Source organism: Capsicum annuum, chromosome 3 (assembly GCF_002878395.1).
Source record: "Capsicum annuum cultivar UCD-10X-F1 chromosome 3, UCD10Xv1.1, whole genome shotgun sequence".
Lineage (NCBI taxonomy): Eukaryota > Viridiplantae > Streptophyta > Magnoliopsida > Solanales > Solanaceae > Capsicum > Capsicum annuum.
The window spans coordinates 233,503,871-233,648,049 of record NC_061113.1 but is presented as its reverse complement, the minus strand read 5'-3'; the positions used below and the strand labels follow the sequence as shown (position 1 = coordinate 233,648,049).

Here is a 144,179-nt window from a genome sequence, read left to right as displayed (position 1 = left end):
ATCAATAACAACATCACGCATTGCATACACATTCATATTCATATACGACAACTCATACTCACACTGATATACACAAAAAAAATCAGAAGAGAAGTGAGATAGAAATCGGGACAAGAAAAAATACAGAAATCGAGAGATAGAGAGAGAGGATGGAAAGAGTGAACGAAATAGGGGATTTCTTTTCCGGCGACATGTTCGCCGGAATCGCCATTTTTTTGGCAACTAAATATCCCAAAACCATCAAATTCTGACCGGAGCACCGCTTTACCCGCTGGCATCACCCTCTTTCCCTATCCCTTACGTCAACGCATTCCTTGCCGAAAAACCGTCCAACTACCATCATCGGCGAAGTCAAATCGACGTCGCTCCCTTCTCCCCTTTTCCTTCATTACTCCAAAATCAGCCACGACGCTGTCGATCCCTTCTCCAGCCAATCCTCACCAGATCCGTGCCACCAACGTTAGTAACCACCCATCGCCCTCTCCCTTATTCCCCCTCTAGTATCAGATCTAGCCATATCCTTTTTTTTTTCTCTAGCATGAGTTTTATTTTATTTTGTTTTCTATAGTTTTGATTGATAATAGAAAGTTTGAAGTAGTATTTTGCAAAAATAAATTTAACTTGGAAGATGAATAAATCACGCCTAAGAACTATTTGTGATATTGAAGTAATATTATCTTTCAAGAAACGTGCAAATCTTATATTACTATAATGTCTTATTATTAGTATTTACTTTTTTGTCTTTTTATGATTAAGATGCATTAATTCATAATACGTTTTTTTATGCATTATTAAATTATTTTAAATTAATCACTAGATAACATTTTTTAACCATTGAAATAAATTTATTTAGGAATATTATTTTCATTATTATTTATTATTATTTTGTTCGTTGTTATTAATAAATTTTGATTTTTTTTTGTTTTGTTAAATTAATTAATAACCTTAAATCAATTTTACTCAAATTTATTATTAAAGTTAAGTAACACTTTGGGTAGACAAAGCCCTTTTTTTAAAAAAAAAATGCTAGATAATTTTAGGTACATTTTAAAATATTCGTTTCAATTAAAAATGCGGCATATGCATCTTTCTGAAACATTTTCAAGGATGAAGTAATGCACCTTATCAAGTATTTTTCTAAAAAATTAACTTTCATTGATTTATTTTAATAAGACAAATTTTCGGTATCAATAAAAATGAGCGAAATAGGCCTTAACATAATTTAACAAATAATTTAAGTCAAGCTAAGTCAATAAAAGCAATCGTGCTAGAACCACGGGACTCGAGGGATGCCTCACACCTTCCCCTCGGTCAACAGAATTCCTTACCCGATCTTCTGTTTTCGCAGACCATAATAAAGAGTCATTTCCTTTTGACTAGGGATTCAAAAAAGGTGACTTGGAACACCAAAACTCAATTCCAAGTGGCGACTCTGTAAATAAAATAATCCCTATTCATTACTGTCACTTTAATTGGAAAAACCTTCGAACTCGACTCCCTTCGGGCGGAAAAAAGGGTGTGACAACCCCAACGTCAATAATGCTAGGCTTTAATATAGCGTCAAAACGAGACAATATAAACTTTGTGAAAATATTTTTTAATCTATGCTTGTGGAGAATATCTATAGTAAATAAAATACCAGTACTTTCAGTAATTTTACTCTTTCATGCAAACGTCAAATCTTTGTAACTACTATCCATTTCTTTGTTTATCGAAGTATAATGATCAAGCTAATTAATATTTGATGTGAATTTGGATATAAAATTTTTATTTTTTTATAATAAAATTTATATATTAAAAATTATGTTCATAAAATGATTGCACTATTAAAAGATATAATATAATTAATAATTTAAAATATTTTATGTAAATAATAATTAAAATAAATAAATTAAAACTGAGGATATACAGTATCATTATTTGACATTATTGTTCTATAATATGGTCAAAATCTAACCTTAAAGATTCATGTTACTTTTTCTGGGGCAAGGAATATAACTATGGAGTACATTCTCTTCCCTTCATAAAGAATCATCGCAATCTACTGGTATAATATTTCAGGTGAGAATTAAAATAATAGAAAATTGTATAACGAAGAATATAATATATATCAATTCCACACGAGTTAAATGATAATTAATTATTTAAGGCCATTTGTAGAAAAAAAAAAATAGGTAAGAGATTTTGATGTAAAATTTTGATTAATTATGAACCTTGGAGTGTTCTCTTATGCCGGGGCTAGAACTATCAGAAAAAGCATCACCTCACCATTACAAGCTTTTAAGGGTGGGTTCGGCGAACGAAAATGTTCGTTTGACTAAAAATTTTGAAAATATTTTTCTAAAAAACATATTTATTCTAAATTTCAAATTAAGAAAAATAATTTCCCTAATCAAAGTAGGGAAAATAAATTACAAAGCGTATACCACTCAAAATCACCCACCCCACCCCAAAGCTTGAGTTGAGGCCGGATTGTATATAACATTTTAATTAATTTAGTTTCAACCAAGTGAAAGTTGTCACGTATATTAAAAAAAATTATTTATGATTTAAGAAAATCGTTAGTTGGAAGGGTATTTTTAAGTCATAAAGGTGGGTGGATGGTATTTTTGAACCAATTTCAATACTTAAAGGGTATTTCTGATCCTTTTTCGAATTTTTAATTATGATTTTTAAAAATCGTTAGTTGCAAGGGTATTTTTGAGCCATAAAGGTGGATGGAGGGGCATTTTTGAACCATTTTCAATACTTGAAGGGTATTTCTGGCCCAATAGGTTAACGAAGGATATTTTTGATCCAATTTCAATACTTGAAGGGTATTTCTGACCCTTTTCCGTTTCTAGAATGGTTAGTTGTTTAGTTGAAGGAGTACGTAGTGTAATATTTGATTTTCTAAAATATTTAGGTACTGGTTTGTAAAGTTGTTTTCTTTCTTTCCACTATGGAATTAATGGAAAAATGTCTTTCCAAATATAGATGTTAGTTCACATGCATTGCAAAAGATAGTCTAGAAGGTCCTTTGTATACATTATTTCTATCTTTGTAAATTCTGTAATTAGGAGTTTGTTACAGAACAACCAATAACAGTATGGACAAGAGTACAGTTGGTTACTCTTCTTTGTCTATATATATTTAGCAATGCAGATGATATCAAGTACACTTCTTCTCTTTCACAAAATGCAACCCATTCGTTGCACAATCTCGCCCGGCGTTCCAGGTCCTCGCTGCAAAAAAGTATAACAAGTAAGTTCTCTTCAAAGCTATGTTGCTCGGACTGTTCAAAAAAATCGACCTCTTTGTGTTGAATTCTTCAAATGCAATGCATTTTTTGGATGATCCAACACGAGAGAAAATGAATTTGAGTTGATTGAGTTGTAAGAATGATCAGCTTAATTCTGTGCTAACCATTAAGGGAAAAGATGCTGCAAGGAAATTGGATAATAGTACAGAACTGCTTTATTGTTTAATAGCTATACCTAATTTAAAATAAGTAATAGTATTGGTCTATTGGAAGCAGAAAAGGATCAAAAATGCTCTTAAATTATGTGAACCGTTGATAATTTGGTCCAAAAATGCCCCTGCCGTTAATTGTTTGGTCAAAAAATGCTCAAACTATTAACGCAAGGGCATTCTTATTCAATTTCACATAGCTTAAAGGACATTTTTTTAAACCCTTTCATCTGTATTGGAAGTATTATTTTGGTGAAGTGCATTCTTAAGTCATCTCTATCATTGAAAAATGTTGCTTTAGCTCACAAATCACAACTGAGTTTTTGATTGCTAAAAGTTAGAAACAACAGAATATTAAGCCTTTCTGATCATTCCTATAGGTTTCTTACAAAGTTGTAGGGAAAACAAGCTTTTAATTTGTTGATGAGTGGGTTCGTCTCTAGTTCAAGCTGGTGAACACGAATTTGGTGTGTAGAGTTTATCAAACTCCTATCTCCTCCATGGACATGCCGGTTTCCTACTGTTCTCAACGTGAACACGGTGATCATGAATGCAATAATAAAGATGAGCAGAATGACAGTGACATGCTGTCAACCCTTTCCAAAGAAAAAGGTTGGAGAACTGAGCATCTTTACCAATATAAGTCCTTTTGGTTCACTTCGGAAGCTGTTGAAATGGTTAAGAGGGCGCAACAATACTTCAAAGCTCAACCCACCGATATTCTTCTAGCTACTTTCCCAAATCAGGAACAACATGGTTGCAAAATCGTGTATGTTTACCGAGAGACAAAGGATGTTTTCGTTTCAAATTGGCATTATATGAAGAAGCTAAGGCCCAAACAGCTGCCTTCTTTTCCAATCGAAGATGCATTTGGTCTGTTTTGCAAAGGTGTATCACATTTTGGACCCATTTGGGATCATGTTTCGGGTTATTGGAAGGCATTCTCTTCTTGACTTACGAGGACAGGAAGACAGACCCCGTTGTCTGTCTTACCAAATTGGCCAAGTTCTTGGATAAGCCATTTTGCTTAGAAGAAGAGACACAAGGGGCTGTGCAGGAGATTTTAAGGCTTTGTAGCTTTGAGAATCTGAGCAGTTTGAAAGTGAACCAGACGGGAGTGCAACATTTCAGTCCACAACTTGCTGTGGAGAACCGGCATTTCTTGAGGAAAGGTCAAGTTGGAGATTGGAGAAACCATATAACGCTGGAGATGGCTGCACAGTTGGATGAAATCACTAGGCAGAAACTTCATGGGACTAGTTTGATTGAAACTTTGTTTGTCGATACAATTCCTTATAGCACCAAGGCATAAGTTACCCATTTACTGTCTATAATCTGAACTTTTTCCATATGCAAATATGATTGTTCTGCAGCTGGAGTAGTTAAATGATTTTATCCCATTGAACTTTCACTCTATTAGGGGTCCTTTGGTAGAGTGTATAAGATTAATGCTGAATAAGATGTATTAGTAATACTTGTATTATTAATGCAAGTATTAATAATGCTGGTATTAATTATGCAGTGTTTGATTTAATGTATTAATAATATTATATATTGAAATATATTTTATAAAAGAATATTTGTTTACCAAATTACCCTTCTCTATACACACTCTTAAATAAGGTAAGCAAGTTGCATAAGCTACTCTTGTAGGAACAAAACCCCCAATTTTTTCTCACCCCTACTGATGAAGTGCTTATTACTTACTATTTGCTGAAGAAAGTTTTAGATTCCAACTTTACTGCTCTTGCTATTGCTGAAGTTGATATTAACAAATGTGAACCTTGGGAACTTCCTGGTATATATAATTTTTCAAATATTTTATGAAATTATGGAGTTCATTGACTATTTATGAAAAAAAATTTCGAATGAAATTCTTATTTTGAACATTAAGGCAGAAGCAAGTACCAGCAACTAAACAAAAATTTCTATTTCAACTTTTCTATAGATTCTAAAAGTCTTGCAATAAATTTGACGGTATTTTGATCAGAATAAAGATGGAGAACGATTTCACGCTTTATGAAGCTCTTGATAAGATAAATGGTTGTAATGCGATCTACGGACGCATGAATATTGCAGATGTAAAGATGTTGTACTTAGAAAACAATGGATAATCAAGAAGCTAATAAAAAATAGATATTCTCACCAAAATTTCATCATCAATTTGTTGACTTTGAAAGACTTATTTTTCTGCTATTAGTGGCTAAATAATCAAACTTAGCAAAAGACTTTAATAGCATTCCAAGTTAGTCTCTCTTTTCCATGGAAAGTGATACAAGGAGGAGAATTTTTATAACAAAAATGGAGGGAAAATGAAACTGGGAAATGTAATTATATGGGAAAAAGGATTGAAAGATATTTCAAGGGGTAAGTTTGTCATTTAATAAGTTAATGCATATATTAAATGTCTTGTATTGCTAATCCATAGGAAATGATATGTATTATTAATGCACACCTCAATACACAACACAAATTAAGGAAAAAATACTAAGGATATAAATTTAACACAACTTCTTATTTTTACCCCTAAAAAAGAAAATGTTGATCTTGTAATACGTTTTCAAAAGTTAATTGGTTGTCAAATCATAAGGGTAAATTAAAAAAAAAATCAATGATTCACTTATTTTGAAACACCAATAAATACCTCAACAATTCACTTATTTCGAAACGGAGGGAGTACCAAACAATGTACTTGTAATACACATTAATTAATACATGCATTATTATTTTCAATACACTCTACCAAACGACCCCGAATCTAGTTCACACATATTTATAGCACTAAAACAATGAATGACCATGACTTAACCCCTTGACTTAATTTTGCAAATTTTAAATTGCCATGCATTGATGATATTTTGTGGATTGTAGCATTATTTTGTGGTAATCTTGTTTCCGCTTTTATCGGTCATTTTGTTACTACCTATTGTTTCTAAGCTATCAGAAACAGCGGCTCTACCTCAGAGATAGTGATATGGACGACATTTTACTCAATATACCCCACTTTGTGGGTTGTTCTTGTTGTAACTTAGTTATTTGAGGGAAAAATCATCAGTTAGTTCAGCAGTAACAAAATGATATTTTTATTTTTCCAGTGTCATATTGATTAATTCGTTGTTTCAATTTCACAGTCGTTCACTAAATCAAAGTTTGTTTATATGCAAATGTTGTTGGCTTTGCAGAATTTCCTGGCCTTAATTAAATCAATCAACATATGTTTACATCATTAATAATTGAACATTACCACTCACATGAACAATTTCAACAATTTAGCCTACATCATAACAATATATAATTAGCTTGATTAAGAACCCTCAGAGTATACTGGTTTGTTAATTGTGACTAAAATTTTATCCCACATGAAATGTCAATTATAGGAGTAGTTTGTTTGGTCAAGTAATCAAATTTATTTTTCAGAAGTTAAAAGAAATTATTCTTAGAAGTAATTTTTAAAAGTTTTGGTTGAGCACTAATTATTGATTTAAAGTACCTTTTTGAAAAAAGGTTTGATTAGTCAAACCAAATTGATTCTCAGTAATAAAAAACACATTTTTGAAAAATATTTTTTTTAAAGAGAAAAGCTAATTTGGCAAGTTTGGTCAAATAAACTATTAAATTTAATTTATAAAAGGTATATAAAGTTAACTACAGTAATAATTTGTCCTTTCCTTATAAAAAATATTTTATTATATAGGTCTGATTTTTTTTTTTGGAATTAATTTGTTATATTTTACTTACCTATAACGGTATTCTACCTATAATGACAATGATGTTTATTATCGTGGTACGCTTTTTATAAAATTATACATTTATAACCGAATACTCAAATATTACGTTATAATATTTTGTAAAAAATATATTATGTACAAAATAAAATATTAAAAAATTCATGATGATCAACATTAATGTCATGCAATTTCAAGTACGAATATCTAATTTAAAGAAAATTTATATTTACATGTTTGGTTGAGCACTAATCATTGGTTTAAATTACTTTTTTTTTCCTTATAGTTTGATTAGTCAAACCAAACTGATTCTCACTTAAAAAATACATTTTGAAAAACATTTTTTTAAAATGTCATTAAAGTAAATGACTATCAAGATCTATTAAAGATTTATCAAGATCTTGTTGATATTTGTCATGATTTAAACTCTCTGTCTTTTATTGAGAAACTAGGAGTAAATTTTTCTTATAAATAGAAGGGTTTCCTTCATTGTAATTAACTCCTCAAGAATCTTCATGAGAAATAAAGAAGTCTCCTCTCTTCTCTTTCTATTCTTCTTCTTTACTTTATATTTCATAACACGTTATCAGCACGAGACTCTGTCAAACATGGTGAAATTATAAATCTAAAGGTAATTTCAAGGTTCTCTCTATTCTTCTTCTTCTTTACTTTATATTTCATAACACGTTATCAGTACGAGACTCTATCAAATATGGTGAAATTATAAATCTAAAGGTAATTTCAAGGTTAGTAATTCTTTATGTTATTTGTCTTTTGCTACTAATAATATAATTATTGTTGGATTTGAGAAAAAATAATTGGTTTGGAACCATTTATGTTTTAAATTTATTCCCCAAGAACAATAATATCAAAAGGAATGATAATATGTTGGGTTCAAGTCTCGTTGATTTATGCCTAAGACGCTTTTATACAGGTAAGCCGTTGAGTTTGAATCTCAATGCACCATATTGATGATATTATGATGTCTAAGGCAAAACAATGTGTTTTTTTATGAAAAGTCATGAAACTTATCTATTGAATATGCTCCATTCCAAAAAGTGAATGTGATAGCAATATATGATAAGTCTGAAAGATGACAATTTGTTTCATTCTTGAAGTGAATGTGGTAGTTGTGATATCAATATAGAGAAATTCTCTCTATCATATTTATGTCTTGATTTGCTGCTGAAGTAGCAATATTATGAAAGAGGTTATTAGCTATCAAAATTTGATAGACTTAGGGCACGATTATATTTCATTTTTGGGAATGTGGATTTCGATTGTTTCAATACAAACGTGCACTTGATTGTGATGGTATTACAACTCACCTCCGAAAGAGGCAGAATAACCGAGAAGAGTTATTTTGAAATCTACTACTAAAGTAGTAAATCTGAAATTTATTCATGTAATAATAAACCAGAAATTTACTAAAGTAAAAGGCACATGTCATAATAAACTTGTAGTTTGCTAGAATAAAAGTTCATAAATTGACATGAACGATTGCGACATCCCAAAGATATGCATACTGAGTATTGAACATATATTGAAGAAATTAGAAAATTCTTCATTATTTTTTATATTGCTTGTTAGGGGTGGGCGTTCGGTCGATTCGATCTGATTGTTTAATATCGGTTCGATTTATCGATTTTCGAATTGGCAAAAATGACATCCGTAATCAAACCGAAATAAATTGGTTCAATTTTTACAAACTCGGTACGGTTATTTCAGATTTTTATTTCGATTTGAAATATTAAAGCAGTTAGCCTCTCTTTTTCATAACCGAGCAATGAAAATTGATGGGCTTTCTTAAAAAAATTATTTTTTTCAAACCTGTTTTTCATTCCCAAATATAAATAACTATAAATAACTCAACATGGATGAAACGAAATGAAATAATCATAAGCTTAACACAATACATAACGTCATTAATCATTACATATAATATAACCTTGCATAAATAGTCTACAAAACGACACAAAACTCATCTATTTCTCACCGGTGGATAGCCACAACCCACAAACCCACAACCAGTAGAAGTGAAAATGATCAACGAAGGAACACCGCCTTGCCTTCGGTGGAATAGAGGAACAGTCGTAAGTCGTGACTCGTCGTCTCCGGTGTACGTGAGAAACGGCGTAGGGAATACCAGAATAGGGATTTAGGGTTGGCAATGGGCAATGGTTGCGGCATATGCGAATTTGTTGTTAAATGTTAATTCTGAATGTGAAAAACTATAATATATATATATATATACATATATATATATATATATATATATAATAAAATATATATATTGTTTATTTATAAATTTTTGGTTTTTCGGTTTAACCGATCTTTTTTTAAACCGAAAATCAAAATTTTAAAATTACAAATCGAATTCAATCCGAAAAATCGAAAAACTAAAACCAAAATTAAATTTCGGTTTGGTTTTTTGGTTTTTTTGGTTTAAACCAAAATATGCCCACCCTTATTGCTTGTTCTCATGATAAGTTGGTTGGACCAACTAATCTTGGGATTGGATCCCTTAAAATCTAAAAAATATAAAAGGTGAATAAAGGTCTGTTCACCAATCATGTGATATGTTGAAAAGATGCATCAATAAGACGATCACATGTACATCCATTGTCAGCCTGTAGTTTGACATTCATAATGTTTTGCTCAATAAAATTGAGTTAAGAACATAACTTTCAGATTGTGTAATCAAGACAATTCATCTTGATGATGATGATTTGGCATTGAATGCCTTCGATAAATAGCTAAACCATTGCTAATGAGAACAAAACATCATGTGTTGGTCTGAAATATGATATGTTGCATATAATAGCACTTGTATGCATTAGACCAATAAATTATGATTATTTTTTCCCTCTCAATTGGTTCAAGGTCAGGAACCAACTATTCCATCTAATAATTTTGATGTGCGGTATACGATTAATGAATATACCAAGATGCACAAAGATGGATTCCTCAAAGAAGATAGAAGATGTTTCCTAACATAAGGGGGAGATTATAAGAAACCATGAAATATGTTAGAAATTATCACCAGATCCTTATTCAAAAGATAATTCAAGTCAAATATCGAAAGCATCTCATATTAAGCTGCAAATGCTCCTATTTTGTGTCCCTAAAGGACAATGTCTATGCATGAATGGAGCGTGGTGGACTAATCGATTTTAAATGAAATAACCTTGAAAAGAATAAGGGGTAAATAATCATAATAAGAAGACAATGTGCTCTTGAAGTGTCTACGATATAACACTTCATAAAACCTTATGAGAGGTTCAGGTACTTGAAAATAATGAAGTGCTGAGATCTCAAAATGTTATGTCATATTGTGAACCGATACGAAATGATATATCATAAATGATATCTTTGATACAATATTGACGCAATATTGTGAAAGATTACACGGATCTAAATTCTATATTTATTTAAGCATGCTAACGTAGAAACATTTATCAAGTGACATGAAAGGATGCATCTTGGTAAGTGTAAAATTTATTTGATTTGCAGTCCAGACACTTGAAAATATGACATATGAAATGTTGAATACTGTCACTTGACAAAATTTATATGAAAACTTTTAAGGATTCAAACAAACATATAAAAGTTTCTGGGAAACTTATTATAATCCTTGTATTGTATAAGCTTATAACTTGAAAATCATTGAAACTCTTGGAGAGTTTTCAAAGCAATAAGATTATTTGCTGAAATGAGAAACATGCCGAATTGGATTGGTCCTGAAGTACCATATCTTAGTTAATTGGTGTACTAATGTATCTTGCAAATACTATAAGGCCTGATATAGCCTTTTCGGTTAATTTGTTAAGCAAGACATATTTCTGCTCCTACTAGGAGACATCAAAATGGAATAAAATACATGAGTTTATTTCAAGTACCTACACTTAAATATTTTCAAGTCACCTATTCACTTCTCAAGTGACCACACTTAACTAAATTCAAAACACAAGTTCACATTTCAAGTACCTACACTTAAATATTTTCAAGTCATTTATTCACTTCTCAAGTGACCACACTGTTATAAACCAAATGGGAGAGCCCAACCCAAAAGACTAGTCTGATAGGTGGGAGAACTCATTTGACCTATAAACCTCTTAGCATTTCCCTGTTTTTCCAATGTGGGACAATTGGTTCTTAACACACACTTAACTATCAAAACACGAGTTCACCTTTCAAATACCTACACTTAAATATTTTTAAATCACTAATTCACCTCTCAAGTTACCAAACTAAACTAAATTCAAAACTAAATTCACATTTCAAGTACCTACACTTCAACATTTTCAAGTCACTAATTCACTTCACAAGTTACCAAACTTTACTAAATTCAAAACAAAAGTTCACATTTCAAGTACCTACACTTCAACATTTTCAAGTCACTAAGTCACTTCACAGGTTACCAAACTAAACTAAATTCAAAATGAAAAGTTACATTTCGAGTACTTACACTTCAATATTTTCAAGTCGCTAATTTACTTCGCAAGTTACCAACCTTTATTGAATTCAAAATAAAAGTTCGCATTTCAAGTACCTATACCTAAATATTTTCAAGTCACTAAGTCACTTCACAAGTTACCAAACTAAACTAAATTCAAAATGAAAAGTTCACATTTTAAGTACCTACACCTAAACATTTTCAAGTCAATAAGTCACTTCACAAGTTACCAAAAACTAAACTAAATTCAAAATGAAAAGTTCACATTTCAAGTACTTGCGACTATATGTTTATCGGCTCTAAATGGAGATCCTCGATCCAAAGGTGCAAATCTCGAAGGACTTGCGACTATCTCAATAGACATATCATTAAAGAATGCACAATCCACGCGTAATCTTGTTAATTCGTTGCTTAAATAGACAACAAATCCAACATTAAAGACACGATATAGCTCGTGTTTGGAGAATTATAGTGATGCTGTTGATGAACTTGGAAGATTACCAGGTCTTTTGAAATCTAAAGACTATAGTGGTTTGAATATTCATGCTTCTGCTGCTTCTGATGGCCCTTCTACATGTGATGACAATTTTACTTCACCACCGGCTGAGGCACCACAGTTGAAAGCTGCTAGTGACAAGCTTCAAGGACTTATTAGTATTATTTTGCTTATTAGCAATCTATTGTAAGGATGATGATACATTGAGAAATCTATAAATTTAGGTAACGCATTGTCATCGCTTTGAAAACTAAGAGTGTTAATTTAAATAATAAAATTATGTTTCCCTTCTCTAATTTAGTTCAAGCATTTGCATTGTTCTAACAATAGCCTATAGATGTGTTACATATTTCTTATCTTTAGTCAATTTTAAAGTTGTTTTCTTGAATAACTATATCTCGAACAGTATCAAAATGATATTTTAAAATCACATTCCAAGTAAGAATGATTCTTATGGATAAATGGTAGGGCTGTTAATTGGGCCAGCCTGGGCCAGCCCGAAATCGACCCGTCAAACTTAGCTGATTTTTGGGCCGATTCGATTCCGGGCCAGGTTAAACGGGCCGATTCAATTCCGAGCCCAACAGTAAATTTAAAAAAAAAACAATCCGGGATGGGCCCACTAAACCTAACCCGGTCCAACTCGCCTAAATCATATCAAAACCGGTCCAAAATTCGGTCAAAACTAAAAAAAATTAAAAGTTTTTTCTCCAATATACATTATATATACCCATCTATATAGATTTTAAACACATTAAACAATATATATACACTATATATATAGTATATACTACATTAGAATTTAAGAATCATATACACAATTACACATGTAATCGTGTATACGACTATACGTTAGTTAAATATATATACTACCTAAATAAAACATATACTACAAGATACTACAATATAATGATATATATACTGATTTATAAAACACATACACATGTATGCGTTAAATATGTACTACTTTAGAGTCTATAGAAGATATATATACATATATGCGTACCATATGTACTACTTTAAATAAAACATATACTACAATATATACATACACTATATATAGTTATAGACTAATTTATAAAACATATACACATGTATACGTTAAATATATACTCTTTTAGAGTCTATATTCTATATATACACAATTATACGTACCATTCAATATACATACTGCTTTAAAAAACATGCTCCAAGATATATACTACAATATAATGATATATATACTAATGTATAAAACATATACACATGTATACGTTAAATATATACTACTTTAGAGTCTATAGAAGATATATACACATATATACGTACCATTCAATATATATGTACAACTTTAAATAAAACATATACTACAATATATACACACTATATATATATAGTTATATACTAATTTATGAAACATATACACATGTATACGTTAAATATATACTCTTTGAGTTTATATTCTACATATACCATTCAATATATATACTACTTTAAAACATATGCTACAAGATATATACTATAATATAATGATATATATACTAATTTATAAAATATATGCACATGTATACGTTAAATATATACAACTTTAGAGTCTATAGAAGATATATACACATATATACGTACCATTCAATATATATGTACTACTTTAAATAAAACATATACTATAATATATACACACACTATATATATAGTTATAGACTAATTTATAAAACATATACACATGTATACGTTAAATATATACTCTTTTAGAGTCTATATTCTATATATACACATATATATACGTACCATTCAATATATATACTACTTTAAAAAATATGCTACAAGATATATACTACAATATAATGATATATATACTAATTTATAAAGTATATACACATGTATATGCTAAATATATACTACTTTAGAGTCTATATAAGATATATACACATATATACATACCATTCACTATATGTACTACTTTAAATAAAACACATACTACAATATATACACACACACTATATATATAGTTATATACTAATTTATAAAACATATACACATATATATATGTTAAATATATACTACTTTAGAGTCTATAGAAAATATATACACATATATACGTAACATTCAATATATGTACTAGTTTAAAAAATATGCTACTTAATATAATAAATTAATAATACTTGATAGTAAATTAGTAATATATTAAAACTAAATATTTAATTTAAACTAGAAATCCAATTTAAATCATTAAGTGAAAAAAATTACAAAGTAAGGACTAAGGAGTAAGGAGTGAATGAATGTTATATTTTATTGATTGCAAAATGATTCAAAATTTATAATGTACATGAATGCATCATTTTTTTCAACTCATCCATGTTAATATTAATGGAAACTTGCATAGGATAGTCAAAATCAATGGGGGGAAAATCATGCATTAGACTTGATTCTGCTAAGTTCTCCCTTGAAGTCATAATTTCTTCAAGTTTCTGTTCGTCTTTCGGTTCCACCTCCATTCCTTGAATTCTTCGTTCCGCTCTAATCCAATCTCTAAGGCAAACTAAACATTCATAACATTGCTTCCCAATGAGTGTTGGTTGTTCCCAAGCTGTTGTCGCCCCTGACTAAAAGCATTCTCCGATGCAACGGTTGACATTGGAACATTCAATATATCTCTAGCTAATCTTGAAAGAACAGGATATTGGGTTTTATTATTCTTACACCAATCCAACGCGTTGATTTGTCGTATGCATGCGATCCTCTAGCAGCATTCGAAGATAATACTTAAGCTCTTCCCGATAAGTTGTTGTGTAAGTTCCCGCCTCAACACTATTCCAACAATTTAAATCATAAAAGTAATCAGGAAAACCACTATATGGCGACCTTTTAGAAGATGGTGGTTGTAATACCCCGAACTTCTACCTAGCTTAAATTCATCCCAGAAATGTTAAAGACTTGTTTCAAATATGAATCCACTTTTATACATGTGGTATTTTCAAGATTTTCACTTTTTGTCATATGGAAAATTCAATAAGATTTTCATCGATACCAAATTCGCTCAAATCCGACACCCGGGTGAAGAGTTAGAGCCTTTTTAGTGAGACAGTGTATCACCTGAGCCTTCAGCGCGTCGCGGAGATAGCTCAAATGAAAATTATCAATTTCCAGTGTTGCTCCGCGATAGTGGTGCGTCGCTCCAAACTTCTAGGTCGCAGACAAGGTGGCAACGCGATAGCTCCGCATCGCGCCACCGTGTAATTTCCCATTTGTCACTTTCCAGTGACTTGGCACGATAGTGGCACGTCGCGCCAAGGATGAAAATCGAGAAATTTTCTCAAAAATTAAAGATGCGTCCAGGGTTAAAAGGGTCAATTTTTCACCCCTATATATACCCAATAACACGTGATTTAGTCATTCTTCACCCAAAATATACTGGTTTCTCTCAAGAACAAGCTAGGGTTTCTATTTGGGATTCAAATTCAAGAAGGTTTGACCATCAATCTTCAAGAAATCATTTCCCAGGTATGCATAGTGTTCATTCATGGACTCCTTTCGTCCATGAAGCCCAAGAATCTCTTTTGTAAGGTCAAGATTTTAGATTTTCTTTATGAACTTCATGTTGGGTTTATTTTGTTTATGTTGAGAATGATTAATTGAATTCAAATCCATGTTGGGTGATTAATGTTATGTGGAATTGATTTGTATAGATGTATATTCATGTGAACCTACGATTAAACCCTAGGATGATGAAATTAGATGTTGAATCATGATGTGTAATTTTTGTATAATGGTGTTTACATATATTATGCCTATCATGTGTTTGATTAAATACCGATATGAAGGAAAAGTGCCCAACTAGCATGATATTATGAAATCTCCATGTTTGTACAAGTTTATGTATATCACATGTTTGATGAAGTGCTTCAATATATGAATTATGAATTATGTTATTGGTCATGTATTCACGTAAGTCATGCTATGTCAGTTTCTTTTCATCAAGTCTTGGGGGTACTTGTACTTGACAATTTAGCTGTGTGCCTAGAGCCATGTCAGGTTTTCACGATAATCTCAGTCAAGCCATGATCAGTAGAATTTAGTCAGTCTCATGACTCAGGAAATCTCCGTAAATTTAGTATCCATTAGATCAGCCCTACTCAGTAATCTTAGTAATCTCAGTAACCGCAGTATTCTTAGTAATCTCAGTAACTTCAGTACTCTCAGTCAGTCCTCAGAACTCAGTACGTTGCGTTAGTCAACGGAACTCAGTAAACTCAGTTTTAGCTCTGCTAAATAATATCATTAGTATCAGCTCAGTTCAGATAATCACTTCAGTTTAGTTATTCAGTTCAATGTCTTTCAGATGGGAGTAAGATTCAGCACCGAGCGAGCCTAGAGATGGGAACTCACCCGCTAGATGGGACTGAGATTCCTAGAAGAAATCCCTAAGTTCCATAACTACGTAGCAAATATAGGTACGAGATGTCACCCGTTAGATAGGACTGACATACTCAGGGATCAACTGTTAGCACATTTAAATGTATAGGACTGATCCATGGGTCACCCGCTTGATAAGGACTGAACCCACAGCAGTTGTTTTTACCAGTGGCGTGGTACTGACACCCTTCCAACTGGGGTTACAGGTTGGACCCTAGTTAGCTTAGTATGGGGCATGTCGGTTAGATGAATACATCCCACAGTTTCAGTTACAGAATCAGGACTGTCAGATACAGTCAATTCAGCTCAGTAGTATAGATTTAGGACTGTCAGATACAGTCAATCCTTATCATTATAAATAGACCCCGGGATCACCCACCAGACAGGACTGATCTCAACTATGGTCCATTAGTATCAATATCATCAGATGTAGAGATCACCCGCTAGATAGGACTGATCTCAGATTCAGTTACTCAGATACAGTATGAAACTCAGCTAGTTCCATCAGGTTCAGGACTTGTCAGATACAGTCACTCATGTTATCATTTATATCAGTTATCAGAACTTATGTTATTAGCATTCAGCTTCAGGACTGTAGATACAGTCACCAGACCAGTTCTTCATAATCAGAACTGTCAGACACAATTATCCATGTATCAGTAACATAGTATAAGTCCCTCAGTATTCAGTAATACAGTATCAGTTTCTCACTCATCAGTGACTCAGATGTCAATGTCAGTAGACTTAGTAGTCAGAACTCAGTATTCAGTCCTATCATGATCTCAGTTACAGTTACGTATGCATGCATGTATTCTCACATTCATGTTAGTCAGTCAGTTTGTATTGTTCATGCATATGAATCCATTGCATTCAGCCTACCTCACTTGCATACCAGTACATTCAAAGTACTGACACATTTGCGCTATGGTGTCTTATACCATAGATTTAGAAGCACTAGTTCTAGAGAACCATTAGCATCCCAGTTCAACGATCAGAGTTAGCAGTGAGTCCTCATCTTTCGAACAGTATGTTCAGACAATTATCTCAGTTGTTTGGTATTGTTATACCATACTTTTCAGTTATGTACTAGTATTGAACATTATGACCTTTCAGTTCATGTTTCCGCATTTACGATATTATTACTATTATTTAGTGCTCAGTTTACAGATATCAGTCATGGGTTAGCTTGTGGTCCTTCGGGGTCATGGGCACCATGTAGCATTCTGGGTACCAGATTCGGGGCGTTACAATGGCTCCTCGGGAGGATGAGGAGCGACAGTTGGAGTTATATTTATCGGTACAACTAAATCAAGTAAATTAGTATAATGGTTATATAATTTATCTATGTAAGCGTTCGCATCACTCATAGCTGTCCACAAATCTGGTTGTTCTTGTTCTCCAGTATCAGAATCATTGTTAGTATTTATCTCTAAGTTAGAATAAATAAGAGTACTAAAGTGGCACATAGTAGTATATTTCATACACGGATTTAGCATAGCACCAACCAAGTAAATAGGGGAGAATCAATTTTTTTTTAAAATTTAGCAAATATAGCACCAACAACTTCTCTGTAACCTTCTTTATTCTTATATTGTTTTAGCAAACCAGAAATATCGGCTATATATGCGAAAATATTACAAACAGTACGATAATAAGCATCGAAAAATTCAACCGTGGCTATATAATTTCCAAAAACTTAACAAGATCATCAATTACAGCCCAATTAGAATCATGTAGCATACATTCAGCCGAATCAGCAAATGAACCACAATGTTGGTTAAAAGTTAGTGTAATAGGAACTCTATATTTATGACAAGTTTTTAAAAAATCATACGTAGCATTCCATCTAGTATCACATTCTTCAGGTATCAATATCGGCGCAAGTCCATTTTGTTCACATTTAAATTTAAATTCTCTAATTCTTTTTCTTTGATTATTTTCTTGAATAAAACCAACAGCAAGCCAAATTTTTTTCAATATAAAGCTAAAAAAACTTAAGACCATCTCTTGCAATTAAATTATATATATGAATAACACTTTAACATGAAATATTTCAGGTAACGGCGGAGATAGTTTAACTTTTAACTTTGTAAAAGCAGTCTTGTTGTTAGAAGCATTATAAAAAACAATACATAAGACTTTAGTTTCAATACTATAAAATTCTGCAACTTTACCAATCGAATTAACAATAAAATCTCCAGTATGTTTACGATCTTCATCATACAAAAAAGTTAGAATATGTTTTTGCATAGCAAAATTACTATATATCCAGTGACAAGTAATGGTTAAATAATCATTTTTATTAACAGCACGACCAAGATCAAAAGTTAAAGTCATTCTACATTGAATATTTTTTAACAATGTAGATAAATAAATATAATATTGTGAATGAAGTTTAAAAATATCTGTCCGACAAGTATTTCTAGGAATACCATTAAACATATGATTATAAATTGCTTGAATATGATAAATAAAAGCATCAGAAGAAGGAAAACTAAAAGGCAAACAACCCAGAACTATCATTTTTGCTATTTCTTTCCGGTCCCTCAATTTATTATACGTCTTAATTACCTGACCGGTTGTTGGATCCATTCTAGTTTGTGTTGGCCCACCAATATCCTGACCATCTTTTGCAATAAATAACTCTCTTTTGTGATTATTACTTATATGTCTCATTAACGTACCCGTACCCCCTTACTTGCCTCCTCTTTTATGCTTATATATTTGTTGACAAATATTGCATTGCACTTTAGTATCTGATATACATATAAAAAATTGTTATGCAATACTAGTTGTTTTATGAGCTCTTGAGAGACGGGGAGGACAATTAACTGATTCAGATCTAATATTAACATTTTCTACTACGGATGTCTCACCAATATTTTCATCATCTTCATCTAAATCAACCGCATCTACTTCATCTTCTTCTTCTATATCGTAATTTTCCTGAGCTTCTAAATAATCCATATCATGAGCACCTACACCTACTTCTTCCTCAAAAGGTTGACTAAGCGGTACCGGAGGCGGAGGCACACAGGTATATCTACTACTTAAACTACCTCTACCGTCAGTAATTCGCTTTTTACTACCACTACCACTTTCAGGATAAATTTTTTTTACACTTTTAGTGGCAAGACTTCTTAATTTATCCATAATAGAAATCAAACTAAAAAAATTCAAAATACACAAATATAATAAAATTAAATATTCAACAATTAATACATTAATTAAAAATTAAAAGTAAGAGATGGAACGACAATACCAAATTTTGAAAGTATCTGAAGGTTGCGACTTTAGAAACCTCCACTCATACTTTGTAATCGCAAAATTAAAAAATTAAATTGAGGACGTTATGAAATATATAGAATAATTGAATTTTGAGAATTGAGATTTGAGAGAGAATGAGGTTTGAGAGAATGAAAATTGTGTGGAAAATAATTTTAAAGTGTATGGTATTTATAGAAATTTTTTGGGGTTTAAAAAAATGTTTTAATTGAATTTTTTTAAATTAAAAAGGGTATATAGCCGTTGGGCCCAACGGCTATAATGGCCTAAACAGTCAATTTTTTTTTTTAAAAAAAATCTTATCGGGCCAGTTAATCGACTGGCCTGGATCGAATTTGGTCCGGACTGGATTAACCAGACCCAAAAAAAATAAACTAGTCGAGACCCGAAATCCTACCGCCCGTGGAGTGACCGGGTTGTTACGGCGGGCCAGTTTGGACCGGGTCAAACCGGCCCATTTTACATGTTTAATAAATGGCTTGGCACCTACCTTATTCTAATCTTACTAATCATCGGGCATAACAAAAACACTGATGCCATCTTGGAGAACTGCACCAAAAATAATTTCTGAAATAGTTAGTTGTTTAGTCCAAGGAGTAATGTAATGTTTGACTCACTAAAATATTCAGATTTTTTGGTTGTAAAAATTCTGAGACATATTACCATTTCTGAAATAGTTAGTTGTTTAGTCCAAGGAGTAATGTAATGTTTGACTCACTAAAATATTCAGATTTTTTGGTTGTAAAAATTCTGAGACATATTACCTATTCTCCTTGCATCTTTTTCAAAATCAGGCAGCTACACATTAAAAAAATAAATAAAAATTATTTGGTCATTTCTTAGTGAGATTAACCCTTGATGTATTTGAGCAAAATAGTGAACTTGTTCGAATGACGAAAAAGTAGTACTACCTTTATGCTTGGACAAAGAATCATTAATTGATCAGTTATCTATAGTTATCAATATATATTTCAATCATTATTGGCGTTATGATATACTTCTTCCGTTTCAAATTAAAATGATACATTAATTAAAAAAAAATTAATAACATAGCTAATTTATCATAATACCTCTATTAAATAATATTTAAATTTTAATTTGAAAAAAAAAACTAATACAAAGGGTAAAATATGAAAAAAATAAAATTATCTCTTCTTAATTAATTAAAAAAATAAGTAAAATAAAAAATTAAATTAAAAAATTTAGGACGGATAATTTGAGACGGTGGGAGTAATCTAAATCAATCAAGAATAGGCCAAATGACACTATTGTTACAATAGTATTGTACTCCATTTTATGAGGACACAATCGGTGTTGCGTAGACATTCTTGTAAATCGTAATCTTGAGGTCCTAAGACTTGTAATGTTTTTTGGATTATTAAGATTTTCATTTTTTAAAACAAAAACTTTTAACTTAAAATAAATTTTACTAATATTTTGTGATTCTCCCCACTCCATCTTTTATGACAACATTTAACTTGACATAATACTTTTAAAAAAAAGACTTAAAATTTGTGGTCCAAAATAATTTTTGAATATTTGTGTGGTTGTAAATCATTGCAATAAAGGTAAAAGAGGAATTTTAAAGTTACTAATTTTTTTTTCTAATTATTAGTAAGGTGACATTTCATTTTCGGATGGAATGAAAAGAAAAATGTATGACATAAAATGATCCGAATATGGAATGGAGAAAATAAATTATAAAAATGGAAAAGGTACAAATATATTCTCGAACTTTGATAAATGGTACAAATATACCCTTATCACTAATGGAGGAATACGATCGTGACATGTGTCCCGCCGTTAGTGATAAGGGTATATTTGTACCTTTTCATTAACAGTAAGGGTATATTTGTGTTCAAAATATAACGGAGAATATATTTATACCATTTATCAAAGCTCGGGGTATATTTGTACCTTTCTCCCCTTTTTATTTCTTAAAAATAAATAGTGTGCGCAATGAAGTGGGGCGTGTGGCTCACTTGTAAGACCAAGCTATCTGCCACTGGATTGTTATCTTGTGCTACCATCCTGTCCACATAAATAACCTTTAATTTGTTACCACATTGCTGACACACCACATCCAAAAAAACAACCACTATTTTCCCCCCTTAGCTAACTGAAACATTTGGACGTACCAAAAATCATGTCATCTGCTGTGGTTGCTGGTGCTGCCTCCTCTTCTTGTTCTGTTTCTTATTCAAGAAACCTCAGCATCACCAAATCTAGTGCCTCCATTACACTCCTCAAATCATCCACCACCACTCCATGCCAGGTATAATTCACATGTCCGTGTTCCCGTTGTTGAAGTGTTTGATCATCTCATTTAATTAGCGATCTTAGCATTTTTAGTCCATTTATTATTGGTGAATTCTGATTTTGGTCCTAGTTGTGTTTGACTAAACACATTGAACTTTTAATTATTTGAAGTGTATGTAGTTTATTTATGTAGGAAGTTGTATTTGAATTGTTTTAGAATTACATTGCCGCTAAATATGAAGTAACAACACAAGTTTAGCGTAACACGAGTAATTAAGCAATGGAGCGGTTAACAATTCTGGTAAATTTGTGAATATTCACTAGAAAAGGCATCAAAAGTATACATTTCAATTAAATGTGTTTAGTCAGATATTCCAATGACTAGAATCAAAATTTAACTTGAACTAAGGGACATAAAGGTGCTATATTGACATGTTTAAGTATGTTCTGTCTCAATACACGTCCTTGTGTGTGGGCTTGATTTCTGCCAAACATGTAAAAGTGACCTAAGTTGCTTGGACTCTCCAAAAATGTGGCCACACCCGTGTTGGATCCTTCAAAAATGCACTACTTTTGAAGGATCCGACATGCACCCAATGACATTATTGAAGAGTCCGAGCAACATAGTGTAAAGCTCTTTTTGGATTTTCAATGGTGTGTGTGATTCTTTTGTCAATATTTTGTTTCCTCTTGTGCTGGACAGAAAACTAGTTTTCAGGGGCTATCACTACAAGAGGCAAAAAGGGGTGTTTCGAAATCTTTCTTAGGAGCTGAGAGCAAGAGGAATGTTATCGATGGTGGAAGTAGACGCCTTGAGATTACTGCACGTAAAGCTGCTGCTGCAAAGAATATCGAAGTTGAAGTTGATAAGCCACTGGGACTCACCTTAGGTCCAAAGCAAGGTGGCGGAGTTGTCATTACGGTCAGTAATCTGTTGCTATCCCTTCCATCATGTCACTTTATATCGTTCCACTTATTAGAGAATTTCTCGCAAGTAATGTACTAGTAAATGAGTTTTAAAATGTTGTTAACCAGACTGTTTCTTTGTTCGAACCATATTGTAGATAATATGGGCGGGGCTAGGTGCACAAGGGGTTCAATTGAATCCTCTTCATCTAAGATTTGCACTTTACAAATAAGATACAAACTAAGTTTCCTGCTTATGTATAAATTCTTGAATCCCTTTTACATAAGAAATGATTCTCGTCTAGGCCTAAAAGGGTCCAAAGTTGCAACTTCAAATCCCAGTGTGGAATTTTTGCATCTTCTTGAGTCCCCTTGTTAGAACTCTTTTTGAATCCCCTTATTAGAATTCCTGAGTATGCTTGATTTAGATCGATTAGTGGCACTTGTATCCTGAAAGTGTAGAACTTTTACACGTGTATCAATTGAAACTGTGTACGAAGTTACTTGTCATTGACTATTAGGAAGGAAAAGCTGCCTGATTCACAAAGAATTGTTGATGTCAAGAGCTTTTTTTGTTTTTATGTTTTGAATGAATTAGGGTGTAGATAATGGTGGTAATGCTGCAAGGGCAGGGCTAAAGGTTGGTGATCAGGTAGTCTACACGAGTAGCTTCTTTGGTGACGAACTATGGCCAGCTGATAAGCTTGGATTTACGAAAACTGCCATCCAGGCTAAGCCTGATTCTATCTACTTTGTCGTTAGCAGGTTAGCAAGCGAAACATTTTTAATGACTTTGTTCTCGTGAAGATTGACCTTTAAAACAATGACGGTATTAATCATAATCTGTAAAGGTACTCCTGGACTTTCTTATGAAATAAGACATTGCTTCCTAATTACAAAATCTAGCCATGACAGAAGATTGATAGCTAAATGTGATTAATGACGTCTTTAATTGCAAAAGATGTGAGTCTAACATATTTCAATTGGTTGATATTTTGATGCAGAGGTGCCGATGTAGATGTTAAAAGACTGCCCAAGCGTCCAGCTCCTCCTCAATTTGGAAGGAAACTGACTGATGCTCAAAAGGCTAGTATTGATCTGTGCATCGTTTGAAATGTTCACATCTACTTTGTATTAGCTTCGTGTTGGATCTTTTTATACTTGTTTCTTTGCCTAATCATCTATAGTTCACTATCCTCAGGCCAGAGCAACACACATTTGCCTCGACTGTGGTTACATATACACCTTGCCGAAGCCTTTTGATGAACAGGCAAGTTTCTCTACTTTGCTTTAGCTGTATTTCAATACAAAGCTTATAATCTCCTTTTTAGGCTTCAGAAACTTGTTGGACAACTTCAGAAGATCGGCATACTTGTTTGATCCATGTCGTATTGACATAGAATTAGGTCTTCCTGTCTATAACTCTTCCTCAAGACGATGGTGTCAGTGAGACAACTACCACACTCTTTTGCAAATTAAACAAAGTAATGGTCCCATCTGTTCCGGGGTGCACTAGGTTTAGCTTTTACTCACCACCTTACTAGATCCACCAAGCACACAACACCCTCTTTTTGCATATGCAATTACAAGGGTGACTGCTTCTAGGATAACCTCCAAGTTGTCTTTGTACCCCTACCTCCTTCATCATTTAGCGGTTATTTACGTGCATTGACCAATAACTTAACAACTTGTGTTGTGTTTGTTGGATGCAGCCGGAGGACTATGCATGCCCACAATGCAGAGCACCAAAGAAGAGATTTGCAAGATATGATGTTAACACTGGGAAAGCAATTGGAGGTGGATTGCCCCCCATTGGTGTCATTATAGGTCTCATTGCTGGTATTGGTGGTGTTGGAGCATTACTAGTTTATGGTCTTCAATAGGATCTCTCTTTTGAGTTGTAAACTTTCCTTATACCTTAAAAAATGTTGCTTAAAAGACTACTATAATATGCTTGTGCTTATAAATACACATTGAAATGAAGCTCAAGTGTGTATTTTTTTAAAAGGAGGTAGAGTATCCAAATCAATGATGTAAGAGAAAACTTGTTAATTTTCTTTTATATATAATCAAAGCATATATATTCTTTTTAATCATCGTCATACTATGATCAGAGGCCGATACAACGTATCTTACGACAGCGAGTTCATAAGGCAAAATTGTCACATCCATTCTCTTTTATTTGTTACTCAATGCATTGATATTGTTTTAATTCTAAACAAAATGATTTTTTTGGGAAATTAGAAAAAAGAGGAAACAGTATTCATTTTGGTTCTTGCATTGAATTAATGACGATATACATGAACTAATATTCAACTTAAAAAACGTGGGGTTATAAGATTATAATTTATATGTGTATTGTATCTCCCTTTAAGCGCAATGATTTAATCAAACCAATAACGGGAATGCATATAAATTCCATAATAATAAGAGGATTATGACAATGCCACAATCATATAATCTCTCCTTAATTATCACGGTTCATGTCTTATTTTATCACTGCAACAAAAACTATTGTCAAGAAATAATATAATGATAAATTCATGATTTAATGTTTATGACTTTTTATTATATTATGATCTCTATTTTTAATAATTTATAAAAATCTGAATAGAAGATACTAAATTTATGTAAATATATTAACAACAATCAATTCGGACTAAATTTACGTAAATATATTAACAACAATCAATTCGGCCTAACTTAGTATTATATGAACCAATTGGATTAGTAAATATAGCGTATGAATGATGATTATACGAAAAAGAATGTAATAATGAAAAAGACATTTTCTGAATAGCAACACGAATACAAATCATTTCAACTTTAGTGAACTCCATCATGAAGATTGGAGAGGCACTGTTTTCACTAGATGAGTAGATTCCAAATATACTTTTTTACTTCTTTGGAAATTCATAAAAATTAGAATTGAAGATGAAGTTATGAAAAAAAAAAAATTGAATTAATTATTTCTCCTGACTCCAAAAAAACTTTACAATCAGAAAACTTAAAACTAGCAGACTTGGACATCATCCCCAAGCCTTTGCCATCTATCATATTTATACTAGTAATGTTTATGTAATTTTCAAATAATATACGTTACTCTTCTCGTTTGAATTTTTGTAGCATTGATAGCTAATTATATTTTTAAAATAGTTTAAATTTTTAATTATTGTGATTTATAATACTTTTTCTTTTATTCTAATTTAAGTGAGACTGAGCTAATTTTGAAAGTCAATCATATATCAGGATTGAAGTAGCGAAACAGACAAGTCTCAAATGACTCATAATAATTAATTAGAAGTGATATAGCAGAATTGCTACAAAAAATATTTATGTAAGTGTGTCTCATATAAGATGTCAAGTTAATTTAAAACAAAAAGAGTTAATTTGTGTCTATTTTTTCTTTTTATTTAACATTATCAAATTTTTGATACTTATATGAGATAATAATTAATTAAGTGTGATATAATAAAATTACGATTGAAACAATTGAAACAGATATGTTATAAATGTCTAATTTACTTTTTCTATTAAACCTGATTAATTTTCTAATACAAAAGATCCAACCAAATATCATGATGTGGTGAATCAGACATGTATTAAATAACTCATAATAACTAATTAGAAGTGATATAGCAAAATTGCTATAAAAAATATTTATGAAAAGAATTTAAATGGACCTAGTATAAGATGTCAAGTAATTTAAAACATCAAGAATTACTTTATCATTTTATTTTATTTTTTATTAAATATTTTAAATTTTTTAATACTTAAATGACTTATAATAATTAATTAGGGGGTGATATAGTAAAATTACAATTGAAACAGCTGAATCAGATATGTTATAATTGTCTATTTTACTTTTTTTATTAAATATTATTAATTTTTAAATATATAAATGATATATAATAATTATTTAAGGGTAATACAGTAAAATTTCAAAAGAAGCAGATACGTCGACGAAGAGGTGTCTGCTAAATAAAAGATAGTATATGTTTATTATAAAGTTTTACACTTTGTGCATCAAGAGCAACGTCAACTAATTATTTTATTATTAATATAAACCTTATTGATATTTTATTGTATAAAATTTTATATCGTTTAGATATACAATTTATATTATCTTCTATCTACCGTATATTGTAGTATACTAAATAGCAAGAAAGTCTTGCTTAAGATGTTGTCAAGTGGTAGCCTATAATTAGGCCATGTGTTACTTTTTAGGATAATTTAGTTAAGTTAGGTAATAATTAGTTAGTAGTTATTATTTTTAAATATTTAAATTAAATCCTTTTTAATATAGTAATATTTTATTTTAAATCTACTACAACTAACAAAAAAAATTGTTACGCTACTTTCTTAAAATTTTAAATGAAAAAAAGATTGACTCATACAAAAATAAAATTAAATACGACAACTTCCTTTATAATCTGTTAAGAATACAAACCAATAAAACAAAAAAACTGTACACTCAATCAAAATGTGTCTTTTGGACTTTTGTTTGAATAAATATGTCATAAAAATTTATGCATTTTTCATATATTAAAAAAAAAAAATTGATGCGGCTTATTCAAACACATTTTTACTTTTTTATTTTATACTAATGAAGTAAAAAATACTTTTAAATCTTGTGTTACTAAATTAAATATATGTCAATTGTATCAAAATATTTTTAAATTTTTTTAATATTAAATTTGTCATTTGAAAAGTTGAAAGCATCGTTCATTTTGAAACGAACTAATGAGAAAAATAGTTCACATAAATTGACATGGAATAGTAACTTTGAAATAAACATTCTCAAACATTGATTTGTTTTGAAAGAGTGAAAAAACTAGAAATAAAATAAAATAAAACTGACCTAACTTAAATCACCTACACCGTTGTTGGACAATAAAGTTTTGAGACCGAAAAAGAAATAATTCGAGACAAGAAAATATTGCAACAATCGATTTTATTGATTTCAATAAGCGAGTGTTACAATCTCTATGAATCCTCTGATTCGCCTTTTCGAATATGATTTCAAGGGCTTAAAGCTTAGTTTTGAATTTGAATTTGATTTTATGGACTTGAGGGACTTGATATTGACTTGTGCTTGAATTCAAGAGCCTTTGAGCTTGTTCTTGAATACTGCGGTCTTGATCTTGAACTTTAATGAACTTGATTTGAATGTTTGAGCTTTTTAGAGAAATTGCGGCGTTTGATCCACGAGCTTTCTCTTGCTACTTGTTAGAGTTCTGGGGTCTGGAGTTTTTCTGAATTATGAGCCCCTATTTATAGTTGTAGAAAGGAAGAGTCATGATGAATATGGACTTCCTTTAACCAATCAGATTTAAGTGATGTGGCGCCTTTTATGGGCTTTTATTTCATGAGCTTGTTGCATCAGTTTGACATGTGACACGGTCTTATTGGCTCCTTCACTTGACTTGGCATGCCACATCATTTGACACGTGACGCTTATTTGGGCCTTTAGAATATGATAATATCTTGGGCTTAGTAAAGTGGACTCATCATTTGTAGCCCAAATTAATGGACTAACCCAATAAATATTGGGTCTTATTTAAATCCATACTTATTTGGACTTAAATAATTAATTCAATTATATTAATTCGAAATATTTGTTTGGGACTAATATATTTTGAATTTAATCTAATCCGAATTTTGTACGGATTTAAATTTAATAAAATTGTATCGCCCACAAATGCCCCCTACTTCAAGACTTGTCGAGACATTTATTATTTTGGAGACTAGCCTTGAAGTATGATTATGTAAGCATGTTTCCTTCGTGCTTCAACGATTTCCATACCTATGAATACCTCATTCAAAAAATTAAAGTCAAACCATATTGATATTACCTCTCAAAACTCTCTCATTTTTTTCCATGAATCTCTATACTTAAGACCCATTGGTGAGGTATGATATCCAATTTCAAACAGATTTTGGAAAACTTTTTCGCCGCCTTACTTAATCAGGAATAAAAATCTTCCAATTTGAACTTAGATTGGAGAAGCAAAAAACCTCCAATTTAAATTTGTATGGGAGAAGAAAATAATCTCCAATTTGAATTTGGAGATGGAAGCTATTCCAATCTGAATTTATATTGGAGAAGGAAATAATCTCCAATTTGAATTTGGAGATGGAAGCTATTACAATCTGAATTTATATTGGAGAAGAAAACAATCTCCAATTTGAATTTGGAGATGAAAATTATTTCAATATGAATTTATATTGGGCAAGGAAACAATCTCCAATTTGAATTTGTAGATGAAAATTACTCCAATCTGAATTTATAGTGGAGAAGGAAACATCCATCCTACAACTCTATAAAAGGAGGTAGTTACTCCACTTTTTTAATATCAAATTTGGGGTTTCCAAGTCATCAATAGTATTGAGGTAATTTCTTTTGCTCCTACTTTTCTCTTATTTTCATCACTTTTTTCAGCACAGCATGTAAGTGGTAGAAAATTCATATCTCATTGTAGTAATATTGGAATCATGATCCGTTTGATGTTCCAGAAATTAAACTTCAAGATCTACAACATATTCGAAATTCAGAATTAAAATCCTTCAATATAATTCTTGATAAATTTTTGAAGTTAGTCCTGAATTTTATCATGCTGAAAATTTCAGATTTGCGCATCTTTACTAAAACTTTCATATCTTGAAGTAGGAAGGATGAAATCACAAGACGTTTGATTCTTGTGAAACTAGACACAAATATATATAACATATCCAAAATTCATAATTTAATACAATCAAAATATTTTCAGGTGTTATCCCGAAATCAACATTGAGTTTTGATGCATCAACAGTTTCAGATTTACGTAATATCACCAAAAAAATTATATCTCAATGTGAGAGTATCGAAATTATGATCCGCTTGATCCTATAGATGTCGGAAACATTCATGTATAACATATCAAAAATTTGGACTTTAACACCTTTTTTATTGTTCTAGATAATTTTTTGAAGTCCATCTTATATGCTGTCCAACAGAGGATTCCAGATTGGCATTGCCTCACCAAATAATTTATTTCTTGATGTGGGACCATTACCACCAAAGGGCGTTTTTATTGACTCAAATCAGATTTTGAGGGCTTTATTCTCATCAAGGCATCTTGTCTCAATCCAAGTTGGTGATATTTTAAGATCACAATGCTTTGATAGGTAACCTCCTTTCTATTTGTGTTTTTGCTTTCTTTCTTGTTTCTTCTTTTTTTTTTTTTGAAGAATTGAAACAGATAGCAATACGCAACAATCGTCTTAGGGTGCGAGAGTTTAACTTCACCTCCATCACCTTCAGTCCGACCAATTTTACTTGAAGATGGTGTAGTGATTTTCTTTAAGTATGGGCCCTTTTCAATGTTCAGCTTAAAGTGCAAAGGGACAAATCTTGTCCACCTTAAGGCATGAAATTGCGATATCCTTTTAAGGATAAATCTGTGAGAGGCCAACTTAAGGTGCAAAAGGACAAATTTTGTCCACCTTAAGGCATAAAATTTTGAGATTCTTTTAAGGATAAACCTGTTAGAGGCCAGCTTAAGGTGCAAAGGGACAAATTTTGCCCACCTTAAGGCATGAGAATTTTGAGATCCTTTTAAGGATAAACCCGTGAGAGGCCATCTTAAGGTGCAAAGGGATAAATTTTGTCCACCTTAAGGCACGGAACTTTTGAGATCCTTTTAAGGATAAACCAGCGAGAGGCCAGCTTAAAGTGCAAAGGGAAAAATTTTGTCCACCTTAAGGAATGGAACTTTTGAGATCTTTTTAAGGATAAACCCACGAGAGGCCAGATTAAGGTGCAAAGGGATAAATTTTGTCCACCTTAAGGCATAGAACTTTTGAGATCCTTTTAAGGATAAACCCACGAGAGGCCAGCTTAAGGTGCAAAGGGACAAATTTTGTCCACCTTAAGGCATGAAAATTTTGAGATCCTTTTAAGGATAAACCTGTTAGAGGCCTTGATTTGAAGACTTGGAAATTTTGTCAACTTTCACTCCCAAATTTGACGTTTTGAGTGGTTCAATTTCCAAATTTGGGGATTTTAGAGACTTCATCTTATGTAAATGAAGCTCATATTTCATTAGAGTTTGCCCTTATTGAGCCACTAATACGTGGAGTGAGTCCAAAATTGAATTAGAATATTCTCATACTTGGTATCCATATGGTAGATACTGCAGGAACATATTTTTTTTTACACTCATTCAACTGAACTTAGAATAAAATTTCAAGGGCCTACGTACCTCAATTAAGAGGATCAAGTCACAACGTAGTTCTGGGTGAGTGTTTTTTTTTAATATTTTTTTTATTGTATCCTAAGTTTTGCCTAGGCCGCCTCTTTCGAGGTTTTCAACCTAGAGGACATTTATTTGATGATTTTTTTTGAGCCGTTCACAGTTTATACTCTTGTGGGTCAGGAGTAGACATACAGTTTATACTCGTGCCTTAAGGAGTATACATGTAGTTTATACTCGTGCCTTAAGGAGTGTACATGCAGTTTATACTCGTGCCTTAAGGAGTGTCATCTTCCTTTAAGGATAATACTTCTTCAAGAACTTGAAGTTGATGGGGTCAACCCTCACGCCATCTGTATCGACAAGCTTGTAAGCACCATTTGAATATGCCTCTTGTACGACATATGGTCCATCCTACTTTGAGGTGAATTTTTCCCCAGACTTATGAGAAGTAATAATGGTCCTTCTTACTGCAAGGACTTGATCTCCAACTTGGAAGCACCTCAAACGAACCCTTTTGTTGAAAGAACGAGATAGCCGGGTTTGATAGCATTCAAGATTTTTTTGAGCCTCCAGCCTCTTCTCATCAAAAGCTTCTAACTCTGCAAGACGCAACTTAGCATTTTCTTCATCGATGAGCCCTTCTTGAATAGCCAGTCTCAAAGAAGGTATTTCACGCTCAAGTGGCAGGACTGCTTCAACTCCAAAAGCAAGTATGTATGGAGTTACGTGCGCCGATGTATGGTAAGTTGTCCTATATGACCATAAAGCTTCTTCCATTCGCTCATGCCAGTCTCGTTTGGATTTGGAGACGACTTTCTTCAACAAGTTGTATAAAGTCTTATTGAAGGCTTCAGCTAGACCGTTGGCGGCAGCATGGTACATAGAAGACTTGCGCTGCTTGAAGTCAAAGAGATCACAAATCATATTCATCAGTTTGTTATCAAACGGCTTTCCATTATCAATTATTATATATTGAGGGATTCCAAAGCAGTAGACGATATTTACTCGGATGAAGTTCACAATATTTTCTTTCTTTACTTCCTTGAGAGCAACAACTTCGGCCCATTTTGAGAAGTAATCTATCGCGGTCAAGATGTATAAGTGTCCACCAGAAGACTTTGGTAGTGGACCAACAACATCCATTCCCCAAGAATTGAATGGCCAAGACGTTACAGTTGGATGTAGTACCTCTGGAGGTTGATGTATGAAATTTGCATGGAATTGGCAAGATTTGCATCTTCTAGCATAGTCCAAGCAATCTTTAACCATTGTTTGCCAATAATATCTTATTCTTTTAATATGAAAATGGATCTTCGATCTAGACTGATGTGATCCACAAACTCCCAGTGCGCTTCTTACAAAGCTTAAATGTTTCTTCCTCTCCCAAACACCGTAAGAGTACTTCTTCAAATAATCTTCTATACAATGTGTCTTTGTAGTAAAGAAAGCGAGGTGAACGACGATGAATGTCAATCTTTCTCCTTAGATTTTCTGGAATTATCCCTTAACATAAGTAATCAATGATAGGTTGTCGCCAATCTTCTTTTACAGCTTCAGACATGGCAACGAGGTATTCAACTTTATTTTCCACATCCTCATCTGACGGTGGTACTACCCATTCTTAGCGGACAATAACTTGGGTCTAATTTAGAAGAGTCAGGGTTGAGGCCAGAGCAGCTAGGGCATCAGCTTGCTTATTTTCTCTCCTTGGCATATGTTAGAGGGTTACTCCTCTAAGCCACCCCATTAACTTTTGTGCATAATCATGATATGGTCGTAGCTCAGGCTTTCTGACTTTATAGCTTCCTAAAAGCTGCTTGATCACCGATTGGGAGTCACCAAAGACTCGTAATTGCAGTTGTTTTATGTCAACTGTCATCTCAAGTCCAAGTATTAAAGCTTGATATTCAGCAACATTATTAGAGCAATAATTTATTAGGGTAAAAAAGTATGGGATGACCTCTTCTTATGGAGTGACGAACACCACACCGGAACCAGCTCCATCTTGATGTGTGGCACCATCAAAGTGCATCTTCCATGGGGGTCTAGCTTCAATGACCATTGACTCTTCATCAAGAGTTCATCGCTCAGTTTCCAATCATCAGGTATCGGGTGGTATGCCAAAAGTCAGCCAATGTTTGTCCCTTTACAGACTTTTGGGGAACATACACAATCTCAAACTGTTGAAGTTGAAGGTACCATATTGCAAGTCGATCACTAAGGACTGGTTTAGACATTACAAACTTAATGGGATTTGCCCTGGAGATAAGCCAAACAACATAAGCCTGAAAGTAGTGCTTCATCTTTTGAATCGAGAAGGCTAATGTCAAACATAACTTTTCAATTGGAGAATACTTTAGCTCATTCGGCGTCATCATTCTGCTCAAATAGTAAAGAGAGTTTTCCTTGCCTTCACTATTTTCTTGAGCTAGTAGTGCTCCAACTGACCTCTCTTGTGCCGCGATGTAGAGTATCAATGATTTCTAAGGTATGGGTGCCGCAAGAACTGGTGGCTTCATTAAGTATGATTTAATACTCTCAAAGGCATTACTACAAGCTTGGTCCCATTCGAAGGTAGTGTCCTTCTTCATGAGATGACTAAATGGTTGACATTTTCTAGCCAGGTTTGAGATGAACCTCTTTAAATATGCTAGCCATCCTTGAAGGCTTTTTAACTAATGAATATCTTGAGGCTTGGGCATCTTCAAAATTGCATCAACCTTAGCTTAATCAATTTCAATTCCTCGGTGTCACACAATGAAGCCAAGAAATTTTCCCGAAGTAACTCCAAAGGCACACTTCAAAGGATTCATCCTAAGTTGATATCTTTGAAGCAACTCGAATACCATTCTTAAGTATTTTAAGTGGTCGCATCTCTTTCTTGACTTCACCACTAGATCATCTACATAGCATTCAACATTTTTATGGAGCAGGCCATCAAAGATGTTCTGCATAGCCCTTTGATAAGTGGCGCCAGCATTCTTCAAACCAAAAGGCATCACCTTATAGCAACAAATACCTTTGGGCGTACGAAATGCAGTGAGTTCTTCATCCTTTGGTGCCATGCGGATTTGATTATAGCCGGATGAACCATCCATAAAGGACATTGCCGCATAACCAATGGTGGCATCAATCATCAACTTTGTTATGGGAATTGGAAAGTCATCCTTAGGGCAGGCATTGTTGAGGTCTCGAAAGTCGACACAAACTTGAATGTGGCCATTCTTCTTTCTTACTGGAACAATACTTGAAATCCACGTAGGATATTTGACTTCATGAATAAAGCCATCTACAATAAGTTTGTTAACTTTATTTTCAATTAATGGAACCAACTCTGGCCTAAAACGTCTTTGGGCTTGCTTAACAGGACGAGCATCATTCTGACCGCCAACTGATGGACTGCTACTTTTGGATCTAAGCCAGGCATTTCCTTATAGCGCCAGGCGAAGACATTCATATATTCTTTGAGTAGGTCCATATAAGCGATTTCCTCCTCTACTTCTAGAAATGCACTCAAGTAAGTTGGTCTTGGTTCTTCGTCAGTTCCAAGATTAACTTTCCTCAAGGGATCTATTGTGGTCTTTACTCCTTCTTCAAGTTGCGATGGAGCATCTCCAGCATCTTCCTCCTCTTGAGGATCATCGTCATTGACGGATATATGATAACACCAGGAGGCATCTTCTATCTGTTCATCAACTTTTATTTGAGATGAGACATATTTCTCGTTCTGGGTCGTAACATGATATGAAGAGCCAACACTCTTTTCATCTTCTTCGCGTTGCTTAGTATAAACCACAGTATGCATCTTTGCTTTTAACACCTCGTTGCATGAAACTACCAGTTCCGTCTGTCGCTTCATTCTAGAAGGAATCAAACTTTGAAAATCCTTCTGGATTTTAAATGAAGAGTGCATCATCGTGCTTTGATGACTTCTTTGATTTTTGTTATTTTTCTTTTTATTTATAGGACCCAACCTTTTGAACACAGAAGTTCTTGCTTTTGATTCTCTAATTCGATCAAATACGGAGGGTCTTTTGTTAGCGGAAGTGGATTCTTCTTCCACGGTGATGTAATTACTGACTGCTCTTCTTATGGAGATGCAAATTGAAGGTGGCTGCGTGTATCATAGTCCTTCACCTGCTTGCTTGATTTTACCCTCCGATGAAAGTTTTCCCAACCTTGATGGCTCATTAGGATTGTATCCAGCCTTTACAAATAGCTTGTATGCATTTGGATCAAAGCCTCTTTTGTACGCTTCATAGGGAGTGCCATATCTAGTGGCAGATTTTGAGCCACAGATTCCCCAAGTGGCCTTGAGGATTGATTTATTGCATCAATCTTCCTGACAGGCAAAGTTTTCCCCTTTAGCATACTATCTTGGGCATCAGGTGAGTGATCTTCCTTTTTCTTTACCTTTGGCACGTAGCAAAAAACATGAGCTGCCTTCTTCTTCGTAGGAGCGACGCTTTCTTTATTTAAAGTGAAGAAAGGCTTCTTGTTGATGAATTTTTCGATAGTCACCGCGGCCTTCTTAGATGCAAGATCGTCACACTTGTTCTTGGTGACATCTTCAATCCTTTTCTCATCTACAATATGACTCTTTAAGTAGAATTTTGCATCGGCAAAATGTGACTCACCTTCAGTGAATGGCTTGTCATCGATGACTATTATTCTTTCCACTCCATTTTTGAGATACTTCAAGCATTGATAGTAAGAGGATGAGATAATTTTGTTCTTGTGCACCCAAGGCCTACCAAGCAATACATTGTATGAAGTTTTGGCATCGATCACATGCATCAATGGGTTTGATTGAAAATCATCCATACTAATCCCCAACATGATACATCTCATGGCCCTTTGGCCCCTTGGTTGAAGCCTTGGATCATTATACGACTTTCATCCAGTTCGCTAGTAGCGATGCCAAGCTCCTTCATCGTCCGGATAGGCAGGATATTGACTCCAGATCCTTCATTTATCAAGATTTTATTGATCATCTTTCCTAAAATTTGACCCACCATGTAAAAGGGACAGTTATGTGGGGTCTCACCAAGCAGAAGATCGTTATTTATGAATGTGATTTTTGTATCACATACATGTGCCTCTTCGCCAAGAGTTTCAGCCAACCTTTTCGAAGATGAAGAAACTTCCATGGGTAGATTCTCACCCTTTGCCCCCTCTTTGGCGGTATTAAAACAAGATGCTTCAAGGTTAACTTGGGCAGTCTTATTGCGAAACCAACTTGATAAGAATTCCTCTAAAGTTACCGGATGCCGAGGTTTCTAACGGTGAAGCTCCGTCACCCTTGTCCTTTTTAGAAGTGCAACCAACTTCTGTTTTCTTAGTTTCTTCGCCACTTTTCTTCCGGTAGGCTGCTCGTACGTCTTCTTTCGCAGACTCATCTTCTTGAATTTGCGTCTAGCCACTAGAGTCCAACCTTCATCATCGTCTTTATCAACTGAAGACCTGTCAGGCTCTAATATCTCCTCATTATGATCCTTGACACATATTTTAACCAGGTCGAGCAAGCCAAAAGTGATAGAAATTTGCTGAGAACTGGCTGTCTCATTGTCGAAGAAGATTTTCTTCTCTTTTACCAGTTGCATAACTTTATATTTAAAGACAAAGCATTTCTCCAGAGGGTGACTTATGAGCCTATGATAGTTGCAATAATTAGGGTCATTGGTCCTTCCGGCTTCATTGGGACGCTTCATCTCTGGGAGTTCGATGAGCTTATGCTGAAGAAGTTCATAAAAAATCTCAGCAACATCAGAATCAAGGAAGGGATATTCCTTTTCTTGCATCTCCTTTAACATTTTCTGATTTAGACGTGCTCCAGAAGTCGTCTTTACACTTTGCTTCTTGCTCACCTTTATGGTGACTTTCACAGGAGACACATCAATATTCATGGATTCTTTGTTATCATTTTTGGGGACTAACTTACCCCATCTCTTGAGTTCTTGCTTATCCTTTCCCCTTCGAGGGTCATGGATAGACGCTCCTTTCTTTCCAGCAAAAGACATGCTCAACTCCATGTCGTGAGTATAAGTAGCTAACTCTTCAAAGAATTTTGGCTTAATGCTTTGCAAGATGTAGAGAATCCCCCAATACATTCCTTGGATGCATATCTCTATCGCAGAAGCTTCGCTGAGCCTATCTTTACAGTTTAGGCTAGATGTCTCCATCGATTGATGAAGTCAATTACTCGTTCGTCCTTTCTTTGCCGAGTATTTGTGAGCTCTACCATGCTCACTATACGCCTTGTGCTATAAAAGCGATTCAGAAACTCATGTTTCAATTGCTTCCAACTATCGATGGAGTTAGGCTCGAGATCCGTATACCAATCAAAGGTGTTTCCCTTTAGGGAACGAACAAACTATTTGACAAGATAGTCACTGTAAGTTCCAGCATTATTACACGTCTCAACAAAGTGTGCGACATGCTGTTTTAGGTTCCCTTTGCCCTCAAATTATTGAAATTTGGGGGGTTGATAGCCTGCAGTCATTTTGAGGCTATCTATCCTCGCAGTGTAAGGCTTAGCATATGCTAGAGAAGATTTGGTGACAACATTATACTTGACTTTAAGGGTCCCTTCAATAAATTCCCTCAATTGCCCAATCGGGATCATTCCTCAGAAAAAATTTGCACCTTTTTAGTCGGTGGTGTTTGTTTTACAGGATTTTCTATCTCATGAACCTCTGGAGCTTTTCCCAGTGCATGGCTAGATTCTCTGTCTATCAGGTCTTCCACCCTATCTACTATCTTATCAATCCTAGCATCTTAATTCTAAACATATTGGGTCAGGCCCTCAATTGCCTTTGCCAGATTTCCAAGCTGCTCCCCCATAGATAAGGCATCAGTCACCATTGTTTGCATAATCACTGGAGATGTTGGAGAGTAGTACGGATTATCGCGCAAGTTGACCTTTAAAGTGCTTAACTTATGTTGCGTAAGTAGAGATGGCGCATTTGTTGAACGACCATCGCTCTTGGCTCTAGAGTATTTGGAACCACAATGCTCAAGTAGAGAAAAAGTCTTCTTAAGCGATTCTGCAACACTGTTTCCTCCTTCTGAAGCACTTCTTTAGGACTTCGTTCCTTTTGGGGTTGAAGATCCAAAAATTGGAGTTGGCGCGGACAACACTAGATGTGTTTGTTATCTTAGTAAGCCTGCCTTGCTCTTTATGACAGTTCCTAAACTTTCAAAAGTAACACCAAGGATGCTTCCACTTCAGCAGAGAACCTTGAATCAACAGCCTTGGAAGCAGTTGATTGAGAATTAATCTTCTTGGAAGTCATTTCGTTATTCTTAAACTTTGAAGTATAAAAAGTTGAGATGAGAGGTAGAGATCGTCCCACTGGGCGTGCCAGAATTTGTTGAACAATAAAATTTTGAGATCGAAAAATAAATAATTCGAGACAAGAAAATATTACAACAATCGATTTTATTGCTTTCAGTAAGTGAGTGTTACAATCTCTATGAATCCTCTGATTCGCCTTTTCGAATATAAATTCAAGGACTTAAAGCTTAGTCTTGAATTTGAATTTGATTTGATGGACTTGAGGGACTTGATCTTGACTTGTGCTTGAATTCAAGAGTTTTTGAGCTTGTTCTTGAATATTGCGGTCTTGATCTTAAACTTTGATGAACTTGATTTGAATGTGTGAGCTTTTTAGAGAAATTGTGGCGTTTGATCCACGAGCTTTCTCTTGCTACTTGGTAGAGTTTTGGGGTCTGGAGTTTTTTCTGAATTATGAGCCCCTATTTATAGTTGTAGAAAAGGAAGAGTCACGATGAATATGGACTTCCTTTGACCAATCAGATTTAAGTGATGTGACGCCTTTTATGGGCTTTTATTTCATGGGTCTGCTGCATCAGTTTGACATGTGGCACGGTCCTATTGGCTCCTTCACTTGACTTGGCATGCCACGTCATTTGACACGTGATGCTTATTTGGGCCTCTAGAATATGATAATATTTTGGGCTTAGTAAAGTGGGCTCATCATTTGTAGCCCAAATTAATGGACTAACCCAATAAATATTGGGTCTTATTTAAATCCATACTTATTTGGACTTAAATAATTAATTCAATTATATTTATTTGGGACTAATATATTTTGAATTTAATATAATCCGAATTTTATACGGATTTAAATTTAATAAAATTGCATCACCCACAATCGCCTCATTTCTTTTTTTTTTTTCCACGTCTCACCATGCACTCACCCATTATCTACACACAAATTGAGCTAGATAAATTAGAGATTATGTATGATATTTATTATATTTCTTATGCATAAGACTTAATTTATTTTTTATGAATAAATTTAAAATTGAATGTGTATCAACTAATTAACATCTATATCTTCCTAAAAGTAAGTAAAAAAATTAAAAAAGAGTGTTGTCCTTTTAGGATTTTTTCTCTCTTCTTTCTAAATTGAACATTTGTTTAAACGTGTACCAACTAATTAACATCTATATCAAGAAAATATATCTTCGATATATCTTACTTTAGTTTTTTTCAGTACGTTAATTGTTAAGTTATATAGAATAATAAATAAAGTATTAAAAAATAGGAACTCTATAAACATCTATAAAATAACAGAAAATTACAAAAATAAAAAATTTCAAGTCATTTAAATTCAAACAAATAAAAAAATATTTAAATGCAAATAAATAAATAAATAAACATTATATAATAAAAAATTCTAAACATTTTAGTTGTTTAAAAAAATAACTAATTTTACACTTTTTAAAAATTTAAAAAGATAATTAAAAAATAAAAAAGCTAACCTAACCTCCTATGCATGCCCACACTTCCCTACCCCATTTCCCTGGCACATCTCTCACTCCTAACATTTTTTAATTTTTAATTTTTAAAAATTAAAAAAAAAAAATAAGAGATAAAAACTATCAATGATAATATCCACGTTTCCAAAACTTCCACAATAAATCTGTTAGCAATTTTTAATATATTTTAAAATTTCTATATTAATTTTTATAAAATTAGGCATAAATTCAAAGCAGTTACATTGTTTACACATTTTAACTTTCTTTTATTAGATGTGTTTCAAAACACAACAACATCTTGGCAACGTTGAAAAATTAATATTCTCAGAAAAATTATTTCTACACCTAAAGCAACCATAATGATTCAATTAAGAGGAATTTCTTTTCTGCAAATAACACTTCTTCATTTTTTTGACATTTTAATGTTTATTTATTTTGTGTTTATAAAAATAATATGATTGTTTTTGCAACAAGATGTTGTTAGATTTTCATGTTTATTAAATTTTTTTGGTGTAACATCTCCTCTAAACTTACCGCAACTTTTGTAGATTCTTCTTTGTCACTTTAAATAAACTATTTTTTATTTAAAAAAAAAAATTTTTGTTTAATTTCAGGCGTAAGAATATTTATCACATAAAAGTGCAACAATGAATTGAAAATCAATGTTGGTTGAAAGCATCAAATAGGTCCGACAAAGTATCAAGAAAAAGCACTGGCAATAGCGCTTCATAAAGTAGACAATTTCAGCAATATGTGATGCAATTTGATATCACACTTAGAGAGAACAAGTAATTGGAATAATGATTTTTTTGGAGACTTATATTTTGTATTTGAAATTATATGCTCTTTATTTTATATTGTTATTTGGTGGTTATGGTAATACATTTACATCGTAATAAAATTGAAATCGAACTTTGAAAGTGACTTATCAAAAATTTTTATGGGATGCCAAGCATGTAGTCAAACACATTTCAGTTTATTTGTTTTATTCGACTCCCACGTGGAAAATAAAAAATATACTATTGAGAACCATTTCCTTATGTTCTTAATTTTTTCAGGTGAATTTATTTACAAAGCGAAATTTAAATATGCAAAATACAATAACTCTGTTATTTCTTTTTCTCACACCGCAACATGAAGTGTGAGATAATATCTTGGAGCAACATTGATACTTAAAATATGCTAATTCTAATTTGAAATTTTTGTTGTGGTCTAAACGAACTTAATTTCTCTTTACAAATTAGTTCTTAATTAGTGTTACATGGCCTTGAATTGTGAATTATTTTTTTTTTCTTGATTATCCTATACATTTGAATCTATCACGATTAAGTCCTTGTTTGTATAAATTTGAATATTTAAAAATTATATGAAAAATATTATAAGTCGCAATTTTTCTCATATCAATACGATGAATAAATAAATCTTAAAATCTTGGTCAAAGTTCATATCTTTTGACTTTCAATAATAAAATTATGAGTTATAAAAATAAACGGGTGGAGTACGTGAGCATTAATTTGTCACTTTCTGAAGGTTAGAGCATGTGTTATATTATTTTCTACATGAGCATGTTTAATAAGTATATGGTGTTACCACAATATTTGCCAGCATTATTTGAGTATAGGATAACCACCTCAAAGCTTTATACTTGTCATGTGCTTTAACATTTTGATATCAAGTTCATAAAATTTACAAACATAATTGTTAATAAAATTAGTCTCTGAAATTTGCCCTTTAATATAAATGAAGGACAAAATAATCATTAATTTGTGCAAATGTGTCCTAATTCATATACAATTTTTTCATGCTTCGATAAAAATTTATCTTTCACTTCCCATTTTCGTTCATACACTGACCACATCCCTTACGACAATCACACTCACACACATGCATTATATATAGGACAATTGATATCATAAAACACATCATAATATATTGGTTATTTTTTCATAAAAGAACATCATAACATATTTAGGAAGATGAAAGAAGAAAAACCACAAACAGAGGCAAAGATACAAAGTATTTAGGAGTTTTCAAAAAAAGAAAAAAAATTTGTTTGAAACAATCAAGTTGGAGCTCTAGGTTTCGTTAAAAGTTTCTTTTAGATTTTTTGACAATTTATGAAATTACCTTCCAAAAATATTTGAAGCAATTAATTGTTTGATTCATTTGTTATTATATGATGCGCTTTTAACATGCATACATGTCATCTTTTTTTTATTTATCTAATATAATTAACATGTACAGATATTAAAATTTTTGGCAAATTTACATGATTATTCATTTGCAGTTAGTAAGTCTTTAAATTATGACGAAGAACCCTATGATAAGATCACCTAATTCAGATCTTATTATAGTTACAAAATAAAAAAAATATAATCTAAATGAAATATATATCAACAGATTAGACTGAAATTCAAACATAACATAGGTTTTTAAAATCATTTATTTGGATAATGGGTAAAACACTAAATTAAAATAACAAAAAAATATTAAATTATTATAGTAAAAAATGTTTACAATAAGATAATAGGGATTGTCTGATGTATTATGATTTGATTAAATAATTCTAAAATTACTGTTAACAAATTTAGAAAATGAAAAAATCTAAGAAATAGTGTAAAACTATATTTAAATGTCTATTCAAACTAATAATTTATATACTTATCAAATATTAAAAAAATATATAGTAAACAAGGTTATTAATTTTGGGGGCTAGGCTAATAAAAATTCACAATAGTGATGGTGTGAGAATTTAAATTTTATAAATTTTAAATTTTATGATAGTAACATCAAGAAATAATATTTGATCCTAAATTCATATATTTGTATCTATTTAGAAAATAATAAAGACAAATATAAAATTTGCTTTAAAAATTATTGGATTCAAGAATTTCATTTATCAGCTTTTGACTAATCGGTAAAAGGCAAGACACAAAATAAATAAAACTAAATAATTATAAGCAATTCTTTAAAACATCAAAGAATATTTCAGGAATAAAATGTCTGCATTATATTAAAAAGGAGGTAATATGTAATGATATTATAGCAAGTGATGATAAAGTAATAAAATATCATCCTAGCAAAGTAAAATACCAATAGTTGAAATAGTGGTTAGATGCATTAAAATAATATAAAATTTTAAAAAATTATTTGGTGATTATATAATTAATCTTCCTTAAATTAATAGTAATTTTTATTATTGGGCATATTAGGTTGAGATATAAAATTACAGTTGAAACACAATATAATATAATCAAATATGCTAAGTAAATAGTTGAATTGATATTGTATTTCTATCACATAGATGGATTGATATTATATTATATTCGTGGTATGAAAGGATGTTTCACATGTTTGAAAGATATGACTTGAAATTCACTAGCTAAAGAAAATCAAAATTATTACTAATTATCGAGAGTTTACAATTTTTGCTGTTATTTTTATTTAATAACTTAATTAAAAAAACTTCATATCATTTATATGTCAAAATTTTTGTATTTATACAACTAGTAAATGATCATGAATCAGATAGTTTAAATTTCACAATCAATAAAATAAATAAAAAAATTTAATGGATCAAACTAATAAAATAATAATTTTTAAAAAAAAATTCTCTCTAATATTTTCCGCGCATCGCGCGGAGACGAATGCTAGTATATATATATATATATATATATATATATAATTGTAGTTATAGCCTATTGATGTGATACAGTTTATGGACAAAAATACCTTTTTTCAATTTCTTTCTTATATCTCATCAAATTTAATCCAATTTCTCCTTTCCCCATTAGTGTGGTTTTTTTCCTCATTGTTGTTTCCTGTGTCATTTTAAGATGCCAATATGTGTCTGTATAAATTATCAAATTAAAGGTTAAAATATTTAAGAAAATCAAAGACTTTTCATTTTCTAAAACTCTTACCTTAATTGAAGAATTTACATCATCAAATTTCGTATTTTCTTTATATTTTTCATCATCTTTTTATTTTTTCACTTTTCTTATTCAAGTCCATAAGTACTAAGTTAAATTGGTTATTCTTAATTTAATTTAATTTAATTTAATTGTCTTTCGCGAATTCCTTGTCAAACAACTTCATGTATAGGATATTGAAGAATCATAATCAAATGTTTAATTGATGAAGATTATTTTCTTCACTATTTTTGATTATAAACTTAATTATAAATTCATATATACAAACATAATAAATTTTTGATTTTTAAATTTGAACATCTTTAAAAAAATTCACAAAGAGTTTAATTTTTTTCAAGCGAAATTCACTATTTTTTTTCAATATCCACTATCACTCACTTTCAATTCAAATTTAAATTTTAATCCCCTAAAATAAGATTTCAAATTTAAATTTTTATTCAAAAAAAATGAAAAGAATTGAATTGAGGGAAAATTAAAATAAAAAATAAAAAGTGAAGGTGGTGGGGGGGGCTGGAAGAGTGTTGGGGTGGGGTGTAGGGGCTGAAGGGGCTGGGAGTGGGTGGGGATGGGAGGGGTGTGGGGGATGGAAGGGGATGGGGTGGGGTAGGGATGGGAGGGGTGTGGGGTCTGGGGGTAGAATGGGGAGGGGCTGGACGAGGCTGGTAAGGTGTGAGGAGGTGGGGATGGGACTGGGGTGGGATGGGCCTGGTAGGGTATGGGGGTGGGGATGGGCTGGGATGAGGGTAAGAAAGGGCTGGACAGGTATTAGGGTGGGTTGAAGGGACTGGGGTGGGGTAAGGTGGGGTGGGATGGGGTTGGTAGGGTGTGGGAGGTGGGGACGGGCTATGAGTGGGAAAGGGTTGGACGGGTGTTGGGGTGGGGTGGGGTGAGGGGGCTGAGGATGGGGTGGGATGGGGCTGAGTGGGGAGGGGCTGGGGGTGGGGGTGGGGTGGGATGGGGTTGAGTGGGGTGTGGGGATGGGGAGGGCTGGACGGGGCTGGTGAGGTGCGGGGAAATGGGGCTGGGGTGGGGTGGGATGGGCCTGGTAGGGTGTGGAGGGTGGGGACGGGCTGTGATAAGGGTAAGGAAGGGCTGAATGGGTGTTAGGGTGGGTTGGAGGGGCCGAGTTATACAAGATCGACAAGGAAGATATAAATACATACACCAAAATAGTTAATGATTTGAAAAATCGAGGACCCCCTTTGATGACATCTCTCGAATTCACAAGAAGAGCAAGAAAGGAAATGATATCAAGAGTAAAACATACTAAAAACAACAACACTTGATGAACAAGATGTAATAACAACAATACACAGTTACAAGACAAGAACACAGATGGATTACACTAGATATAGACAAATGATTAAAAGAAAGTAAAGATAGATAGATAGACAAATGAAGATGTAATATTAACAATCCAAAAGCTTATTCCACTTTTGGACCTTTAATATCACACACAACCTAAACCTATCTCTTATGTGACCTCAAGGGATCCGGAATACCCAAGCAATCTCCGTTTCTAAGCAAATCATCAACACAAGGATTCCACCTTGCCCTAGGATTCCACCTTGAAAGAGGCTACAAATATGTCATCTAAAATTTTCCCTTAAAATGAAGGAAAACTGGCTATTTATATGCCATGGGTCTTTATTACACAATGGACCCAAAAGTGACCCTAAAAGCTATTGGGCCCAAAAGTGATCCAATACCCAAAATAATGCCATGGGCGTCCATGCTCTCTCGAAGCTCACGCTATCTTCCAAACACGTCGTGGCTCAATGCTCCCGTGGATGACATCATCAAATGTAGCTTCTCCCGTGCTCCAAGCTATAATCCACACACGTATTTGTTCCCCTAAAACAACCAAATCTTGGATCCATAGATGTGATCCTTGAAGCATCAATCCCAAAGGAGTGAAGCCCATTGATCTTGTATCGTCCTCCCTTTCTTGAAGAGGATTCATCCTCGAATCCAACCTTTATCAACTTGTCGTTGCACCTTTCAAGTTTGGAATTCTTTGTAAGAACTCCGTTAGGCTTTCAAGCTCATTTTCATATGGCATTCTTCTTGCATCCTCCTTTGATATTATTTGTTCATGAACCTGCATAAATGAAGGAGTGATGCTCAGTAAAATGTAGCATCATGGTTAGCGAGTGACAAAGGTTCCATGTTAGAATTGGTCTTCTCAATTTGGATTTGGGTTGGATGAACAATGTCGTTGGGAACTTGGTTTGTAGTGGAAACATGTTCTTGAAGTGGAATCGGATGTGGTCTTTAGTAATGAGGTGTTTGCTTGTGGAATTGTGGTGGTTGGGGTACATTTGGTGGGGTTTGGATAGTAAGACATGTCACCTTTTCCATGTTTCCTTCCAAACGTGACCCATCCTTCTTCCAACTATTCAATTCTTGTCGCCAATCCATGAGAGCTTTCATTATCGCCTCTTTTGAGATAGATTGGATCTCATCTCCCAAAGCCATGGTACTTATAAATTAGGCACTCAACACAACTTTTTCTTCAATTTTGAGGATCAAACAGCACCTTTTGAAAAGAATTCAAGATGAAGGTTTGAATCTTCTCAAGAACACTCAAGAACACCAAAAACTTCAAAAATCTCTAACTCTTAAACCGATGATCGGAATGCGATGAAATTTTGAACCAAGCCTATTTTCAACCTTCTAAACACATTCCAAACATCAATTTTTTCAGTTTCTCAACCAAAAATTTCAGATCTTGAACCCACCTCTCTTTTTTCAAGTTTAAGCCCACATCAAGGGTAGAACACTCAAATCAACTCCGATTTGGCTCAAATTCGAACCCTAGACTCCTATAGCGTTAGAGAACAAGAATCTAACACTAAAAATATAAGAAAAAAACAAAATCAAAGACTCAAATTTTGACCTAGGGTTAAAAACGGGAATAGTACTCTTTTTTTTAAAATTTTCGATTTTGACACTTTTTTTTGTAATTTTCAAGATAACAAACCCAAGATTGACTTCGTAGGAACAAAATCAAGCTCGGCTTTGACACCAAATGATACAAGATCAACAATAAAGACACAAAAACATACACCAAAATAGTCAACGATTTGAAGAATCGAGGATCCCCTTTGATGACCTCTCTCGGATTAACAAGAAGAACAAGGAAGGAAATGATAGCAAGAGTAAAACACACTAACAATAATAACAACACTTGATGAACAAGATGCAATAACAACAACACACGGTTACAAGATAAGAACACAAATGGATTACACTAGATATAGACAAACGATTACAAGAAAGTAAAGATAGATAGATAGACAAATGAAGATGTAATATTAACAATCCAAAAGTTTATTCCACTTTTGGACCTTTAATATCACACACAACCTAAACCTATCTCTTACGTGACCCTAAGGGAACCGAAATACCCAAGCAATCTCCGTTTCTAAGCAAATTATCAACATAAGGATTCCACTTTACCCAAGGATTCCACCTTGAAAGAGGCTCTCAAAAGAGGCTACAAATATGTCATCTAAAATTTTCCCTTAAAATGAAGGTAAACTAGCTATTTATAGGCCATGAGTCTTTATTACACAATGGACCCAAAAGTGACCCTAAAAGCTATTGAGCCCAAAAGTGATCCAAAGCCCATAATAATGTCTTGGGCGTCCATGCTCTCTCGAAGCCTATGCTATCTTCCAAACACATCGTGGCTCAATGCTCCCGTGGATGACATTATCAAATGTAGCTTCTTCCGCGCTCCAAGCTATAATCCACACACGCATTTGTTCCCCTAAAACAACCAAATCTTGGATCCATAAATGTGATTTTTGAAGCATCGATCCCAAAGGAATAGAGCCCATTGATCTTGTATCACTGAGGGTAAGGTGGGATAGGGCTAGTAGGGTGTGAGGGGTGGGAACGGACTGGGGTGAGGGTGAGGTGGGGGTGGGGAAGGGCTGGACGGGTGTTGGGGTGGGGTGAGGGGGCTGAGAGTGGGGTGGGACGGGGCTGGATGGGGTGTGGGGGTAGGGACGGGCTGGGGGGGGGGGATGGGGAGGGAAAAAGATATTTTTTAAAAAAAAATTTTAAAATATTTTTAAATTTAAAAAGATAGAGGGAAAAAGAGGACCTTTTTTATTTTTTTATTCTAATATTTTTTTTATTTTTTAAATTATTTTAATATAAAATTGACCGAAATTTGACTCACTCGCACCCCAGGCAAGTGGCTACACTATCTTTGTCCTAGTCATCATTTCAATGCCACATAGGCAAGGTCAATGATCAAAGTGTGCAAAATATTGCTTTTTAATGGGTTCAAGGGTCCAGATGACAAACATATAAGTAGAAGTGTCCAACTTACAAACCGACATAGTACAGGGGTCCAGAAGGTCATTTTGCCTTAATTATATGTCGATTTTGTTTTATAATCACACAAAATGTGTTTAAGTACACTTACACTACCTCATTTGATCATGAAAATAATATTTTGAAGTTAGAGTTGAGTTCGAGTTGAAATTGGAGTTGGTATTGTATTTGATGGTGAATATAAATTAAAGTTATTTTTAAAATTTTCTGAGAGAAACAGAAGTGAAAACAATGAAATCTTTCAAAGCAAGTTTCACTAAAGCAAAGTAATTCTTATGATCAAACACTACTATTTTTATCAAAGTAAAATAATTTTCAAGAAAAAGGTGAAAATATTTTAATGATCAAACGTCTACCAATTTTAAAGTGGATATGTCAAGTCAACATAAATCATATAATACAAAAGTAATCTAATGCTTACATAGAATCTTTACTGTTTGAAAACATATGGAAGGCGTTTAACCATGAATTTTTTTGAGAAAAAACATTTTTTACGCCTGAGCTTGTCCTCCAAACTCACTTTAGCATTTAAACTTAACTTTCGTTTATTTACCCCCTTAACATTTTTAAAGTGAATTAATTTCACCCCTTAATATATATTATCACTCTCATAACGGAGAGTGTGTTACACTCTCCACATTTCAGCACCACGTCATTACCACGTAAAAATTTATAATTTTTTTTTAAAAAAGTAATTACACACATATATTATTTTTGTGTATTTTTTTTTAAATATATATATGCCCTCCACCCTCCTTTTCCTTCTTCTTCAGCACCCCTTCCCCCTACTTTTCCTTCTTCTTCAGCACCCCTCCCCCGTTCTCTTCCAGTGCCCCCCCTCCCCCTCTCCCCTATAACCCTTCCCCAGCAAAATAGGTCTCATCCCTCTCCCAGCTCCCTCTCCCCTTCCAATCCCCAACCCTCTCCCCCTCCCTCCCTCCTTCCTTTCTTATTAATATAAAAATACCTCTATTTTTTTTCAATCCCCATCAACCGTAACCCCACCTCTATAAACAAATTTGTAATATTCTCTTTTTCTTATTTCTAATTCAAGTTTAGAGTTTAAAAAAGTAGAAATTCAATAAACTTTTGTCGTCATTCTCCATTTACGTTTCTTTTAAAATATTCCAACAACTCTCAGTTATATACTTTTCTAATATGTCTTTTGTGAATCCACGTATAAAAAATAAATCAAAGTGCAGAACTATAATCCATTTTCCTTATTTGCAACGGAAAAAGTGAGAAATGGAGAATGAATTTTTTTAATGTGAATTTTTGAATTATGCAGTTCTCTTGGACTAACTAAAAATCAGGAAAATGACAATAGAACAAGGAGAATGACGACAAAAGTAGAAATTAAAAGAAATTTCATTGATGGTAAGTGGTTCAAAGACAAAATCATCAATTTAATTTAATTTTTGTTCAAATTTTGAGGGAGTTGGATTGAAGTTTGAGATGGTGTTTAATGGAGATTTTTTTTTAATTTATTGTATTTGTGGTTGTTCTTTGATGGTGTTAATGGAGGAAAATAAAAAAAATTGAAGGAGAGTGTTGATGAAGAATGAATTTGAAGTTGTTAATGGAGGAATTTGAGTGTTGTGGATGTTTTGGAGAAAAAGGAATAAAAGGTGTTCAATAGAGAATTTTTTTTAATTTAGTGTCTTTGTAGTTGTTCTTTGATGGTGTTAATGGAGGAAAATGAAAAAGATTGAAGAAGAGTGTTGATGGAGAATGAATTTGAGGTTGTTAATGGAGGAATTTGAGTGTTGTTGATGTTTTGGAGAAGAAAGAATAAAAGGTGTCTATTTTTAATTTTTTTATCATATTTTAAATACAATATTTTTTTTTCATATATATGCATGCATTTTTGTTTTAAAAATGAATATTTAAAAGAAATTAAATAGACAGAAAAATGAATTTTAACGCGCCCAACGGCGCTTGTTTACACACGAGCAGTTAAGGAGGAATTTTAATTTACTTTAAAAATGTTAAGGGAATAAATAAACGAAAGTTAAGTTTAAGTGTTAAAGTGAAATGGAAGAATAAGTTTGGAGGAAAAAGATGTCTTTTCTCTATTTTTGTTTTAATTGCCTTCCAAAGTTAAACTCTGAGAAAACACATTTGACCATTACATTTTAAAATTACATTTTTTCACTCCAAATATTTATGAACAGTCAAAAACAACTACAATTTGTATTCATAACTAATCTCAAATATTATTTTTCACTTTGAAAACAAAAACTATTTCTTTCAATAATTTATGTAATCTTAAAATCTTTCAATAATTTACATAATCTTACTAGTACTAATTTTGAATCTAGTCTAGTTACTAGTAGTAGTCACTAGGCAGTAGCTATCAGTATCTTGTTTTGGAAAGGAAGTGCCAACTCTCTGTGACAATTGTCAGTAACTTTGTCTTAAAAAAGGCTTACTGTAATAAAAGCTTCTCCCATATCTTCACACTAAACGACAATACACAGACAGTCTCCTCTGTGTGACGAACTCATCCTGTTTCTATGCCACTTTTAAATATTCACAACCTTTACATTGCTTCATCTCTACACTTTCCCACTTCCCCTTTTCCTCCTCCTTCTTCTTCTTCTTCTTCTTCTTCCACAAATTTAACTGTTTACTTTGCTACTTTTTTTTTACTAGTTCTTGATTGACACCAATAGTGGTTATGGAGAGAAAAGTGATAATAATTTGTGGGGTTGTGGGATTTCTAGGGATATTATCTGCTGTTACTGGTTTTGCTGCTGAGGCCACAAGGATTAAGGTAATTAATCTTCCCAATAACCCAAGATTCCTTTTTTTTTTTTTTTGGTTTCATATGGAGATGGGAGCTCTAATTTTTTACTTTCTTGGTAATTTCCCCCTAGGACCGAAGTTCATCCGAACCCCCTTTGGCATAAAATATACTAGTAATATTATACAGGATTAAAATTATATTCCATATCACCATATGCATATAGTAATAGATATTGAATCCCTTTAGCTTCTTCGTGTGTTTATTTCTTCGAATTTACAAACCCGTTAGTGAAAATCTTAGCTCCGCTACTGGGAAAACCCAAGTTTCCTTTTTTTTGTGTGTGTGTGGGTTCAAATGGAAATGAGCTCTAAGTGTTTTACTTTCTTGGTTTTTATATGCATGGGTGTGTCCAAATGAATATGTGTCTGTGTGGGGTGTGTGTGTGTGTGTTGTTTTGAAATGGATTAATCTGGAGCCAGTTTGGATTTCTCTGCTCTCTGATAATTATCGATTTTTGTTGCAAATGAACTGAAAAATGAATCCACTGTTACAATCTAAGACAGAGAGTCCTAATAGATGGAGAGTTGAATGAAATTTTCTTCCATTCTTTATCATTTTGATCTCGGCCAACGAAAAAGAAACAACTTTCATTAAAAGCAGCTGCTTTACTCTTGTGGTTATGAGCAACGAACAACACAAATTCTATTTCTATTTGTTTGGTTATCAGCCTTAAAGATATCACTCCAAGCTACACCCACAAAAAAGATTTCTTTTTTCTTTTTGAACGATTAGGTACGGTGACCTTACTTTGTGGGAATATACTGGGTATGTTGTTGTTGTTAGGTACGGTGAAATTTGTGCTGAAACTTCATTCGGCCCTTGAGATGTTTGCAGTAGAACTTAATGGTCATGTGATGGCCTATGTAAGGGTGCCTATCATTTATAATTCAACTATTAAAGCCTGGATTCTTATCATCGAATTTGCTTGTCTCTAGAAAAATCTTTTTGGGCTCAGTCTGGGCGTATACAGACTTTGGACATCTATATATATTTTTTGGATAAAACTTGGTAGATCTATGTTTAGATTAGAGGGATGCACCTTGATGAGACTGACACTTCATGAGCTGGTCTCGTCCCTGCTGATAGTGGTTGCAATTCCATATGATTGTTTCTTGAATCAGCAAGTAGCTAACATTTTGCTTCAATAGTGAGTGGATTTCAGCTTATATTGGACAGCGCGAGCTTTTTATGACAACCTGCTGACGTTCTTCCCCACTCCCAGACAGCAGGCCTATGGGTGAGGTATTGCAGTAAGGGTTTCTAGGGAGTGGAGAGTGAAGGAAATTGTTTAATTGCATTGGCTTATAGATCATATCATACCCATTGCCTGATACCGTTCATAAATATTTGGGAGGAGTTTTACAGGTGGAGTTGGTAGATGGAGAGAGTGCAAATGGATTAAGAAAAAGTGATATTTTATGGTAATTGGTTGCATGGTAAATTTTGTATGCTAAGGATGGTTACAGGATTTGAGTTGCTTTCATTTCATGTTTGCTGTTGGGAATTTCGGTTCCGTAGAATATAGGGGCAAAGAGAGCTTGTGTTTCCTTGCTTGCTCAGAGGGTTGGAGTGACTAATTCGCAATACTATCTAATTATTCTTCAGGGTTCTCAGGTCCGAGTTCCGTCTCCTTCAGAATGTATATATCCAAGGAGTCCTGCAATGGGTCTTGGATTAACTGCTTCTGTTGCTCTTATGGTTGCTCAAATAATTGTCAATGTAGCAAGTGGATGTGTCTGCTGCCGGAAAGGTCCGCATCAATCAGCTTCTAATTGGACACTAGCACTAATATGTTTTGTTGTATCCTGGTAAGTTTGTTATGAACTAATATAATTTCAAGTTCAGTAATCATTATTGCAATACATTTAGATCAAAAGGAATATTCATTTGTATCTCGGTATCCTTACAATTTGGTTACTGTTAATTAGATTTAAGTTCAGCTGTTCATTGTTGCATGGATCAAAAAGGAGGTTGACCCTAATAACAGATAGTAATTGTTGTTCTATAGTTTCTATGAGAATCCTGCCTTGTATGTGTTGGAACGTATCAGAAACCTTATCTACATGCAGTCGAGACAAAGCAGATGTTCATTACTCTCACATTCAGAAGTTGACAAGCTTATTCTGTGTTGTTTCCCCTTCGACATCACAACGCCTTTTCTTTTTTGAGAAAGAAATTAAAAAGGCACCCTTTGATATCAGTATTGATATAAACAAATCACTAATTTATTTTTTCTGATCTTTCCTTTACAATGTCAAATCCGGCCAAAGAATGAATGTCGGACCTATTTTGTCGTATATAGAAGGATGATAAGATATCTATCAACGCTCTTGAAGCCAAAAAGCTTGCCTTACATCTGTAATGCTGGCTCACATACTACATGACAAAAATACATGTGCAAACATTTTTATTAATTTTTGGTAAGTATCAAAATTTTAGCGTGTGTTGTGGCTTGTGGATAAAAGTATTTAATGGTGTTTACCTTTTACTCCTCTTTTTAATGGAAGAGTATTTAATCCAATAAAAATATACCATATCGCTCTTGTGACTTCACCAACCAATGGTACCTTGCCGATCCTACGGATGGGAGTTCCAGTGCACAGTGTTGAGGTGGCGATGTGCTAGGGGGATGGGGAGGAGTGTACTTTCTGTTGTCTCCCTTTTTTCATCCTCAACCTCTTCAAAATTCATGGAATGTGTCCTTGTAGATTAACCTATCTGGTATATGTATTAGGTCACAGGATTCTTGTTGCGATTCCAGAAATGTGGTCTAGTAGATGATTTTAAACACCAGATTTTTGTCTGGACCTTGAAATATATCATTGCCCCTCAACGAAAGTTCTCTTTCCTTTTAATTTCATTGGAATATACTATCAAAAGTTTTTCACTGGTGGACCAATTTGAACTTACATACCATCTGAAGAAGCCCTAATAAAGGTCTACTTGCTGCTTATGCAGGTTTACATTTGTTATAGCATTTCTATTATTGCTAACGGGTGCAGCACTCAATGATCAGCATGGTGAAGAGAGCCTGTACTTTGGCAACTACTATTGCTACGTTGTAAAGCCTGGAGTATTCGCTGGAGCTGCTGTCTTGTCCCTTGCCAGTGTTGCTCTTGGAATCGCCTATTATATTTCCTTGACATCTACAAAGAACATCAATGATTCATGGCATCCACCAGCTCCAGGTCAAGGTGGCATTGCAATGGGACACCCACAATTTCCTTCACAGACCAGCCAGGAGCCAGTTTTTGTGCATGAAGATACTTATATGAGACGCATATCAACATGATTGTCCATAGACCGGTTTAAACATAAGGAATGGAGGAGTGAAGGGTGAAAGACTTAATCTTCTGTATGTGGAACCCTCTCCTTTGTGAGCATATCATACTATTTTTTGTTTTTCTTTTGCTATGGTAGTGAGGGCTTAATTTTGTCTGTAATTTGTAGCCTTACATGTATCTCGAGGTGACGTGTGTGTAATCCAACAATGCAACATACTCCTATGAACTCTGTAGTTTCAGATAGCTATCATTAGTAATGGTTCTTGCTCTACTTTCACAGAGTTGAACTGTGGGGAAGAACAGAAGGAAAACTGTCACTATTGGCTTCACTTGAACTTCTGAACTAATTTACCGGACAACTGAATTTTTATGTTTAGGAGGAATTGAAAATACTCTTATATTACAAAATGCTGGTTGTGAATGCCTGCTTTAACTTGGAGCAAAAGCCCCATTAAACATGTTTTACATGCCTTTTTATGCAACATGCATTTATAGAGCATTTTCACCCTACTCTGATAGAGTAGAATGTAGTATATAAAAATCTTCATGGTGCTATACAGAAAATTCTTGACCTTTCTTTCTGATAAAATGCTTTCATGAAAAAGACATACCAACCTAGAGTAAAAAAGGTTGGTTAACAGTCTTTTTGCTCAATGACGATGACCTAGATGTTTACTAGTTTGGTTGTTAGAAAAAGACATACCAACCTGTTATTAGAAAGTTTGGTTGGTTAACACCAAATATATTATTCAAAGGCAGGTCGAAGTTTCACCAATTCCAAAAAAAAAAAAAAAAGGTTTTTGGAAAGATTCAGCTCAACTGCATTTAGAGGAGATAGTTAAACAAAGTTACGTTTTTGTATTGAGAAATACTGAATCATATTTATGTATTGAGAAATACATCATCATCAGAAAACTGTACAAGGAAATTATCTCTAGACTAGCGTGTTGTCACTATTGGTGTGCAGCCACTTATATAAAATCAGAATATTAAACAAAGTAAAAAAGAATATCTTCTACATACAGCCAGTTGCTGGTCCCGGATTCCAATACAGTTAATGAAATTAGTACTGAATTTACAATTGATTCTTCAGCACGCAGTCTACTGTTCCAGTATGTACAAGAAACTGGAATCAGAACTGAATACATTCCAGTTGTCTTCTTCAGTCAGCAGTCCTTTGTTCCAGTATGTGTCATTCAGCGAATACCACCACGGTTCAGGTGAGCGAATGGTTCAGGATTTGCCTCCTTTGTTCCAGTATGTGTCATTCAGCGAATACCACCACGGTTCAGGTGAGCGAATGGTTCAGGATTTGCCTTTGGTGCAGTTTTTGCTACTTCAGGAGTCCCAAATACATTCCAGAATCTAAGAGTTTCATCTCCAGCTGCAGATGCAACTGTGCAACCATCTGGACTCTGCACAACCGATAAACTAGAAAATGAATACCTTGTATGATGGATTTTTTCTTTCAAGCATCAGTCATTGAACGCAAAAAAGATACAACAATCATGAGAATTTATTTACCTGGGCCATAAAAAGTACTCTGGATGTGTGGCCAGTAAGCTCAGCTACCTTTACCATAGAAGGGTATTTCCAAAGGGTGAGCTGGTTCTGAGTGAAACCATGAGAACTTAGCAGCTCACGTTCGTTCTTGTTCCACAGCAGGGAACAAACTTGAGATTCTGTATCAATCGAGTTCAAGCAAGCACCAGTGTGGGTATTCCAGAACTTTATGCACCTGTCACTTCCACCACCACCAGAGGCCAATAAGTTGCCCTGGAAAGGGCACCAAGCAAGGGCTTTCACAGCAGCTGTGTGATCTTCCAGCCTGTGAAGCCACTGTGTTGTAGAGTTGGAAGAAGAAGCCGATCTGTCCCATATGTGGAGGAGGTTGTCATTTCCACCACTAGCTAATTGCTGGCCAGAGGCTGACCATTTTAGACCACAGACTTCTTGATGATGTGCTTGATAAGTGTCGATAATGGGATGTCTTATTCTAACATCGTTGTTTACGATTCTACCATCCATTCCCCCCGTTGTCAAAATGTGGTTGTTCCAATCCAGAGCACCAACTCGGGATCGGTGACCGCCTTTCAAAGATCTCAACTGCACCAAAGAATGAAAAAACATGTTAGCATTTGAAAAATGGTTTGGAACAATGAAACCAGAAGATTTAAAGAAACATACCATTTGATTTGCTGTAGTATCCCAAAGCTGAACTTCAGAATTGTTAAGACCAACAGCAATGTGTTGACCGTCAGGAGCCCACTTAACGCTTGTAACAGGTCCATTATGTTCATCAACAGTGACCAGCTCTGAAGTAGCACCATCAGATGCATCCCACAGATAAACGGTGCCACCAAGAGCAATGGAAAGAACATTGCTGCTGCCCCAGTCTAATAAGTTCAAGTAGTAATCATCCAAGATATCTGGAGCATCTAATGTCCTCTCAGGGGTCTGCACATTAACAAATGAAACGTTTTAAAACTTTTCATACAAGTGAACAGATAAAAATGTTATATTTGGACTAGGATAATGCTGCTACCTGAGGTATGTATCGACGGGGTTTTGCAGCTTTAGCTTGTTGAACAGAGGCAAACTCATTCGGAATGGCCTCAACAGGAGTGGGTGGCTTGTTCTTGAACGCCAGAATGCGAGTCCTGTTCATGTTGAAAGTCTCCGCAAGGTGCTTCCTGTATGCCTCACTGGAGGGAGAATTGACAACTGGATTTTCCTTACCTTTCCGTCCCTCTGTCAGCATGTAATGAGCATAGTCAAAATCGATCGCCGATCGATTTGGAATAAACCTATCCAACTGTTACAAGACAACAATCAACAAAGTCAGTGAGATGTTCATGTTTTATCCCCAAATAAAAGAGGAGGAAAAAAGCTTCTAACTATCAAACACCCCATCCGAAGAATTTGACACAAGATCAGCAGACCCCAAATAAGAGAGGAGGAAAAAAGCCTCTAACTGTCAAATACCCCACACAAAGAATTTGACACAAGATAAGCAGAGAGCACCCCAAATCAAGCCTAAGAGATCAGATTAAGCTAATATTGGCCTATCAGAGATGTACTACAACATACCCAGTGTAATCCCAAGTGGGGTTCACGGAGAATGGTGTGTATGCAAGCCTTACCCTAGGTTGTCTCCAATACACCTTCAGTTCAAGTAAAGAAACATCGAAAAAAACATATTCGTAAAGCAAATACAATAGCAACTAAGGCATGCTGAATACAATGGATAAGATAACAGCATCAACAACAAAGAATATAATAAACCGAAGCAAAGGAAACAACGCTTAATACTCAAGTCAGAGAAATAAAATAGTAACAACACAATCGCTCGACTATCCAAGTAAACTTCAACCCTATCAGATTAAACCCAAAATTCGCAAATTAGATAAAAACCCATCTCCTCTTTCCTTTTTTCTCAACAAAAAAACCCTTTTTTTCTCAAAATAGAAAATGAATTCTTGAAGTACCCATGTAATTACAATAATTAAAACAACTAATGACTAACAAAGATCGAATGAAGTTTTTAGTACACATACATTATCACGAGCATTCTTCCTCTGAAGAAATTGTTCCTGAAGTGGGCAACGAGGTTGCTTCTTATTCGATAAGCCACCAGAATACGATCCTGCATCCATCACAACCAAAAAAAAAAAAAAAACCAACAAAAGTAACAAAACCTGCAAAAGAAAAATCAGATTATATGCAAACAAATTCAAATGAAACAGTTATAATTGCGTAAAAAATTATATATATAAAATCACGAGATGAAATCGCTTGCACGTTGTTGTTGCTTGAGAAACTTAGAGAGAGAGATTGATGGGGGTTCTTTATGAGAATTGATGAATTTATATACATTTGTTTGAAGGTTTGTTGTCTGCGCGCTAATTGAATTTTCTAGGGCTTGCTCCAATGTAAAACCCATTCACCAACGGCTATGTTCCGTTTGATTAGCCGTTGTAATTTTCGTTGGGACTAAATTGCCCTTATACATGGAGAGAGTACTTGTATACATCTAGGGACATTTTGGGTAACTTGTTACTCCCTCCGTTTATTGTTTGTCTTTCAAGTATTTTTTTTGGTTAATTTCTTAATTGTAACTTTTCAAATGATATGTTTAAGATAACTAACATTGAGGAGTATTATATATCTTTGGAGTTTGGTATAAGATCACAAAATTCAAAAAATTTCTTCACTTTTTTAAATTTTTGGGAAGTCAAAATTAAACAAATAAATTTAATTGAAAATAATATCAATTTCTTAATTGTAACTTTCCAAATGACATGTTTAAGACAACTAACATTGAGGAACATTTTGATATTTTTATATTTCTTTGGTATAAGATCACAAAATTTTAAAAATTTCTTCACTTTCTTAAATTTATGGAAAGTCAAAATTAAACAAATAAATTTAATTGAAAATAGTATCAATTTCTTCTTTCTCCTAGTTTAATTACTCTAATAAAGGGAGAACACATCTTGCATTCATTGATTGGTGTAGGGGTATTCATTCATGGTTTTGGATAAAAATGGATCTAAATCAAAAATTCGAATCAAATCGATTAAATAAACTACTTTTAATTTGATTTGATTTTATATTTTTAATAGCCTATAATATTAGGTTTGATTTTGGTTTTGTTAGAAAAAAAATTGAAGAAATAATCGAACTGAATCGATAAATTACATGCATATTTTAATAATCATAGACACATAATTTATTGTTTTTTATGAAGAAAAGTTGACGAAATATGAACCGAAGACTGAACCTCGATATACCTCAGAACAATACATTTTTGTTACCACGAAATATATTGACAGCCGCCGATCATGAATGCTGCTAGTGAATAGCCCTTCTAGCTATATTTTCTGTTACTCCACCCATTTCATAAAGTATTCATCCCGATTTAACAACAGCTACCCAATATTCAAGCAATCCTTTTCCCAAACCCACACGTGTTTTTGCAAATCGTAGTGTAGCTGGTTTGTCTAATTTTAATTATTATATATGTCTTTTCACAAAATTTGTTTATAATCTAAATATCTTATATTAGAATGCACTATTTTATTGTTTTATGTGGTAACCTCAAAATATATTTTTTCCTTCTTGAAGGAATTGTTGCCTTTTTTCTTTTTCTTTTTTTTTTTCTGTTTAAACGAATCGTTTCTTATATTTTCGTGTATGGTTAATAACGAACAATCTAACCAAATCGGATAGAAATTAATACCAATCAAATCGATAAATATATATTATGTTTGCTTTGGTTTGGTTTTAATAATTTTTAAAAAATTGATTATATTGATTTGATTATAATTTTAAGCAATAACCGCCGCAAACCATCTCGTGAACACTCCTAATTTGGTGTAAGCATCGATTGTGAATAAATGTTTACCACAATGCATCCTCCAATTTAGGGAGGGATGCAGCATTGCAACACTACGTTTATTTAATTCAGTAGCTTCGACATAGAACATAAATTTATCTATAAAATACATATTGTATTATGAGTAATCATATGTTGGTTGCTATTGTTAAAATATTGATCCAAATCAAAGGTGATTTTTTAAGGTTTAAAGTTAATGATCTAAACGACCTCTCACAAGTATGTCTTTTGTGTAGATAATCGATTGTAATTTCTAATGTAATGATAGACTAAATTAGAAATACAAATTTTTTGTGTTTATTTATAAATATAGGGTTATGATTCCGATTTAAATTTAGGATTTTGTTTCTAACATCTCATCTTTGGAAAAGACACAGCTGCTTATGTCCTAGTTTGGAAGATCAATAGAGACGGAAAATTGCTATAGCGCTCACTTCCGCATTTAATTTTACGTTCTCGTCGATTGATATGATAGTTCTTGAGAAAAGAAGATGGTCTAAAGTTTAGTTTCAACAGTTATTTTAATAGAAGTTAAACTCACTATTTTAAAACACACTGGATTCAGTGAAATCGGTTGAATTCATAAAAGTTAAATCTTGAATCTTCTATAAAGTCTAGTCCCAACTTCAGTCTAAAAATCTTAAAGGTTTGAATTCATAAAGGTTAAATCTTAAATTTTTTTCAGTGGAATCTATGTTTTCTAATTAATCACACATTTGAGGGACACATCTATCTTGTGTCTGGCTATTGTACATAGGATAAGAGAGAATATTTTTGGAAGCAATTTAATGAAATGTCAAAACAAGTAACTTTAGCTTAAGAGTCGTTAAGCCTTTAATCTTCTTAATCCATCTTTCTACATCCCAAATTCTTCTCTCTTTTAAAATTTGTAATGAGGAGTATCCTTTATCCTTTGATGTTCTGCACTTGTACATTATAGATTAAGTAGTTTTAAAACAAAGAAAATAAGGGTTTAGCTGAAATAGACCACTTTGGGTTAAACTTACAGAAATGGTATTTTGCTGGAAATGGGATTGCATAAACAACCTATTAGGCTACATTTGAACGAAGTGATGTCAAATTCTTCACACCAACGCAACGTACAAATAAATGTCATATAGCTGAATTTGAATAACCCCAATCCAATGTCCAGCACGCTGGCGAATATTACAGAGAAGGTGTAGTTTTTCAGCAGGCAAGTTGCAGAGTTAAAGCCACCAAGTTTGTGGCACCAAATCATAGTATAATCTCTGTTTTACTATTTACATCATAATATCATATGTACCAAAAAGCCTGAAATCTCTCCACCTAGCCCCAGCCTCGGCCACACGCTAGCACACCTTAAGGAAAAAATTACACAAGGAAACCCAATATAAAATTAACATCCTAAACAGAGTCCCAAAGTAGAGCCTAGTGCTTTTGCCTCTACACTCGAGCTGCTTGGATACATGAGACTTTGTTTTGCCTGGAGAAAAAGATTAGCAAGAGATGGATGTACTAGCAAGTACTATAAGATTATTTCTTGTAAGATTTTACATGTTGCTGTATATTATTGTCTGTATTGCCCTCCTTTACCACCTGCTACAAAATTATTACTGACGACGTCCCACTAACTCCTCATTTAACCTACTGAAGACTAACTTTACCGGAATACAAGCTACTACATTTGGCAGTGTCTCTGGTTTGAGTGCCCCGTCCAGTTGACAACTGTTGAAATCACTGCCTTGTTTCTGCTGTGAGGCTATCGAAGAAAGCGTCCTTATCTTTTGATTAGAAGACAAACTAACCTTTTTCCCTGGCTTTCTTGAAAATGTTCTCTCAATGGGAGCCCGGGACATGGTCTTCCTCGTCATGCTTGTCTTCTGAATGCAGCTACCAACAGTAGATTTTCGAACATTTCTGTGATGATTAAAACCCTGGACATGCTTGATTCCTTCAGGATTATCTGATGCTGATGATACATGTGGCCTTGGAACACGAACATTGGCAGTCCTGCGAGCAGTTCTCCATGTAGGTTGGAGTGATGCATCATAATCCAATGTTTCTGGACAATTATCAATATCTCCAATGAAGCTTTCAGTAGAACCATTTGCAAGGGTTTCAACTTGGATAGGATGCCCTATTATTGCCTGCCCGTTTAGCTTACTCATCAATGAAATCATAGGCACATGTTCTCTCTGATAGCTTGACTGGACTTTCAGGTCCACATCTACAAGCATGGCCCTGCCACCAACATGACGGTAGCTATTCATAGGATCAAAATACTCATCAGCCTCCTCCCAGTATCCTCTAATTGAAGGTTGATCATCCCAAGCCAAATCCCCCCAACCGAACATGTTTCGACTAGGTCTACCTGGAGCTCTAGATCCATATCCAGCAATTTGCATCCTTGATCTTGTAACCAGATCATCCTGAAGACAAGCATAACCTCCCTTTTCTTTGAAAGTAGAAATATGACTGGGTCTCCTTGCAAAATCTCCATCAGAAGAATCAACAAGCCTCTTGTTAAGACTTCGGGTATTCCTTTTCCCTTTTAGTTTCCATTTAGACACCCCAAAACCAGCAGAGACAGATTCCTGATCACAAGGATGAGAAGAACAATTTGCGAGTGTAAAATCATCAACTTCCTCGCTGCTCATGCTTCCATGTTCAGGTAGTGCTTCAGATCTTCCTACATATTTAGGTTCTAACTCAATAGATGCAGCACCATCTGCATATCAAACAAGCTACATTAGCCAACCTAAGCAAATTATTCTGCAGTTGCCCTCACTATTTAAAGGGAGAAAAAGGGCCACCTGAAGATGGGTGATCTAAATTATTGAAGTACCATAAGAATCTCAAGGAGCCATACGCGCGAAATAATAGATCTATGATGTGTTTTCTTGATAAACTGATGTGTAATGTATACAAGGGTAATGGGTAGTAAAATGGCACATGGAACCAGGTGCTTCAGAAAAGATATTTTTGCAGCTCATGACCACATTAATGCATTATACCACTCATTTTACACCAAAATTTTGACCAAAAATGATCTGCACCTAGTAAGGACATACCTAACTTCAAGCATTGTATATCGAGCACTAGTAACGATTCGAGTTCGCGAAGATTTCAATCACAAGTATGAATATAAAGCAAACTACCAACACCGTTCTATAGTTGAACAGTACAATTGAGCAAGCAGCAAACTGCAGTAGTTACGCACAACTGACACTGCTATGCTTCCGTATAATATGTCCACAAAATATGGACGGAAGTGAGATCAACAAATTAACCTCAATCATCTGTCATGTACTCTTAGACCCATCTATTTTCTTTGAGAAGGGTACAACATTTATACCGGATAAGTGAAAATGAGAAGAATAAACCACTGCAAGTTTAAGACGTGAACACAAAAAGGAATCAACCTGCTGATTCACCTAGCAGCAAGAGTAAACTAGAATTGGACAAATCACAAATAGTACCTGCGTCACCTAAAAGGCTAAGTCCTGGTATGCTGAAAGATCATACTGCATTTTGTGAACTTTCAAATAGGTTCTTCCCCTTTTTTTTTTTGAGAAAAATAGGCTCTTCCCTTTATCAAAATAAAAAGTTGTTCTCTGTGTAAAACCTTTTTGGCAAGTCTTTTTTGTCTATTGGCTTGGGAGAATTGATACCACTTACAGTTTCTTTTTTAGTTTTATAGCTTTTATGTAAGAAATATTCATTTTTACACGAGAGATCTGAAAAAGCCATTTTCTTCTATTCAATTTATAATTGGCCAAGAGAATTCATTTCTTTGACACTTTGTACTACGCACCCTCTTCGTACTAATTCTGAAAACAAAATTTGATCAGTTACCTTTCAAAGAAACATCCAACTATGAGGGTGCAAAATTCAAGGAAATCCACCGGATCAAGATGATAATGTAAAACTAGAATAATTAGGTCCATTCTGGAAGTCCCTTCCAGAGAAAACCTCAAGAAAGGGACCTAAATTATTCTATTGGATGATTCTAAGTTCTTTGATAAATCCTAATGGATGCTTCCGATTTTCCTTTCAATGAACTCCAAGAAGAATGAACCACGGAACAGAATATAAAACACAACTCCAACCACATAAAGATTAGTTGAGACAGAATGTCACCAGCTTCAGCAGGTAGGTGAAATCTTTCAGATGGCAGCACGGGTCTATATTCTATCACTGCACATGGAATCCAGTAATTGAACTCGCACATGCTTAGACAACTCCAAAGTGTTCAATGGTTCTGAAGAAGTTTCTACCCTAAGAATTCCCAGTACAAACTTTTGACTCATATGCCAACAAGAATGACAAGGTGTGGTCATTGGAAAAACATGTGTACTAACAGAAATAACCAGAAAATGGAGTATAAGTTAAAAAAAATTTTGGAGTTCCGGAGTATAAGTTATAACTTGATGCATAAAAAGGGATGAAACCAAAGACAAAATGTTCCTTGAGAAAAAATCAGCATTTCCTGCTAAAGAAAGAGTCATCACACAAAAAATGACACGGGCATTAAAAAGAAAATGACATAGTTCAGATAATTCAGTAATCTTCAAAGACACCGAGAATTTAACTTTTGGAGCTATTAGGATCAAAGTTTCAATAGTTTAATTCTGCCTCATTACTTAACTTGTATTTCTTTCATCTCCAACTGGAGAAAAATAAAGTAAGTAAATGATGCACATAAGGGTGAAGGGTGTGAAGAGAAAAAGTGGAGAACCTGAGAGTGTAGCCAACTCGTCATCAGTATCTGATTCCAGTGAATCTGACTCGGTTGAATCAGTTTCAGTGAACTCTGTTGATCCGGAACCATTCTGTTCACACAAACCAACAGGACGAGAAAAATTGTTTTCTTCAGTCTTCAATGATGGAAATTCAATCTGGGATTGATGACTCTCGTCAACACATAAACTCTTGCTAGGTTCAACTACCAGATGCCTAAACATACTATTCTTTGTAACCGATTCAATTTGAGCCAGCTCCTTTCCTGTACAAGAGGTGGGAACGGAAGCTGACTCCGGCTGAGGGAGAGAAACTGGCAAATTGTCAGAACTCTGCAAAACAAGAGCAAGAGGGCGGCGCTTATCGCGCCTCTTGACAAGGACGTCTTCTATCAATGCATCATCCGATGGTTTTCTTTTCTCCAACGTACTTCTTTTCACAACATTAACCAGGCCTTCTGTATTATCACTGCCATCAGGAACAGTATGTGCACTGCTATCAAGCACAGGTTGGTTCGTACTGTTTAAAGCAAGTGACGGAGAATGGTTATGTTCTGAAGAAACAGTACTCAGACCAAAATCTTGTAAACCTTTCATTCTAGGAAGTACACTAGCATTATCAACGACCCCACTAAGCTGATTTCGATCTTTGGGCACCTCTGCAGATGAAATATTTAATGCACTCTTGTCCTCGAGGGAGACACCAGATCTGGTAGAAACTTGATGGTACTTGGGTCCTGCATATCTACCATTTCCATTTTCCAGGTTTTCTGATTTTGTTACACACGCTCTTCCAACAATATCAGCAGTAGGTTTGTTGTTCTTATCAGTGGATGAAAACCCTGCTCCATATTTTTTGTCTAACAATAGCCTCTCAAGTTCAAGAGCATGAAGTATTGCATCTTCTCGACGTGCATATTTCTCTCTTTTCTTTGGAGGCATACCTTGGGAAGCTTCAGCCCGTTTAATACAATCATCAAATTCACCACAACGGAATGCTTTAACACGTTTTGACTTCTCCAAGTTATACCAATCCCTGGTAAAAAAGAGAAATACCTTGACAGATCATATTAAGAGTATAAGATGTTTGTAAGTTTTAGCAAAAAGTAATAAAGATAGAGGGCATTGGGAATGAAATTGAAGTATTTGACCAATCACCAAAAGCATTTCTAGAAAGTAAGAGTGAACTGAACAATTAATATATGACATTATAAGTTATCTTTGGCTTCTTCGCTCTTGCTTTTTCAGTTAGCTTGGACATGTGAAATTTCACAGTTTTTTAACCTCTAATCATCACAATTGGCACTTTCAAAGGTCGCAACAATTAAAAAGGACGCAAGGGACCACAATGAATCCACTTTCCAGAAAGTAGTTTGTCCAACAAAAGTAAACCACATCACCAGGTCAAATGGTTAACAAACTTTACCAATAACTCGTGCAAAAGGCAGATTCTTCTCTTAGAGAGAACAAGCAAAAAAAAAAAAGAGAGATAGGCCCATATGTCTGGCCTCAAACATGGCTATTGCACATAAAAATGAACTGAGAAGTTCTGCATTGAATAGATTAAATTTAATCCCGAAGTTAAAACTCTGTAAGAACTCCAAATGTTGATGTTTTTTCCACCTACAAAGTAGTTTTGCCCTAGCATCCCCAAAGCTTAGTTGAGAGGTCTGAGGCAAAGTCCATTCCTCCCTTTCATTTTAATCAGTAGTAAAGCCTGCTGCTGTTTCCACAGGCCAAGCAAGGTAGCAACTTTGCTTTTCTTTCTCTTATGCTCTATGTTCCCTTTCAATTGCGTGAGTGGGAGTTTTAAAGCTTCCACAGTTTCATTATAATAACCTTCCCCTCAACTCTCAACAGTCAACCTAGACTCAATCGATAAACTTTGATTGTTTTGGTCTCGACCAATATATTATGAGAAAAAGGCCTATGAATATAAACTGTGGAAAATGGATCTATTTGCGATCTAAGCAGAAGATGAACATAGGATATGGCGCTACCAAAAATCTATGCACAACATTTCCTTTCAGTCCGCAAAAAAAGCAAAAGGAATTTCTTCAACCATTATATATAACTTTTGCATCCGAATCCTTCCAGCGTGTAGCATAGTATCATACTGATAGCCTTGAAAACTCTCCAGCTCAAGAATCTATGCTACCAGTGCCAAAGAACAAGTGATACCACTCATTTTCATCTAATGTACCATACGACAAGTTTCATAGTTTGGCAAGTGACTAAATGCTAGTATCTTCTTTTTCTTTTTCTTTTGTTGCTCTTGGTAACTGGTAGAATCATTGTTTTGTGCTTTGAAACTTGGAGAGTAATGATCTTGCCCTCTACCCTTCCTCCCTTAAATACTAGACATGTAATCTACCTCACATTGTACAAGCTTTGCTATTGAACCAGTAACCTGGGGACAGAATTTACTTCGCCTATCTTGATGAAGCAAGAAACTATAATCGTCAATTATCTGACATATTTATAACTACATTAAGTCCAAATTTTACAATGAACTTATATTTCTCTGAAATAAAGACTCCACGTTTTGTCATAACACTAGAGTTGTTTCAAGTACAAGTCTTTCACAAATCAACAATCAACATGCAGTAGTAGTTAAGTTGCGTAAATACTCTGTCATATTTTTCAACAAAATTAAAAAGTCTTAAGAATAAGCAACTTACACACTAGCATCTTCTCTGCCAAGAAGCTTTACCGGAGTTCCAGATCGCGGAGACATCAAATGAGAAGCTGATAACTCATTAGTCCCCAATATTTTACCAGGCCACCACGACCCATTTCGCCTTCTTACCCAAACAATACTTCCAGTATCACATTCCATTATTCCTCCTTCTGTTTCTGAGCTTCCCATTCCTTCTATACAATATATAAACTGCTGAAAAAAATATTGATCCCTTCTTTCATTTTTTATTTTTTTGCCAAACCCAATTCTGTACTATAATTCTAAATTTCTACTTTTTTTTAACTATAACTCTAAATCAAATTCATGCAAAGCATAAATAGTTAGGGCCACCAACTCACCTACCCGTCTTCAAATCAACAAAAACTCACCGATCAGACGAAGATTATAAGGGGCTTTGATCGATCACCCTCCGGAAAAGAAAAGGCACAACTGGAATTCAAATCTAATAGAAAAATTGAAATCTAGGGTTAGGGTTTCCATTCAAATTTGGGGAAAATTCATAATTATGAGCTTCTGAAGAAATTGATCGGCGGAGCAACTGGAAAATCGGAAGAATTAATCGGCAAAATCTGTAATTTTAGGGCTGTGAAATTGATGAAGAAGAGTAAAGTCCAAAATCAAAGAGGGTTATTTGACCGACTGAGAGAAGTAAACCGAACGAGTAGTTGTTTCTGCAAATACGGCAACGCGTGGGTCGGGTACGCTGGGCCACCAGATGGGGCCCAGTCCAGTTTCAGGTTGGCATAAACATAGCGGAGAGACCTGGTGAAAGTGAAACGCGTGGTATTTTCGTCTGTATTTTGAACTTCCGTTGGATCATAGATTTTGAAGTTGAAACTTGAAATATGAAAAAATATTTGAACTTTGTAAATGAAAATGGTAAAAGAGATATCTTCTGAGTGAGATAAATTTGAGAATTCTATTTAAAACAATGTGTCAATTTAAGATCATTAACCACCTGTAGATTGTAGTTGAAACTGAAAAAAAGTCGAACTCTCTCGAAGTATTAATGAACCAATTGTACCGAAATGGGAAGTATATGTTGACTACAAAAGGCGCGTACTCGATAATAAGAAGATATAATGTTATGTTTGGTGATATGAGCCGGTTGCAATAAGTTGATTTATTATGGATTAAATTAATGTTGTCGATGAGAAGTTCATTTTGGTTTGAAGACTAGGAAAGATTGCTGGCAAACGAGAAACTGTTTAAGTTTATGCAGCCATGAAAGATGAAACTTGTTGCAGTGTAACACTAAAGCTGAGGAAAAGTCAGAAGCATTTCTTTGCAGAATGTTCTTGAACTATGAAAGTAAGCGATGAAATTTTTATTCATATAAATTTGATGTGTTGATTAGGCATGCACATGCAATGAATTGAAATAAGGTGAAATATTAAGTGGATAGTAATTTATCATACACGATGAGTTAAAAGCTAAAAGTATTTTAGGAATCAAATAGTAAATACAAATTTTGAATGAAACTTATTGTTTGTGTAAAATTGGACTTAAGAAAATTCAAAAGTATTTGTTCGTAGAATACTCTTAAACTATGAATGTAAGAGATAAATTGATAGGTTGATAAGATATATGTATGAAGCAAATTAAAATAAGATGGAATATTAAGTTGATCAAGAGAAGGTCATAGAGACAACTAAAGAAAGGGATTGCTACCATATGGGGAACGATGATTTAACATATATGACAAGCTAAGAACTAGAAACAGTTTAGAAATCAAACAGTAAAACACAAATTTTGAATGAAAATTGTTGTTTGTGTAACACTGGACTTAAAAAAAACTCAAAAACATTTGTTTGTAGAATGTGCTTGAACTATGAAAGTAAAAAATAAATTGACAGTTTAATAAAGAATACATATGAAGCAAATTGAAATATGAAAAAAAATATTAAATGAATCAAAACAAGGTCAGAGAAACAACTAAAGAAAGCGTTGATCACTATCATATGCCTAGTGATGGTTTATCATATATTGCAAATTAGGAACTAAAAGCAATTTAAGAATCAAACAGTAAATATAAATTTTGAACGAAACTTATTGTTTGTGTAATACCGGACTCAAGAAACTCAAAAACATTTATTTATAGAATGTTCTTGGATTGTAGAAGTAAGAGATAAAATGTCAGATCAGGCATACATATACAACAAATTAAAATACGATAAAATATTAAATGGATAAAAAAAAGTCTATAAAAATAACTAAAGAAAATACTAATCACTGTCATATGGGAACTGATGACTTATCATATATAACAAGATAGGAATTGAAAAACAATTTGTGAATCAAATAATAAATATAAACTTGATAGTAGAAAAATACAAATGAAATTTATTAGATATCGAGTATAAAGGATATTGGATACAAAAAGAGCATGTAAAAAGTCATAATTTAATGAAAGGATCGTATAATTAAATGATATTTTCTTTCTAAGACCTAGCAAATCATATTAATCTTCTTGAAGGATTGGAGTTCTGGGTGTTCTTAAGATGTAACGTTTTTGTTTGTCTATAGGAGATTAACTTGTTTTTATTGTCAATGAAGATTATTTTTACACTGTCACATAATTTTAAAGTTTTTTTTTTTATTTATTTTTCTAATATTTCAAACACTTATTTACGAATAATACATTTTTCTCTTACCGTGCTCCATAATCATAGAATTTAAAATTTTTCTACTTATCTTCTCTCTCCAAGTTAGTAAGCAAGCATCTAGAATTTCACGATCTCTTTTTTATTTGAATGTGAAAATATTTAGAAAAAGTTATTATTTAAATTGAGAAATTTTATTAAAATAATTTATTTTAAGTTGATATTAAGTTAAAGTATTTTTCAAATTATAATATATATACAATCGTTTTGACATTTATGCGTGTAGTAAAAACTCTTTAATATCCTCTCAAGCATGTCAAGTTAGTATTTTTAACTTCCTAGATTTGGCAGCCCAGTGGAAACTCCTATACTCTTCCTCCGGCTTTATTTATGTGACACTTATTTTTTATTAATTTATTTCAAAAAGAATTTTATGTTATTATTAGTAATAATTTTACTCTAGATCTCCTGTATATTTTTATAGAATGATTTATAGCCACATACTTTCTCCGTTTTATTTTAGTTGGCATAATTATTTTATACAGTCAAATAATACAAGATTTAATTAATATTTTAAGATGTGTTTTTTAATCATATTGAAAAAGAAACACTTCAATTTATAATACTTTTCATATAATTTTTACAAATATTAATTTTAATTTTAAAATATATAATCTAGTTTAGCTTTAATATTAATCAAATTGGCTATCAAAAACATGAAACATATCTAACTAAAAAGAAACAAAGAGAGTAAATATATAAGGTTTGTGTTAGACCACATATTCAATGTCTTTTTTAATCTTAAATTTTGTATCAAGTCAAACAATGTCACATAAAATTGAGATTTCAAAATACTCCCTCTAATCCAATATAAATTCCTTGTTGACACTTTTTTATGGTCCAAAATGAATGATTTTTTCAACGTTCAAATGTATTAATTATCCTTTTCAGACTCAACCTTCTTTCTAACAGGGCTTTCAATTTTACCCTTTGATTAATGTTTTTATTTATCTTTCTTAAGGAGTGCGCTATAGTTTTAACAGTTCATTTATATTGACTTAGAAAAAGTATTATTATTATTTTTTGCCTAATGTCTAGTACTTGTTTTAAGGATTCGACTAATCTGAATTTATGCGAAGAAGTCTCAAATGATAGTTTCATATTTAGACTTCAAACTCAAAACCCCTAATTAAAAACAAATTAGAGCAATACTCACCGCAACTCATATATTGTTGATGTATATGCATTTTATTATTAAATTAATATATTAAGTGCATATGTTAATGGATATAAATTGTGGTGAAAGATGACCATTAGTTCTTGTAACTCATATGACCATTAGTTCTAGTAACGCTCATGGTCATTAATTCTTGTAACTTCATGACAATTAGCTTCAAGTAACATCAAGACTATTCATCTACTCATGCTACTACCATTCATTCATCCTATTCAATACATGGAAGAATTCTTAACCTATAAATAGTGGTGTTTCTTCCTTTGTTGTAGATGAAGGAAATACAATAAAGTATGAATATTATATTAGTAAAAGAGAGAGAACTATATTCACTATACAAAAGAAAGTTTTAATAAGTTGACGGAAGGTGTTTTTGTGGTAGAGTTTTGGACTCTTCAACTAATCCGCAGTTGCTCGAATTGTACATCGTTGATGGATTGTTGTATTATGGAGGGGACAGGTCGAGAGATATACTGCTGGATCGGAGCAAAACATCCGTGCCTCAGCCAAGAAGAAGATTATTTTATTTTCCTCATTTTTGCTGATTTTATTATTTCAACCGCAATTATTGTAATTTGTGGTATATTACACCAAGACACATAAATGTATGTGTGTGGAGTGAGACATGGTGTTTTGTTTGAAATTAAACAATCGTCTTAAAGACACATTTCAACTAGCAAGTGTCGAAGTTTTTGTCAAAGCATCCCACATCGCTAATAGATGGGAAAGGGAATCTAATAGAGGCATATAAAATGTGAAGGCAATAACTCGGAATAAGTATCTTTGCGCTTGGGGCAATGACGCAGCTAGTGAGGTTCTAACCGAGGCGCGTCTATTGCTGGTTGAAAACTATTTCCAAACCCCCTCATTGGTCTGGGTTCTGCCTAGGCCACTGAGAATTTTTGGAAGGGCTTCCCTCTTAGGGTAGAGCCCTACAATTCAGTTAAAAAATTTATGCTCTCTTGTAATGAACTTTGTTTTGAATCACTGAGCTGCTTCTTCTGTGAACTGGTACAGTTGTTTGAAATCTGATTTTTATGACGTTTTGACTTTTACTTAAGTGGTTAAGAAGTATCTGAAGTGTAGAAGTGTGTGTCTGTAAGTGGTAAATATAGGAAGGGTGTGACCACCAAGTATAGGGGAACCAGAAGCAATTATGGCCCCACCCCCGGAGTCTTTGACTAGGAGTGCGTAGATTGAAGTGGTGCCAATGAGTTCCACCCGTGAGTTTTTGAGTTGAGACAAGTGGAGTAAGCGAAAGAGATCTTTTTAGTTCTTGAACTAGGCTTCCCCAACTTGAACTTGAAGTCATTGATCAAAAGCTCACACACATCAATATTTTGCTAATAGCTTTCACGGGCGAGGGGAGCAAGTTTGACAAAGAGGAAATCAGATAAGACTAGTTGAAAGAGGAAATCAGATCGTGACGACTAATCTTCAACCTTCACGAGGAAGGTGAGAGTTTGACAAGCTAAGATAGACGAGGTGAAAGCAGGAACTCAGGCCATGACGATTATTTTCACTAATTTCTAAAGCTTTGACAACCCTTGAAATTGAGTCTGGCTAAGGGGTGCCTCTTTTAAAAGACTTAAACTTCGTTCTGCTTAAGGGAAGGGGTTAGGTATTTTACATACCATGAAATGTCAATGAATTTCACAAGCATTGTGAAACCAATTATATTCGTAAGAAATGAAAGAAGTAACAACATCCAAAACCAAAAAAGGCAGATAGCCAAGACTCTTTTATCAAGCTGTAAAAAGAATGACGGGATAGAAGCAGAATTCAGAGAAAATAATCATCCTATTGCATACTTGGTGTGTGGAAATCCCAACTTTGAGCATTTTATTTATTTGGCTCAACCTTGTGTAAGAGTTCTAGTTTTGGGCAATTAATCGCAAATTTACACATGATATCATTATTCTAGTTCTGCATCATCAACCAACTAGAAGCATTGAGGAACTGTCTTTAACACAATGGAATCAGCCAACTTTAGACTCTCTTGTGAGTTACTATAAAGGGATGAGCTTTATTGCAGTATAAACAAAAGAGAGGATACACAGCTTTGGATCCATGTTTAAAGGTGGATAACAGCATTATATCATACTGTATGGAGCAGCTGCCAAAAAATTACTAGCTTGTACGGGTGTTCATATTTTGAGATACATAAGACAAGTATAGAAAGCTAGTGCTTACATATTTATATATATACTTGCAACCTCAAGCCATTTATGGCCTTTCGTTGCTTCAACTGAACAAAAGCAATGCATGATAAGCCGACTGAGGGTGGATCAACCTTTTCATAGCGGCACATGAGAAATGAGCTTCAATTCAGTGGCTGGAATATTTCGAGCAAATCAATAGTTAATTAATTTCGGCAACTTTCTTGACGATTACAGAGGCATAGTTAGCTATTGTTGATTCTGGTGACTGCTGAAGCTGCCTAACCACTGGAAATAGCTCGGATGTGCGGAGGAATTGTCTGCAAGGTGGATGAGCGCACATCTTTGCCAGGGAAAATAATGCTATTTTTAAAGGTGACTCATTTATGGTATCTTTTCTGCTGGGGCTCAGAGCTACAACAGAAAAATCTGTCACCAGCTTCAGTAACGCCTGAAAAAACAAAAGGCACCATCAACTTCGGTTAGGGGGAGTTTGCAGAACAAATTCAGCATTCTCTGCCAGTTAAGGCATAAGGCATTTCCATCCAATCACTCGAAACTAGTATAAAGTGATGAGTCTGAAAACATTATGGTTTAGAATAAGTATTTTGCAAATAAAAAGAACCAGTAAGTTTGGTTTGTAGTGCAAATAAGGAGAATACAACAACATGCCCAGTGTAACCCCATAGGTGGGGGTCTGGGGACGGTAGAGTGTACACAAACCTTACCCCTACCTCGTGGTGGTAGAGAGATTGTTTCCACAAGACCCTCGGCTCAAGTAACGCACATCAAAGGAAAAAAAAAACATACAAGTAAAGAGGATGTAGCAAACAATAGGGAAAACATTACATGGCATTCAGAAAACAAGGAACAATAGCAATAGTCAAATAATGTGAGAATCAAATCATAGGAGACAACGTGAAGAAACAAAAATCATAGGATAAGAAACTACGAGAATAATGCTGCTACTACTGGTATGAACAGAGTATGCAAATAAGAAATGAAAGTACAACATGATAGCTGCATGAAAACCTGCATGGCTCCTTTAGAGACAATATCTTCACAAAGCTTGTTGGAGTTGCGGACAAGGTTACTCAGTGCCCCAGCAGCATTGGCCTTAGTTTTGTCTTCCTCCGCTGAAAGCAGCAGATATGAGAGCTGAGGAATGGATCTCCTGAGCTCATCATACAACAGCTCATTATGATAGGCAGCATTACCGATCTACAAATGAGAAAAATCTTACTCAGCTAACCATTTATAAAAATAGTTTCACTGAGACTAAAAAGATACTTGATTCTATCAAACAACTTGAAAGCAAACAAAAGTTTTACAGCAAAGCAAGCAAACTTCCGCGTTCTTCTGTCAGAATCAGCACATCGGTCAATGAGAAGACTAATGATACCACGTTTTGCCTACAAGATCACAAGAGAAACAATTGAGAGTTTGAAGAGAGAATTATATTGAAGAGGGACAAATTCTAGGACTGCAAAACCTCAAGAGAAAGTAATGTCAAAACTGCAAAAGAGGATCATTATTGTGTAAACGAGATTTAGATGAAATTAGAGGTTATTCAGGAAGATTACCAGAGATGCATAGAAATAGGAGCTGTGACGACACATATTTCCTATAGCGCTGCATGTTTTTGCACGCACATTAGGATCTTTATCAGTTAGGAAGCCCTTCAGAAACTCCAAGATAGCTGCCCCATCAATGTGTTCGTAGAAGGCCTGGATGCATATGACAGTCATAACCAGCGTCAACATAATTACGAAAACTTATGTAGTACAATCAAGCTCTTCAATGATTACGCACATCTGTGTCGAATAAGCATCAATAAATGAGTCCACAACATGGAAATTATGCTTTATTATGTCACACTATTAACAAGGTACTCCCTTAATACCAAAACAAACATATGACCTGCTTCCCATAAACAAGGCTTAGGAGTAAACTTCTAGACTGGACTATGATATCACGTTAGATATAGATAACAGATTTAAACACAAAAATAAACAATTCCTAACAGCTAAAATTACTTATAGTGAATACCCAACTTCAGACTTACATTTGACAAATTTAGTTAACTATGACCATACAAACCCAACTTTAAAGATCAAACATTCTTATTTTCCACATATTGACAAAAAAACATCACGAATAGTATAAAGTTCAAATAAAATCAAGGATATATCAGACAAGAAATTAAACAAGCTAACATGTAAAAAATAGAGAGAAGATAAGACAGCCAGAAGCATTATGAATAAAATCTTTAGAATCCCTGTACACCATGCTTAGACCTCCACTAACTAATACAGAATTAAAAGTCAGTGAAGTTCACAATTGATCAACTAAGAGAGAGTGTGGGAGTTAAGAATTGACCTTATCCATGCGAGCTAAATCTGAAACAATCATAAGAACATCCAGAATAACTTCTCCAGGGCATGAACCATCAAGTAGAGACTTCATTCTTCTAGGATCCAACAATCCTTTACCCAATAGTTGAACAGCAAGAGGTCGGTGAGCTGTCATTTTGGCAAGAAATGCAACAGGTCTGGCTTTATCTTTGGATTCCATGTGTTCCAAACACCGAAGAATAATGCCTGGAACTCCTACCTGCAAGCACAAAGCATATCTATCATAGATTATCCAATCCAAAGTCTGTTGCCATCAATGTTATACAAGGATGTGTTATCTCATTAATTTTCCTATAGAGATGACAAATGGTGAAATTCAGAGGACCCATGACCGATGCTAAGAAATATGTGTCTCATTATACAGACACGCATTGATTATTCAAAGCTTAAAAAACTATATGGAGAATCACATACTGGTGATACGTATTACAACTCCCAGTTAGCATAATGGCCAACTGGCAATTTGTGTGGCTTGTACTTGTGATTTTTCGAGCTTACATTTCCATGAATATCCTTAAAATATTTGTCCAACTGTAAGCTGTCTCAGAACCTAATCCTTGAAGTACACAATATTTTAAATAAAATTATCTGAAGGGAAGATGCAAAGTCAAACCTCCAATAGGATTTGAGTGTACTTCCCCAAATGTGATTCAATTGCTTTCACCATGTCCTTGTCTTCAGGACAAACTCTTCCACCAGGTGAACCAACATTAAGGAGAAATCCACTATTCACTGAAGCAGTCGCAGATGGCAAACCTAGACCATTCTGTACAGCCACAAAAGGAAACGCCAAAAAATCTATAATTGTATTTATTGTATCCCTAACCCCATCCACCCCTCCACCGGGTCCACTCCAAGATTTGACTAGCTTAAGATGCATGTCCAATATCAAATCTGATATGTACTTGACATGCTCCGTCTTGAGCAATATATGACGAAAAGTGTTAATCCCCCCTGTAAGGCATTGGCAAAGCAAGGAAATGCTCCATGGTACTCCGATTGGCGATAGCCCAAGTTGATCTTTTGAATAATTGGATTCTTCAGAAGAGGCCTCAGTAGTGTTGCCTGATAACAAATCAATCAGCAGCTGTGGAATACCACTTGCACAGGAGTGTTGCACAGCCAATGGTCCTTCCTTCTTCAGTCGTATGTCCAATAACCCAATTGATCCATCTCTTAGGCCATGCCAATGTGAAAGCATTCCACTAAACATACTTATTCCATCTTGTTCATTAACAGGATTCCTAAGATATTCACATAGCTTGGCAGTCCTAGGGATCATTGGCACAGCTATGTCAAGAATTGTAGTTTCAACTGTGGAGCCAGTTTCAAGAGACAGAATGGATGCTAGAGCTAGCATTGCAGCTGCAGAATGAGGTTGGCATAATGACTGCACATCAGCAGAGAAATAATGCGCAAGGTCAGAGAGCCGAGTGAGCTGCTTTCTTGAAGATGTAGTTAAAATGAACAAGGCAGAATTCCTTCCTGATGACTTTAGACATTGGGCAATGGTGGCAAGAAGAAGGCTTAAGTGAAGAACCAAGGTGTTTGCTTCTCCTCCACGTGATTTCTTAGCTGATGATAGTACAGAGAAAAGTTCTGAAACAATAGTGCCATCTCCTCCTCCGCTCACGATTGTAGTAACAGGAAGAGAACTAGGCAGACCACACAGGATAGTGGCAACAATTCCACTATGCAAGCAACACCTCAGAACAAGCTGGAAAAAAAAAGCATTAGTTAATAATTTTGACTTGTGACTAGACTAGAGATCAGAATAACACACAATATAAGCTATACTTTAATCGATGTCCACAAAACGTAACCTACTTTCACGGTGCTCTTTTATGTGAATAACAGAACAAAATAAATTTCCATGACGGGATATAATAACCCAATCAGATGTTTATCTAAAGAGTACACGTCAGTGTTATTGCTTCGTCACTAAAACGAAAGAAGCAAAGTGAAGCAAGGAGGTATCGATTTATGGAAGTGCGCACAAAGTGAACCTAATGAGAAGTGGTCGATTCTTTAAATCTCAACTTTGAAGAATTGGATTAATATCAACATTATTATATATTGGATACTAATATCAGTTATTTCTATAGTAATTTGACCATCATAGTACTAGATTCATATATGTTTGGTACTTTAGTGTCATGAATTGTGTAGTTCATTTCAAAGAAGCACACACTTCACTTCTTGATTTGTGCATCAAGCTCACGGTCCTTGTCCTGCTACTTTGTCATGCATTATTCTTCCTTTTCATGTTCGTCAGGTCTACTAGCGGGAACAAAAGTACTTGACCAACTAAATATGCAAGACCAGGACCACCAAATAGATCTTCAGTTGATAATTGTTCCAGATCATTTTGCAGTGAAATTATTAGCCTAGAGATGGTAAATGTTAGCTGAAAAACAGACACTGGTGATCTGTAAGTAAAACTGAAGGAAAGAGCACAGAGAAAATAAAAGATCCAAGTTACAGGGCTTCATATGGTACGGTATCCATTCACAAAAATCCAAAAACTGCAAACTTATTAAGCAAGATTCAATAAAACATAGGAAGTGACAGCAAAGAGATACACACCTGTACTCCACCACAGATCGAAGCCTCAAGACGTTGATGCAGACAATAATAAACAGCAAGTTGTACGGCTTTGGACCTTAGAAATGCTTTTGTCATGGCATCAATAATTTGTGTTGAATCATCTCCAAGTAATGGGCCTCGCTCATGGTCCTTGATGTCAAGTCGATGTAAAGATGGACTTCGCAAGCAGCTGATTGGAAAATGATATCTGTTTTCTCTTAGAGAAAGAAGTTCAAATGCATCCACCAGCAACCAAAGAGCCCTGCAGGCTTCAGCAGCAGCTCGCAGAAAATTTGAGGAACCTGACCCAGATGTAGCTAAGCACAGAATCAGAAGGTCCGCTATGCCAGAATTGCTAGCATGGTCTAGAAGCTCTTTCAAAGTTCCTATTAGGGTTGGTGGAGAAGATGATACTTTAAGAGCCTGAGCCACTCGAAACAACATCGCCGCAATGCAACCAGTTGACTCAGACAAAACGCGACCAGAAGCATCATCCAGATTATTTATGACCTGTACATTTGTATATAACAGTTCAAAAAGAATGTACAAGTAGACATAAGTGCATTGTTTTCCACGGTAGAAAACCTAACCTGTGAGTACAACTCAAGTAGAGTTTTCCAATGCCCTACACATGAGCTACCAATAGCACCTCCACAGATATCTAACATTTTTTTGGTGACTGAAAAACTCTGCAAAACAGTCAGACCATGTGACCATAAATTTAAGGAAGCAAAACAAGATCAGAAATATTACTGAAAATTGTATTTAAGGATATATGCTACTCAAAATGCATATTAGTCCTAGTGAAATATAGCTCTTTCTTTTTCCTTATTTTTAACACTAAAGTTTCAACAAAAATGAAGCTGCAAAGTTGAGATTTTAGCTGTATCATCTAAGTCCAAGAAAAAGATGTTTAATCATAGTTCACAAGGACAAAAGCCCATATCAAGGCAAAACTTCTTCCTTTCTTATTTGACCTGGTGAATGAGGATGGTTCGCACAAAATTACCTTCATCAGCAATTCAGCACCATTAGACCCGGCTTTAATTACAGCAGAAGTCAAACCAAGAAGTACACATACGATTTGATCAAGAGTCCCACTTGAGTTGATGGCACCAGCTGCAACTAAGTTTGAAAGGATTCTAAGTGATTGGTTTAGTATGACAATATCATGATCCCTGTGCAAGAAGCACGCAAGTTAGTACTACCAAAAGTAACAATTTTGTGCCTACTTCAACCAGATGTCGGTTCTTGTAACCACAAAATGTTACCAACTTTGGCTTGATAAATGATACAAAAAGTTAATTAAGAGTATGCAACATTCCTGAACAGATATAATACATGTGATACATAATAACAAATTCTCTGAAAAATGAAAACTAGTCTTTCTCCTTTAGTTATTTGCAGACATGCATATGGAATTCAATCTCGCAGCATTATTGTAGCAGGGTGAAAGATCCTCAACATGATAAACTCTATCAATTGGAGGCAAATTAGACAATAAGAACGTCACAAATAAGATGAAAAATTAATCTAGATACTACCAAGTACTCTCTTCATTTCAATTTGTTGTCTTAGCTTGACTCGACACGGAGTTTAAGAAAATAAAGAAGAGTAGAAGACTTTTGAATCTTGTGGTCTTAAATCAAAGATATGTATAATGTACCAAAATACACTTTAATCTTGTGGTCTTACACATGCCACGTGATATGTTAAAAATAAAGAGTTTCCAAATTAGGGAAGAGACATTCTTCTTTAAACAGACTAAAAAGGAAAATAAGACAAACACATTGAAACAGAGGGAGTAATTAATATAATACCTACTAGGTGAACAAATATATAATATTAGGTAAAGTATACAATATCATGTCTTATCAAATAAGATGCTACACGCCTCTTATACAGAGCTCTATTTACCTGCTAGGAATTTTTGATTCATCACACAAGTTTCGTAGTGGAACCAAAATAGCTGATAATGCATCATTATCTTGAGCAATAACTTTTGCACCCTTAACTGTCCGGGAGTTGCTTTCCAGTCTGTCCAAAACCTGACAACCTGAAAAGACAACATCTATCATGGATATTTCACCCGGGGATATATATATAATAAAATACTGAATGTGATTAACGCAAATAGGTAAACATTATTTGATCCTCCCCTCTCTAAAACAAACACAAGAATGGTGAACATAAACATATGAATGGGATATCATTAGTAACTACACAGAAGCATGAGCAAGAATTAACTTGTGATGAAATTCAAACGCCATAAGAAGCTAAGAAAGATGAGCTGGACTATTACTGGTGCATCCAAACTTCAGATAAGTAATAGTATTGCAAATATTGTGTTACATGTATACAACATCGACGGACAATTCTTCAAAAAACTGAGCCTTGTGTTTGTCCTTTGTACAGATGAAAACTCAATGCTAGTGTCAGTGATACAGTAACTCGTAGGAGCTACTGTACCTCAAGCAAAACCTACCGTTGGTGGCCGTTTGTCTCAAAGAGGTGGGAAAGAAGAAAATATTTAGTTACTTGCCTGATCAGAAATGAAGAGAGTAACTATAGAGACTTTGGATCAATTTAAAAAAGAAAATTAAATGAATGACATGACAAGAGTTACATTTAATCCATCCCTGACGTATCATGGCTTTGACTTTTTTAAGAGATATTGACCTAAGTATTTCAAAGTTCAGGGTTTAAGACTGTTTTTTCTTTTTGAAAAAAGATTAACTATAAACAGGTCCTATATCTTGCTCAAATTACAATTGGCAAATAGGTAATAAAAGAATAAAGTTCTTCCTTTGTTGCATATGTGGAAAACAATTATATCAGTTGCATTGTATATGAACTCATAGAAACCCCAAGATTTTGCAGTGCATTAGCATAAGTAGAAAATATAGCCTATTATATAGACCAGAACACAACTAACCTGACCGTACAATATCATCAGGCTGTGAGAAACCAGGAAACTCCTCTGGTGAAGCATTGACTGTGACGTCCGGACTCTTCAAATGAACCTCAGTCTGAAGGTTCCCCGGGTTTCCATTTCCACTTACAGCTTCAATATGATTTTTACCTGCAATGATATCCCTTGAGATAAATGAATTAGGCAAAACTAGACTTGAATGCTGATACGTGAATGGAAGTCTTACTTTCAGCAGTTGCAACATTCTGCTGAGTTGATTGAATATCTCCTTTACCCCTCCAAGTTGCATCAGATCCCTTTGTAGTAGCGGCTGCAGCACGAATCTCCTGTTATTTTAATAAATTGTTCCATTAATGAAAGACCATAATGGAAGATTCAATATTAGTAGCTTGCTTTTCAATATATATAATTACCCTGGCATCCATATCCTCCAATGTTTCTTGAACAAATGGATGATCAAGAAGTGCAGGCCAAGTCAGTCTGTTCTGAGGTACCTGATTTACAGAATTTGATCAAAAGTAGGAAGCAAAACATATAGTAGTGTAAGGGCTTTTACTTTTATAGAGGGAAACCTTGTTAAGCAGGCCCTTCAGAAAACTCTTGAAGACTGAGCTCATATTGTCTGGATACTTTACTGGATCCTGAGCGTGAGTGCGTTTACAAGTTAATGGTCTAACAATCCTGTCTAGACCCAAAAGCTATTCAAGTGTAAAATTTGGTACCTTGATGATGTGACGAACAAGAGCATAAACTGAATTAGTGTAGAATGGAGGCTGACCAACAAACAGCTCATATCTGCATAAACTCGGTTGATCAAATTCATAAAGAGAAATACTGTTTCACGATATCAATTATTAAATAACAGGAGATACGTGCGGCATCTGTACAGGTTCTAATTATTAATGCTTCCTAGCTGTAAATTTTGTTCCTTCTTTTCTTAAAACCAAATTCGTCTACAAGCTTCCCTCCAGCTAGAACACAAATTGTTTCCATACACAAATAATCTTTTTGAAGTTATTCAAAACACTGAAAGCACTCCTAAAGTATATGTCACATACAAGATAACACCAAGAGACCACAGATCAGCAGTGTGGTTGTATGGTTGTTCTCGTACCAATTCTGGAGCCATATACAATGGTGTACCTAAGAAAATGGAAAGAGAACTGAAGATTAGGACCAGAGTAGACCAACAGTAGCTTGTATCAACCACTTGATGTCTATTTGTTAACTGAGGAAAACAAAGGAATCCTCCTATTACTTGAGTGAAATTCACCTTTTATGGATCGCAGAACTACTGTGTTTGTGGACATGGCTCGTGCAAAACCAAAGTCACAAAGCTGTTTAAAAAAAAAAATAGATGAGACATGAGAATATAGGATGCAGAGTACAAGTATCATGTTATAAACTAGCAGATCATCCACAAAAAATATGAAGATAAACTAGTTCACACATTTCTAGTATCAGAGCAAGTTCTCATTCTGTAAAAATGCTTTAACAAATTTAGCAGGCTAGTTGTCATATAGCCACGGAATACATACCAATGAATAAGCTAAATTATATTCCCTCGAGGAACTAAAATAAGAGTAGATTCCTGGCAAAAAAAAGTAGTAGTGGAATGCATGAAGAAAATACAACAATAAAACAACTATGCTTGAAGCAGTTGGGATCGGCTATAATAATCTGTATAAACCTTAATTTTCCATGTCACTCCATTTAGACGCATCTCATTGCAATACTCAATAATTGAAGTTCTATAACAGTAGAAGTTCTCAACATTTTTAAATCTCTAGAAGACTACAAGTGAAGACTGGACCTAAAGTAAGGATATAAACATGACTAAACCTTAATCTAAACTTGTTGTTATAGCCTCTATGGATCCTTTTTCTTCCATTTTGCTCTATTTTTTTTTCTAAGGCTGTGTTGATTCCAAGAATTGTATGTCTTTCAAGACAACCTCTTCCCATGTGAATTTAGGTCTATATCTATCCCTGTTTAGCACTTTCAGTTGTCATAATTTCACATCTGTAGACTGATGCATCTAAAGGTCTAAGTAGGACATAGCCATAAGAATTCAAGTGCATCTAAAGGTCTAAGTAGGACATAGCCATAAGAATTTCAAGTGACCTTCTCTTATTATATCATCTATCTATACTACTGCACCTTTTTGCCTAATGTGATTATTTCTAACCTTATATAATTGCATATCCATCTCAAGTATGCACTTTTGCCTCATTAAGACCTTCTCCTATTATATCATCTATCTATCCTACTGCACCTTTTTGCCTAATGTGATTAATTCTTACCTTATATGATTGCATATCCATCTTACGAATGCGCTTTTGCCTCACTAAGAAGTTCAACATATCCACTACCAAATTGCACTGCCAATCTAAAAATCGTTTTATGATGCTAAGTGCAAACCTCCAGTAAACATTCTGCCCCTGCTTCCAGTTGAACTGAATGATGTCAAAAATATACTCTCAAAGGTACTGATGGCGAATAAAGAACAAATAGAGAACTGTACAGTTTTCTTTTGTTTGAGTTTTGTGATAATCTACTATAACTCAATTTCAAAGCACGTTAGGAAAGACACCACCTCATACACATTCATAAACTAAAAAGGACCAACTGAAACTGCAGTTTAACATGAAATCATAACATTTTGAATGGTAAAACTTACACAAAATGGCTAACAAAGAGACCATATCTAGAATAATATCCATGAGAAAAAAGAATATGTGAATTGTGTATCATGAAATATTTGATAACACAATTCCACAAAACAGTTGGTCCAAACTATAAATTAGTCACAAAGCTCAGTCTAACTAACCTTGACAATAGATCCAGCGCCAATGAGAATGTTTTGCGGTTTCATGTCACGGTGTATTATACGATTTGAGTGTAAATAATGCAATGCTCTTACCTGAAAATGAACAGAAAAACACAGTTAAATAGATAAACGACAAAATACATAAATGTGTGACGGAGATGAAATTCCTCCGCAGATTTGTAATTGAAGGAAGAAAAGTAATGTTTAGATATTAAAAGATATTGAATTTTGTGTAGATTACCAACTGCTTTGCAATTGCTTGGACTTGTTCTTCAGGGAGGCATTTGTCATCTTCAAGAATTTCAAACAGCTCACCCTGGATATGATAGTTTTCATTAGTTAGCCATTTTGCCCTATTAATAACGATAGAAATCCAGTACGTCTCTATGAATGTAGACATTGAGGAAATCCAAATGGCTTTGAGGTCTAACATTTGAAGGAAAGAGAAATAGAGAAAGGAGACCAATTACTTGAGCAAATTCTGTAACGACACAAAACTCCTGTGGGCTTTCAAAAGAATCGAGCATCTCTATAATATTTTCATGCTTCAACTTTCTTAGGATCTGCAGCATTTGAATAACCTCCATGAGAAAATAGAGACAGCACAAGCACAGCGCTTCAGCAAACAGTAAAATCTAGATGAAACCGAAATATGCCGCACAAACTCAATTGAGACAGATTAAAATTTAAGATCACATAGCAAGCACAATCATTTTGTTTCCGAAAAATCCAAGAAAAGGTTACATTACGTGAACCCTAGCTGCATTTTCAAACAGGAATATTCACAAGCAGAAACACCCAAATTGTGAGTAAGTAGTAGCACCAAGAATACCTCGATTTCCTGCCTTAAGTTGTGAATGTCCTTCTCACTTTTCCCATGTTTGGGAATAAATTTCATTGCAACCGTCTGAAAACAATCAAATTTAAAAGTAACAGGAAAAAAAAAAAAAAAGGATTAGAACGGCCAGCAAAAGCACTAAGCACCCTTACACTGGAAAGAATAACAAACCCTTGTTTAAAATAAAATATACCTGCCCAGTATACTTTCGCCTCCCTTTGTACACCTTCCCAAAAGATCCCTCGCCTACAAGCTCTATCACATGATAGTTCTCCACTCCCATGTTCAACAATAGATGTAATTTTCTGGGTGAAAAACAAAAAAAATTAAATTTGACTCGAAAATACAAACATGTAGGTTCTATACATCTGTTCACTGTTATCCTTTTTTTTTCTGTCTTTATATTTTTTATACTGTTATTTGTCCTGAGCTAGAGGTCTATCAAGAGACTTTAAGCACTATCGGGTAAACTTGACCTCCTATCAGGTTAAGTTTACCTGATAGTGTAGAATATTTTGTACACTGACAGTGCACAAAACTTAAATTCCCACGGAAACAACCTTTCTACTTCATCTTAGTCAGTGATATAGACTGCATACACTTCACCCTCCCAAACCCCACTTTGAGGGAATACACTATATATTATGCTGTTGTTGTAGGTTCTATACATTTGCCCTTTCTCAACACATTTCTTTAGACAAAGATTCCATTTTTTTTTTCCTCTTTTTTGGATGATAAATCTTTCTCCGAATATAAAGTGATTCTAGCAGAAATTTCATAAAACAAAAAAATGCAGACAAGCAGCTATGTCTTATTTAGGTAGGATAAAGACGGATACAAATTCAGATCGAAATGCATCGGAACAGGTTATTCAATTTCGAATCTACAAGTTAAAAAAAAAAGTGACAATTTCTACTCCCAAATTTCAAGTAACAACTGATGAATGCTGCTAAATCGGAAGCAATTGAGAAAAGAATGGAGAATTATTTACCCTTTATTGATGAATTGCTGCAGCACCTAGACTCTGAATTTTGAAAAAAAAAAAAAAAAAAAAAAAAGGAACAGAGGATTTTGGGGCAGAGTTTTGTTTTTTAGGGAAGAAAAATGGAGACGTTAAATGGATTTGCGTTTGAAATATAGCATATGGGTGGGTCCCCCAAAACCTTTTCCCGCTCGTCATATTTTTGTTTTTTAGACTCATTTTCGGAGGAAAAAAAAGAAGAAGAAAGAAATGTAAATTGTAAATGACAAAAATGATCCTTTTTATGTTTGGATAGGTTCAAAATAATTCTTTAAATATGCTTTGGGCAGTTTCGATTTTATACACCAACTATGCATGTATCTTAAACTTAAAAAGTAAAATATTTTTTTGTAGTTTCGATTTTTAAAGTTTGTCAAAAGTAAACAATTTTGTTCCAATCAAATATCTAACAGATGTTATTTCAAATATACATTATTTTTAGGAATTGATGAGACTTTATCATGTGTTTTTGTATTTCTTTTTTTAAAAAAAAAAAATAATTTCCATCAAATCTTATGAGCAACACCCATTAAATATTTGACACATACTAAAAGTATTTGATTTTTGATTGACTTAAAAGATTAAAACTGCTTAAAGTTACTTTAATCCATCCTCCAAACGATTATTTCAACTTTTACCTTATCTAAAATTGTAAATATATCTAAACATAATACATAATTTTGTAGTCTAGCAAGATTGCAAGGGATTGTTTGATTTGGGGCTAAGGAATTATAATTTTGGGACTAGTTTATTTCATGTTTGGTTGAATTTTTTTTAGATTAATAATTTTAGAATTAGTTATATTATTATTGTGGTATTATTTTCATTCCACATTAAGGATAGAATAACTATTTCAAAATTACTAATCTCGAAATAAAATTAAAAATAAAAATCTGTCCTATTTATATACTACTTTTAAACTAGACACATGTTTTAGATTATACTCTCCATGTCAATTTTAAGATAACTCCTTCCCCAACCAAATGACCCCCTAGGAAGGATTCATAATTTACCCATCTTTCCTAAATCCTCTTTAATTATTTTTTTTGGGAGGGGGGAGGGGCAATTGAAAGGGACTTTTATTGCAAAATAGCTAATGTCGTACAAAGTTTGAATCTGCAGTGACATTATATTCAAACGAATAATGTAGAAACTACTAAAAACATGAAAAACAACTAAGGCTATAAAACTAGAACATGAGAAACTGAAAAAAAAAAAAAAAATAGGGTACGCCGGTGTGCTAAAGCTCTTGCTATGTGCAGGGTTCGAGGAAGAGCCTCACCACAAGGGTGAACATGAGAAACTAAGATTAGAAATTCAACTCATCTAATCTTCTTGCCAGTCGTGGGACTTGAGAACCTCGAACAAACACCTGTTGGACAATTTTTCTGGTAATAATTTGTGTGTGCTGGTCTTTTTTTAGAATATCCGTTGATTTTTTTCTATCCATACTATGTATACAGCAGCTACCAAGCTCATCCAATATATATTTGCTGATGCACCTCTGCTTGCCTTTTACGCGTAGACAAGCCTACTGTGACTCCTCCTTCCAGTTCATTGCATTTCTGGACACACCCTGCCACTTGAGTATTCTGGATCAGATTTCATTAATGTAAAGACATGCAAAAAATTAGATGGTCAGTCGTCTCATCACTTTGTGTCACAAAGGAAACGGTGATATTCATCAGTAACACCCCACTTCACCAGTCTATCTCTAGTCTATAACATGTTCCATGAAATAAGTCTGGGGATGAAAATTCACTTTGGTGATCCTACATTGTTGGAAATGAGTTGATGGCACTGGACTTTTGGATAAGTGCCTCTCATTGTCACATACAACTTACTTGAGGAGAATCTCTGCATAGCTGTGAGATCTGCTTCCCCAATTCCAGCTTCTTGTAAAAGTATTTTTGTCTTCATTATCTTTTGCACCACCTAAGAGGCCTGCGTAGGCGTACAACTCTACACTGGGTTGTCTTTAGTGTAATTCTCAAAGTTGGATTCAAGATTTAATTGAGTACTATAAATATTTGTTCTCAAAGTTGTCTCTTTTTTCAACTTATTTAAAAAGTCAAAATTATTAGAAAAACTTTAAAACTGATTTTACAAACTTGTTTTATACATCAACTTTTTGTATTTAATCTTTTTACCCCCACCCTTTTCTTTGAGCAAATAGAAACAATGGAAGATTTGTGAAATCAGATGGAATGAACCAAAAGAGTTTTTAATAGCCTATTTTTCTTCATTTTTTTCCTAAACGGCACAACGGTGTCACAATTGTCTATTGTGACTTTTATTTTAAGAGTTTTTAGTTGTTAACTTTAGTCCCTTGAGTTTATTAAGTATTATTTTTGTAATTTTCCTTTAGTCCCTAGAGTTAGTTATGCTTAATTACTGTTGGGACAGCTGTCTATTGGGAATGATTGTGCCATCTATATGTGTATGAATTTTGCCAACAGAGAACAATGAAGAATATTTTCTGATTCTCTCTTCTCTTTTTTCTCTCTTCACTGAACATTTCTTCTTCTCTAGTAACAAAAGCATTACTCTTGTTACAAATGGTATCTCAGAGCCAGGTTGCTCCTCCGCCAACGACGGCTTCTTCACCGGAATTCCAAGCTCTGCAAAATGATATGTGAGCTGTTCGAAGTCAACTCTCAGTTTTCGTTGACGATGTGAGCAAACGATTTGAAACCCTAGAAGCGAATCGGGATCAATTTCATACCCAGTTATCTGAAATTTGAGAAACTAATAAGAAATTGGAAGTTATTATCTCGAATTTGGGGCTACCAACAATTCATTCTTCTCCGATATCGCATCCGGTGGATTCAACTCCTTACGCTACACCTGAAGGAACCCAGGGTTCACAGAACAAATTGGATGCAGGTCAACCATCCAACACGAAATCCTCACAGGTTGGAGCTCAAGCTCAGTACACTCCTTCAGTCTTCGAGGTAGGTAAGGGTTTTACCTTCCCACCAGCTCCACTGTTTTCAAGTCCACCCTTATTTTGAAATCCATCGTATTCATCTCCACCTCCATTGTTACCCAACCCCATAGTTCACACTTCGAAAAATGCTGGCAATCAGAGAACCTTGAGACGAAAAATCAATTTCCCAGAGTTCGATGGAATTAATCCAAGGATCTGGCTACGAAAATGTGAGAAGTTTTTTGAATTATATAACATCCATCTGGCTATGAAAATGTGAGAAGTTTTTTGAATTATATAACATTCCTGAGCAGGAAAAACTTAGCTATGCATCTGTACACCTAGGTGATAGAGTGGATTTATGGTCTGATAGCTATGTAGTTAATCAGAGAGGGGGGTAACTTGGCAACAATTCTGTACTGAAATTTGTAGGAGGTTTGGTAGTATGAGACCACGAGATATTGTGGATGAATTCAACAAGCTTGTGCAGGTGGAAATTGTAGATCAATACCAGGAAAAGTTTGAGGAGTTGGTTGGCTATATGATCATCATTAACCCAATGTTGAATGAAGCTCACTATGTAGCAAGCTACATTAGTGGACTTAAACCAGAGCTGAAACCACTGGTGAAGTTGGCAAATCCATCTACCAATATGGAAGCTTATGAAGCAACAAAATTATATAAAGAATCGTTTCAAGTCCCACATCGGTACTACAAAGTATTGGTGTAGGATATTTATAACCTTGGGCTCTCCCACCTTAATAGCTAGCTTTTAGGGTGCGACTCTACTAAGGTTGTAACAGTGGTATCAGAGCCAGGTTGGGCAAATGTAACTTTGGTCAATCTCAGGTTGAGCATTTAGGATACGTAATTAATGGTGCAGGAGCGAGTACTGATCAGTCTAAAGTTACAGCAATAGTGGACTGGCCACAACCTAAAATAGTGAAGGAGTTAAGAGAAAAATTGACTGAAGAAACTACTAAAGCTTTTGAGGAATTAAAAAGAGCTATGACCAGTACCCCTGTACTGGCACTACCCGATTCTACTAAGGTTTTTATTTTGGAAGTAGATGCTTGCAACACTGGGATTGGAGCTGTTTTGATGCAAAATAAGAGACCAGTAGCTTTCATGAGTCAAGCCCTGAGTAAAAAGCATTTGGGCATGTCCACCTATGAGAAAGAGTTGATTGCTCTATTACAAGTTGTGGACAAATGGAGACACTACCTCCACCCGCAACACTTTATCATAAAAATTGACCATTTTAGCTTAAAGTTTTTGCAGAAACAGAGAATCACCACCTCTTTACAGCACAAAGGCTTGACTAAGCTCATGGGCTTGAGTTTTGAAATTCAGTACCAGAAAGGAGTAGAAAATGTTGTTACTGATGCACTGTGTAGAAAACTAGATCAACAGGATGAAAATGATAACCCCAAAGGGTTGAGTCAGACCAAGAGTGATACTTCACAGTGTCTACTAATCTCACAGCAGCAACCCAAATGGGTTGAGGAGTTATTAGCCAGTTATGAGGGTGATCAAGAGGTCTTACAAGCTACTACTATGTTAAGCAGCAATCCAGATCCAACCTTGAACCTATCCATTCAACAAGGAATTTTGAGGTATTAAGGAAAGGCTTGGGTGGGAAAGCATGGGATGTTAAGGCAACAATTGGTCACAACAGTTCACACCTCAGGTCTAGGAGGTCATTCTGGTGTTACCTATCAAAGGTTAAAAGCTATTTTTTATTGGCCTGCTATGATGGAATAAGTGAAAGTGGTTGTTCAAGAGTGTGATATTTGTTAAAGGTGTAAGGATGAACAAGTGGCTTATCCTGGATTATTACAACCTCTACCAGTACTCGAAAGGGTATGGGAGCACATATCCATGGACTTCATTGAAGGATTACCCAAGTCTGAAGGGAAAGATACTATCTTGGTAGTAGTGGACAGGTATAGTAAATATGCACACTTCATCACACTATCTCACTCATTCACTGCTTCACAATTAGCTAGAGCATTCTTGGACACTATTTATAAATTGCATGGGTTGCCTAAAAGTATTGTATCTGATAGAGATAAAGTGTTTATCAACAATTTTTGGAAGGAACTTTTCAAAATGTTACAGGTGCAGTTGATGTATAGTTCAACATATCACCCATAAACTGATGGGCAAACAGAAAGATTGAATAGGTGCTTGGAGAATTATTTGAGGTGTATGACAGGGCGCAAACCAAAAGAGTGACACAAATGAATTTCCCTAGCAGAATTTTGGTATAACAACAACTATCATAGTGCTCTGAAAATGGCACCATTCAAAGTTATATATGGATATGACCCTCCACAATTAACTTTTGAATTGATAGCTCAGTCTAAAGTGGAAACTGTTGATCAAGAAGACAAATCATGGCCAAGGTGTTGAAAGAGAATCTGCTCAAGGCTCAGGACAGGATGAAGTTATATGCTGACAAAAAGAGAACTGAGAGACAATTTGAAGAAGGAGATTAGGAGTTCCTTAAGCTACAACCCTATAGACAAACATCAATATCTGTAAGGAAAAGTCTCAAACTAGCATCTAGATTTTATGGTCCTTATCAGATTGTGCAGAAGATTGGACCAGTTGCTTATAGGTTGGCATTACCACCAACAGCTAAAATACACCCAGTTTTCCATATTTCACAACTGAAGAAGAAAATAGGGAGTCAAGTGATCCCTACTGTTGATCCTCCCATCTGTTCACCTGAAGGGCAACCTCTAGTGCAACCTGTAGCCATATTGGATAGAAGAATCATAAAAAAAGGGAACAAAGCAGCTACTCAAGTCTTGGTGCAGTGGATGAACTTACTACCAGAAGAAGCAACCTGGGAGGATTATCCGTTTATCAAATCTCAATTTCCAGATTTTGCAGAATTTTGAAGGGAAGATTTTTCTTAAGGGGGATGGATTATCAAAATTGTCTATTGTGACTTTTATTTTAAGAGTTTTTAGTTGTTAACTTTAGTCCCTTAAGTTAAAAGTATTATTTTCGTAATTTTCCTTTAGTCCCTAGAATTAGTTATGTTTAATTACTGTTGGGACAACTGTCTATTGGGAATGATTGTGCCATCTATATGTGTATGAATTTTGCCAATAGAGAACAATGAAGAATATTTTCTGATTCTCTCTTCTCTTTTTTCTCTCTTCACTGAACATTTCTTCTTCTCTAGTAACAAGAGCATTACTCGTTAAAAACGGCCTCCCTGTGACGAGAGTCGTTTACATCTGTGCCTGAAAGTTGACAATATGTACAATTTGGCCTAAATATGAACAACAAATGGACTTTGCTTAGCAGCTGGTCACTGAATTACTCTGATCCAGGACATGGTACTTGAATATGTTGTGAGCACCTTCCCAGAATTGCAATGAATATACAAGCTGTACAGACAGTGCGTGGACTGCATAGCGAAGCATATCTACGTTCTGATCTCAACCACATCACCATCTTTTAACTTTGTATTGGGAACTACCAGCTGTCCATTTACTGAAACCAACTTCCCCTCCAAACCTGCTCTCCTAGCAGCATCAGCTGCGGTGCTGCCAGTGCTCAGGCGCATTATCTCACCATTAGGCCAGCATACAATGACCACCTCGCCTAGCAAACCGGAGCTAGCTTCGTAGGGTTTTGGAGCATACTCCCCTCGTTGGAAACTTGCTTCAGAGCGCAGCTGCTTCTCCCATTGAAGCATTGTCCTAAGCAAATATACCTGTAGGTTTTCAAAATTGCAGGGTGAATCATCAGCTAAAATGAACCATAGGGATCATACGAGGGACATGTTTAACTTACCACTGCACGTTTATATGCAAACACACAAGAAGATTGAAGGATATAGGAATCGATAGATTACCCGAGGCTAAAAGGAAATATAAAATCAGGAACGGGACCCACAAATTTCTTATCAAGTTACCGTTTCATGTTCTACAACCTTGCTTAACAAAAATGGTTCATGCTTACAATCTTCAGTCACCTCATAAAGCAGCTTTTTAAGTTTCATCCGTCGAGTTAATCTACTACTTTGATAAATCAATCAAATCTTCTACCTCTCTTTTTTGTTCAAAGACCCAACCACCACAGCGATCACTGACCATGAAACAGAACACTATCTTGTGACAATATTTACTATCGAAGTGTTGGCTTATGTCAGAACAAAGGTAAAATATGAAAAACAAATGAATCTAACTAACATGTCACATTTTTGGTTTCGTGGCCACTGATCAGTGCTGAGAATAAATACTTCTGGATAACTACTGGGGACCGTTTGTTTAGCCTCTTCCCATACTGATGACATTAGTATGTCTCCCGAGGAACAATATAAGAGCATAACAAATTCTTCACGTTGGGCATATACTAGAAGTCAAAATACCTTACTGTTGATGCCAGAGTCCCTTAATGTCGAATTAGAAGAGTTATAGCCCAGCTTATTCTCAAAACTTGGGTTAGATGTAACAGATGCAACAGGTTTCCCCTCAAAGACAGCAGACATGATAGCCCAGTAAATGTTTTCTTCCTCCTCCGTCAATTCAATGATTTGGATGAAAGTGGGCAACAGGCGCTCAAACTGGTCTTGCTGCATCAACAACGAAATAGTTGTTACAGGATCCCAGCAGAAAAAAGAGATATGTTAACTGTTTAGCCTCAACTACCCATACACCTGATTTATGTGGCACAAATTGACGGTTACAATTCTATTAAGCCGAGGGTCTATCCGAAATAGTGTCTCTACCCCACAAAACAAAGGTTTGTGGGATTTCACTGGGTATGTTGTAATTATGATGATCCAAGTATAAGAACATGTCAAGCAGTACTTTAGAAAGTATCAAAGGAGAAAAACATCACATCACGGTTTAGCTTTGAATTCGTGGAATTATATAACCATGTCATGGTTTGAAGCTTTCCATACCTTGTGGTACATACCATCTTGACAAAGTGTATACTTTTCCAGGCAATTGCACCAATCCCCATGTCCTGGTTCGCACCACCATTCATCAGATACCTGAAAACCAAGTTGTAATCCCTAAAGTTGAAAATGACGATCTTAAGCACTAAGAGATGACTGCTTTGCCTGCAAATTTGCTGATATGTCAAAAAGATGTATGTAGTAAACAGAAATTAGAAGAGTCATGAGCTTACATCACCATTATCATCATTGTTAATGACGATACGTATAGAAGAGCTCTTTTTCCCTTTATTCCTAAGGTATAGTCATATTTATCGATTCTCAATCAAAGGGCTAATTAGGAGCACTAAGGGGGTCATTTGATAGTTGACTAGAGTTATGCAGGTACACGTACGTACACGTACATATAGGGATTACTTATGAGGAAATCTATGCATATTTTATGCAAGATTAGCCATGCAAGGTTAACTTATACATGTATGAATTATTCCACCTTTTATCCTGCATAAAATAATATATCGATTTCCTCATAACTTATACATGTATTAGTTATGTAGGTCTCTAAATTGTAAACCAAACACCGTATTAATTTTATACCTAATAACTTAACTCCTAGCCAATTACCAAACATGGTATTACTTATGTAAGATTTTAATATCTGCATCTCTCTTTTCCAAACCAGCTGCCAAACCGACTCCTAAGGGTGTGTACGTACCCCATCCAAAAAAAAAGGAACACTGAGGGTATGTTTGGTACAAAGGAAAATTTTTTCCATGGAAAATATTGAGAGAACTGGTGAAAACACAATGGCACAAGTTATTATTTTCGTCCCGAACTATTTATAGTACTAAATTACCTCTCCACTTGGATAAGTGGTTTTAAGAACACCCCCAATATGCTAAGCCTTAGTAACGTGTTCTTAATTGCAGTCCAATGGGACTTATGTGCTGATGAGTGATCCATGTAGATAATTAAAGCCACAAAAAGGAAAGAAAAAAGACTAATCCATCTAACAGCCCATCCGATCAAATAACCTCACAAAAAATTTAGAGGGTTTTAGCCTAGAAAACTCGAAATCTTAGGGTTGTATAATTGTGATTTTATGGTTTATTAAGTGTGGGTGGGGTTCAAGTCGTTAGAACAAGTCCGGAAATACTATACTAAATGACCCTCCTACATACCAAAAACAAAAATTACATACAACAAACTCAACAAAATAAACTAATTAATTCTTACAACCCCAAAGTTTTTCAACATGGCCGCACATCCACATCTACAAAGTATAGTCACCAAAATAATTGGAACTTATAAATTTAGTAATTAAACAAGATTGGGGGGGGGGGGGGGGGTGTGTTCTAATGGAGGAAAACTTAAAAAAGGGAGAAAGGGGCTGTCGGGGTGGGATTAAAAATAAAGGAAAATGCAAAAGAAATTGTTTTTTTATTATTGTTTAACTGCTTATGCGGCATTTTTCAGATGCTCTCACGCGCATAAGAGAGTCTGAGACCACTTGCTATGCCATATGTGGCGGAGTGGGAGCATTTTTAAAATCACGCGTTTTTAAAATCATGCATCCAAGTGTAGGGGTGTTTTTAATACCATGAATAGTTCGGGGACGAAAGTAATAATCGCACCAAGTTTGGAGGTGTTTTCACCACTTATCTCGAAAATATTTCATAGGAAAATACTCCCTCCATCCCATATTAGTTGTTCCAAATTACTTGTCAATTTACAAAATAAAAATAGAATTAATTACATTTATTTCCATTTGTTAATTTCTTTTGAAAGTGAAAACAAGTTCTGTTAAGTTTCAAAAAAATTTCTTAAGGGGTGAATTTGTAAAAATACCCTTCTTATTTATGATTTCTTAAGGGGCATGTAAAGGTGAAATTGGACCCTTCTTATTTATGATTTCTTAAGGGGCGTGTAAAGGTGAAATTGGACAACCAATATCGGACGGAGGGAGTAAGTGATATTCTAGTGTTGGGAAAGTAACATAAAAGAAACTCCCAAGAAATTTCTCTCTCTATATATAATAGAGAGACTTCAGCCTAATGACGTAGCAATCCTTAAAGCCAGAATTCCTATTTATTTTTTACCTCAATTTTTTGCCTTTCAAAAATATATTATTATGTGATATTCTAAAATCTAAAATGCTGAAAAGACATCATTTTAATTGCACCCTTGCTTACGACATAACAACTGCTTTGTTAGTTTTGCCTCGGAAATAATAAAATCTAAAAATGCAAATCCAGTACCACAAGAAAAATCCTATGAAAGTCATTTGTAGGATAGTACTCTTTAGAAATAAAGGATGTCCCAGGACTAAAATTTTTCATTCTTTCTTATCAATTTTTCCATCATGTTTGGTAGGAGCTTCTTCAAAAGATTACCCAAAGAGAACACACATCTGTTAAGCAATAATAAACCAAATCTAGTAATGCAACCAGTCCGTCCAGGAGAAAGTACGGATTTTGAAGGATAAGAAATAGACTCATTAGTGGCCATTTCTTGGAGCGCAGCCAGCGTTTTCGCCGACTTAAAAAACTAGGCTTGACAAAAGAACGCCAGTCTACTTTCACCCTAAGAATAATTAGATTAGTGATTAGCATCTTTTTCTCCCTGTGTTTCCTAAATTTTATGTGAACTTTTCATTTATCAGATATTTTTATTTAAAGTTTATCATCAATGTTTTTATTATGTAATCAATATTAAACAATGTTTGTTGATAATTTTTAACACAAAACTGCGTTATACTTCGTTAAAAATTTTAAACAATGAATGATCACCCCCTTTTCATCATATGCTCATGAAATTTAAGTTTGTCTGTTATTTAAAAAAAAAAGATGGGATATTATGTTATGTTTTTAATTTAAGAACTTTCTTGATATTGATATATAAGAATCATTACAGTTTGGAATATTGTGTACCTGTTTTCTTTTAACCCTAACATGCATCTTTGATTGCAAGATCAGAATTAAATAGTTTATATCATGATCAGTTACATAATTTAATTTGCAAAATTCAATGGGTTCTTCACAATAAAACCTTCAACATATACGTCGACAAACCAGATGATTATTTTAGGCTTTAAAATTTTTGTACTGAGTAGTGAGTGTGGGTCAAAGGTTGTTGAGATTTTGATATCTATCTCTTTTTATTTTATGGGTGATGCAATAGATAGATAGTATTTGTCTTAATTTCTAATAACCCTCACCTTAAAATATCATCACACAATTCTGAATGATTTAATTTGGCTCTTAATGGAAGACAAAATATGAATCAATTTTTCATGATTTGGAACAGAACTATTTTGACGGCCAATTGAAATTCCTAACGGTCAATTCCAAAAGTAGAAGCAAGGGAGGGAAGCCAATGTATATGTGCATGTTACTTGAAAAGTATGTAGGTTGACTTTTTCTATCCATTTTTTCCCCGAAACAGTCATTGATGTTATTCTCACTTTTCAGGACCCTGATTCACCATTTTCCCCATATATTGAGGAATAGGTTTTTGGTGCTTGTGCTGAGTTTCTTTTTGTTGAAAACTTTAAATATGGCAAGGGCAATAAATAAATGAGTAGATTCTAAAATCATCTATTTACTGTGGGACTAATTACAACTTAATTATCAACTTTAGTAGGTCAAGTTTTATGACGCAACGGGAGCACCTTAAGGAGCACAACTATTTAAAAAAATTTGGAAAAAGGAACCTGCTTAAGAGAGACTCAAATATTACCATCTAATCAAAGAGACTGTAAAGCTATGAACAGTTGGTTCTTTAAGCTACAACCGGTAATTCGTTAATGCACTAATGCCAATGTGATCTTTTAAATCACATTTCAACCCCAAAACCACCAGTGGTCCTTCTGATCACCGGAACCCCTCCTTTCGCTTTTTCTCAATCTTTTTCCACCATCAACCACCTGAGACTCAACCCCAGAAAACCCATTCCTAGAAAGTAGTCCACGCGCGCACGAGCACCACCAGAACCTCCCAGCCGCCGACTCCACGCGCCGGCGCGTGACATCTCCCCAGTCAGATTTTCAACTTTTCAGTCAGATCTGTTAATTCCAGTTCTTAACAGCCCATCAATAATCACCCATTGTGATAATTGCTTCAAACCTTTTCCGAATTTTGACTGATCAGTACCATGGTGGATAATAGGATTTGCTTCAATGCGGGATTCAAGTCTTTCGACATCACCAAATGGAACTCTGGTAAAACCTAGTTTGACTGGGTGGAGAGAAGCAGAAAGGTAAATGGAGTGGATTTGTCGCATCCTCAAGGAAGCTTCCAGCGACAAAAAGAATCTGGTCAGAAGATGGAGGAGTAGAGATCAAAGGTCGGATTTTTATGGTACCAGAAAGTACAATGTACACGGAAGGTACAGGATTAAACAACCTCTGTAGCTGACTTTTACGTACGCTAAGGTGGTTGAAAACTCTTCAAAAATGTCATGGGGTGTGTGTCGGATCCTTCAAAAGTAGTGCATTTTTGGAGGATCCAACACGGGTGTGGCAATATTTTTGAATAGTCCGAGCAACATAGGTTGAAAAGAGTAAATGGCAAACTCCAAAAGGCCAGGATGATGAGAAGAGAACACTAGGGAGGAGTAAAAAGCTAAGGAGAGGGTAATCTAGTAGAGAATCCAAAACATAAAATGACTTAGCGGGTCGTTACATATGTGGACACATAGAATTCCACCCACATTTTTACTAGATTCAAACTTAGTTCTATTCATTAAAATTAAATGATAAGATGCCAAATCCAATATTTTTACACCAATTACTAACAATCTTCTTTTTTTGGGCAAGTACATTATGCATGATGAAATTTAAGTAGATTTAGTATGTAAGGAGCTATATCTTCTTCCAAGTAATTTTGGTAAGTGGATCAAGGAACCAAAAATTTAATAAATTGAAAGACATTCCATCCAATGTTATATAAAGATTATGAGACCACCAAAAAAGTAAAGAAACAAAGGAATTTTTCACTTCTGTTACACAACACTGGCATAATCTAACATTACCTCTAAACACCTACATTCTTTCCACACTATAGATAGATAACTCCTTAATAGGTGGGTCAGGATCTAGCTGAGTTTCTTATAGTCATGGCCATGTGGCTTTGACTACAAAATCATGTGAGTTTTTAACTTAATTGCCAAAATTATAAATTTACCTAACATCGCAATCAATAAACTGACGAAAGAAGTTGTCATATGTTTGAGGTGACTGCAATCAAAGGTTTCTATGTCAAACTTGAAGGGGACATGCCACTTACTGCTCTGGCAATAGATAGAGCCATTTCATTCCAAATTTTAAACAAAATCAGGTTTACCATGCTAAGTGGAACAAAAAACTACTTGAACAATGTATATTCCATCGTAATTGCAAATATTTTTATTCATGTCTTGCCAGGGAGCTATTAAAAAATTCCCTAAATTTTCTCTTCCATGTCCCTAGATTTCTACATCCAACATTTGGTGTCAAAAAAGTAATTCCAAGAAGCTTTGATTACACTATCTCAAACAAGAAAGGACCATTGGATACCATTTGGTCCTTGAAACATGAAGTACAAGTTAAACATAAGAAGATATTTGACGTTCTCACGGCGTTACCCTGTGACTTAACTCTTCAATTCTAAATATAGAGATTGTGTTGAGGGCATTCATATGGTGACATCGACTTCATCAGACCATTTGTAGTATGCTCGAATGCTGGTACGTGATGTTTCAACCATTAATCGGATTTGAGCATGTCCTATTGCTAAATTAAACGTTAATGGAAAACAATTTTGGACTAGAAAATCTAAACATAAAGATCAACATCGATCATGAGATATCATGTTCAAATTTTCTCAAAACTTGATCAAAGGTCAAAACATCACGAACTATCATTAGAGCATACAACAGATGGTCTAATAAAGTCGGTGGAGCATCATATGAGCACCCTCAACACAATCTCACTATTAAGAGTTGAAGAGTTCAGTAACGATTGCTTCAGTCACAAGATTAAACTTTTGAAAACGTCAAGAACATCTTATTTTCAACTTGTGCTATAGATTTCAAGGACCAAATAGTATCCAACGGTTTTTTCTAATTAAGAAATGCAATTTAATCTTCTTCGCATCACTGGTATACCAACAAATGCTGGATTTTGGAATTCAAGTATATGGATTGGAAAAATTAGAGATATTCTTGAATATCCCCATAGCAATACTTGGACTGAAATATTTGCAAACGCGATGTAACAAACATTATTCAAGTAATTTTTTATTCCACTTATCATAGAAAACTAGATTTTGTACAAATTTTGGTATGACATGGCTCTATCCATTGCCAAAGTAGCAAGTGACATGTCCCCTACATGATTTGGCATAGAAGAACCTTTGATTGTAGCCACCTCAAGCATACGACAGCTTCTTATGTTAGTTTATTGATTATGCTATTAGTTATGTATACAATTTTTACGATTATATTCAAAAAACTAGCATGGTTTCGAAGCCATAGCCACATGACCATGACTATAAGCTAGATCATGACCAACTTATTACAGATTTCTCCATCTGTAATTGGAAAAAAAGTAGGTGTTAAAGGGTGATATTTAATAGCGCCATTATTGCATAACATAAATGGAAAATTCTTTTGTTTATATTTTTGGGGCAATCGCACAACCTTTGTACAACCATTGGAAGGAGTGTCTTTCATTTGTTAACTTTTTGTTTCCCATAAGTTATAAACAGTGTAAAAAGCTACGGAGAGGGCATTCTAATAGAAAGTTCCAAAAAACAAAATGACCTAGCGGGTCATTACATTTGGGGACACATAGAATTCCACCTACATTTTTACTAGATTCTAACATAGTTCTAGTCATTAAAATTAATTGATAAGATGTCAAATCCAATATTTTTGCACAAATTATTAACATTCTTCTTTTTTGGTAAGTACAATATGCATGATGAAATTTAAGTAGATTTAGTATGTACGGAGCTACATCTTCATCCAAATAAGGAACAAAAAAGTTAACAAACTGAAAGCCATTCCATCCAGTGTTACATAAAAATGTGAGACCACCCAAAAATTATAGAAACAAAGGAATTTCACTTTTGTTACACAACAATGGCATAATCAAACATCACCTCTAAACAACTCAATTCTTTCCACGCTATAAATAGATAACTCTTTAAAAGATGGGTCATGATCTAGCTGATTTTCTTATAGTCATGGCCATGTGACTTTGGCTACAAACCAAGACAAGTTTTTTGAACTTAATTGCCGAAATTATAAATTTACCTAACATCGTAATCAGTGAATTGACGAAAGAAGTTGTCATATGTTTGAGGTGACTACAATCAAAGGTTTCCATGTCAAACCTGCAAGGTACATGCCACTTACTACTCTGGCAATAAATAGAGCCATATCATTCCAAATTTTGAACAAAATCAGGTTCACCATAATAAGTGGAACAAAAAACTACTCGAACGATATATGTTCCATCGTGATTGCACTATTCAAGAATTCCCTGAATTTTCTCGTCCAATGTCCCTAGATTCCTACATCTAATATTTGGTGTCATAACAGTAACTCCAAGAAACTTGGGTTACACTATCTTGGATAAGAAAAGACCATTGGATACCATTTGGTTCTTGAAACTTGAAGCACAAGTTGAATATAAAAGTATATTTTGACGTTCTTAATGCGCAATCCTGTGACTGAACTCTTCAACTCTAAATATGGAGATTGTGTTGAGGGCATTTATATGGTGACATCGACTTCATCAGATCACGTGTTGTATGCTCGAATAGTGGTACGTGATGTTTCAACCATTAATCGAATTTTGAGCATATGTCCTATTGTTAAGTTCAACGTCAATGGAAAACAATTTTGGACTAGAAAACCTAAACATAAAGATCAATATCGATCATGAGATATCATGTTCAAATTTTCTCAAAATTTGATCAATAGTTAAAATATTCGGAACAACAATTCGAGCATACAACGAATGGTCTAATGAAGTCGGTGGAGCACCATATGAACACCCTCAACACAATCTCACTATTAAGAGTTGAGGAGTTCAATAACTATAGCTTCAGTCACATGATAAACCTTTGAGAACGTCAAGAACATTTTCATATCTTCAACTTGTGCTATAGATATCAAGGACCAAAGGGTATTCAATGGTCTTTTCTAATCAAAAGTGCAATTCAATCTACTTGGCATCACTGGTATGCCAACAAATGTTGGATTTAGGAATATAAGGATATGGATTGACACAATTCTGGGGTATTCTTGAATATCCCCATAGCAAGACTTGGACTGAAATATTTGCAAGCACGATGTAACATACATTGTTCAAGTAATTTTTTATTCCACTTATCATGATAAACAAAATTTTGTACAAAATATGGTATGACACGGCACTATCCATTGCCAGAGTATCAAGAGACATGTCCTCTACATGATTTGGCATAGAAAAACCTTTGATTATAGCAACTCAAGCATATGATAGCTTCTTATGTGATTTATTGATTATGATATTAGGTATATTTATAATTTTTAAAATTAAATTCGAAAAACTAGCATGATTTCGAAGCCATAGACACATGACCATGATTATAAGAGACTCAGCTAGATTATGACCAAATTATTAAAGATTTTTCTATCTATAATTTGGAAAGAACGTAGGTGTTTAAAGGTGATGTTTGATAATGCCATTATAGCGTAACATAAATGGAAAATTCTTTTGGTTATCTTTTTATGAGTGGTCTCACAACCATTAGAAGGAGTGTCTTTCAATTTGTTAACTTTTTGTTCCCCATACGTTATAAATAACGTAAAAAGCTACGGAGAGGGTATTCTAATAGAGAGTTCCAAAACACAAAATGACCTAGCGGGTCGTTACATATGTGGACACATCAAATTCCACCCACATATTTACTAGATTCTAACTGAGTTCTAGTCATCAAAATTAATTGATAATATGTCAAGTCCAATATTTTTACACAAATTATTAACATTCTTCATTTTTGGCAAGTACAATATGCATGATGAAATTTAAGTAGATTTAGTATGTACGGGGCGATATCTTCATCCAAATAATTTTGGAAAGTGGATTAAGGAACGAAAAAGTTAACAAAATTGAAAGCCATTCCATCCAGTGTTATATAAAGATTGTGAGACCACCCAAAAAATATAGAAACAAAGGAATTTTTCACTTTTGTTACACAACAATGGCATAATCAAACATCACCTACATTCTTTCCACACTATAGATAGATAACTCTGTAAAAAATGGGTCATGATCTAGCTGAGTTTCTTATAGCCATGGCCATGCGGCTTTGGCCACAAAACCATGCGAGTTTCTTGAACTTAATTGCCAAAATTATAAATTTACCTAACATCGTAATCAATGAATTAACGAAAGAAGTTGTCATATGTTTGAGGTGACTGGAATCAAAGGTTTCTATGCCAAACCTGCAGGGGATATGTCACTTAGTGCTCAGACAATAAATGGAGCCGTTTCATTCAAAATTTTGAACAAAATCAGGTTCACCATGATAAGTGGAACAAAAAACTACTTGAACAATGTATGTTCCATCGTGAAGATATTTTAATTCATCTTGTCAGGGAGCCATTTAAGAATTCCCTAAATTTTTTCGTCCAATGTCCCTAGATTCCTACATCCAACATTTGGTATCATAACAGTAATTCCAAGAAGTTTGGATTACATTATCTCAGATAAGAAAGGACCATTGGATACCATTTGGTCCTTGAAACCTGAAACACAAGTTGAATATAAGACTATATTTTGACGTTCTCAATGCGTAATCTTGTGACTGAACTCTTCAACTCTAAATATGGAGATTGTGTTGAGGTCATTCATATGGTGACATCGACTTCATCAGATCACGTGTTGTATACTCGAATAGTGGTACGTGATGTTTCAACCATTAATTGAATTTTGAGCATATGTCCTATTGCTAAGTTCAACGCCAATGGAAAATAATTTTGAACTAGAAAACCTAAACATAAAGATCAATATCGATCATGAGATATCATGGTCAAATTTTCTCAAAATTTGATCAATAGTTGAAAATTACAAACTACCATTCGAGCATACAACGAATGGTCTAATGAAGTCGGTGGAGCACCATATGAACACCCTCAACACAATCTCACTATTAAGAGTTGAAGAGTTCAGTAACTATTGCTTCAGTCACATGATAAACCTTTGAGTGCGTCAAGAACATCTTCTTATCTTCAACTTGTGCTATAGATATCAAGGACCAAAGTGTATTTAATGGTCTTTTCTAATCAAAAGTGCAATTCAATCTACTTGGCATCACTGGTATGCCAACAAATGTTGGATTTGGGAATATAAGGATATGGATTGACAAAATTCAGGGGTATTCTTGAATATCCCCATAGCAAGACTTGGACTGAAATATTTGCAAACACGATGTAACATACATTGTTTAAGTAAATTTTTATTCCACTTATCATGATGAACAAAATTTTGTACAAAATATGGTATGACATGTTGCCAGAGTAGCAAGAGACATGTCCCCTACATCAGTTTCAAGAAAAAAAAAAAAAGACATGTCCCCTACATGATTTGGCATAGAAGATCCTTTGATTGTAGCCACCTCAAGCATACAACAACTTCTTTTGTGAGTTTATTGATTATGATAGTAGGTATATTTACAATTTTTAAGATTAAATTAAAAAAACTAGCATGGTTTCGAAGCCATAGCCACATGACCATGACTATAAGAGACTCAGCTAGATCATAAACAACTTATTAAAGATTACTCTATCTATAATTTGGAAAGAATGTAGGTGTTTTGCGGGTGATGTTTGATAATGCCATTATTGCATAACATAAATGGAAAATACTTTTGTTTATATTTTTGTGGGCGGTCGCACAACCTTTGTACAACTATTGGAAGGAGTGTTTCAATTTGTTAACTTTTTGCTCCTCATAAGTCATAAAAAGCGTAAAAAGCTCCAGAGAGGGTATTCTAATAGAGAGTTCCAAAACACAAAATGGCCTAGCGGGTCGTCACATATGTGGACACATATAGAATTCCATCCACATTTTTACAAGATTCTAACTTAGTTTCTAGTCATTAAAATTAAACGATAAGATGTCAAATCCAATATATTTACACAAATTATTAACATTCTTCTTTTTTTGATAAGTATAATATGCATGATGAAATTTAAGTAGATTTAGCATGTACGGAGCTATATCTTAATCCAAATAATTGTGGTAAGTGGATTAAAGAACAGATAAGTTAACAAATTGAAAGCAAGTTTGTAGAGTGTTTTATGATCGATTTGGTTTGTTTGCCCCGGAGGTCCCGAATGAGTTTTGTGAGTGATTCGGATGCTTAAGTTTATTTATAAATTTGAAGAAATAGAGTTGACCACGATCAACCTTTTGACTAGATGAGCTCAGATTCATGATTTAGAAGTTCTAACAGGTTCCTATGCTTTACTTGTCCACAAATTGTGATTTAATTTTGATGAGTTTCAGATGGGTTTGTAAGGTGTTGATTTTCAGATAAGTATAAACGGATTGAGCAAACAAGCTCGTAATTGAGTTTCGACTGGACAAGTAGATCCGTATAGAGATTTCAGAACTATAGAATCAAGAGCCGTCCAATTTTGAGGGCGTATGAGGGAGTTACAGTCCGTTTAATGGAAAATTGGTTTGATTGCACACCCTTAGTGAGCATAAATGGTACTTTTAGCAACGGGAAACCTGAACAATGTATTTTGATAGATTAGCTTCATCCTCCTACCCCTGCTTTCGGATTTTGATCTATTGTTCTATCTGTATTTGCACATGGATGTGTATGGCCTCCCCCATAATATCTCAATCTATGGGCATTATGGAACCAGCTAATGCTCTCACCATAGATGTCAGAGCAAGCTTAGCAATTAGGTAATTTAAGGAGACAAGATTGGTTTCACAACTGTTTGTAAGGTCAATGAAACTATGAAAGAGGAAAAGTTCCAGGTAACAAACTTAAGTGTTTCATGATTAATATCAGTTGTATCAAGAAATGGAATATAAGGTGTAAAATTAGGTCCTGGACCTAACTCACTCCCCAAAAGATAGCTCAAAGGGAGGAGGATTGTCCAATCCCTATAAAGAGACCACCCATCTCATTAACCACCAATGTGGGACTTTTTTCACTCGTTAGCACCCCCACCTCACGCCCAGAACTAGAACTGGACATCTGGTGCGTGGGAAATTTTAAATTTTGGGGGCCCAACATTGAGTGAGATGGGTCCTACTCTGGTACTATGTACAGAAATGGATTTGGGCCTAACTCAACCCCTGTAAAGAAATGGATTTGGGCCTAACTCAACCCCAAAAGCTAGCTTGTGAGGGGATGATTACCCAAGTCCATATAAGGAGACCAACTACTCATCTCTTTTTCGATGTGGGACTCTTAAGGATTTCTTTTCATCTAGCAGTCAAGAACTCAAGATCAGCTAACTATATCTTCTTTTTTTCCAAGGTCAATGATTTGGAAAATGAGGAGAAATGCTTGAGATTTTACACCAAACATGAATAGGCCAACAGACATAAAATGATCAGCTAAATATTCAGCACAAGACTTGCTATATAAAGCACCATATTAAATATAAGTTAATAAAAACTTCCAAAATACCTTCTTATATAATCTTGCATAAGCTTCCCATCTTTTCGTTTGGGAAGAAAATCTTCTGTCAGCTACTGCCTCAGAAGCTGCTAGCCCAAAGCTTACAGCAACAAGCAATTCTCTTGCACCCTTGTCCACTCTAGTGAAAAAAGAAAATTATGAATGGACAAGAAATTAAAAGCATTTGATATACATATTATGAATTTGATGATGATCTACCTCACAATAACTGCAGCAAGCAGGTGACCTGCTTCCACTCTTAGGACAGGATCTCCCACTTTTAACGAGCTATACTTATGTGACCCATCATCTTCAATAGAACCTTGATCTTCAATATCTGTTGAGAAGAACGAGGGTGTAGTTGTTCCAGAACCAGTTACACTGGTCACCAAGGGCAGCTTATCTTCAGTTTCTTTATAAAGCCAATGTGCAGCAAGTCCATGCTCAGCACACTCATGCATCCTCTGAATATTCAAGATCAGCATTTTAGAGCTAGATAAAACATAACGATAATCACCAATTTACCGACTAACAAAAGTAAATAAAAAGGAAAGACCAAAAAGTAGAGGGCATCAATATCAATGATCAGATGAAAGATTTGAGAATGCAATACCTGGGTTCTTATTTGAATTTCCAGAGGTGAGTTGTCGGGACCTTGTACTGCAGTGTGTAGGGACTGAGATCAGGAGAATATAAGGTTGGATAGCAGTTAGAATAGTGTTTGTACCACAAAGATAGCAAAACCGACTTAATCAAAACAGTAACCCATTGAAGTAAATAAGTTCAGACCTGGTAGCCACTTGGTTTTGGGTTAACAATGTAGTCATCAAACTCTCCATCAATAGGGGACCAGAGCCTAAACATTTGAAAAACAGAGGTCAAGTTTGAACCTCAACAAGCACATCTATTGACATGCTATTTAATTGAACTTGAGAAATTTTATAGGATATCTAAAAAGCAGATGACATGTATGCTGTAACAAATGTGCAGATTCTTCGAAGGGCACAAATCATTTCCTTACTTTTTGTGCCATTGCTGCTCACAGATGTAATTCAATAACATGTAGCAAGGTTAATGTTAAAAAAAAAAAAAAAAAAAAAAAACCACTATACACCTGTGCACTATGTTGAGAAGATTATAGCAACACTGAACTGCCTGGCTGTGTAATGCCCCATTCTTATCTCCGACAATAACCCTCAATGCACGGGCATCATACACTTTGTTTATGCCAATTTCTTTCCTTTTCATCTGCATCAAGTAAAATTAAATGTATATTGTCTGTTTTTCTTAAAATCTATATGACAAAGAAGCAAAGCATGAGAAGATATCCGACAATGAAGCAGCAAATCGAAAAAAGATAATCAACCACAGAGTCTGGGTAAGTAGAACACTGATAGCACCACAATAGAATTTCCACTTTTCTATAACTTGTAACCAGCAACAACTTTATATAACTGTGGTTTAAGAATTTGGCCTCCTACCTTACTGTAAATACTAAACAAGCTTTTTAAGCGTCCAGATAATGTGACCTCCATCCCAGGCACATATCTGCAACATAATCAGATGCACAAAGTTAAAGGGAATTATGATAGGTATGCGGCCCTTTCTTTTAATCCAGAAGTATTACAGTGATTTATGAGATAAATAAACATACGAGGTAGAAATGAATAATTCACGCTCCAAAGCCTCCTCGCAAACTACCAGAGTTCCCAGGGCAAAGGCAGCATCTCTAACGACCTTTGGTGTTGTCTCCAAATTTGAATTTGCCACAAGCTTGTTGAAAAAGTCAATACGCTTCTTTCTATCTTGTAAAAGATCAAAAGGAAGTACAGCTTGCAAAAGAACCTGAGAATTGAGGAGAGTTAGACTCAGATTTATTAGTTGTTTAACACTACAAGAGGAGACACAAACATAGATGAAGGAACTACCTCCCCCACTCACCCACAGAAAGAGAGTGAAAAAAAAATTGTTGGAGGAATGAATAATACTGGCATCCCCTGCCAATATAGGAGGCAAAGGAAAAGGTTCTGGATAAAATTATCAACTTCTACTTCAAGTCAAATTATGAATCATAGATTGTGCAGGAACAGGTAAATTCTGAATTTGCTATCGGAAGTTACAAGTTCAGTAAAGACCATTAGTTTGTACTTTTGCATAACACAATTCCTGTAATGCTTCATTGCATACCTTTGGTATCAATTGGGAATGAAAATGATATTTTGCAAAAGATATGCTTTAAGAAGATACCAACAAGAAGTTTCTTTGATAAGTTATGCACAAAAATGAGAGGGACATGGCAAACACAATATCGCCAAAGCAGAAGCACATGAGCTTGTATGATATGGTGATTCTCTTGACAGAATAAAGATCATTCGCAGAGTGACCAGTAACAGAAAGAAGAACAAGCCCAAACTATCAATTAATTATCACTGCAATGCATCAATAACAAGTTTCATGAATAGAGATGAAACTAAATTTCGAAAAGTCTTCACCTTCATGCATATGTTTTCCTCGTCAGTTTCTGAGGGTTCTTCATTCTCAGCAGTCACACTTTTCATTCTCTGGTGCAAACGGGAGCTGGATTTGCCATAAATTTTTTTTGCATTGCCTGTCCTGTTTGGATGGCTCCACATGGATGCTAGGTCAGCTCGCATGCGAAGAAATATTTGAGGCTGCATTATATTTGATGCTGTTACTATTTTTTAATTTTTTAGTTTTGCCTTTCTCGCACAACAGCACTTTCTGCATAAATGACTAAAACATGAGCACACCTGAAGCACTGCAAAACATAGATCTTCAAGTTCAGCCTTTAATGCCCAAAGCCCCAATCTCGAAGCAAGTGAACACCAAATAGCCAGTGTCTCCTGAGCAACAGCTTGAGCCTTGGCTGGAGGTAATGCATATCTAGAAGAGTTTCCATGAACAATCAGCCACATCAATATTAGTATCATGCTTCGGTATTTAGGATGAAGGATTTGCTAATTAAGGGTAAGAAAATAAAAGAACTACAATGAAGAAATCAACATTTTCCTAACTATCGAAATTCAATTGGACACATACATGCAATCTAACTGTGACAAACTAAACTATTGGTTCGAAGACTGTACATGGTTCTCATGTTGTGAAGACGGTCTGCTAGTTTGATAAGCACCACACGTGGATCATCAACCATGCCCAGTAGCATCACTCGTAAGTTATTTGCCTGTAAACAAATATACATACAACGAAATAAGAAAATACAGTATAGTGCATACCTACTAACTTCAAGGAAATACAAAAGCTAAACTAAAAGAAATGTGCAAAGCCGTTTTTGCTGCTCTCAGAACTGAGAAATCACACTTGTTTGGTAACTTCAGATACAAAAAGAGCTAAAAGGGAGAACAAATATAAAATATGGGATGGGGACATGACGTCACTTCCTTACAAAAAAAAACTTGGATGTCATCACATCTATTCATACATTGAGTTTTAGTTAAAAAAAAAAAAAAACGAGAAGAGTATGCTGGCAAGATGGAAGTAGCAGCACTATATCAAAGAATATACAAGAATGAATGAAGAGCTCTTAATACCAACATTTTCCAAACAAGCCATCACATTAATTCAGACTCTATGCAACGGTCAACTATCTTAACAACATGCAAGATATCTACATATTAAATACTTTAAATGATCCTCACGTGCATTTAAGTACCTCATCATGGCTAAGTGCAGCTTGATTCACATTTAACCTGCGATGCCTCCTTAACAGCTGCATGGAAAACTTCACTTAAAAGTCGGGCCATAAAAAGAGAACTATGAAGAAGACAAGGAAGGAGAAACCAATTGCTCCACACAAATCGGCAACCCTGCTGGCCTTTTTGGATTTTGGGTAACTTTTATTTAAATACAGTGACATTCAATTCTTGTTCTGTATATGGCTTCGAGGGACCACAATTTTTAGAATTTAAATTGAGGCATATCAATGGCTCATCAAGTTTTGTATTTACAATGTCCTGAGTTAAACTCATATCACCATTTCAAGCTATGACTGCAATCAGAATTGTAACTTAAAATCCATCATAACTGATCATAGTGCATACAGTACCTGATTTATGAAACTTAACCTAGAAACACCTGCTACCAAGTTTGCAACATCAGTGTCAAACTCTCTCTCTATAGTGTCCAAACTTTCACCCGTATCATCAACCACATCATGGAGAATTCCAGCAACAACCGTATCAATGGCCTACAAAAATTTAGCAGTTACAATATGCAAATTCACTTAAGTGATCTACATAATACAGTGTGCGTATTACTTTCAACATAAATTACAAGAGAACAAGGACCTAGCTAAATACATGTAGAGAGACAGATAGATTTTCAGGTTATGTAAGATATTCAACAAACTACTGTCAATGAAAGGACAGAATTGTACCCTTTTCCCAGTTGATGGAACCAAGACAGCTACAATTTTTCCAGTGTGAATACAATGTGTTAAATACGGCTCTCCAGTTCTTCGCAGCTGCCCATGGTGAGCTTTTCGTGCAAATGCAATAGCCTTCTGCACCTGCCTTCACATATTCATAATTTAGTGGCACTATTGGCAATCGTTTATATCACATCAACAAGTGCAAGTTGAGATGGTAAACCTTATCATCATTGAAGATGGGGTACCCAGTGACATCTACTCCTTCCAATAAGAGTGATCCTGCAAAAGAACTACAATTACTTGCTATCCCTTCTGGCGTATTATCTTTACCCATTAAAAAGAAGTAAATGAGTTACTAAGAAAAAGCTAATATACTTTCAAGTTCAATCCTGCACAAAAAATAATAATAATAATAAGTATTATAGTATAAAAAAAAAATAACACATACACACACAACAACAACAACAACAACAAAAAAGCAGATAACTGAAGAGGCTTCCTCACCTCTTTCCTATACATCTCGGGAACATGTAATCCATGCACTTTCATATATCAAATGGAATACAAGACTTTTCATATGCTATAAATCATATACTTCAATGAATTCTATAGAGGGAAAAGTTCAAAACGTACATATTATAAGCAACAAAGGAAAGGAAAATGTGACAATTGCTTATTTGCTAGAGTAGTTAAACATGTAAGAAAATGCATAAAATCTAAGAACTTCCCAAGCAATAGGTCTAAAGGAAGTTGCAGTTTACAGACCATAACCCATGCAAAGGTTAATGAGAAGCTCCCATTAAAACTTCTGAAAGGAGAAAGCTCCAACGGAACGGCAAAAGCTAGAAAGAAATATCTAACTTACAGAGCTTTGCTGCTGTCCACTGAGATCCCTAAACTTAAAAGGTGTGATCTATATTGATATATTTTTTTTTCTAGACTAAAAGAACACAGAAATTCTTCTAAAATCCAACTTTCCACTTTTTTTGCTATAAACACAAATAAAATAATTGAACTTAGTGCTCTACTTGATTTTGCTTGGCTTTTGATTCAAAGGAAAACAAGCGTGGAGCTTAAATAACTCACTCAAAACACTTTATAAAAGATTACATGGTAGAATTAGGGCAAATAAACCCTACTGGAATAACTGAATAAGTATACAGTCAAAGTTGCTTCCCTGATGAAGGATTTAAACTCGGAGATTATGCGGAATAATAAATACCTTCTTCTCTAAGATCAATGTGTGTTATCACCATCAATTGCCTTAGCGGTTTCTTACAAGATCATAATCTTGTATATTATCCACGGCAACTATTTTGTCTAAGGAAACTCTCTCAATGTTTTTGTGGTGTTTAGAATGACCTCAAAAGCATCCTTGCTATAGTACAACCAAGTAGCCTTTAACTCCCACCTTTATTGAAGAGTTTCATTACTCTTCTTCCATTAACTAGGGAATTACCATGTTCATGAACCGCAAAACTCTACCTCTTTTACTATAGGGAATTATTTAATGGAGTTGTAACTTAGTTCATGAATGAAACAAGTTACTAATCAACCCATCAATGGGTGCATCCACTTCTAACACCTGAAAACAAAAACTGCCGACATAGTCACAAATAGGGTTGTCCATAAATCGAATCAACTCGAATATTCAAACTGATTCGAAGCAATTTGAATTATACGATTAGAATTGATTTACGAATTTAATTTTAGAAACTATGATTTTTCGATTTGGATATGGTTGGGTGTGTCACAAATCCAAATCAATTCAAAAAAAATAAAATTTGAAATCTTAATTCGATGATGGCTAAAATCGAACCGAATCGATTCAAAAAATTGAAATTTGAAATTTTAATTCAATGATGCTCAAATCGAACCGAATCGATTCAGAAAACTCGAAATTTAAAATTTCATTTGATGATGGCTAAAGTCAAACCGAATGACTCAAAAAATCAAAATTTGAAATTTTCATCCGATGATGGCTAAAATCAAACCGAATGACTCAAAAAATCAAAATTTTGAATTTCCATCGGATGATGGCTAATGATCAAACCGAATGACTCTAAAAATCGAAATTTGAAAATTTTCATTTGATGATGGCTAAAATCGAACCAAATCGATTCACGTACAGGCCTAGTCACAAACATTCATGTTAACTCTACCAACAGAGTCACTTACTTCAACCAGAACATCTTCTTCTACAATATTTCATTAACAAAAAAGACTTTAAAAAATAGGGAGAGGACAGATAGGCATTAGGAGCTCACCAGGTTGTTCATTCACTTTAGGCCACAAAAAATCGACCTTATTATAAAAGGCAAAGTCCGAATGCAATCACCACTGTCGTGACGATTTTTCAACTTGGATATGGTTAACAATCCGAATCGATTCAGAAATATCGAAATTTGAAAGTTTAATTCGATGATGGCTAAAATTAAACCGAAGCGATTGAGCATATACTTCTTCTACAACATTTCATTAACAAAAAAAAAAACTAAAAAGAAAATCGGGAGCGTACAGACGGGGATTAGGAGTTCACCAGGTTGTTCATCCACTTTAGGCCACAAAAAATCAACCTTAGTAGAAAGGCACGCTCCAGAAGCAATCGCCACCGCCGTAACAGCAACCTGCGTTATCGCCGACGTAACCGCTCCGTGAACGGAACCACCGCCGGCCGCCGCCGCCGCGGCAATCGCGTTGCCGGAAGTCAAAACGGAGGTTAACGACGATGAAACAGCGAATCGGAATTTAGCATTTCTACGAAGACCTTGACAAGGGAAGAAGAGGAACAAGGGATTTTTACGGAGAATTAAAGAGCGTTTGTGGGCAAACATGGTGAAGTTTTGAGATGAAAGCATTTCAGTTATGGTGTTTTAGGTGGAGAAATATATGGTAAGAAAATCTAAACAAGTGACAGAATTGGGAGTATAATAAATGTATTCCATGAAATTTGGAGAGTACATGAGATTTGTGTAATTTAACAGTAGACAATGTGTGGTCAAAGTGAGAGTGTCGTTATATATATATTTTTTTTTTGGTAACTGGTGGTTGTGATTTTTTATTTTAATTCAATATATGGACAGTGACTGTCAATCCGTTCTGATTAAGGTCCCGGCTTATGATTTTTTTTCCAAAATTTTTCTTTTTTGGAAAAAAAATTATTATTGAGAGAGTCATTCTCACATCATACTCGTAAATAGGTCTAATGGGGGATTTGTTTAATAGAATCTCGAAATACCAAATACCTACTGAAATTTTTTAAATAGAACTATGATTTCAATAGCAAATAAATTTAAAAATATCAAAAAGGGATAAATGCGTGAAAAATAATATTAAAATAGTGATTGATTTTTACTTAAAAATAGTTAATCTATGGTCATCTTTTTACGAGCTAATTGTAATTTATTTATCCAGTGAGTTGTAATTTTTTCTCCACTTCTCTTCTTGAATTGTGCATATGCTCTATTTTTTCTTTCAAACTACATGAAGAAAAAAAAAATTGGTTTCAACAGCAAAACGAATTTTAAAATATCAAAGAGGGACAAATGTGAGCAAAATACAACTAAAATGGTGATTTGATTCTTATTAAAATTGATTAATCTATGGTGATCTTTTTACGATCTAATTGCAATTTATTTACCTAGTGAGTTGTAATTTTTTTTCATGTTTTACTTCTTGAATTGGGCATATAATATATTTATTTTTAAAAGATTGTGAAATTACAAGACATTTTATGACTCAGTTTTTGAATAAAAGAAAAGTCATGTGTATTAGCATTATATTCGACTCAATCATTTTAAGTACAAAACATTGCTGCACAGCATTGCAATTGATCAAAACCTCTTTTCTACTATGCCATAATCTTGACAAACACAAAACAAAACTTGACGAAGAAAGAAAAAAAATCATCATTTATGCAATTAAGCGATATTTCATTAGTTACTTTTTCAAGACTTCACTGTCATTTAAGTCTGAATTTCATATATAAATTTTGTAACTCTTTTTCCCATTTTACTGAGGATAATGCCCACGTCATTCCATTGATTTGGACAGCAAATGTAGCAAATAAGGTAAGATAATAGCTTCAGTCATACATAATTCTAACGGCACAATAAGGTAAGCTTATGACACCAACAAATATGAAAAAATTCACGTCAAAAAAAATCAACTCGAAACTGGCACAATGAAGATGAAGCTAAAATAAACTCGTGTTTGCCTTCTGTATTGAGCATGTGTTGACTAGATTAGTCACCATATTCACATGGAAGCATACTGCAGTTGGTATCAACAGAAGCATTTGCTACGTCTGGTTAACATGAACTGTAATTCCGAGGTTTCAATTTACATCAGAATCAAAGATCAAGAATCACACTAAGCCAGGAAACAAGACTAACATTAAAAAATACAAGGGTAAAAACTATCATTGCGATTTCATGATCCTCCAATTTATAAACAGCCGGATATGCAGTGGTGCTCCTCGAAAAAGAGGTTCAAGTTCATTAGTAAGTCTGCAAAAGGTCATTTGGTAGTTAGCAACTTATGGATAGCGGCTAGTATAAACTGTGTAAGACATGCTGGTTAGGTGTAAACCTGATCACTCAGAAGGATGAAGGGCCTATTGAAGAGTATCCAGCGGCCTTGTGTTCTTTCAAAGTGCTGGCTAACCAGTCCAATCCCTCGTATAGGCCATCCCCTCTAAGTGCACATGTACCTTGTATATGCCATTTTCGATTTTTAAGCTCATACAGACCAAGGCCTTCACACACTTCCATTGGTGTCATTGCTCCTCTCTGGACAAAAGAGATATTCAAGATATAAAAGTTCTACCCAGCATTAAAAGGGAGGAAATGGCATGTTGGTAGAAGAAAAGTTTGATTTCTTGCCACTGGGTGATACATGAAACCAAAAAATAAAAAAATAAAGGCAGCCGGTGCACTAAAGCTCCCACTATGCGCGATCTGGGGAAGGGCCGGACCACAAGGGTCTATTATGCGCAGCCTTACCTTACACTTCCACAGACCATTACATGAAACATTCGTCGTAATTCGTATTTTTTTTGGTTTGATTAGGTGGGACATAAAAGAGATATAACTCGCCCCCACTCCCCAAACAGTGTTTGAAGGGTCTGAAAGAACTGCTATTGAGGGATTAGGCAATTTTAGCTTCATTTCCTAACCAAATGAGAGGATTAGGTGCAACAATCACATCCATCTTTGATTCTCCTACCAGTCTACACCATACAACTTTTCTTCCTGATGATTACTGTGCAAGACGTGTGATATTAGAAAAACAAACCAACCTAATTGAAACCATCAAGCAGGTGATGGTGCAAGAGGGAACTAAAACTGACTTTATGATTCAAAACATCACAAGAATAGAGAGATCAATTTCTATTACAGAATGATACAGTTTTTTTCTAAAAACTACCATATCTGCTCAAGGCCTCACCCCACCCCACCAAGCCTTGGGAATCAGCAGTAGTTGTCCACTGTTTTCCCTGTACGTAATACGAAGTCCCAGCCAAATGGTCAGAAGTACGGCTCTAAAACCAGAGCAACCCTCGCATCTCTATGGTATGTAATTTTTCAGATCTCACTTAGATAGGAATAGACTGCTCATGTTACACTGTTAAGCTTAAGAACCCAAAATCTCCAGAGGACAAACCCTGGTGCACACAACAGGTGGCTAAAACATAATTGCATGCAAGTTTGTAGAACGCAAAATCTCCAGAGGCCAAACCTTGGTGCACACAACAGGTGGTGAAAACATGATTGAATGCAAGTTTGATGGATTCAATCTTTTTTTATTCTTTCTGATAATTTTGTTGAATCCAAAGTTTTAATCAATGTAGAAAGCATTGCACATTTAAAGATCTTATTTGCTCTTTTACTTGTTTAGCATTTGCACAAAAATTCTAAGACGTTTACTAACCAAGGAGTATGCTCCAGTCTCAAGCAATATTGAGGGATGAAGTATTCCAATTTTGGGTTCTTATTGAGGTGTTTAAATGTGCTTCATACTTTCCTTATTGTATAGAAGAATGGGTGTAGTTTGCAGAGAATCATGTTTTTTTGAAGATTCTTCACTTTTTAGCAGACCACTTTTATATGGTCATATCTTTTGCCTTGTTTGTCAATGAAATATGTTTACCTGATTAAAAAAATGTGCTTCATACCCCGAGCAAGTGAGTTAAGTCGACCAGCCATTAAGGGGATACTTCGGCAAAACATACATGCAGAACAGTGTTTCTAAAAGCAAAAGGTGCAAACAAACCGATAAAGGTCCTGTGACTTTAACGGAGCAGTCAGAGGCAAAGCACAAGTTTCTTTAAAGAGCACAATTTAATAAATACAAAAAGCTACCTAATACATAAACGCAATATTTATAGCATAAATAATGCAGTTAATGTTGCTGATTTCAGTGTGTAATTACTAGCATTACAGTATAAATACCAACACAACTATTCAACATAATAGAAGCTAATATTAACAAATCTGCACAAAAGGTTCCAAATTGCAGAATATCTTTGGTTTTCAGCCAGTCAGCAATAAAAAAATTATTTTGCATCATTTAACATACATCAGAGTTTTATTGCTTTATCAACAATAGCAATACCAGCATTCATCATAAAAAATTAAAAGACTTTTTTTTTTTTTATATCAGTTCTTTTATTTTACTTTCTCTTTCTAATTTTCCTAGCATTCACCCCATATTCAAAGGAAGAGGATAATAAAGAACAAAAGAGAAACAGATGAGGAATAGAACAAACCGCTGTAGGGAGAGAGATAGTTTGAGAAGAGAACTGAATTAGAAATGAGAAGCAGTAGCAGAAGAAGAAAAGATCAAGAGAAGAAAAAGGAGGAAACTAAGGAAGCTTTGGGGTAACCGAAGTCGAGGAAGAGTCATCTTACACTAGAAACATGAAGGGAAAAGGAGGCTGAAGCTTAGATGTGACTCAAATTTTCCCTATTCTAAAGAAATGAGAGATTCTCACTTGGATTGCTTTCCACTTCTTCACCTTTTAGACGCACGGTCCCTTGCTTCACGATGTTCTATTGCTTTTAAGTGGAAAAAATCTTGTCTTGCTTTTAACAACACTTACCAAGAAGCTCACCCAGCCACAAGAATCATGTCAATAAGGCCAAGCAATTCAATGATAATGGAGGGCTACTTTCTGAAGGTTTTGTTGAAAAGACAGAAAGAAAAGGAAAGAAAATAAGCTGTTTCTTTGGTGGAAACTGGAAAGCAAGAAAGAAAATAAGGCGGTTGCATGCACTTGTTCATTTGACCATATTATCCTACATTGATTACTGGAGAATACTAAGATAGACACCAGTTTGGTTTCACTAATCAAGGACCAGAGTATATGCATTAAGTCTGCTTAGATTTAGGTAGAACCTATCTCATGAGATATGGACAATAGCTAGGTTTTACTAATCAAGGAGTTGAGGCCTCAAGTATATCATCCTCGTGCAAAGGTAAAAGAGCTTACCATGTCTCTATTTTCTTGAGCTCAGTTAATAGATTTAGCACTACTTTTTTTATGTCTAAAGACCAAGTAAAAAGAGCAAAATAGAAAATAAGCATTTAATTGCATTTTGTAGACAAGGAAACATGCTGGAACAAAAGAAACTTACCATGTCTTGTTTGTTAGCAAAAACCAAGATGATTGCATTAAGCATAAATGGATCTCTGATAATGGCCTGAAAAAACATGATAAAGGTCATCAGATCACGTCACCGACAAATAAGCTCGAGCCATAAAATTAATGTTCAGAAAAAAAAACCTGAAATTCTAGTTTTGCCTTTCCAATCCTCTCTCGATCCAAAGAATCGACGACATAAATCTGTATAAGATAAAACACTTAGTGAAGCGATACGGCATCCAGTTTAGAGAGACAGTATGTCCAAACAAGAAATTGAATGCATAAACATCGAAGTGGTAAGTTTTGTCAACCATGGGGAATGGGCATATACATAAATGTTATATGCTTATTTATACACCAAATTCAAAAATTTGGATTAAAAAAATGATGTATTATCTTATCCATCTCTTCTTGTTCCCTTGTTTCCTTTTGTGTGGTCTGTGGATGGGACTGAGAAGGAAGGGAGAAATAAACTAGACCCCAAGAGTTGGAGGGGAGAAGATACAATTGAATGTACGGTTAGATCCCTAATTAGTAATCCCATCATACTCAAGATTTTAAATTCTTCTTTGCCTTTAGGCAATGTTACCACCCAATGAACAGAGGGAAAAATCACTTTTTCCACAGGCATTTATGTGATATCATGAGTTAGATGCCACTGAATGCTAACTAAAGAAACGACTAGCAGGTTAAGAATAGAAAGCCAAATGATGCTATCAATTTATGTATGGTATTTGACTGGGCACAAGTTTAAGAATGAAAAGAGAACTTTTGAAACGTGTAGTCTAAGATTGTCTTGGGTCAAACATGCTTCAATCAGTGCTTTCCAGCTGAAACAAATCACCTTTGGGGTAAACTTTGTTTTCCAAATTTGAAAACAAAGCATAGAAACCAACCAGCGCCTCCTGATACACTGTAAAACTGTTGTAGATATTTGGAACATGCTCTTTTCAGTTTTTGGTCTTAGTTGGGTCATGCCTGATAATATCAAGGATCCTACATGTGGTGGAGTCCTTGGAAAGTTGGTAGGTCCATCAAGAAAATCTGGAAACTGATTCCTGCCTCTATCTTTTGATGTGGTTGGACAGAGGACGAAAAGAAATTTCGATGAAATGCCAACTCCAAACCACTGCCTTAAGGCTAGACCCTGGAAACTCCCCTGACACTTTTTGGGACTTTATAGCTCCCTATCTTTAGTATAGGTCCCCTTGTAATGGAGCGAAAAAACTCACTTTTGTAGTTGATATTCTTTTTACTATTTGCATCTTCGTATTCCATCAATGAAACCACTTCATCAAAAGAAATAACTACAAACAAATAATATCTAATTGGTGCAGTTACCAGTCCATCTGTGTTATTGAAGTAGTGCCTCCAGAGTGGTCTTAATTTCTCTTGTCCACCAACATCCCACACAGTAAAAATTACATTTTTGTACTGCACTTTTTCCACATTGAATCCTGCAAGACATGCATGTACAATCATCTATTATAATGGTACACAAACATAGGCAGTATTCAGCTAGTGACAGGTGTTTTAGGTACTTTTCTCGAGAACTTCTTCGCATTACAAGCATGAAGAAATTTTCACATCAAAACTCAAGATTTGAAACTACCCTCGAGCAAATATTAGGTTTAGATAATGAACAATGACAGAATTAGAAAACCATAACCTATGGTAAGCCACATAAGATAAAATCTGATAAACAAAGTAATTGAAGAAAATGACAAGGATTACCAGACGGAAGAAGAGATGTAGGAAATGTGACTTATCCCGATCCTCCTACCCACCCCACCCCCCACCCTCCCCCAAAAAAAATGATGTAGAAAGTATGCCATGTAATCAAGTGTTGCACCTGATCAATGGTAGGCAGTTTGCAAGTAAAGAGAAAGTAAGTTAGATAGGAGGAGCCAGCCCATTACAGTTCTATTAACTCCCTTAATTAGTGTTCAATCTCTCAAGAAAGTTCATGAAGAAGTAAATACCAGCCACTTTCGAGACTTTATAATGAACTACTGGTGACCAATAAAAAGTAAGAAACTGTGGTCTCCTACAAGTTCTTTCCCCATCTTAATTTTTTTATATATATTTATAACAGTAGTGTCTGGAACACCTTGTGCACACTTTGACTAATCCACTAGATACCTGCTACCTCCCACCCACGCATGTACTGGTAACTCTGTGAAGAAAGGAGAAACAAAAAAGAAAGCCACATGCCCAAGCTGACACTGATATTAACAAGCAGATCCATTGAATTTTCTCTTCTTCTTTTTTTATGAAGAGCACATCTATTGAAGTTTTACAAATACAAACTCAGCAATCGAAGTGCCAAAAACAATGAGCAGAAGCTAAGACAGCATACCGATGGTAGGAACTGTTGATAGAACTTCTCCTACGTGCAGTTTATATAATATAGTTGTTTTTCCAGCCGCATCAAGCCCAAGCATTACAACCTGTCCCAGTTGAAATTAGAACCAGAAACGAGCAAATGACAGTAGAGACATCAATATGAAACAAGATAACAAAATCTTACAAAACGACTACACATACAAGTACAAAAATCTAATCTCTGTAGAATAGACATCCAGCAGAAAACAAGATGTAATTCAGGTAACATAGGTAGCAAAAAGGCAAGTTCTCAAAGAGTGGATAAAATTTCCATGCTTAGATTAATTCTCAATTCTATTATAAATGGAATTTGAGATACAAAAACCAGACCAATTTGAAGCAGTTATTTGTTAAGAGAGAGGGACAACAGTCACTAGGGTAAGCAAATTGGTTTTGCCTCAAAGACTCTCTCATCTCATTCCCTCCATGTTTCAACACATTGGACATTGTACAACTAACCTAAGGAAGAAAATCATATTTGATGATATTTCATATCAGTGGATGACGAGGACTAGGATCACATCATCAATGACACGGTAAAGGTACCTATAAATTTATGAAGGACCTTCTCAGCTTCCCTGAATTTAAACTGGTTACCCTGTCTACTTAAGGTCTTTCTTGAAGGATAAAGTGGAAACCCAGCATTCCGAGTTAGCAATTCTAATTTGCTAGCTAGCATCTTGCATATTCAACTAGCTTGGGGCGGCTATATGAATCCTCTGTAACTGTTGCACTCCATTACGGCTCCTTTCATTCCAAGTTATGATCAATCACCACCCACATACATGGATAGGTGGTTTTGGCCATCTCTCACATGTTTTTGCTGAATGACCATGAGCAGTATCTCTACTTCCAATAAACTACTTTTGTGTTTCTAAGAAACTAACAGATCATACAATTATTTTCATCGGTGAGACCATGTTCAAACATTAGTTACAACAGTGCATCCAATTGAAGTTAGAAAGGAAAAAACCCAGAAGAAGCGTAATAACGACAGTAATTAATTGCATACCAAATATTGCCAACATTAGTCTGCTAATGGAAGAAAAATAATGCTAATCAATCTTTCTAACTAGCAATTATTAACAGGAAAAAGTATCATACTTTAACAAGTCATGAATAATCCCAATATCCGTTAAAATTAGATATTTGCTACATTAATGTGGCTTTAAGCCATTTCATATGCTTTCACATATAAGCTTCTTGCTCATTCAATCTTCCAAAAAAAAGAAAAAAAAGGAAAGGTTGAGTTAAACTAAGAAGTACACTCAAATGTTATCTAACTCATACATAACGAACACATTCTATTTTCTTTTTATTTTTGGAAACGGACAACCTCTGCCACAGCCTCTGAGCACTCTGTGGTAAAGTGTTTGTTGTGCAATAGCTCGCAAACCACACATGAGATTCTCGTAAACCGCATTAGACAAGCCGACGCGACGAGCTCATGGATTCGATCCCAGGTTTCCCACCAATAACACATTCTGTAAAACACTTAATACAGTTCGTTTCGCCTCAAACAATCTTGGTAAAAAACGCCGTTTATTCTAAAGCACACCTTTCCAACGAACAAGTAGGAAAAGCATGAAAAGAAAATAATTATAAGGCAAATTCAAAAATAAGAGGAAAAAGAGGGGGGGGGGGGGGGGTTCATACCCTCATCTCAGAATTGCCGAAGAAGGTATCGAACAGCTTGCGAAAGGCTTGTCCCATTTTTGGCTGATGAAGCGATAGCGAATCAGAAGAAACTGGAGAGCTAACCCGAACAACCAAGGCTATTTTACCTACTACTATATTTTGATGATCGATGAACACAACTTGTGCTTGCAGAGAAAGTTGCCAAGTTTTTGCTGGCTCCCTCTCTTTTTTTTTTTTTGCTGTTTTTTTTTGGGGGGTAGCGAGGGGGGGTGGGGGGGGGGGGGGGCGCTTACTTTTCCTTTTCCACTTTCTGGGCACTTACGTATTGTATTCCTTCGCTGTGTGTATATAACAACACATCATAATAGACTTTTATCCGTCCCTCTTTTTCTTGTTTAGTAGGAGTAGTTGGTACCATAGAGATTCTCTGTTTGGCATGTTTCATTGGAAAAAGAAAATGGAGAAAAAATAGGTAGTTTTCTGTTTGGAAAGCGAGAAAATGATATTTGAAAATTAAAGTTACGTTTATTCACGATATCAATTTTAAGTTGTTTTAGCAATTTTTTTTTTCAAAATAGAATGAAAAAAGTGAATACACTTTTTTATCGTTTATAGAATTTATGAATAAAGTAAAAACACCTTATTGTTATTTTTAGAATTTATGAAAAAGTAAAAACAAAAATTTTCTGAAATTCCAAACTTGTTTTTCGAAATTCTAATTCCAGGAAAAAGTGAAAAAAAAATTGTGGACCCCTTACATTTTCACTGTTAATTCAAGTCGAATACCAACAAAAATTGTCTTACGGGCTTGGACATTTCGAGTCCACTTTGCTTTCATTTGATCATGGATTTTGGAGTTGAAGGTGAAACTTGCAAACCATTAAACATATATATTTAAAAAAAAATTCTTAAAATCTAATTCAAAATATATAATCAAACACTTAACAGTATGGTCCTATGTTAAAGCATAAGCCAAGTCTAGGGAATACTCTACTCAGACTTAAGGCTTTTTTCCATCATACTTTACAAGGCAATCAATAAATTTGAATCAGCCTACATCATCCCAGACCTCGGACGCACAATCAAGCCGTCAAAGCATAAGCCACGTCTACGGAATACTCTACTCGTACCTATTTGGAGAAAAAAGTTACGGCACGAATCGACGCAAATGAAATGAAAGAATAACTTGCGCCTGCACTCCCCCCGGCTTTACTGTTAAAATTGTTAATCCTTATCGGCAAGACCGAACAAGTAGGCAATGCACCCGTAATGAAACAGAGAACTTTGCACCTAAACTTTGATGACAATCCATAAATGCCCTTTGTTAATTCATTGCCAACCCATCTGGCTGTGCTGCTGCACGCCTACATTACAGGCAATAAGGGAAAAGCTAAAAATCATACTTCTGCATAATGCGTGAGAAGAATACACTGCCGTTTCCACCAAAAAACAAAAATGATTACTGCACAACCGGCCAATGCCTGTATACATTAATAAACCTACTCTTGATGGCAGAAATGTCGAGGTCAACTCAACAATCTGTCAACCCCTCTAGCCAACTAAAATATCGAAAATGAAACCATGAATACACATGCTGTATTCCTAGATTAGGATCTAACTACCTAGACCCAGCCAACTCTTTCCTTGAATCACTGCCACAAGATCGAGAAACCACTTTCAGTACTACTGAGAAAATTTTCGCGACACGACAAGAAGTTTTTTTAAAAATAGGATGTGCTGGCCACTAAAGTTTGCGACAACACACTCCAAGCACCCACACCACCTCCAGGGGGTATAAGCGGATATATGTGAACATTGTGCATCTCATGAATCCACCATTTCATCCTGTATCTCATTGGGTGCAATTAGACCAGGAATAGAACGCATCCGCTGACGCTCCCTCTCTATCTGAGCAGCTGCTTCCTCAGCATAAAGGTCCTTATTGTCCTGCAGGAAAAGTGAAGAATCTGAGTCAACTGGTAGAAAAAACAGTTACATACAAGGAAAAAAGAAGGAAGACCAAGATAATAAACTAAGCCCAGAACTCATAAAGAAGCAATTCAGCTTATATCAAGCTTCTGAAAGGGGGGAAAAACTAATGACACTTGTTTAACTTTTTAACATTCGGAAAAAAGAAAATCTGGTCATTCTTTTTCACAAACTTCTTTTCTGTTTTTTTTTTTTTTTTCAGAAACTTTTTCCCAAGTCAACCAACAGGCTCAGATCTGAGCTAGCAAATTGCCAGGAATTCACAATATGACCAATATCTGTAAATAAGACGTGGTAAAGCCCAATATCAGATGCTAATTCAAAGTTCTTATGACATGTATTCCTCTATTTAAGTACATAAGTTTGAGGACACAGTGTAGAAAAAATAGCACACAATTTGATGTGGAACTCACAACATGACCATAGTTGCAATCTATAACAAAATAAGGCATGCTAAGGACACAATATAATTCATCAGAACCATGACAAATTTCTTAGTCCCTGTGTTCCATTTAAATAGTCCCTCTGCGACCTGGCATAAATGCTAAACATAGTTTCTTCGCTTTCTTTTTGGTAGTCGAACATAGAGTCAGGTTCCGAAGGAAGCGTGTATGCGCTTAGCCCCCTCGCTCATGAAACGACTCTAAGCCAAAGAGACGGTCTATGGCGCTACCCCTATCCAGTCATGGGCAGCGTGACGAAGAACGAGACATCATCCCAGCAAAGCCTACCAAAAGGGTGGCTAGACGGTAAGACCCCGTGCACCTTACCTATAGCTTCGCAGTGACAACCTTAATCGAACGCTCTATTAGTGGTCGACTGCCACCTTTCCTCTTTGGATTCTCTGTTCCCTCGAAAGAAACATCGATCGTCCTTACCATTTCAGTCCCCACCCTCAAGTGAGAAGGATATTCTGTTGCTATCGACTCTAGTAATATTATTCATTCGTATCCCTCAATCAAGCAAGCGAAGGGGGCTACCTCCTTTTCAGTCGCCCTCTCCCCGTCCCTTACTCATTTTTTGAAAGCCGTCATCCTGGATTTTCTTTCCGCATGCCGGGGAAAGTACCTCACCCTCACCTACTCTTGGAAAGATAGAATATCACCGCGTAAACATAACATTACATTAAGTTACGAATGTAACTCCCGAAGGATCGACAACTTGAAACTTCTTTCACATATTTTGGAGAAAACGAGAAAAATCGGGTTATGATTAGATTAGAAGAGGGTCCTATAACATTTATGACCCAAAAAGAAGTAATGACAATCTATTAGGGTATGCCGGAGCATGCACAAACGGGGAGAGGGTAGAGAATAGACGACCTCCACACACCCATCCCAAACAAACCAAGAAAGCTTGGAACGAATGGTCTACTAGTAACACTAACCTGAGCAGAGAATTCTTTTGATTGTATAAGGAAGTCCCTTATGTGATTCTTGAATGTGGGAAGGTCATTTGTTGACTCAAATAGCCCACTGACAAATTGAGTCACCTGGAAAAAGAGTAAACCATTTACTAACAGCTAAGAAAAATATATACGAACTAGCATGGAAACTATCATGTAAAATTATGGTCATACCTCAGCTGATGTCATGTTGGGGAAGGATGTACTAAGAAGCTTAATGGTGTATTCACGAACAAATGCAGAATTATTTGGATATGGACAAGGCACTGTCGATGCATCCCATAGAGGCTCAGTCAACATGTCCACCTGAAATAATAGCACTATGTAATACCAAATACTACTACAAATAGGAAAACCAATCTGTTAGGTACACATACCAGGCAAAACAAATGCTGTAGTACCAACACATGCAATTTAAACCCAGGCTTATGAAACGTGTCTGTTAGAACAGCAAAAATTTCTTGCTCAATCGTCAAATAGTAAGTCCTATAAAACTGGTTAGCAAACTCGGAAGCCTGCCACGAGAGAAGACACTGTTAAACCTCCATCACATATAATGAACAATCAATCTGATGACCAACAACAAAGAATCACCTGAAAATTTTTCAGCATTTCCAGCAAGAGATTAAGCCCAGTTTCAGCAATGTTCCTCTCAGTGTGCCGAAACGCCCATATTATAGAATCCATTACAAGTTTTAATTGCTGATCAAAAATCAAGAGAAAATGAAGTTCTATCATAAGCTCATCCAGACATTTAAAATAAAGATAAAAGCCAAATAAGTAGAACTCCGGAGGACTGCAAGCTTCGTAAACTAGAATTGGGGGTCCACAAATTACAGCAAGAGAGAAAAAATACATACCTCACTCGACAGCCGTATTAAAGCAGGAAAACAATGTGTAGCAATTGCACGAAGTAATGAAAAGAACTTGAGCCGATGTTCCGGATAATCTTCAAAGTTTTTTGTGATCATCTGTAGCACATAAAACGAATTCGTAAAATAGATCATGTGTAATCCAGTGTTTAACTTGCCAAATGTTTCTTAAAGTAACCAAATTATCTCAAAACATATTACAGTCCATTGTTGTGTCACCCCGGATAGGGCATGAAACAACCTCTCTACCTGTTAAAACTACTTGAGAGGGTTGCCTCTATGAAAACCATGATAATGAATGCAGAGGTACAGACTCCAAAAACAGAAACAAACACATCAATGAAGAAATGGGATAAAGAATTCGCAATCAAATAAATGAGGATAGTAAATAGTATCACCAAATTAATGCCTTAAAACAAATAACATCTACAACCTTCGTGAGAAGATGGAGCTATGCAGCATTACTGAAATAGGAACCGTCCTTTATCAAACAAGTACTTTATGTAAGAATTCTTTTAGATACATAACGCGAGCATGACGTTTGTGACAGAGGAATAGTTGGTGTAATGTTGGGATGAATCAATACAGAAGAAGCTATATATAAAGTTATTAAACAACTAACCTAGAGAATAGAAGTTAACTTGGAAAAAGGGGAGAGGGGGACTAACCTCAAGAGTACACTGGAAAGCAGCTTCAAATATTCGAGGGACATCCTCGATCATAGCAACCTTGTACCTAACAAGAAAAATGTTATATATACAAGTAGATGTACCATGAACTATGAACAAAATGGTGCATAACAGAAATGCATGGAGCAGACAATTTATGATTTCAGTTGTGCTGAATGCCAGAGTTGGGGGTTGAAGGTCACTAGCTTACTTGTTTATAATTGTAGCGAAAAGAGAGAGGACTTCAGATTCCCTAGCATCAGGGACATTCCTTGCATAGTCACCTAAAACTGGGTCCATCATTGGTGGCACAAATTGTTTCCCGATGTGGGGTTGATCTTCGGCCTTGTCCAAAAATGTTTCAATAAGCTTTAATGTTTCCCTTTTTACCGAGCTGTCACACATCACACGTGTAAGTAGATTCACCTTAAGCTGGCAAGAAAAAGAAAAAATCAAAACAGGAACCTACCGTAAGAGTTTCACAATGGATGTCTTAGAAGCAAAGGGCCCTCCTTGTGCAATGCTTGTAGATATAAGCTCACTGTACATTCTGCAACAAAAATGGTTCACATCTAAAATTCACAAAAGCCCAATAAATGCCGAAAAGCGGGAATGTAATGGCATCGATGACAACCTACACACCAATTACATACGATCAAGTTATAATAACGAGGCATCTAAACATTCAGAAAAAAAAAAATCAAACAAAGAAGGAAACTATGATTACCCATACCTATAAACATTGAGCATGTCCAAAAAGATCAGAGAAATTTGAGGTAAGAAATAAGTTCCGAGTGAGCTAGCAGCACTAGTATTTGTCTGCAAGGCAAAAAATTCACAAAAACCTCAAGTTCAGAAAGGAGAATTTGAATGCAAACGGGAGTGCTGAGTAGGATTAACATTGTAGAAAAAATAGGACACAAAGACTGATTGCCAAAACTCCGTGATCCCAGCACAAAAGGTAGCCACATGATTCAGTTAATGTTTGAAATGATAAACAAATTGTAAAATATTGATTTACGAATAATATTTCACAATTTGCAAACAACATGTATATCCGAATGTCTACCAAGTTATGAAAAAATATAAAAGGAACATAGAATACTAATGAGAAACCTGCATCGAGAACCCCAGACATAGTGCAGGTAGCTTGTGCTAACAAATCCTAGCTAATGTCCAGTCATAATGACATGATAGCCGTACTAAATTTTGCGACTACATAGTATTCAAGGTAGAAAAACTGTAACATGTGGTTAAACATGAATTGGCTTCTTCCTTGCCCTAGCAAGCAAGCAAGTATTTGTGAAAAACCTCCAGTAAGAAGAAAAAGAAGGCGGGAAAAAGGCCCTAGAAAACCGTGAGGGAATGCCGACCAGCTGGCATAGACAGAATTTTGAGCAAGCGATGTTATCATTTGACAAAATGAACACATGATTAAATTATTGTAACATGATCATATTAAAAAAAACGCCATTTAAATACATTAACATATTTTCCCTTGATGACAATATTTAAAATTTCTAAAAGCAAACGTTGAAGTTGGTGTATATACCAAGGTAATGTCCTTAATTATTGATGGAAAACTCTCTCTCTCTCTCTGTATATATATATATAGAGAGAGAGAGAGAGTTACGCGCGCACATACATATATTAAAAGTTTTAGCTTGTTCACCAAATTAGCATCGAGATAGTGTTATTAACTGGTAAAAGAGCCTTGAAACAGTGTTGCTCTTAAACTTAATTTTAAAGGAGAAAAACATCCTTGACATTTTGTTTTTATTAAATGATAAGATATTACAAAAAAGTGTGTGCCAAATTACATGCAAATCAGTCCCTTTACATCACTGTAGGAAGTTGAGGAAATCTAACATTCTATCTACTGTATTAACATCTACTAGTCTACACACCAAAAATTCAAAGACACGCATTTATATTTCAATATATGTATATTTTCACATTTTCGTTCGAAACGTTGTTGGTTTCTTTTCTTCCATGTTACCGCCAAGAATGCATATCTGACAGTTGCTGACATTCGCTATTATACTATGTTTTTCTTCACATACCATTTATCTACCTATACTTAATGTAATTATTTGACGCAGCATTGGATATAAAAGGTAACCTGCAATATATTTAGAACAGCTCGAATAACATCTTGATCTTTCAGGTAGTCCACACTTTGTCGTGCTTGTCCTATAATTTCATTCCATCTCTGTAAAAATTAAATGTTCATAAGCCACAATAATACACAAAAGACAGATAATTGTTCTGAGAAGGTACACAGAAGACAGATATTAGTACACAAAAAAAGACACCTAAACAAATAAAGTAATAGATAGCATCTAAATACATCTAATCTAGACCATATGTTAGTAGCAGATTACCTGATTTGGAAGCTCCATCAACCTCTGCAGATACTCATCTCTTTTTTGGGGATCAGGTTCTGCTTGTATCATTTGACCAACCTAGTAAATGACACAGAAACCCTTTCAGTATATAAAAGATTAAGTACTACTCACCAGTTTCTTCTTTTCAAGTTTGTTTCAAAATGAATGAAATGTTTCTATATTTTTGGAAAGACCTCAAAACTTAACCATTTCGTTATACCCTTTAGTGAATTTTAGTATATACCAAAAGTTTTTCATTTTAAAATTTACTGCCCATTCAAATACTGCCATATCGAATATAGCAGACGCAATTTAAAATACCTAAAGAAACGCGTAAAAACAGATGAAATTTATTCATTAGGACAAAAAACCTACAGATTCGTAGAAGGTATGAATCTGGTGAGGATGTAAATCTGCAATAGTTGTGGGGAGAGTGGTTAAAAGTTCGGAGACAAATGGCTCGTTTTCTCCAACCTGAGAAACAAGGAACAGTACCAGATCAAAGTTCAGTCAGTTTTCCACCATTGTATCTTGAAAAAAAACTGATGATGTTGACAAACAATTCCATTACCTGTACTACAACAAACTTGCGCTTGCATTTTTGAACAATTTTCAAAAACGTATCACAGGCCATATCCTAGAGAAAAGAGACAGAAGGTCCTCAGTAACAGGAAAGATGCCACCACAATGAACCACAGCATATAAGCACAAGAAGATTATTGATTGCAATACAGTGTTCTAGGCCATAATCAGGGACCTTGTTCCTGATACCACATGGCATTATTCCTTAAGACTTCACAATAAAATCACCAAATGATCACCAGTTGTATGCACCACAACAATTGGCAATATGTGAACCAACCACACAGCAACTAGAGGTAAAGCCAAATCCGACAAGGATAAATAGTAAAACAGCAGCTGAAAGTTAAAAATCATTAAGTAGTAACCTGCACTCCAGGATGTGTTTCATGCATGAACTCGAACAATTTGTTCACAACAGTCTTCAAGAACTTCCAATGAGCTCTCAAAAACCTAGGATATTGCCCAACCACGTACCTGGCAGTTAATTAAACCAAGTTGTGACTACGTTTCTTGATTAAAAGAAAAACAAATACAATCAACAATGTGGACAAGATCAGATTTGCGATTTTTAGAGAGAAAGGTAATTGTAAGACAACAAATAACGTTGAATTAGATTTCTAATCACTATGCACTGGAAAACTTTTGGCAAAGAAAATAAAAATTGGCAGCCCACAATGACATCACATTCATACATTATATTACTTGCAATTACAGCTTTGTTGTCTTTTCCTTTCGTAATTTCACATAGGTTTAGCAAATCGCGTATCACCATGACCAGAAATCTGTTCTCCTGTCAACATAAACAGAAGGGAAAATGTGAATAAGCAAGATCTTAGCATTCAAATGATACAAAAGATCTTTTGTTGTATAGCCCGGTTTATGGCAAGTAAATAAAGAAGCGCATAGAAAAGGACAAAGACAAAGCAAACTTCAGTTTTAAATGACGGCATGAAACAGCACAGTTAGGATGTTCACTTGAATCATGAAAGCAAGAAAGTTGTATAACTAAAATACGCTGTAGTGGAACCATTTAATTTGAATGAAGGAGAGCAAGAAAGTTGCACAACCAAACTAGTATAAACATACCTGCTCCTCCACCATCGACCCAGATATGGAACCAATTGCCCAACACAATGTATTTAGATTGTTCCACGACCAGTCCTCACCATTGAGTTGGTTGCTAAGTTTCTTCAGCATCTGGAGTGATAAAAGAATATGAAAACAACATTGACCCTCGAGAAATAGCTGTTGTGCACCGTGAAAATTTTTTGTCCAAAACACCGTGTAAACAACAACAACATCATCATACCCAGTGTATTCCCACAATGCTGGGGAAGGTAAAGTGTATGCAGTCCATACCACTACCTCGGATGAAGTAGAGAGATTGTTTGCGATAGACACACGACTCAGGACCCAAAACACAATGTCAATGAAAAGAAATAGTCGCTAACGACACTCAATCGCAAATAAAAATTCACCAAGCAAGAAGCAATTAGCAACTGCACTTCGAAGTATGCTAAAGACGAATAAATGAACAGCTCAATGATAACTAGGTCGCTGAAATATATAACAAATTGGAATTGGCCAAAAGACAAATGAAATTGCTAAGACCTTTAACGTAGCAAGTAAGTATAGAATCATTATCGCAGCTAATTCTTCAACAGATCAGGAATTTATGCATTTAAGAGCTCTCCAGCAATTACCCATACACTGACCAATTATTGAGATCAAACCACCTATTAAAGTAGACTTGTTGATGCCATTAAGCCATCCAAGGCAAGTACGATATATAAAAATAAAACGATACGAGCTTAAAGAAAATATAGTATACAGCTTCAACTACATTTATTCAAGTCACATCAAAGTTCATGGCATTAAAGTGCACCTGCTTTTCTGTGTCGTCATGATCAAGATGTGACAGGTAGATCAAAGTTTCCCTCATGATCTGCAACATTAAACATCATTAAACACGTGAAAAACAGGATTCTACATTGCACAACAAGAATCAGGCAAAGTGCATTTTGCCGAATGCAACATGCATCTCTTATTTTACTCCAACCCATGAAGAGAAAAAGAATGTCAATCAAATGCAACCAGGTTATTCTGTAACAACTAAAAAGATAGATACCTTGTATTGCACAAGGACGTCATTGTCCTTCATCGTTTCACGGACAATGTTCCCATTTTCATCTTCAACGATGAGAACCTCTTCAGGTTTTGCCATGCGAGATATCATAAGTAACCTCAACTTGGACATTGGACCAGCATAAAGTTGTCTCCTCTGCATAATTTGCGCCCCAAGACCATCAGCCATGCCAGAAAGCAGTGGCATCTGCTTAATTAACACAAACACTTGCACATGAGCAGCTTGGTTTGGGAGAGTTCAAGGCAAAAAGGATCCAGGTGCCTTGTCATACCTGAAGCCCCATCATATTTGCAGCCACTGCAGGATTATCTAGATTATGATGTGCTGCTTCAAACAGCTCAAGAACTAAGGAATTCCAGTAGTCCAAACAAACCTGCCAAACCACACTTTAGCAATCAAACACTTCAAAGAAAGTCAATGAATCACGAACAAACCCTAGAACAATACCTTAAAAACCTCTGTATCATCCACATACGAGATATTGATAAGATACTCAAGTCCCAACAGGAGGGCACTTATATTCTCTTGTGATGATTCTAGCACACGAATATGAGACTGCATACGAAGTAGCTTGTAAGAGACAATGCTGACTACTATTTCCAAAACCATATTGTCAATACACAAATTCAAAGTAAAGGTCCTCATGTCGTAAACACAAAGTAAAGAAGCTTGCCTTAAAAAATGACGTAAAAAACAGAGCCAGATTTTGAATGAATGCCTGGATAAAGGAAAGACAAACATGAGTTTACAAGTGAATAACAACAATAAACTAACAATTCACTGTCTCAAACAAACCTGCTCTTCATTGCTTCCATTTGCATAGGCCTCGGGAATGTTTGTGTTGGGAGGAAGAACACTCTGGATGTGAAGAAAAACCATCAGATAATGAGCACAACAGCACATAGATAATTAGCTGAACAATGAGGTATAACTAAACAACCTATATCAACAACACTAACACCTAGGATGGCAGATGAATTCAGCTGCAAGTTTAGACATTTTGCTTAAGCAACTGAGTCTGCAGCGAAACTGCATCTCATATATCAAAGTAATTGTATCCTTCAGCAAAGTGAACATTATATTTTGCTAAATCGAAGGCAAACTAGATTCTGCTGAAGGACAAAGCCGACGAACAAAAGTATCTAGACAAGACTAGTATGAGCAATTTAAAGAGGGCCTCAGTTCTGTCAACGAGAGAGCATAAACTAGTCTAATAAGACATACCTCCCTTGCTTTAACCATTGTCCTAGAGAATATTTAAGGATTTCACATATCTCCTACTCAGATTATACAACTTTTTTGATAAGTAATGGTTTCATGGATGTTCCGAGACAGCCCGGCTTACAAGTGTTGAAAAAATTAATAAAACCTAGAACAAAAATACAGTTCACCACGGACAACCAAATTATCCAACTTTCCCATGTATATCAATATTGTCCACTATTATCAGAGACCAAAATTTTCTCTTTGCAGTATGACAGTGATTGAAGGGCGGGCTTGGCTCAGCGGTAAGCTTGCTTACCGTGGTGTGCCAGATCCTGGGTTCGAATCAGCCCTTCAGCGAAGCTGGGGTGAGGCTGCCTAGACATCCCTTCCCCGACACCCACAGAGTGGGTATGAACCGGGCCGACCCTTTGCAGTATGACAGTGATTGAACGATCTCCACAAAGGTTTTCACAAGACTACCATTCGCCTTTAGAATATTCAAATAAAAAAAATTATCCATTCATTCGACACAAGGTCAACTAGCAACCCTCGAATCCCATAGGAAAAGAAAAACAATAGAAATATTTGGCTAAACTGCTAAAGAAAATACACAGTAATCACAAAGGATGTGGTTATAGTTATACACAAAAAAGCAGAAAAAGACACTTCCTGTCACAAATTCATACAACCATTCAAAAATTGATACATAGAGAAGGTTTGGTAATTCTTCTAATAACTTCTACCAATGTGTAGACCAAGCAACCAATTCTAAGGTAAAATTCTCTTAAGGCTCAATTGAAAAACAAAGAGAAGGGTAGCCTAGCTTCGGAGTAGAGACAAAAAGCCTAACCATGCTGAAAAATACATTTCCACTGTTAACTGTTGACACTGTTGAGAGAGAATCTAGATACAGCAATACAAAGATATAATTAAGAACCATAGACTGATTTCATCTACCGTACAGTCTTGAACCAACTAAAAAAAAAAGAATAAAACAACATCAAGAACTAATTCAGCTCACCTGCAACTGCACCATGAATATGGTGTACATCTTGACAAACTGTGCATTATAAAAATCTCCAAAATTAAGGGCAGCAACCTGTCATTGACACAGAAACCAAGAACTATACTGAATCATTGTGGATCAATTTACCTGTTAAAACAAACTCTAGTAGAGTTCTTGCCATAATATACCTCTGTTAGACACTGAAGTGTGAGGTTGCGATAAGCTGGCACGGGGAAAAATTTAAGCAGGGTTTCCAACTGTAATATGAAGAGACACAAGTCAGGCAGCACTTCTCAAACACAATCTATATTGAAACAGAAAATTGTAGAACATGCTTCAATTAAAAAGATAAACAATAAGCAGCAGAGAAGTACAAACCAGTGTTGATTCAAAAATATAGCCTAGTGGAATCCATGAAAGGAAAGCATGTAGAGTAGCAAGCGTAGCCCTGATGAGCTCAGTTCTTTGCGATGCTGATAGGACATACAAGCATAGCTCATGGATGAGTTGGAACTCACTGTAAACAAAGGAACCAATGTCTTAGACAGATAAAGTCTAAATTTATAGAAAGGAAAAATCGTATCTTACCATAATTAATATGTACGTAATGATTATATTAGAAGACCCTCTTCTTCAAAATTATAAAACGAGCTCTACAATCCATACAGTGTAGAGTCTTTTAATTCTCAAATCAAAACCGACTGATTTACTTAAGCATAGCAGAACTAACCAGAAAAATATTTCTGCGGAGCCCTCAAAATCTCACCAGTGATAACTCTTTACAACCTATTTTATTTTTTCAGAGAACAATTTACATCCTATTTTATCTAGCAACCAACCAAAGGGGACTTTATGCATTTCGGATTTCTCTATCATTTCCCTATTTCCACGTAATTCCTTCTCATCTATTCCTCAAATTCAAAATTTTTAACCAACGCCAGACTAAATGGTAAATGATATCTAGACTCTACTTAACATCAGTATGTCAAATGTAATATTTTGGTTATTCCATAAATCAAACAATCCCACGTTGAAAACATCCTATGTTAAGAATTAATCAGATCTGGAAATGTACCTGTTCAAAGACTGTTTGAGCTCCTTGATCTTTTGTTGAGTCATTTCACCCCTCGAGAAATCAAAAACCTCCTCACTGAGAAGCTGAAAACAATAGTTTCAAGTAATCAAGGTGTACTAATTATAATGTTTTCATTGTAAAATGGAAATGGAAATGAAAATATAGAGAAACCTTTAATATAGCCATGCAGTTTTCACATATCGTTTCGCTTGTCTTTGCAGCTGCAACTAAGTCAGGAATGAAGCTTCGCCATTTTGCTGGCCACTCGTGCTTCAAAATCTGAAAATATAAATGCCAAGAAAAATAAATTCTGCAAGACCTTCAACTTCATGTGTAACTAACTTGAGTCACAAACGATATCATCACTAGTAATCCCAGAGAGAGAAAAATAGGCTAGAGAGGGGGGGGCTGCTGAGGGCTCTGTGTGTGTATTTTCTCTTTAATAAAGCGAGTATTGTGGGCATTAAGAGTACCTGAACCAGTATTATGTTTAACTTGTTAATATACAGCCTTTCCCGCCGAAGAGATGCTTCATCACTGGAAAGCTGAGATCAATATAGGGTTAATAATGGCACAGTTAATAATATCCATGGAAACAAGAAACTCTATTCAAAGTCGAAAAAAGCTTAGAAAATGACAAGACTTGTGTAGTTATACCTTCACAATAACTTCAGAAATATAGTTTTTCATTCCATCTCGTTGTTCAACAGGCAATGCATTCCATCTATACTTTATTACACCTTCTAGAACCTGCAAGGTGAAGCTAGATATAACTAAATAAAAAGTCCCAAGCAAACAACGAAAAAGAGCTGAACCAAAACAACAGTCTTTTTATTTGGACACCTGTGCAATAAATGGCACCTCACAGCATCTCTATCATGTTAACACTCAAGACAAGAAACTTTAGCATTCTGTGCCACGCTATTTTCCAAAAACCAAAGTACTCTATTTAAACTTCCCAATTTTCAAAAAGGGTTACTATTTGGAAGGCCATCCCTCCCTCTTATCTCCAATGTCCAAGAATAATTCCTGAACTTAACTCTCAGGTTAAATCATGACATGTTAATACATGAATTACTTTTTTTCCCATGTACCAGTCCAAGTCACACTTGCCAAAGGAAAAATTAATCACAGTTTAACAGTAAGTTAAACAATCTCAATCCTAGTTAAGCACTGATACTATAAATAAACACACCAATCACAGTATAACAGTTAAACACCCTCAATCCCATTTAAACAGTGAAACTAAAATTGAATAAAAGGATCATCAATGCAAGTCCAGTATCACAAAGTACTGTAAAACTGACCTGCAAAGCAAAAAACTTAGTATTCAGGTTTTGTGTGCTCGATAGAATGTGAACCACTTGAAGCCACATATCTGGGTTATTTTGCAAATCACGCAAAACATGGTCCGCTGCAGCTCTCTGCAAAGCAATACATATAGTATATAATTAACAAATGACCAGAAGAACAGTGGAAGTATTTATAAAGCGAGGCATAATTGTTCGAAAAGGGGAATTATCAGCAGTGATGACATAGCAAGCCGATTGACAAGCTATATATATGATCCTTTGGGGCTAAGCAGTCATCTTTTGTTTATGCTCTATAGTTGTTCATCACAATAGTTCCCTTTCATCCACAAAAATTTTGATCTATAATCTACATTTTTAATGCGGAACCAGAAATGCTTGAGATTTCCTTTCTTTTGATTCTAGCAGGAAATCGGGAGTCCTCATGAATATCCGGTTGCCAAAATAAAGCAGATGCAAAAATCACATTAAATACCAAATGGAAGTTTATATCGCTTACCACTATCATTATTTTTATAATTGTAATGTAATCAAGATGGATGTTTCTATGGCGTATCACTATCACTGTTACTGTTGCAATCCAGATGGAAGTTTCTATCGCTTACCGCTATCACTAATGTTACTGTGGTCCAGATAGAAGTTTCCATCGCTTAATCACTATCACTATTATTATTGTAATTGATTAACGCGATCATTATTGTTATTGTAATCCAGATGTAAGTTTCTATTGCTTATCGCTATCACGATTACTATTTGTAATCGCTTACCGCCATCATTATTGTTATTGTAATCCAGATCGAAGTTTCTATCGCTTATCACTATCACTACTACTATTGTTATCCAGATGGAAGTTCCTATCGGTTACAACTATCATTATTGTTATGGTAATCCAATCTTTGAAATATTATTGTAACTTGGCTAGCAATGAGAACAAAGATTTTGCGAGTTCCGGTCCTCAAACTAAATCCATTTTTGTTTATCAAACTGATTGTTATTCACTCTAAACGCTCATAAATGATACTTACCTTTTTAAGAGAAAAATCTGATGCTTACAAATTCACAGAATATAGACCCCGTTATTCAATTGGTAAATCTACATCTATATAAAGCATTCATGTGAGCCTCATAGATTGCAATAGACATCTTTTTTTAAGTGTTCTAGCAGCAATCTGGCATTATACACCAATGGGGAAACTAGTTAGGGTTGCTTATTGGGTGGATAATTATTCTTAATGATTTGGCTTATAAGATATCAGCTTTAGCCAACTATAAGATATCGGTTGGTACATTATCGGGTTAGTAACTATCAAGTTGTGTATTGGCTCAATCATTTCCAAAGAGGACCACAAGTCCATAAATCACCAGAAAGAAAGATAAACAGGTAGACATATAAAGAAATCAAAAGATCTAAAACAAGAAAAAATGAATAACAAGAAAGAAAAGATGAAGAATACCTTACCCACCAGCGAGAGAAAAGGATCAACCAAAGAAATTTTTACTAAGAAACAGCAAAAGTTCAAAACAGAAAGCAAGAAGATTTGCTTTGGTTTGATCAGTTTTTTGGAGCCACGTCTTGGTTTGATCAATTATAAGGAGGAGCATAACATTAAATTAGGCTTTAGAGTTAATAGTATGTAAAATATATATATACAGAGGTAAAAATGTAAGTAAAATAAATCTTAAACGGATAAGGGTTTACCCAATAAGGAAAGTAAGCAATCCGCCCCCGACCAATAAGCCATTAACTATAAAATTTTAATTCGTTCACCAACCGTTTATCCGATATCCCAATCCCAATGAGCCAATTTTGAAATTTGGCTCATCGGTTACTAGAGAACTGCTGAGTTAATTGTATATCCCTTTCGTTTTCTCTTTATCAACATAGCATGATTGAAAATGCTTCTAATGCTCCATTTCTACATAACTTCAAGATAGATGATGAAATTAAAATGCAGGAGACAACAGAGCAAGAACCGCCTACATCCAAAGCCCTCATTTTTCTTCATATGCAGGGTGAGGACAACACCCGCCCACCCCTCTTCCTGCAGACTTCTCTTACTCTTTTCCTTTTTTTAAAACATGTGGTCAGGGAAAAAAAGGGTAACATTTTTCATTCCAAGGTTCTGAAACTACGAATCCTTAGGAATAGGACGAACATTATAGATGGGGTAAGCAATGGAAATCCTTCAATCTCCCGAAAGTAAATGAAACTTCCTTTAAACCAATTAAAAACCAAATGTCGCACTTACAGCACAACAAAAAGTAATAAAATGCATCTTCGCCGAGCCGAATTTTTTCCTACATAGAACAGAACCATTCTATTCAACTAAACACAAGTGCGCACGCTTATAGCACCTATGGCATAACAAAAAAGCAACAAAATCCATCTCCGTTGTACCAATTTTTTTCCTACATATCACAAAACCATTCTATTAAACTAATTGCCGTACCAAGCCATCAACAACAAAAAAAAACGTAAATTAACCAGCAATTTTGAGCAAAATGAAGACAAATAGAAAACAAAGGCAAAATGTTCTTACCTCTTCCTTAGATCCAGTACCATAGAAAGCTGCAACAGTAGCATCAAGTAACGAAACATCAATAGGCTGACTCAAATCTCTAAGTTTCTCCGCCGCCATAGTTGAGAGAAACCAACAGACAGACACAGTGATAAACCCTAGCAAAATCTACGAAAGCACAGTAGAAGAGTAATAAAAACCCTAGAAACGCGAAACGCGAAATGGGAAAACCCTAGCAGAGAAAAACAAAAAGTGAGCGCTTAATAAAGAGGAGGTTTATTCAAAGATGTGGATTATGTAATAACAGAGAGTTTCTAGAAAGAGGCCAAAAAAAGACTAGCTTCAATTTCACGCAGAAAGAGTATAGAGAGACTAGAGAAGAGGAGTAAATAAATAATAAATAATAGTAATATAAATGTAGATATAGATTTAATTTAATATTTGTATTTAGTACTGCTACTAAATAAAGAAGGATTTTAGGAAGTTTTTTAAGAGTTTTTCCCTCCTATATCTTTCTTCTTTTTTTTAAAATGCGTGTGAGAGAGAGAGGGGAGCGTTGTCGTGTGTGTGTTTTTCGATTTTCATTTTTGTTTGTATTTTTAAGGTTAGTGAAAGATTGCATGTTGTAGGGTGCTGCTTTCATTGTTTGTATTAGAGTTTAATTAATTTGAATTTGTATATTATAGATTAATTTTATTTGTTAATAGAGGATGAAAAGATTGGTGTTTTTTTTTTTTTTTGTAATTATGGCTCGTCCGCTAATTTAGTATCGATATTTATACATATCTAGATATGCTATACTTGAGCCGAGAGGCATTTGATAACGGCCTCTCTACCTTTCTAAGACAGTGATAAGGTTTGTGCACACTTATCCTCCCTAAATTTCATTTGTGAGATTTTACTGATATATTGTGTTGTGAGCGTTGAGCTCAATCACATCCATCATAAGTCATAATTCATATTTGTCTGTCACGTGCTATCCTGCTTTTGATATATGAAAATTGGGAATGTGATGGTTTTTTTTGTTTTCGTTTTTTTCGTATTTCTTTTTCCTTGTTTTGGGGTGTATCTATCTAGTTCATAGTTCGAATTGTAAATTGATTATTAAAAATAACGTTTCCTTCGTTTCATTTTATGTGTCATCATTTTTTTTTTTGTCTGTTCTAAAAAGAATGACACATTTCCTTATTTGATAACTATAAGTAGTAGTTTGGCCATAAAAAATATTTTTTCGGGAGTTGGAGTTAGAGTTGAAGATGAAATTAGAGTTGGAGTTGTGTTTGGCCATTTCTTTTTTTAAAAAAAATTAGACTTTTGAAAAAACTTTTTAAAATATAATTTTATGCCCTTAACTTTTAAAAATTATCAAAATCACTCAACTACTAATTTATCTACTAACATACAACCAAATGTTGAGAAAATAATTTATATGTCTTCAATTGATAAAATAATTAACAACAAACTAATTATTATGACTGTTAATCTTTTAAAATTTGAATAAAAATATCACAAACGCGAGCTAAATAAGTTTATCTAACCATAATCGATTGAATAGAGAAAATATACTTGATAAATATGATCGATGGATATAAATATATTTTATATATTCTTAAATTTGTTGATGAAAATTCTTAACGACTTTCACTTGAGTTAATTATTTTAATGAATGTTATCTTCTTAAAAAATTTTACGGATGAATCATTTCTGAATAGATTAGTGCTAATTTTTTGCTTTTTCTTTATTGGTGATATTGATTTTTCTTGAATTTTTTTCTTTTGGTAAAGAGAACAAACTTTTGTTAAGCTAATTACCACACTCGTCTCTGTTGAAAATCCATAAAACCAAAATAAGGTAATCGTCAAAATATGGATCGTTACGTTATGTTTGATATGCGACTTTATTGACCACTTTTAAATAATTTATTAAAATCATCATAGCCATTACATGACATATACAGAAAATTAAAATGGCAAGAAAAAAATATTAAATTTTTCATTTTTAAGTAACATAATGTATGAGGCCTTATATTTCTATAATATAGTTCATTCAAAACAAAAGTTGATATATTTTCGTCATAGATTGTCATTTATTATTTTTTACTTCACGTTAGTAAATTTTGGTTAAAAGAAGAAAAAAAGATTAGAATATCTGTAACGATTAAAAATGATGTTGTACCATAGAAAACAAATAATGATTTTTTTCTTGTGGTTGGTTGTAGTTATAAGAGGGGTTTGTGTAAAAATTTAAAGATTAGGATTATATATAATAATAATGAAAGTGGAAAATGGAAGTGGAAAATTGTGAAAACAATAAAAAGTTATTTTCACTTTTTGAAATCCAACTCCGAAATCATTTTTCGAATTTTCATGGCCAAACACCACAATTTTCGGAAAAGTGAAAAAGAATCGAAAAAAAGAGAAAAATTTTTATGGCCAAACGGGCTCTAAATACACAATTTCACTTTTACTCTTATTGGTCTCACTTACAAGGCCCTACTTAATTAAAAATAAAAATAATACATTATTTTAGTAAAGGACAATTTGATTAAAAAAATATCAAGTTTTTACTTATTGGTGAAATGCTCTCCTGGATCCTTGTACTTATTCTTGTTTGTAAAGTGGACACTTATATCCAATCATTTGTCACCTAGACCCTTCAACCTATCAAAATCCAAAATTGTAAACACTTCCGATCATGTGTGGGGCTCACTCACCCTAGAAAAAATACCACTTTATATCCACATCACATAAATCAATGACATGACAGAATATCTCCATTAATTAAAATGTTGGATTATTAATCAATAATATTAAATAAAAAATAAAATAATAAAATAAATAATTATTTTTTAATATGAAATTCATCTCCATTATTATTTAAAAATCTTAAATAACAATTTACATAATATTGATTCGCAATCATAAAAATCTCGTAATTTATATCATAAAATCAAAAACTTCAAAAATGAAGACGAGACTTTGACATGAGATTTTGCTTATCTATCATATAATCAAAAATTTCAACAATAAAAAAAAATCTTTGTCATTAAATAAAAAATAATAATAAACTATTTTTTAAAAAATAAAATTCATCTCCATAATTAGTTAAAATTTTAAAACAACAATTTATATCATATTAATATAACTTAATCAATTTATAATATAAATTAAAATTATAAAATCTAGGGGAGTTTGGCTGATATGGTGGTGGGGAAGGGGGGGGTGAAAGAAAGGGTCGCTGGTATGGTGGTGGTGTTATGTATGTGGGGGGAGGGGGGGACGGGGGAGGGGATACTGGACGGGGTAGGGGTTGGTGGAGGGTGTTGGATGAGGTGGGGTGTTTTTAATTTTTTATTTTTTTATTATTTTAAAATTAAAAATGTTGAATCCCGTGTTTAAAAAATGCGTGTAAACACACGTTTCGCCAACTCAACAATTTAATGTCATATATGCATAAGGTTTTAAATCTTGTATTTTAATGGGTTGAAGGGTTCAAATGATAAAGGGGTAAGTAGAAGTGTCCATTTTACAAACTCGGACAAGTACAAGGGGCCAGAAGAACATTTCCCTGTATTTATTTTTTAAACTTCATATCCGATCAAATTATGACACATAAAATGAGATGGAGGGAGTAATAGATATCGGATAGATCTTGCATTAGTTTCTTATTCACTTTTTAGACTAAATATGTGTTTAATTATAAAATGATACTAAATGTTTAATTTTTCATTATTGTAAAAGATAAATATTTATCAAATAATTATGTTCAATACATGTAAAATGATGCTAACTGTTAATTTTCTAGTTTTAGTAAAAATTAAATATTTCTTAGGTAATTTTATTCAATACATGTATCAAACATTTTAATCTCCTAGGCTTGATACGATAAGAGTGTTGTCGTGTGTGTTTATTCAATTTTTGTTTTTTAGGTTAGTGAAAGTTTTGAATGTTACGATTTCCATTGCTTTCATTGTTTGTATGGAAATTTGATTAATTTGAATTTGTGTATTACATATTGATTCTGTTTATTGATGAAGGATGAAAAGATTGAAGTCTTTTTTTCCTTCTGTGATTGTGGCTCACACACTAGTCTAGTATCGGTGTTCATGCATACCTGAATATGTCACGCTTGAGTTGACGGCCATTTGGAAAAAGCCTCTCTACATTTTTAAGGTATGTGCATACTTTACTCTCTCCAAACCTCAATTCTAGGATTTTATTGAGTATGTTATTGTTGTTGATCTCAATTGCTTCCACTGTAACTCATATTTGTGTGTCACGTGTTGTTGTCCTTTCCATGTATGAAAGGAGGAAAGTTACGTTTTTTGTTTCACTTTTTTTTTTTGGTTCCTCTTTATTAATTTTGAGGTGTATCTATCTAATTTATGGTTCAAATTGTAATCTGATTATTAAAAATGATGTAACGGATACGGATATTGGATGTTGCATTTGCTATTGATACGAGTTTTTAGATTAATTAGGTGTTCAATTATAAAAAAGGATGCTAAATGTTTAATTTTCTAGTTTTAATAAAAATTAACTATATAAGTATCATATAATTCTATTCAATATGTGTATCAGGCAACTCCAATTTCCTG

At 34.6% G+C, this 144,179-nt stretch overlaps 8 protein-coding genes and 2 non-coding genes across 14 annotated transcripts; 4 read left to right on the top strand and 6 right to left on the bottom strand.

The window, feature by feature from the left end:
* The first annotated feature begins 3,013 nt into the window (after window positions 1-3,013).
* On the top strand, window positions 3,014-4,861 carry LOC107866078. Its single transcript, XR_007053716.1, has 2 exons — window positions 3,014-3,243; window positions 3,831-4,861. It is a non-coding gene; the product is annotated as an uncharacterized LOC107866078 (transcript).
* Window positions 4,862-21,764: 16,903 nt separating this feature from the next.
* LOC107862959 lies at window positions 21,765-25,062 on the top strand. The gene is made up of 6 exons (XM_016708681.2): window positions 21,765-22,079; window positions 22,767-22,985; window positions 23,568-23,734; window positions 23,974-24,055; window positions 24,171-24,239; window positions 24,682-25,062. Exons 1-6 carry the CDS (start codon window positions 21,951-21,953, stop codon window positions 24,850-24,852), a joined length of 837 nt encoding a protein of 278 aa, XP_016564167.1. The 5' UTR covers window positions 21,765-21,950; the 3' UTR covers window positions 24,853-25,062.
* A 25,496-nt stretch (window positions 25,063-50,558) lies between these two features.
* LOC107862958 (protein MODIFYING WALL LIGNIN-1) lies at window positions 50,559-54,744 on the top strand. The gene is made up of 3 exons (XM_016708680.2): window positions 50,559-51,051; window positions 52,690-52,892; window positions 54,043-54,744. Exons 1-3 carry the CDS (start codon window positions 50,956-50,958, stop codon window positions 54,374-54,376), a joined length of 633 nt encoding a protein of 210 aa, XP_016564166.1. The 5' UTR covers window positions 50,559-50,955; the 3' UTR covers window positions 54,377-54,744.
* A 462-nt stretch (window positions 54,745-55,206) lies between these two features.
* Window positions 55,207-58,330, bottom strand: LOC107862956 (cell division cycle 20.2, cofactor of APC complex). Its single transcript, XM_047409530.1, has 6 exons — window positions 57,926-58,330; window positions 56,914-57,183; window positions 56,556-56,825; window positions 55,893-56,474; window positions 55,685-55,783; window positions 55,207-55,612 (listed from the first exon to the last, which is right to left on the bottom strand). Exons 1-6 carry the CDS (start codon window positions 58,022-58,024, stop codon window positions 55,565-55,567), a joined length of 1,368 nt encoding a protein of 455 aa, XP_047265486.1. The 5' UTR covers window positions 58,025-58,330; the 3' UTR covers window positions 55,207-55,564.
* Window positions 58,331-60,867: 2,537 nt separating this feature from the next.
* LOC107862957 (uncharacterized protein At1g51745) lies at window positions 60,868-68,095 on the bottom strand. The gene is made up of 3 exons (XM_016708679.2): window positions 67,169-68,095; window positions 64,487-65,523; window positions 60,868-62,476 (listed from the first exon to the last, which is right to left on the bottom strand). The coding sequence occupies exons 1-3, from the start codon at window positions 67,354-67,356 to the stop codon at window positions 61,359-61,361; spliced, it is 2,343 nt and encodes a 780-aa protein (XP_016564165.2). The 5' UTR covers window positions 67,357-68,095; the 3' UTR covers window positions 60,868-61,358.
* Window positions 68,096-71,804: 3,709 nt separating this feature from the next.
* LOC124897467 lies at window positions 71,805-71,957 on the top strand. The gene has a single exon (XR_007054185.1). It is a non-coding gene; the product is annotated as a U4 spliceosomal RNA (small nuclear RNA).
* Window positions 71,958-73,031: 1,074 nt separating this feature from the next.
* On the bottom strand, window positions 73,032-85,895 carry LOC107862955 (serine/threonine-protein kinase TIO). The gene is made up of 23 exons (XM_016708676.2): window positions 85,776-85,895; window positions 84,978-85,089; window positions 84,779-84,853; window positions 84,417-84,509; window positions 84,188-84,262; window positions 83,947-84,039; window positions 82,390-82,453; window positions 82,175-82,259; window positions 81,839-81,911; window positions 81,689-81,757; window positions 81,530-81,610; window positions 81,343-81,442; window positions 81,120-81,266; window positions 80,102-80,240; window positions 79,194-79,362; window positions 78,775-78,873; window positions 78,185-78,694; window positions 76,212-77,315; window positions 75,564-75,797; window positions 74,768-74,911; window positions 74,516-74,596; window positions 74,217-74,405; window positions 73,032-73,635 (listed from the first exon to the last, which is right to left on the bottom strand). Exons 2-23 carry the CDS (start codon window positions 85,065-85,067, stop codon window positions 73,387-73,389), a joined length of 3,963 nt encoding a protein of 1,320 aa, XP_016564162.1. The 5' UTR covers window positions 85,068-85,089; window positions 85,776-85,895; the 3' UTR covers window positions 73,032-73,386.
* A 6,030-nt stretch (window positions 85,896-91,925) lies between these two features.
* Window positions 91,926-113,744, bottom strand: LOC107862953. 5 transcript variants are annotated; one of them, XM_016708671.2, is made up of 18 exons: window positions 113,289-113,744; window positions 110,970-111,028; window positions 110,756-110,887; window positions 110,426-110,566; window positions 110,033-110,089; window positions 109,449-109,543; window positions 109,113-109,245; window positions 108,834-109,013; window positions 107,996-108,186; window positions 107,823-107,889; window positions 107,456-107,589; window positions 107,131-107,197; window positions 106,955-107,017; window positions 106,561-106,805; window positions 106,351-106,480; window positions 93,665-93,757; window positions 93,128-93,331; window positions 91,926-92,470 (listed from the first exon to the last, which is right to left on the bottom strand). In XM_016708671.2, exons 1-18 carry the CDS (start codon window positions 113,605-113,607, stop codon window positions 92,180-92,182), a joined length of 2,601 nt encoding a protein of 866 aa, XP_016564157.1. In that variant the 5' UTR covers window positions 113,608-113,744; the 3' UTR covers window positions 91,926-92,179. The 5 variants fall into 5 exon arrangements, with proteins under 5 accessions (XP_016564157.1, XP_016564159.1, XP_016564160.1 ...); XM_016708673.2 differs by having other exon boundaries at window positions 110,756-110,891; window positions 113,289-113,429; XM_016708674.2 differs by having other exon boundaries at window positions 110,756-110,891; window positions 113,268-113,382.
* Window positions 113,745-114,939: 1,195 nt separating this feature from the next.
* LOC107862952 (ADP-ribosylation factor 1-like 2) lies at window positions 114,940-122,858 on the bottom strand. Its single transcript, XM_016708670.2, has 7 exons — window positions 122,436-122,858; window positions 120,754-120,844; window positions 119,736-119,851; window positions 118,536-118,595; window positions 118,387-118,452; window positions 115,340-115,539; window positions 114,940-115,257 (listed from the first exon to the last, which is right to left on the bottom strand). Exons 1-6 carry the CDS (start codon window positions 122,490-122,492, stop codon window positions 115,348-115,350), a joined length of 582 nt encoding a protein of 193 aa, XP_016564156.1. The 5' UTR covers window positions 122,493-122,858; the 3' UTR covers window positions 114,940-115,257; window positions 115,340-115,347.
* A 945-nt stretch (window positions 122,859-123,803) lies between these two features.
* On the bottom strand, window positions 123,804-139,964 carry LOC107862951 (protein EXPORTIN 1A). The gene is made up of 32 exons (XM_016708669.2): window positions 139,604-139,964; window positions 137,061-137,177; window positions 136,411-136,503; window positions 136,227-136,298; window positions 135,925-136,032; window positions 135,754-135,836; window positions 135,057-135,195; window positions 134,867-134,935; window positions 134,694-134,771; window positions 133,262-133,324; window positions 133,140-133,184; window positions 132,914-133,021; window positions 132,738-132,839; window positions 132,449-132,652; window positions 132,206-132,265; window positions 131,407-131,517; window positions 131,013-131,110; window positions 130,686-130,794; window positions 130,310-130,375; window positions 130,114-130,212; window positions 129,736-129,816; window positions 129,474-129,563; window positions 128,085-128,170; window positions 127,821-127,901; window positions 127,563-127,745; window positions 127,352-127,418; window positions 126,672-126,782; window positions 126,406-126,513; window positions 126,189-126,326; window positions 125,986-126,117; window positions 125,794-125,898; window positions 123,804-124,364 (listed from the first exon to the last, which is right to left on the bottom strand). Exons 1-32 carry the CDS (start codon window positions 139,700-139,702, stop codon window positions 124,242-124,244), a joined length of 3,228 nt encoding a protein of 1,075 aa, XP_016564155.1. The 5' UTR covers window positions 139,703-139,964; the 3' UTR covers window positions 123,804-124,241.
* Between the last annotated feature and the right edge of the window lie 4,215 nt (window positions 139,965-144,179).

Excerpts from the sequence above, each read along its gene's own strand:
- LOC107862958 (XM_016708680.2), top strand. The coding sequence starts at position 50,956 with ATGGAGAGAAAAGTGATAATAATTTGTGGGGTTGTGGGATTTCTAGGG. Across the intron at positions 51,052-52,689 it reads CTGAGGCCACAAGGATTAAG|GGTTCTCAGGTCCGAGTTCC; the intron begins GTAATTAATCTT and ends ATTATTCTTCAG. Across the intron at positions 52,893-54,042 it reads ATATGTTTTGTTGTATCCTG|GTTTACATTTGTTATAGCAT; the intron begins GTAAGTTTGTTA and ends CTGCTTATGCAG.
- LOC107862959 (XM_016708681.2), top strand. The coding sequence starts at position 21,951 with ATGTCATCTGCTGTGGTTGCTGGTGCTGCCTCCTCTTCTTGTTCTGTT. Across the intron at positions 22,986-23,567 it reads GTGGCGGAGTTGTCATTACG|GGTGTAGATAATGGTGGTAA; the intron begins GTCAGTAATCTG and ends TGAATGAATTAG. Across the intron at positions 24,240-24,681 it reads CGAAGCCTTTTGATGAACAG|CCGGAGGACTATGCATGCCC; the intron begins GCAAGTTTCTCT and ends TGTTGGATGCAG.
- LOC107862955 (XM_016708676.2), bottom strand. The coding sequence starts at position 85,067 with ATGGGAGTGGAGAACTATCATGTGATAGAGCTTGTAGGCGAGGGATCT. Across the intron at positions 79,363-80,101 it reads GAATCAAAAATTCCTAGCAG|GGATCATGATATTGTCATAC; the intron begins GTAAATAGAGCT and ends CTTCTTGCACAG. Across the intron at positions 78,695-78,774 it reads TACTTGAGTTGTACTCACAG|GTCATAAATAATCTGGATGA; the intron begins GTTAGGTTTTCT and ends ACAAATGTACAG.
- LOC107862956 (XM_047409530.1), bottom strand. The coding sequence starts at position 58,024 with ATGGATGCAGGATCGTATTCTGGTGGCTTATCGAATAAGAAGCAACCT. Across the intron at positions 57,184-57,925 it reads GGAAGAATGCTCGTGATAAT|TTGGATAGGTTTATTCCAAA; the intron begins GTATGTGTACTA and ends GTCTTGTAACAG. Across the intron at positions 55,613-55,684 it reads TAGCAAAAACTGCACCAAAG|GCAAATCCTGAACCATTCGC; the intron begins GCAAATCCTGAA and ends GGAACAAAGGAG.
- LOC107862952 (XM_016708670.2), bottom strand. The coding sequence starts at position 122,492 with ATGGGACAAGCCTTTCGCAAGCTGTTCGATACCTTCTTCGGCAATTCT. Across the intron at positions 120,845-122,435 it reads TCGGCAATTCTGAGATGAGG|GTTGTAATGCTTGGGCTTGA; the intron begins GTATGAACCCCC and ends CAACTGGGACAG. Across the intron at positions 115,540-118,386 it reads TTGCTAACAAACAAGACATG|AGAGGAGCAATGACACCAAT; the intron begins GTAAGTTTCTTT and ends TCTTTTGTCCAG.
- LOC107862957 (XM_016708679.2), bottom strand. The coding sequence starts at position 67,356 with ATGGGAAGCTCAGAAACAGAAGGAGGAATAATGGAATGTGATACTGGA. Across the intron at positions 65,524-67,168 it reads GGCAGAGAAGATGCTAGTGT|GGATTGGTATAACTTGGAGA; the intron begins GTAAGTTGCTTA and ends CTTTTTTACCAG. Across the intron at positions 62,477-64,486 it reads CGAGTTGGCTACACTCTCAG|ATGGTGCTGCATCTATTGAG; the intron begins GTTCTCCACTTT and ends TTTGATATGCAG.
- LOC107862951 (XM_016708669.2), bottom strand. The coding sequence starts at position 139,702 with ATGGCGGCGGAGAAACTTAGAGATTTGAGTCAGCCTATTGATGTTTCG. Across the intron at positions 133,022-133,139 it reads TTTTTACGTCATTTTTTAAG|TCTCATATTCGTGTGCTAGA; the intron begins GCAAGCTTCTTT and ends CTTCGTATGCAG. Across the intron at positions 131,111-131,406 it reads GGTCGATGGTGGAGGAGCAG|GAGAACAGATTTCTGGTCAT; the intron begins GTATGTTTATAC and ends TTATGTTGACAG.
- LOC107862953 (XM_016708671.2), bottom strand. The coding sequence starts at position 113,607 with ATGCTTTCATCTCAAAACTTCACCATGTTTGCCCACAAACGCTCTTTA. Across the intron at positions 110,567-110,755 it reads TTCCATCAACTGGGAAAAGG|GCCATTGATACGGTTGTTGC; the intron begins GTACAATTCTGT and ends AAATTTTTGTAG. Across the intron at positions 107,890-107,995 it reads GAATTATTCATTTCTACCTC|ATATGTGCCTGGGATGGAGG; the intron begins GTATGTTTATTT and ends ATTATGTTGCAG.